Genomic DNA, 112,853 nt, shown 5'->3' on the forward strand with positions numbered 1-112,853 from the left:
AATAGGGTTCCATAGGGCTCTGGTCTAAAGTAGTGCACTATATAGGGAATAGGGTTCTATAGGGCTCTGGACTAACGTAGTGTACTATATAGGGAATAGGGTTCTATAGGGCTCTGGTCTAACGTAGTGCACTATATAGGGAATAGGGTTCTATAGGGCTCTGGTCTAACGTAGTGCACTATATAGGGAATAGGGTTCCATAGGGCTCTGGTCTAACGTAGTCACTATATAGGGAATAGGGTTCCATAGGGACACAGACAGAGAGCAGGTAGGTTTATATCTGGTGTCTCCAAAGCAACATGATGAAGATGAAGACAATGAAACAAATATTTGAATTCTTTATTCCAACTGGTTTTAGAACATAAACATAAACACATGAGAATAGTTCCTTCCTGCTGAAGGGTCCTGAACAATCAATGAGGGAGGAAGTACAGTTTCACCATGGTAACCACAGTATACAGAGAATCCCAATGTGTAACAGTGCATCCCAAATAGAAACCTATTCCCTATATAGTGCACTACTTTAGACCAGAGCCCTATGGAACCCTAATTCCCTATATAGTGCACTACTTTAGACCAGAGCCCTATAGAACCCTAATTCCCTATATAGTGCACTACTTTAGACCAGAGCCCTATGGAACCCTATTCCCTATATATAGTGCACTACTTTATACCAGAGCCCTATGGAACCCTATTCCCTATATAGTCCACTACTTTAGACCAGAGCCCTATAGAACCCTATTCCCTATATAGTCCACTACTTTAGACCAGAGCCCTATAGAACCCTATTCCCTATATAGTGCACTACTTTAGACCAGAGCCCTATGGAACCCTATTCCCTATATAGTGCACTACTTTAGACCAGAGCCCTATGGAACCCTATTCCCTATATAGTGCACTACTTTAGACCAGAGCTCTATGGAACCCTATTCCGTATATAGTGCACTACTTTAGACCAGAGCCCTATGGAACCCTATTCCCTATATAGTGCACTACCTTTGACTTTGCCCTCTACTCAGAGATGTCAACACTCACACTGTGTTACATAAGTAAGTGGGGAAGGGAGGGAGGGAGCCCAACACTAGTTGGCACTACATAGGATGCATCCCAAATGGGACCCTAATCCCTATATTGTGCTCTATTTTTTTTAAAACAAAAGTAGTGCACTATACAGGAAATAGGGTGCCATATGCTCCCGAGTGGCGCTGCGGTCTAAGGCGCTGCATCTCAGTGCAAGAGGTGTCACTACAGTCCCTGGTTCGAATCCAGGGACTGTGATTGGGAGTCCCATTGGGCGGCGCACACTTCCGGGTTTGGCCCCGGTAGAACGTCATTGTAAATAAGAATGTGTTCTTAACTGACTTGCCTAGTTAAATAAAAAGGTTAAATAAAAAATAAACAACTAATTTGGGACACAGATATGGATTCCACCAACCTCATCCCCAGACTATTTGGCACAGGAAGAAGTGTCTGGGCACAGGAGGGAGTGTCTGGGCACAGGAGGGAGTGTCTGGGCACAGGAGGGAGTGTCTGGGCACAGGAGGGAGTGTCTGGGCACAGGAGGGAGTGTCTGGGCACAGGAGGGAGTGTCTGGTCACAGGAGGGAGTGTCTGGGCACAGGAGGAAGTGTCGGGGCACAGGAGGAAGTGTCGGGGCACAGGAGGAAGTGTCGGGGCACAGGAGGAAGTGTCGGGTCATAGGAGGAAGTGTCTGGGAACAGGAGGAAGTGTCTGGGAACAGGAGGAAGTGTCTGGGAACAGGAGGAAGTGTCTGGGAACAGGAGGAAGTGTCTGGTGATAGGAGGAAGTGTCTGGTGTGTGTGATCTTGACAACCCAGAACCAAATCTTGTATGATCTCGCGGTTCATGTTTCTTTGTAACGAGAGACTAGGTGTGTATTCATTAGCGCACAGAAAACATTTTGCAATGAAAGAAAAACGTTTCTTATTGGATAAGTCAAGGTTATTCTCTCCCCATTTCAGCCTGCTTGCTATACCAGTGAACACGCCCTGGTGTGCAAGACCATCAACCAGGAGAAGTCAGGCGGTATGTCTAACAGTAAGGCAGGTTCCTCTATATGTTTGGCCAGAGGATTGCTGCTCTGCTCAGGAGGACAGCTGGATCGGTTAGTGCTCTTCAACAATCTGTAAACAGACAGAAACACAATGATGCTGCTGCTTCACTCATCAGAGGCTTTAGGCTACATCGAAGACCATCAGAGACCATTAGAGACCATCAGAGGCTTTAGGCTACATCGAAGACCATCAGAGACCATTAGAGACCATCAGAGACCATCAGAGGCTTTAGGCTACATCGAAGACCATCAGAGACCATCAGAGGCTTTAGGCTACATCGAAGACCATCAGAGACTTTAGGCTACATCGAAGACCATCAGAGACCATCAGAGACTTTAGGCTACATCGAAGACCATCAGAGACCATCAGAGACCATCAGAGACTTTAGGCTACATCGAAGACCATCAGAGACCATCAGAGACCATCAGAGACCATCAGAGACCATCAGAGACCATCGAAGACCATCGAAGACCATCAGAGACCATCAGAGACCATCGAAGACCATCAGAGACCATCAGAGACCATCAGAGACCATCAGAGACCATCAGAGACCATCAGAGACCATCGAAGACCATCAGAGACCATCGAAGACCATCGAAGACCATCAGAGACCATCAGAGACCATCAGAGACCATCGAAGACCATCAGAGACCATCAGAGACCATCGAAGACCATCAGAGACCATCAGAGACCATCAGAGACCATCAGAGACTTTAGGCTACATCGAAGACCATCAGAGACCATCAGAGACCATCAGAGACTTTAGGCTACATCGAAGACCATCAGAGACCATCAGAGACCATCAGAGACCATCAGAGACCATCAGAGACCATCAGAGACCATCAGAGATCAGCATCGTTTATATAAAAAAAGGATCATTGGCAACAAACATTTCTCAACAGACTAGAAAATTACAACAGGAATTCAGCCTGTCTGTGGTGTCAGAGTCACATTCATTAGTGCACATTGGACAAGTTCAAGTAGTCCCTCCTGGTTTCTTTCTGCCCCCCCCCCCCCCCCCCCCCCCGTTTGGTTTCTAGTGAATACGACCAAGGCTAGTTTGGTGTGCAACAAGGAACAAAATGGGCCTTCCAGACAGACATGATATCATCCATCCACTCTGCTCTTCTGGGTTCCAGCAGGCAAGATGGGACGTCAGACGGACTGGGTTTCACAAATAGAAAAAAAACACCAAAACTGAAGAGATTTCTGTCTGTAGACCCAAAGGCTCATTTCCTTGGCAATTTCCCTTTCAGAGAGTGTCTGTTGACACCGGTAACTCAGGTAGAGAAGTGTTTGAGATGCAATGTCCAGAGGAAGAGTGGCAGGCTCTCAGTCTTCCTCTGTTTCGGTCTCCTGTGGCTGCTTGTCCCGTAATAGTGGAATGACAGACTCCCACGCTGCAAGGCACTGAAACAGAGAGAGAGGGAGAGAGGAGGACATGAGTTAAGAGGGAGAGAGGAGGACATGAGAGAGAGGGAGAGAGGAGGACATGAGAGAGAGGGAGAGAGGAAGACATGAGTTAAGAGGGAGAGAGGAGGACATGAGAGAGAGGGAGAGGAGGACATGAGTTAAGAGGGAGAGAGGAGGACATGAGAGAGAGGGAGAGGAGGACATGAGTTAAGAGGGAGAGAGGAGGACATGACAGAGAGGGAGAGGAGGACATGAGTTAAGAGGGAGAGAGGAGGACATGACAGAGAGGGAGAGGAGGACATGAGTTAAGAGGGAGAGAGGAGGACATGAGAGAGAGGGAGAGGAGGAGAGAGGAGGACATGAGAGAGAGGGAGAGAGGAGGACATGAGTTAGAGGGAGAGAGGAGGACATGAGTTAGAGGGAGAGAGGAGGACATGAGTTAAGAGGGAGAGAGGAGGACATGAGAGAGGGAGAGAGGAGGACATGAGAGAGGGAGAGAGGAGGACATGAGAGAGGGAGAGAGGAGGACATGAGAGAGGGAGAGAGGAGGACATGAGAGAGGGAGAGAGGAGGACATGAGAGAGGAGGACATGAGAGAGGAGGACATGAGAGAGGAGGACATGAGAGAGGAGGACATGAGAGAGGAGGACATGAGAGAGGAGGACGTGAGAGAGGAGGACGTGAGAGAGGAGGACGTGAGAGAGGAGGACATGAGAGAGGAGGACATGAGAGAGAGGGAGAGGAGGAGAGAGGAGGACATGAGCGAGAGGGAGAGAGGAGGACATGAGAGAGAGGGAGAGAGGAGAACATGAGAGAGAGGGAGAGAGGAGAACATGAGTTAGAGGGAGAGATGAGGACATGAGAGAGGGAGAGAGGAGGACATGAGAGAGGGAGAGAGGAGGACATGAGAGAGGGAGAGAGGAGGACATGAGAGAGGAGGACATGAGAGAGGAGGACATGAGAGGAGGACATGAGAGGAGGACATGAGAGAGGAGGACATGAGAGAGGAGGACGTGAGAGAGGAGGACATGAGAGAGGAGGACATGAGAGAGGAGGACGTGAGAGAGGAGGACGTGAGAGAGGGAGAGGAGGAGAGAGGAGGACATGAGCGAGAGGGAGAGAGGAGGACATGAGAGAGAGGGAGAGAGGAGGACATGAGAGAGAGGGAGAGAGGAGGAGGAGAGAGGAGGACATGAGAGAGAGGGAGAGAGGAGGACATGAGAGAGGGAGAGAGGAGGACATGAGAGAGGGAGAGAGGAGGACATGAGAGAGGAGGACATGAGAGAGGAGGACATGAGAGAGGAGGACATGAGAGAGGAGGACATGAGCGTGAGGGAGAGAGGAGGACATGAGTTGGAGGGAGAGAGGGGGACATGAGAGAGAGGGAGAGAGAAAGAGGGGGAGGGGGGAGGGAGAGAGGGAGACAACCGAGCGAGAGGGGAGAAACAGGGAGAGGGACATGAGTTGGAGAGAGAGAGGAGGACATGAGAGAGAGGAAGAGAGAGGGAGAGAGAGAGAGAGAGAGAGACAACAGAGGGAGAGAGAGAGAGACGACAGAAGGAGAGAGAGAGAGAGAGAGAGAGAGACGACAGAGGGAGAGAGAGAGAGAGGACAGAGGGAGAGAGAGACGACAGAGGGAGAGAGGGGAGACGCTGCTTAGCACTGCAACACAGAGACCGTATAATATGAGTTTTTATGTTGCTCCATCCTCATCATAAAGATCACGTGATTTCAATGGTTAAATAAAGACAAAATAAAACACATTGTAACTAAAGACACTAGAAGCACTGGGACTCATGGGAACCCAAAGCTAATGGGAACCCACATTATAACAGCGGAACAGAGGTGTAAAGAACTTAAGGAAAATCACTTTGAAGTACCACTTAAGTACTTTACTATTTAAATGTGTTTTTTACTCCACTACATTCCTAAAGGAAAGATTATACTTTTTACTCTATACATTTCCCCTGACAACAGAAAGTACATTCTGAATGAATGCAGGACATGAAAATGGTTAAATTCACATACTTATGATGAGAACACTTAGTCATCCCTACTGCCTCTGATCTGGAGGACTCACTAAACAGAGAACATCCCTAGTCATCCCTACTGCCTCTGATCTGGAGGACTCACTAAACAGAGAACATCCCTGGTCATCCCTACTGCCTCTGATCTGGTGGACTCACTAAACAGAGAACATCCCTGGTCATCTCTACTCATCTCTACTGCCTCTGATCTGGTGGACTCACTAAACAGAGAACATCCCTGGTCATCTCTACTCATCTCTACTGCCTCTGATCTGGAGGACTCACTAAACAGAGAATATCCCTGGTCATCTCTACTGCCTCTGATCTGGAGGACTCACTAAACAGAGAACATCCCTGGTCATCTCTACTGTCTCTGATCTGGAGGACTCACTAAACAGAGAACATCCCTGGTCATCCCTACTGCCTCTGATCTGGAGGACTCACTAAACAGAGAACATCCCTGGTCATCTCTACTCATCTCTACTACCTCTGATCTGGAGGACTCACTAAACAGAGAATATCCCTGGTCATCTCTACTGCCTCTGATCTGGAGGACTCACTAAACAGAGAACATCCCTGGCACAAGTTTCAGCAATCACCGGTCCCATTCTGTGAGCTTGTGTGGCCTACTACTTCGCAGCTGAGCCATTGTTACTCCTAGACGTCACAATAACAGCACTTATAGTTGACCGGGGAAGCTCTAACAGGGCTTGTTGGAAAGGTGACACCCTCTGACGGTGCCACGTTGAACGTCACGGAGCTCTTCAGTCAGGCCATTCTACTGCCAATGTTTGTCGATGGAGATTCCACTGCTGTGTGGTCGATTTTATACACCTGTCAGCAACGGGTGTGGCTGAAATAACCGGACGATCTAGAGGTTCTACAGGAGGAAGTAGAGGTACTACAGGAGGAACTAGAGGTTCTACAGGAGGATCTAGAGGTACTACAGGAGGAAGTAGAGGTTCTACAGGAGGAACTATAGGTTCTACAGGAGGAAGTAGAGGTACTACAGGAGGATCTAGAGGTTCTACAGGAGGAAGTAGAGGTTCTACAGGAGGAAGTAGAGGTACTACAGGAGGATCTAGAGGTACTACAGGAGGAAGTAGATGTACTACAGGAGGAACTAGAGGTACTACAGGAGGAAGTAGAGGTACTACAGGAGGAACTAGAGGTTCTACAGGAGGAACTAGAGGTTCTAAAGGAGGAAGTAGAGGTTCTACAGGAGGAAGTAGAGGTACTACAGGAGGAACTAGAGGTTCTACAGGAGGATCTAGAGGTACTACAGGAGGAACTAGAGGTTCTACATGAGGAAGTAGAGGTTCTACAGGAGGATCTAGAGGTACTACAGGAGGAACTATAGGTTCTACAGGAGTATGTCGAGATTCTACAGGAGTATGTAGAGATTCTACAGGAGTATGTAGAGATTCTACAGGAGGATCTATACGTTCTACAGGAGGAGGTAGAGGTTCTACAGGAGGAGGTAGAGGTTCTACAGGAGGAAGTAGAGGAACTACAGGAGGAAGTAGAGGTTCTACAGGAGGAACTAGAGTTTATACAGGAGGAACTAGAGGTTCTACAGGAGGATCTATAGGTTCTACAGGAGGATCTAGAGGTTCTACAGGAGGAAGTAGAGGAACTAGAGAGACTAGAAGCACTACGGGTAAAAGAGGGACTAGAGGTATTACATGAGTTTCTACATGAGGAGCTAGAGGTTCTACAGGAGGACCTAGAGGTTCTACAGGAGGATCTAGAGGTTCTACAGGAGGATCTAGAGGTTCTACAGGAGGAAGTAGAGGTTCTACAGGAGAAACTAGAGGTTCTACAGGAGGAAGTAGATGTACTACAGGAGGAACTAGAGGTACTACAGGAGGAAGTAGAGGTTCTACAGGAGGAAGTAGAGGTTCTACAGGAGGAAGTAGAGGTACTACAGGAGGAACTAGAGGTACTACAGGAGGAAGTATAGGTACTATAGGAGGAACTAGAGGTACTACAGGAGGACCTAGAGGTTCTACAGGAGGATCTAGAGGTTCTACATGAGGATCTAGAGGTTCTACAGGAGGAAGTAGAGGTTCTACAGGAGGACGTAGAGGTACTACAGGAGGAACAAGATGTTCTACAGGAGGAAGTAGAGGTACTACAGGAGGAACAATAGGTTCTACAGGAGGATCTAGAGGTTCTACAGGAGGACGTAGAGGTACTACAGGAGGAACAAGATGTTCTACAGGAGGAAGTAGAGGTACTACAGGAGGAACAATAGGTTCTACAGGAGGATCTAGAGGTTCTACAGGAGGACGTAGAGGTTCTACAGGAGGATCTAGAGGTTCTACAGGAGGAAGTAGAGGAACTAGAGAGACTAGAAGCACTACGGGTAAAAGAGGGACTAGAGGTATTACATGAGTTTCTACATGAGGAGCTAGAGGTTCTACAGGAGGAACTAGAGGTTCTACAGGAGGAACTAGAGCAGGGGTGTCAAACTCAAATACCCAGTGGGCCAAAATGTAAAACCTGAACAAAGTCACGGGCCAACATTGAACAAATTAACCTTTTAATATGGACCCAAACAAGTTTTGCTTTAACATTGAATATGGAACAAGCATCGCTTATTACCATACAATATATAATTTAATAGTGGAGACATGCAAAATCGAATTTCAAATGAAAAAAACACATCAATGGCATTCATTTATTAAATAAATACAATTTAAATAAAATTGTATGCCTCTTTTCTATTTGCAGCCTTCTGATTTAAATACCAAAATAAACTTTTTCCACTGGCTAATAATTTTACAAATAAAATGATAATAAATCAATCAACCATTCAAGCCCATGCCTTGTAGCAAGAAAAAGTGCATAAAGAAAACGTTAATTATTGCACACTGGTCTAATCTGATGTGCCCAAGCCAGATACCTGGCATCTCTTCTTGGATGCTAGTTCATCAATGTCTGGGCTCAAGCTCTGAGCTGAAGAAATCCTCAGTATCGAGCGAAGATGTTCATCAGTCAGACGTCTCCTGTGAGTTGTTTTGGTCATCTTCATCGAGGAGAAAAGTTGCTCGCATAGATAAGTGCTGCCGAACATGGAGAGCATCTGAGCAGCTTGGGTGCGGAGCTGAGGCATTGTGTCAGGGATGTACCGTGGAAACTGTGCGGCGCCCACAGCATCATACTTTGACTTCAGCGTGTCGTTGCACTGGAGTTCAATCAGCTCCATTTGGATGTTGGTTGGTGCATTTTCCACATCAACTGCGAAGTGATTACTAAGCAGTTCAAACTTGCATTTCTGGGCATCGAAGTCGGCAAATCGCCAGCTAAACTCAGCGGCGAGAACACTGAGTTTTTCAGCAAACTGTGCGCATGGGAACACGGCGGTAGAGATCAGCGCTTTTATGGATTGGCAGCAGGGAAAATGGCAAGGGTTTCCTTGCAGCATCTGATTCTCCCACATGCACAGTTTAGTTTTGAAGGCCCTCACTGCAGCGTACATGTCTGTGATGATGCGCCCCCGCTCCTGAAGCTGCAGGTTCAGCGCATCGAGATGGCTCGAGATGTCACAGAGAAAGGCCAGCTCACACAGGAACTTTTGCTCCCGGAGCTCTGCTGTATCCTTCCCTTTGGTTTTGGAATTGACATATTTCCTCACGCAGCTCGAAACATCTGTTCAGTACTTTTCCTCTGCTTAGCCATCTCACCTCTGTGTGATACGGCACGTCTGCGTATTCCGAACCACACTCCTCCAGAAAAGATTTAAACTGGCGGTGATTTAGACCTTTGGCTCTTATAAAGTTAACTACCTGTGTTACTGTGGTCATAACATGTTCCATCTTTAGGGCTTTAGCACACAGTGCTTCCTGATGTATGATGCAGTGGTAAACAGTTAGCTCACCTGCACAGTTCTCTTCCCGCATCTTCTCCCGAACCATGCCCACCAGTCCACTCTTTTTACCGCACATCGCTGGCGCACCATCTGTCGTTAATCCAACAAGTTTATCCCACGGCAGCTTTATTTCAGTTACACATTTGGAAACCTCCTCAAAGATTTCCTTTGGTTGTGCCATGCATTGATTTGAATCCTAATAGCTCCTCCGTAACACACAGATTTGAGTCCACTCCACGGATGAAGACTGACAGCTGAGCAGTATCAGATGCGTCGCAGCTCTCATCCACAGCGAGGGAGAACGCAACAAAATCTTTTCCCTTTTCCATCAGCTGGTCATACAGATTGGTGGCAAGATCACATGTGCGATCAGCTACTGTGTTCCTGCTCAGGCTCACGTTTGAAAATGCTTGTTTTTTCTCTGGGCATACGAGGTCACAAACCTTCATCATGCACTTTTTCATGAACTCTCCCTCATTAAAGGGCCGGGCTGATTTTGCGATCTCTGCTGCCACTATATAACTAGCCTTTACAGCAGCCTCGCTTTGTGATGTGGCTTTTTTAAACATATTCTGTTGTGAAACCAAACTTCTTTTCATCTCCTCTACTTTCTGGCTCCTTTGAGTCATGTCCAGGTCCTTGTATTTGTCATGGTGTTTCGTTTCATAGTGTCGTCTAATGTTGTACTCCTTACTTACAGCCACGTTGACTCCACAAACAAGACAAACAGGTTTGTCTTTTACATATGTAAACAGATATTCTGCCTCCCACTTGTCCAGAAAGCTCCTGTTTTCTGCCTTTCTTTCGCCATTTTTGGGAAGGGTTAGCTCGCTGACAGTTGTAGCGTCTATGTTGCTATGACTACTGTCACAGAGGAGAGAGCGTTTCTGGGTCCTGTCCTGATTGGCGCGCGAAAACAGCAGAGCATTATGGGATTCGTAGTATTAGTGGTGAATGCGCTGTATAATACCGGCGGGCCAGCTCTAGTAGTAATTTGGTATTGTCTCGCGGGCCAAATATAATTACCCCGCGGGCCAAATTTGGCCCACAGGCCAGAGTTTGACACCCATGAACTAGAGGATAAATCAGAGCTGAGACCATTTTCTTCTAGTTGAACTATGATCACCTGGGTTACACCAAGAAAACCACGACAAACCATTTACCAGGTCAGGGTCGAGATAAGGGCTGGGTTAGGATTAAGATTTTGGCAAGGGACAATTATATATATTATAACAAAAGGCAGTGGGTAGTCTCCCCTCTTACCTTCTCATAGTACTGGACGTTGTGGTCTGCCATGCCAGTGAGTAACTGTCTGAAGTCTTGTCTCTTGTTGTTCTGCCAGCGGTCCCAGTCTGACTTCAGGTCAGCATTGCAACACTCCACTCTGTCATGGCACTTCTCCACGTCTGTAGGCACCTGTTGTAGAGAGGGGACAGAACTAAACACCTGCTGTAGGGAGGGGACAGAACTAAACACCTGCTGTAGGGAGGGAACAGGGAACAGAACTAAGCACCAGCTGTAGGGAGGGGACAGAACTAAGCACCGGCTGTAGGAAGGGGACAGAACTAAGCACCTGCTGTAGGGAGGGGACAGAATTAAGCACCGGCTGTAGGAAGGGGACAGAACTAAGCACCTGCTGTAGGGAGGGGACAGAACTAAGCAACGGCTGTAGGAAGGGGACAGAACTAAGCACCTGCTGTAGGGAGGGGTCAGAACTAGGCACCTGCTGTAGGGAGGGGTCAGAACTAATCACCTGCTGTAGGGAGGGGACAGAACTAATCACCTGATGTAGGGAGGGGACAGAACTAAGCACCTGCTGTAGGGAGGGGGCAGAACTAAGCACCTGCTGTAGGGAGGGGACAGAACTAAACACCTGCTGTAGGGAGGGAACAGGGAACAGAACTAAGCACCGGCTGTAGGGAGGGGACAGAACTAAGCACCTGCTGTAGGGAGGGGACATAACTAAGCACCTGCTGTAGGGAGGGAACAGGGAACAGAACTAAGCACCGGCTGTAGGGAGGGGACAGAACTAAGCACCGGCTGTAGGAAGGGGACAGAACTAAGCACCTGCTGTAGGGAGGAGACAGAACTAAGCACCTGCTGTAGGGAGGGGACATAACTAATCACCTGCTGTAGGGAGGGGACAGAACTAAGCACCGGCTGTAGGAAGGGGACAGAACTAAGCACCTGCTGTAGGGAGGGGACAGAATTAAGCACCGGCTGTAGGAAGGGGACAGAATTAAGCACCGGCTGTAGGAAGGGGACAGAACTAAGCACCTGCTGCAGGGAGGGGACAGAACTAAGCACCGGCTGTAGGAAGGGGACAGAACTAAGCACCTGCTGTAGGGAGGGGTCAGAACTAGGCACCTGCTGTAGGGAGGGGTCAGAACTAATCACCTGCTGTAGGGAGGGGACAGAACTAAGCACCTGCTGTAGGGAGGGGACAGAACTAAACACCTGCTGTAGGGAGGGAACAGGGAACAGAACTAAGCACCGGCTGTAGGGAGGGGACAGAACTAAGCACCTGCTGTAGGGAGGGGACATAACTAAGCACCTGCTGTAAGGAGGGGACAGGAAACAGAACTAAGCAAGGCACTAGAGGTCATATGGCTACGCTCTGAACAAGTTACAATGGGCATAGCATTATGGAAAAATAGTCTAAATGACATTAGCATTGACAGTACACAGAATTGTAAGTAAATCAAAGTAAATTGTAAGTACATTGTTATAGCTAGGTAATGACCATATAGACAGCACAAAAATATCTGAGACCAGGCTAGGAAATGACCATAGGAGTTCGGAAAAAAAAAGACCAGGCTAGGTTATAGTTCAGTAGAGTTGGTAAAACCAAACAGATCTGAGACCAGGTAATAGTTCAGTAGACTCACTGTGCATGATGCTCTGTCCTCTTTCCGGAAGGCAGCAGCTTCCAGTTTAGCCTCGTATTCAGCCTGGATGTTATCCCTCTTCTTCAGTACAATCTGGCAGAGCAGAAACACACCCGACTAAATATAAACCACAGTCCCTAAATATAAAGGGATTTAAATATAATAATATTGATGATAATTTAGGCCTAAACAAAGGTGCTAAATGCTTATGCAATGATTATATTTGAGTTATTACATTTTTTATGAATCTTTAAATTGGAAAAAAAAATTAAAAAATTCTTCCACTTTGAGAGTATTTTGTGTATACTGTTAACAAAAATTGACAATTATATACATTTTAAACCCACTTTGTAGCACAGAAAAACAATAAGAAATCCAAGGGGTCTGAATACTTTCGCAAGGCACTGGTATATATTTTGTTTGATATACCTAAACTTAAACAATGATATGATTAGGGTTAGAATGGGTGGAAGTGAAAATCAGAGATAAACACCAAATTGTAGTGCCTGAAGAAACCCTAAACCCCAAGGCAGCTCTCATTCTGTCTCAACACAAACATGACTGGTCAGCAAAAGTAATTCTAGGGAAAGAGGAAGCGACACATCCTGATGTGGTGAAAGTATTGCTTTCCTCAGCAGTCTGGGAGGACTTGAGAGAGAGAGAGAGAGAGAGAGAGAGAGAGAGAGAGAAGTAGAGAGACAGAGAGACAGAGAGACAGAGAGAGACAGAGAGAGAGAGAGAAGTAGAGAGAGAGAGAGAGAGAGAGAGAGAAGTAGAGAGAGAGGGGGAAAGATAGGGAAATAGAGAGAGAGAGAATAGAGAGAGACAGAGAGAGAGAGTGTGAGAGAGAAGAGAGAGAGAGAGTAAACCAGACTTTTCCAGGCTGAAAAGCCATCTGACTGAAATATGTGCCTTCAGGAAGTATTCTCACCCCTTTGGCTGTTTCCACATGTTGTTGTGTTACAGCATTTTAAAATAGATTCAAATGCAAATGATTACTGGCCAACATTATAACTGGCCTACATACAGTACAGTAATAATGTCAAAGTGGAATTATGGTTTTCACCATTTTGACGAATTAAATAAAAAATGAAAAGCTGAGATGTCTCTTAATAAGTATTTAACCTCCTTGTTGTGGCAGAATACGTTCCAGAGTAAAAATGTGCTTAACAAAATCACATGTTTAGCGTTACTTTTAAATGACTACCTTCTCTGTACTCAACACACACACAATAATCTGTAAAGTCCATAAAGTCAAGCAGTGAATTTCAACCACAAATTCAACCACAAAGACCAGGGAGGTTTTTTCTTCAATTTTCAATGTCTCCCAAAGAAGGGCACCTATTGGTAGATGGGTAAAAGCAAAACATTTATTTTATTTTAAAAGCAGATATTGAACATCCCTTTGAGCATGGTGAAGTTATTAATGACACTTTAGATGGTGTATCAAAACACCCAGTCACTACAAATATACAGGCATCCTTCCTAACTCAGTTGTCGGAGAGGAAAGAAAACGAACTTCACCATTTTTTAATTCATTTTACCTTTATTTAACTAGGCAAGTCCGTTTTTTCAATGACGGCCTAGGAACAGTGAGTTAACTGCCTTATTCAGGGGCAGAACGACTCATTTTTACCTTTTCAGCTCTGGGATTCGATCTTGAAACCAACGCTCGAACCACTAGGCTACCTGCCGCCCCATGAGGTCAATGGTGACTTTAAAACAGTTACAGTATTTAATGGCTGTGATAGGAGGAGACTGAGTCTCCGGCGCCGCTGAGCCAGAAGAGAGCGTATTAACTCAATTCAATTCAAGGGGCTTTATTGGCATGGGAAACATGTTAACATTGCCAAAGCAAGTGAGGTAGATAATATACAAAAGTGAAATAAACAATTAAAATTAACAGTAAACATTACAGATACAGAAGTTTCTAAACAATAAAGACATTACAAATGTCATATTATATATATATATATATTTAGATGTTTTGCATATATATATACAGTGTTGTAACAATGCAACAACGATGTGCAAATGGTTAAAGAATGGTCAAATTCTTTGTGGATCTGTGTAATCTGAGGGAAATATGTTTCTCTAATATGGTCATACATTGGACAGGAGGTTAGGAAGTGCAGCTCAGTTTCCACCTCATTTTGTGGGCAGTGAGCACATAGCCTGTGTTCTCTTGAGAGCCATGTCTGCCTACGGCGGCCTTTCTCAATAGCAAGGCTATGCTCACTGAGTCTGTACATAGTCAAAGCTTTCCTTAAGTTTGGGTCAGTCACAGTGGTCAGGTATTCTGCCACTGTGTCATCTCTCTGTTTAAGGCCAAATAGCATTCTAGTTTTTTGTTAATTCTTTCCAATGTGTCAAGTAATTATCTTTTTGTTTTCTCATGATTTGGTTAGGCCTAATTGTGCTGATGTCCTGGGGCTCTGTGGGGTGTGTTTGTGTTTGTGAACAGAGCCCCAGGACCAGCTTGCTTAGGGGACTCTTCTCCAGGTTCATCTCTCTGTAGGTGATGGCTTTGTTATGGAAGGTTTGGGAATCGCTTCCTTTTAGGTGGTTGTAGAATTTAACGGCTCTTTTCTGGATTTTGATAATTAGTTGGTATCGGCCAAATTCTGCTCTGCATGCATTATTTGGTGTTCTACGTTGTACACTGAGGATATTTTTGCAGAATTCTGCATGCAGAGTCTCAATTTGGTGTTTGTCCCATTTTGTGAATTCTTGGTTGGTGAGCGGCGCCCAGACCTCACAACCATAAAGGGCAATGGGCTCTATGACTGATTCAAGTATTTTTAGCCAGATCCTAATTGGTATGTTGAAATTTATGTTCCTTTTGATAGCATAGAATGCCCTTCTTGCCTTGTCTCTCAGATCGTTCACAGCTTTGTGGAAGTTACCTGTGGCGCTGATGTTTAGGCCGAGGTATGTATAGTTTTTTGTGTGCTCTAGGGCAACAGTGTCTAGATGGAATTTGTATTTGTGGTCCTGGCGACTGGACCTTTTTTGGAACACCATTATTTTGGTCTTACTGAGATTTACTGTCAGAATTTACTGACAGAAGATCTAGGTGCTGCTGTAGGCCCTCCTTGGTTGGTGACAGAAGCACCAGATCAACAGCAAACAGTAGACATTTGACTTCGGATTCTAGTAGGGTGAGGCCGGGTGCTGCAGACTTTTCTAGTGCCCGCGCCAATTCGTTGATATATATGTTGAATAGGGTGGGGCTTAAGCTGCATCCCTGTCTCACCCCATGACCCTATGTAAAGAAATTGTGTGTTTTTTGCCAATTTTAACCGCACACTTGTTGATGGTGTACATGGATTTTATAATGTCGTATGTTTACCCCCAACACCACTTTCCATCAGTTTGTATAGCAGACCCTCATGCCAAATTGAGTCAAAGGCTTTTTTGAAATCAACAAAGCATGAGAAGACTTTGCCTTTGTTTTGGTTTGTTTGGTTGTCAATTAGGGTGTGCAAGGTGAATACGTGGTCTGTTGTACGGTAATTTGGTAAAAAGCCAATTTGACATTTGCTCAGTACATTGTTTTCATTAAGGAAATGTACGAGTCTGCTGTTAATGTTAATGCAGAGGATTTCCCCAAGGTTACTGTTGATGCATATTCCATGGTAGTTATTGGGGTCAAAATTTGTCTCCACTTTTGTGGATTGGGGTGATCAGTTCTTGGTTCCAAATATTGGGGAAGATGCCAGAGCTAAGGATGATGTTAAAGAGTTTTAGTATAGCCAATTGGAATTTGTTGTCTGTATATTTGATCATTTCATTGAGGATACCATCAACACCACAGGCCTTTTTGGGTTGGAGGGTTTTTATTTTGTCCTGTAACTCATTCAAGCTAATTGGAGAATCCAGTGGGTTCTGGTAGTCTTTAATAGATGATTCTAAGATCTGTATTTGATCATGTATATGTTTTTGATCTTTATTCTTTGTTATAGAGCCAAAAAGATTGGAGAAGTGGTTTACCATTTTTTATCCATTTTGGATAGATAATTCTTCGTGTTGTTGTTTGTTTAGTGTTTTCCAATTTTCCCAGAAGTGGTTAGAGTCTATGGATTCTTCAATTACATTGAGCTGATTTCTGACGTGCTGTTCCTTCTTTTTCCGTAGTGTATTTCTGTATTGTTTTAGTGATTCACCATTGGTTGGACAGGTTTCTCAATTTCTTTCTTAGATGTTTGCCTTCTTCATCAAACCATTTGTCATTGTTGTTAATTTTCTTCGGTTTTCTATTTGAGATTTTTAGATTTGATAGGGAAGCTGAGAGGTCAAATATACTGGTAAGATTTTCTACTGCCAAGTTTACACCTTCACTATTGCAGTAGATCCTGCTGTAGAATTCAATGCAGCCAGCAGGTCAAATGAATAACCAAGTCACTCAGAAACATGAATCATGATTCTCCACTCAGTAAAAAGAGTAGTTAAAAAAAAAATGCAGTTTGGTCAGTGAAGGATATCGGAATATTTTGCGTTAAAAGTTATATCACAAACAAAGTACTAGGGGAGTGTATTCTACTGGAATCATTCTACCGTACCTTCATGGAATCAATATAGAGGACGTATTCTACTGTACCTTCATGGACTCGATATAGAGGACGTATTCTCGGAGCACGGGCAGGAAGTCTTCGCTCATGTCCTGGGTGAGTTCGTCCAGGGCGCTGGAGCAGTTAGCCATGCAGCTGGCCACGCCCTCCAGAGGCCCCTGTAGCTCCGCTTCCGACAACGCCCAGGTAGTGTAGACAGGACCGTACTCACGCAGCTCTACCTGGTACTCTGAATACACAGTGGAGGAGGGACACAGTAGTCAGAGACAGGATAGAGAAGGGGACAGTCACCGCCCAGGTTAGATAGGACCGTAAACACACACACACACACACACACGTCTTGTACAGCTAACCTTGTGAGTACACACAATTCAGTCCTATTCCAAATCCTATTTTCCCTAACCCCTAACCTGTACTCTTACCCTAACCCAAAAACCTCACCCTGGCCCCTAACCCTGGCTCCTAACCCTGGCTCCTAACCCTTATCATAATTCTAACCCTGACACTAATTCTAACCTTAACCCTAAACCCCCTAGAAATAGCATTTGACCCTGTGGGGACTAAAACAATGTCCCCAGTTGGTCAAATGTTTGTTTAATATTCTTGTGCGGACGTCTTCTTAAAAACACGTAGCGCGCGCGCACACACACACACACACACACACACACACACACACACACGGGAGTCACTGACACAGAGTCAGGCAGAGAGTCTGCCTACAGGGAGGAGGTGGAGGTGAAGGCCCTCGGAGTGTGGTGTAAGGAAAATAACCTCACACTCAACGTCAACAAAACAAAGGAGATGATCGTGGACTTCAGGAAACAGTAGAGGGAGCAGCCCCCTATCCACATCGACGGGACAGTAGTGGAGCGGGTAGTAAGTTTTAAGTTCCTCGGTGTACACATCACAGACAAACTGAAATGGTCCACGCACACAGACAGCGTGGTGAAGAAGGCGAAACAGTGCCTCTTCAACCTCAGGAGGCTGAAGAAATTTGTCTCGTCACCTAAAACCTTCACAAACTTGGTACGGCAACTGCTCCGCCCACAACCGTAAGGCTCTCCAGAGGGAGTGAGGTCTGCACAACGCATCACCGGGGGCAAACTACCTGCCCTCCAGGACACCTACAACACCCGATGTCCGAGGAAGGCTAAAAAGATCATCAAGGACAACAACCACCCGAGCCACTGCCTGTTCACCCCGCTATCATCCAGAAGGCGAGGTCAGTACAGGTGCGTCAAAGCAGGGGCCGAGAGACTGAAAAAACAGCCACCACTAACATTGAGTGGCTGCTGCCAACATACTGACTCATCTCTAGCCACTTTAATAATTAATAATTGGATGTAATACATGTATCACTAGCCACTTTAAACAATGTCACTTTATATAATGTTTACATACCCTACATTACTCATCTCACCTCATCTCATCTGTACTCTATATCATCTACTGCATCTTGCCTATGCCGTTCGGCCATCGCTCATCCATATATTTATATGTACATATTCTTATTCATTCCTTTACACTCGTGTGTATAAGGTAGTTGTTGTGAAATTGTTCGATTACTTGTTAGATATTACTGCACGGTCGGAACTAGAAGCACAAGCATTTCGCTACTGTCGGATTAACATCTGCTAACCATGTGTGTGTGACCAATACAATTGTATTTGGCAACACAGAACAGAAAAGAGTGACCCAGCAATAACCACCGTTACCTACCTGACTGTTCTTTGATGATTCTCTGTGCTATCCTGTCGATAGTACCCAGCTTCTGTGTGAACATATCCAGGTAGTCTCCCATAGCAGAAAACTCCACGGGTCGGCCCCTCAGCTTGTACCCTCCGGTCACGTACTTCACCGACTCCCCCATCTTAGAGAGCAGGGCTAGGCCTTGTCTCTTATTCAGGTCCTGAGGAGAAACCACAACTGTTAGAGCCTTGTCTCTTATTCAGGTCCTGAGGAGAAACCACAGCGGTTAGAGCCTTGTCTCTTATTCAGGTCCTGAGGAGAAACCACAGCGGTTAGAGTATTGTCTCTTATTCAGGTCCTGAGGAGAAACCACAACTGTTAGAGCCTTGTCTCTTATTCAGGTCCTGAGGAGAAACCACAACTGTTAGAGTCTTGTCTCTTATTCAGGTCCTGAGGAGAAACCACAGCGGTTAGAGTATTGTCTCTTATTCAGGTCCTGAGGAGAAACCACAACTGTTAGAGCCTTGTCTCTTATTCAGGTCCTGAGGAGAAACCACAACACGCTGGTTAAACACAACATACAATCACACACAACGGTTAGAGCCTTGTTTACCACTGTTACAACATTACACCAACAGATGTCTCAGAGACTTTGATTGGAGATTCCTTCAAGCTTTATTAATTCACAGTGGGAGGTATGAGTCAGAAATGCATACAGTACTGTAATGCCTACAGTATTTGCAGTAATTTCTCTCCTATCTAACATACTACGCGTATCCAGATTGTCATACCTTCATACCGATCTTGTGCCATAACCGGGATATTCAGTAATACCGGTAATACCAGTAATATACCCCGCTGAGCCTCTGTAATCCTAAAAGGTTAGCAATGCTAACAAGTACACGTAAAATCCCATAGCGAATGCTAGCTAAATGCTAATGAGTGCATCGCAAACATTTCAGAAGAACATAGAAAAAAATAGAAAACGCAATTTCAATTTCAATTGATGCCCTAATCTATAGATTTCAGATGACTGGGAATGCAGCTATGCATCTGTAGGTCACAGATACCTTTGAAAACAAAAGGGGCGTGGGATCAGAAAACCAGTCAGTATCTGGTGACAACCAGTTTCCCTCATTCAGCGCGGCATCTCCTTCGCATAGAGTTGATCCGTTTCTGGATATTGGCGGGTACTGGAACACGCTGTCGTACACGTAGATCCAGAGCATCCCAAACATGCTTAATGGGTGACATGTCTGGTGAGAGTGCAGGCCATGGAAGAACTGGGACATTTTCAGCTTACAGGAATTGTGTACAGATCCTTGTGAAATGCATTATCATGCTGAAACTTGAGGTGATGGAGGAGGATGAATGGCACGACAACGGACCTCGGGATCTCGTCGCGGTATCTCTGTGCTTTCAAATTGCCATCAATAAAATGCAATTGTGTTCGTTGTCCATAGCTTATGCTTTCCCATACCATAATCTGTTCACAACGTTGACATCAGCAAACCTCTCGAACCCACACGACGCCCTATACACGGTCTGCCATCTCCCCGGTACAGTTGAAAACGGGATGAATCCGTGAAGAGCACACTTCTCCAGTGTTCCAGTGGCCATCAAAGGGGAGTATTTGCCCACTGAAGTCGGTCACGATGCCAAACTGCAGTCAGGTCAAGACCCTGGTGAGAATGACGAGCAGATGAGCTTCCCTGAGACGGTTTCTAACAGTTTGTGTAGAAATTCTTCGGTTGAGCAAACCCACAGTTTCATCAGCTGTCCGGGTGGCTGGTCTCAGACGATCCCGTAGGTTAAGTAGCCGGATGTGGAGGTCCTGGGCTGGCGTGGTTACACGCGTTCTGCGGTTTTGAGGCCGGTTGGACGTACAGCCAAATTCTCGAAAACATAAAATTCTCTGGCAACAACTCTGGTGGACATTCCTGCAATCAGCATGCCAATTGCACGCTCCCTCAAAACTTGAGAAAATCTGTGGCATTGTGTTGTGTGACAAAACATTTTAAAGTGCCATTTTATTGTCCCCAGTACAAGGTGCACCTGTGTAAGGATCATGCTGTTTAATCTGCTTGTTGATATGCCACACCTGTCAGGTGGATGGATTAACAAAATGTCTTCACACATTTTGGGGGAAATAAGCTTTTTGTGAGTATGGAACATTTCTGGGATCTTTTATTTCAGCTCAGCGTTTATATTTTTTGTTCAGATTAGAAGAATATGCCATTTAGCAGTGACTTTTATCCAAAGCGACATAGTAGTGAGTACATACATTTTCATACTGGTCCCCAGTTGGAATCGAACCCACAACCCTGGTGTTGCAAGCACCATGCTCTACCAACTGAGCTACATGTGATCTTTCACACCAGCGACCCGGTTTCGTTTCCCTGCCCTGCTGTTACACTGGTGTCAGAAGAGGGATTTTATGCCGTCTCTGACATTCCGGCTCATAAAATTACAATAAGTAACTCGAAAATGCTGCACGCAAAAATACTAATATTAGATAGCAAGGCTCTTGATCCAGGAGGAGATTCTCTGGTGTTACCAAGAGGAGTTTGATTCAGCAAGAAGCTAACCAGCTAGATCTGGGGTCTTCAACAAGCAGATCGCCAGCTAAGCTAACCAGCTAGATCAGGGGTCTTCAACGGGCAGATCGCCAGCTAAGCTAACCAGCTAGATCAGGGGTCTTCAACGGGCAGATCGCCAGCTAAGCTAACCAGCTAGATCAGGGGTCTTCAACGGGCAGATCGCCAGCTAAGCTAACCAGCTAGATCAGGGGTCTTCAACGGGCAGATCGCCAGCTAAGCTAACCAGCTAGATCAGGGGTCTTCAACGGGCAGATCGCCAGCTAAGCTAACCAGCTAGATCAGGGGTCTTCAACGGGCAGATCGCCAGCTACCAGTAGGTCTAACAGCAGAAACATAATGTGGCCCGCTTAAGAGTTGTTTATTAATCATTATTTTATTTTATCTGCAAAACACCCCCAAGGGAGGATAGGTTGGATTTGGCTTCACACCAATCAAATCCAGCAAAATGGCCCCCATGGGAGTCCAGGTTGGATTTGGCTTCACACCAATCAAATCCTAAACATCATTTTATTTTCTGGTCTGCTTGTGTTGATGTCCTGCAGTAGGTAGCTAACGAAATATGCCCTTTTCTTAAGCCATGGACAGAGAGATTGGGATATGGACTTGATATTTGTACACGGTCTCTTTAAAAACGTCAGGTTTGTGATGACAACATGCAAGAGATCAGTCATTCATTCATTGCTGTGATCATTGATTTCCTGAAGAAACTATCCCTCTTCCTCTATTGGTCAAATTACCAGGTTATTAACTAGCTAGTCAATGGGGTAACAGGGCTGAACAAAGTGTCAACAAATGGTTAACAACTTTGACGCGTGAGTAGGTTCAGAACGGCCCACGACATTGTTTATGAATGTGAAATGCTGTGCTGGTAATCTGCTATAGGGAGATAAAATGCTGTGCTGGTAATCTGCTATAGGGAGATAAAATGCTGTGTTGGTAATCTGCTATAGGGAGATAAAATGCTGTGCTGGTAATCTGCTATAGGGAGATACAATGCTGTGCTGGTAATCTGCTATAGGGAGATAAAATGCTGTGCTGGTAATCTGCTATAAGGAGATACAATGCTGTGCTGGTAATCTGCTATAGGGAGATACAATGCTGTGCTGGTAATCTGCTATAGGGAGATAAAATGCTGTGCTGGTAATCTGCTATAAGGAGATACAATGCTGTGCTGGTAATCTGCTATAGGGAGATAAAATGCTGTGCTGGTAATCTGCTATAAGGAGATACAATGCTGTGCTGGTAATCTGCTATAGGGAGATAAAATGCTGTGCTGGTAATCTGCTATAGGGAGATAAAATGCTGTGCTGGTAATCTTCTATAGGGAGATAAAATGCTGTGCTGGTAATCTGCTATAGGGAGATAAAATGCTGTGCTGGTAATCTGCTATAGGGAGATAAAATGCTGTGCTGGTAATCTGCTATAGGGAGATAAAATGCTGTGCTGGTAATCTGCTATAGGGAGATAAAATGCTGTGCTGGTAATCTGCTATAGGGAGATAAAATGCTGTGCTGGTAATCTGCTATAGGGAGATAAAATGCTGTGCTGGTAATCTGCTATAGGGAGATAAAATGCTGTGCTGGTAATCTGCTATAGGGAGATACAATGCTGTGCTGGTAATCTGCTATAGGGAGATAAAATGCTGTGCTGGTAATCTGCTATAGGGAGATAAAATGCTGTGCTGGTAATCTGCTATAGGGAGATAAAATGCTGTGCTGGTAATCTGCTATAGGGAGATAAAATGCTGTGCTGGTAATCTGCTATAGGGAGATAAAATGCTGTGCTGGTAATCTGCTATAGGGAGATAAAATGCTGTGCTGGTAATCTGCTATAGGGAGATAAAATGCTGTGCTGGTAATCTGCTATAGGGAGATAAAATGCTGTGCTGGTAATCTGGGTCAGATGTTTCAACATGGTTTGTTTAAAAGCAGCATCGCTGTCGTCATGGTGTAACCGTGACGCTAACGAATCTGCACTCGCTTGTTTCTCATTCAGAAACAATGGTACAACCAAGCCTTATTATTATCTGAGAGATGTTTTCCATAGTCACAGTGCACCCAAATTAACCTAATTGGTATATATATATATATTAGATGCATTTTAGAGCTCTGACTGCAGGTATTTACTTAAAAAGTAACTACAAATATTCAAATGAATATACAAAATAAAAATAACAAATATATATATATCACAAAAAATGGCACAATTAACATGATTGAAAAATGATCCCGTTGCTATTTCCAAATACCCTGGTATAGAGTATATACGGTATACTGCCCAAGCCTATAACATACTTTAGCAGAGAGGAAGGCATTGAAGTGTTCGTTGAACGACAGGACAGGATGGTCAGCCACTCTCTTCAGGAACTTATCCAGAGCCTTCCTTCTCGTCTCAACAAACTCCTCAGAGAACCGGTCCACCACCCCCTTCATCACAAACTTCTCAGGGAGGGGCTGGAGGGGGCAGAGAGAGAGAGATAGGGGGCAGAGAGAGAGAGAGAGAGAGGAGAGAAAGAGAAATAGGGGGCAGAGAGAGAGAAAGAGAAATAGGGGGCAGAGAGAGAGAGAGAAGAGAGAGAAATAGAAAGAGAGAGAGAGAGAGAGAGGAGAGAGTCATTCCTCTTGGTTAAGACATTGGTTTTCCGAGTGGGGAAACAGGGGTTCAGATCCTACCAGTTACGCTTATACATAATTTACTGGTATGAGATGTGTAGTCTAGGGTTAGGGGTCAGGGTTAACTTACTGATATGAGATGTGTAGTCTAGGGTTAGGGGTCAGGGTTAACTTACTGGTATGAGATGTGTAGTCTAGGGTTAGGGGTCAGGGTTAACTTACTGGTATGAGATGTGTAGTCTAGGGTTAGGGGTCAGGGTTAATTTACTGGTATGAGATGTGTAGTCTAGGGTTAGGGGTCAGGGTTAACTTACTGGTATGAGATGTGTAGTCTAGGGTCACGGTTAACTTACTGGTATGAGATGTGTAGTCTAGGGTTAGGGGTCAGGGTTAACTTACTGGTATGAGATGTGTAGTCTAGGGTTAGGGGTTAGGGTTAACTTACTGGTATGAGATGTGTAGTCTAGGGCTAGGGGTCAGGGTTAACTTACTGGTATGAGATGTGTAGTCTAGGGTTAGGGGTCAGGGTTAACTTACTGGTATGAGATGTGTAGTCTAGGGTTAGGGGTCAGGGTTAACTTACTGGTATGAGATGTGTAGTCTAGGGTTAGGGTTAACTTACTGGTATGAGATGTGTGGGCTGAGTGTCCTCCAGCTTGGTCCTGAGCCAGTCAAAGTCCTGGTAGCGCCTCCTGACAGAGTACTCTGGTAGGTCAAACTCCACCCGCGTTGTCTAGAGAGAGAGAGAGAAAGAGGGTTACACTGTGTTACCTAACCCCTAACCCTAACCCTGATCCAACAAGAATAAAACCTCACAGAATACTGCCAAGAAACAATGACAATTTCTCTCAACCAATGGCATATGGGCTTTTTAGGTGATGTCGCCCTGTAATAAGCATAAATATTGATCTCGTCCAATCCCAGCGCTCCTCTCCTGGGTGCTGTTGGAGAGATGCATCACTGCGGCGCTCCAACAACCTTCCGTCCAAATCATGATATGAGAGCATCAGCTGTTCCCGGACAACTGTGTGACGGACGACTGTCTCATCACGCTCTCCGTAGCCGATGCGAGTAAGACTTTCAAACAGGGCAACATTCACAAGGCCGAAGGGCCAGACGGATTACCAGGACGTGTACTCTAAGCATGCGCTGACCAACTGGCAACCAACATTTTCAACCTCTCCCTGTCTGAGTCTGTAATACCAGCATGTTTTAAGCAGACCACCATAGTCCCTGTGCCCAAGAACTCTAAGGTAACCTGCCTTAATGACTACCAACCCGTAGCAATCACGTCTGTAGCCATGAAGTACTTTGAAAGGCTGGTCATGGCTCACATCAACACCATCATCCCAGAAACCCTAGACGTCTTCCAATTTGCATACTGCCCCAACAGATCCACAGATGACGCACTCTCTATTGAAATCCAGAATGCCCTTTCGCACCTGGATAAAAGGAACACCTACCTGAGAATGCTTTCATTGACTACAGCTCAGCATTCAACACCATAGTGTCTTCAAAGCTCATCACGAAGCTACGGACCCTGGGACAAAACACCTCCCTCTGCAACTGGATCCTGGACCTCCTGACGGGCTGCCCTCAGGTGGTAAGGGTAGGTAACAACACATCCGCCACGCTGATCCTTAACATGGGGGCCCCTCAGGGGTGCGTGCTAAGTCCCCTCCTGTACGCCCTGTTCACTCATGACTGCACGGCCAGGCACGACTCCAACACCATCATTAAGTTTGCCAATGAAAACAGTGGTAGGCCTGATCAACAACAATGATGAGGAGGTCAGGAGGTCAGAGACCTGACCGTACAACAAACTCAACGGGATCAAGACAAAGGAGATGATTGTGGACTACAGGAAAAGGAGGACCGAGCACGCCCCCATTCTCATCAACGGGGCTGTAGTAGAGCAGGTTGAGAGCTTCAAGTTCCTTGGCGTCCACATCACCAACAAACTAACATGGTCCAAGCACACCAAGACAGTCGTGAAGAGGGCACAACAAAACCTATTCCCCCTCAAGAGACTGAAAAGATTTGTACCCCCTGTATATAGCCTCCACATTGACTCTGTACCGGTACCCCCTGTATATAGCCTCCACATTGACTCTGTACCGTAACACCCTGTATATAGCCTCCACATTGACTCTGTACCGTAATACCCTGTATATAGCCTCCACATTGACTCTGTACCGTAATACCCTGTATATAGATTCCACATTGACTCCGTACCGTAATACCCTGTATATAGCCTCCACATTGTACCGTAATACCCTGTATATAGCCTCCACATTGACTCTGTACCGTAATACCCTGTATATAGCCTCCACATTGACTCTGTACCGTAATACCCTGTATATAGCCTCCACATTGACTCTCTATTGGCCTTGCTATTGTTATTTTTTGCTGCTCTTTAATTATTTGTTATTCTTATCTCTTACTTTTTTGTTAAAAACTGCATTGTTGGTTAAAGGGCTTGTAAGCATTTCACTGTTGTATTCAAATCAAATCAAATTGTATTTGTCACATACACATGGTTAGCAGATGTTAATGCGAGTGTAGCGAAATGCTTGTGCTTCTAGTTCCGACAATGCAGTAATAACAAGTAATCTAACTAACAATTCCAAAACTACTGTCTTGTACACAGTGTAAGGGGATAAAGAATATGTACATAAGGATATATGAATGAGTGATGGTACAGAGCAGCATAGGCAAGATACAGTAGATGGTATCAAGTACAGTATATACATATGAGATGAGTATGTAAACAAAGTGGCATAGTTTAAAGTGGCTAGTGATACATGTATTACAAAGAATACAGTCGATGATATAGAGTACAGTATTCGGCGCATGTGACAAATAAAATGTGATTTGATGTGCAACGTATACCACATGACCTAAAGTATGTGGACACCTGCTCGGATATAACAGCCTCCACTCTTCTGGGAAAGATTACCACTAGATGTTGGAACTTTTCTGCGGGGACTAGCTTCTATTCAACCACAAGATCATTAGTGAGGTCGGGCACTGATGTTGGCTGATTAGGCCTGGCTCGCAGTCGGCGTTCCAATTCAACCCAAAGGTGTTCGATGGGGTTGAGGTCAGGGCTCTGTGCAGGACAGTCAAGTTTTTCCACACCGATCTCAACAAACGTGCTTTGTGCACGGAGGCATTGTCATGTTGAAACAGGAAAGGGCCTTCCCCAAACTGTTGCCACAAATTTGGAAGCACAGAATCATCTAGAATGTCATTGTATGCTGTAGCGTTAAGATTTCCCTTCACTGGAACAAAGGGGCCGAACCATGAAGAACAGCCCCAGGCCATTATAATACTCCTCAGCAACCCCCACGCAAAACATCTTCCCACGGTCAGCACAACAGCTTGGGTCTGCATTCCACAACTTCCCTGGTTTGGAGGATTTTCCAATTAGCAGTCTTGGTGTTTAGATTGGACATCTGATCAGGAGGGAAATGAGGAGGAAGAAATTAAGGAAATAGCACAGTCCCCTCGCTAAGTTGGTCTATTGGATGAGTCGCTCGGCCTATTGGATGAGTCGCTCGGCCTATTGGATGAGTCGCTCGGCCTATTGGATGAGTCGCTCGGCCTATTGGATGAGTCGCTCGGCCTATTGGATGAGTCGCTCGGCCTATTGGATGAGTCGGTCGGTCTATTGGATGACAATATAAAACACAGAATTCTAATTGTAAGAATGCTCATTGAATGTAAGGGCACTCTAAAAACATTTTAGAGTGCCATTTTATTGTCCCCAGTACAAGGTGCACCTGTGTAATGATCATGCTGTTTAATCGGCTTCTTGATATGCCACACCTGTCAGGTGGACGGATTATCTTGGCAGAGGAGAAATGCTCATTAACATGGATGTAAACAAATTTGTGCACAAAATGTGCATAATGGAACATTTCGGGGATATTTTTTTTCAGCTCGTGAAACATGGGATCAACACTTTACATGTTTGTGTTTTTATTTTTGTTCAGTGCTTCCATCCACATTACAGGTAGTATTTTCCACATCTCCTGGGCGGACCTACCTTAGTGGCGACCATGTAGGTGATGTAGGTCTCCATAGTGGAGACGTGCTTCTTCGGGTCTTCGACGGTGACAAAGAGGTCACGTGTCTCTCCATCCAGGTCGTCATCCAGCTGCAGCCGGTTCAGGAGGGAAGATGAGGAGGCGGGACTAGATGTCTCCACCGGCGTCCCATTGGGCAGACTCAGGTCCTAGCAGCAGAAAACAAGTAAATAGCAACATAATTAGTACGGCTGTGTCCCAAATGGCACCCTATTGGGCCCTGGTCAAAAGTAGTGCACTATGTAGGGAATAGGGTGCCATAGGGTTCTGGTCTAAAGTAGTGCACTATATAGGGAATATGGTGCCATAGAGCTCTGGTCTAAAGTAGTGCACTATATAGGGAATAGGGTGTCATTTGGGACGGGCCCCTACCGTTTTACAGGCCACAGTTGCTATGGGAACAACCTCCGCTGTAACCTAGCCCATTTGCTTCCGGGTGAATACACCCCAGTTTTCCAGATGTTAGTTCATAGGCTATTATTATCCACCGGTGTTTTACAGACCAGGTGCTGCCTGAGGAGAGCCTGAGCCCAGACAGGAGGTCTGCATCCCAAATGGCACCTTTAATTAAAGCACAAATTTAGGCCAGAGCCTCAAACGGAGAGCAATATGTAAAAAAGGGGAATAGGTCTCCGGTCAGCTGCCAGTCCTGAACAGTAGCTAGGACCCCTGCTGGTGGTTTGGATTTTGAGCCTGGCTGCGTTCCAGCTCGAACCAAAGTGAAATTCTGACAGTTGGGCCGAGCTCTCTGACTGTTGCCGATTCCTCTGCAGATTGCTTCTGTGACGGGCTTGAGAACCTGGACATGGCGCCAGGGATAACGGCCTCAGAGCTTTAGGACAGCAGCTTACGATGAGCTCCAAGGTCCCTCTCTTGGAGCATAGCGGGCATGCAGGACTTTCCACTTTGCCCCCTGCAGAACAGGTTTGATGAGCTGGGTAGGACATCATGCACCCCCTGGATCAATAACTTAATGCGGTGTGGTTCTGCCTGCCAAGGGTCAGTCTACAAGACTTTCCTGTCCACCTCCTGCTGCCGCCTCGTCCAGGCACCTTGCCGTCTCATTCCCACTGCTCTGCTGGACCTCTCCTCTAACACAGACCTTCCTCACTCTTGACAGTGTAGATGGGGACTTCGTAGATGAGCAGAGGCCAGAGTATTCTTGGGAGGATGCCATGCTGATACATCCATGCTTTTAACTTGCCGGGCATTCCTGACCAGTCAACCTCTCTCAGCTAGCTTCTCCAGGTCCTGACAATTGGCCTGGATTTATGTTGTGTCCTTCAGGCTGCTGTTAAACACCTGGCCAAGGCTCTTAACTGGCTTAACCGAGACGGTGGGGATCAGTGTCCCTGCGAAGTGGAATCTGTCTACGACCTTGCCCTTCTTCAAAACCATCAACCTTGATTTTGTTGGCTTCAAGCCCATTCAATCAGCATCTCCAGCCCTTGCAGAATTCACCTGCTTCCTGGCACTGACTCTGTGGTGACTGTCAGGTTGTCCATAAAGGCTCCGATTGGTGGTTGTCGCTGCCCAAGACTTGGTTCGGGGCCCCGGCAATCAGCTTCAGCAGACTTTATAATCATGTTAAATCGCCAGGGAAAAACAGGATCACAGGGATGGTGCAGCCTGGGATAATTCCCACCTCCTCTGCCACTCTGATGTTACTGATCCACTTTGTCTGGGACATGGTGTTTTGTCATTGTAGTCTGCAACAGCTTGTGAGGGATCGATCTGTAGGCGTTGGCAAGGTCAAGCCAGAGCACTGCCAGGTTTGGTTCGGGGGCCCCAGCACTCAGCTTCAGAAGACTTGTTACATTGACTAACCAGTGCCCCCGCACATTGACTCTGTACCGTAACACCCTGTATATAGCCTCCACATTGACTCTGTACCGTAACACCCTGTATATAGCCTCCACATTGACTCTGTACCGTAACACCCTGTATATAGCCCCCACATTGACTCTGTACCGTAACACCCTGTATATAGCCTCCACATTGACTCTGTACCGTAACACCCTGTATATAGCCCCCACATTGACTCTGTACCGTAATACCCTGTATATAGCCTCCACATTGACTCTGTACCGTAACACCCTGTATATAGCCCCCACATTGACTCTGTACCGTAACACCCTGTATATAGCCCCCACATTGACTCTGTACCGTAACACCCTGTATATAGCCTCCACATTGACTCTGTACCGTAACACCCTGTATATAGCCCCCACATTGACTCTGTACCGTAATACCCTGTATATAGCCCCCACATTGACTCTGTACCGTAACACCCTGTATATAGCCTCCACATTGACTCTGTACCGTAACACCCTGTATATAGCCCCCACATTGACTCTGTACCGTAATACCCTGTATATAACCTCCACATTGACTCTGTACCGTAATACTCTGTGACCGGTGATGGTGGGTTTAATCAAGATGTTACACTGCCCCAACTCCTGTTCCTTGTCAGTGTAATGCAATGGTCAATCTCCTCTTTGGAACAAACCAGGTTCCCACTGTGCTTCTGTCCTAGTAGCTGCTTTGCGACTCCAAAAGGGATTTGCTATAAAGCCAGTTCTCTCCTCCTGTCTCCGTCTCCCTTTGCTGTTGCTTCCAGCACCTTGTCTGTATTCTCGTCAAACTGTTGCCACACTATTGTCTTGATTCAAACCCTTTCTGATGATCTATCAGTAGGGACTTCACCAGGTCCTGTGCGTTGTGTCGTTACTTCCCACTCCAAACATTTCATCCGGAATTAATGAATCTTAATGGCCTCGATTATTCTCGCAGACCTTTCTAAAACACACATTCCATGCTCCTAGTCGGTTCTCCGATTCTATGTGGCGGTAGCCTTTGGTCCGTCAGATTGGAGTACCCCCTCCCCCCCTATGTTTCCATGTGTCGATCAAGATTAGTGTTGGAGCCAAATTCTAATTTTCTTTATTTGCGCTATATTTATTGTTTTGTTCCATTTAGAAATATGTTATCATTGAATATAACTATAAATATTGCATTATGAATTATGGTTGAACTCATCTTTTTTTGTTTTCTATCATTATGGTTATCATTATGGTTATCATTATGGTTATCATTATGGCTATCATTATGGTTATCATTATGGTTATCATTATGGCTATCATTATGGCTATCATTATGGCTATCATTATGGTTATCATTATGGCTATCATTATGGCTATCATTATGGCTATCATTATGGTTATCATTATGGCTATCATTATGGCTTTCATTATGGCTATCATTATGGCTATCATTATGGCTATCATTATGGCTATCATTATGGTTATCATTATGGCTATCATTATGGTTATCATTATGGTTATCATTATGGCTATCATTATGGTTATCATTATGGTTATCATTATGGTTATCATTATGGTATTTAAAAGCATTATGGAGCCTTTCCTGGACACACCCCTTTGTTCCCATGTTCTCCTTCCCTTTACCTATTTAGGTTTTTGGCAGTATGGGTCTACTAGGCCTTAATTATGGTGGTACCGTCGTTTTATTTTTAATCGTGATTGGTAGTTACAGTCTTGTCCCATCGCTGAAATTCCCATACGGACTCGGCAAAGGCGAAGGTCGAGAGCCATGCATCCTCCGAAACACAACGCACTGCTTCTTGACAAACTGCTCGCTAAAACCGGAAGCCAGCCACAACAATGTGTCGGAGGAAACACTGTACAACTGGCGTCTGAAGTCAGCGTGCATGCGCCCGGCCCGCCACAAGGAGTGGCCCGCCACAGGGAGTGGCCCGCCACAAGGACATCCTTGTCCGGCTTCCCGGATAAAGCACTAAATAAAATTCAGCCCCTGCTACATACAGCTGCTAGAAATCTTGACAAGAACCCACCAAACCCATGTGATCATATTACTTCAGGGCCTTCCTGTCAAGGCCAGGGCAGATTAAGGTTTTACTGCTAACCTACAAAGTATTACATGGGTTGGCTCCATCTCTCTGATTTGGTCCTGCCCAATGTTCCCTCTAATCTCTTAAATCACTGAGCAAATTTCAGGTCTGCTGAGCGCAAACTTGAACGTTGTTAAAATTCTGTGCAACTTCCAGCGCGTGCGTTTACTGTGAACACTGAGGCTGTACCTGCTACAGTTTTACTGTGAACACAGAGGCTGTACCCACTTTAAGTTACAGTTTTACTGTGAACACTGAGGCTGTACCTGCTTTCAGTTACAGTTTTACTGTGAACACTGAGGCTGTACCTGCTTTAAGTTACAGTTTTACTGTGAACACAGAGGCTGTACCCACTTTAAGTTACAGTTTTACTGTGAACACTGAGGCTGTACCTGCTTTAAGTTACAGTTTTACTGTGAACACTGAGGCTGTACCTGCTTTCAGTTACAGTTTTAACAGTGGACGAGTAGGCTACTGTGGCTATTTGATCATAATGTAGGCCTACCAAAAACAATGGATAAATGTATCCCATAACATTTTACCACGGAAATAGCTGTTCTATCATTCAGTCTACAGTAGCAGCCAATGTGTGGTGTTCAATGTAGACCTACATTCCATGAGACTATTGAAAAAAAACATGCATGGCTTCACATTAACCTGTTTATCCACTTGTCCTTCAGACAAGGAGGTGACTGAAAATGTTGTTGTGTTGTTTGATGCAAGAAACCACTTTACAAAATAAAATGCATTATTATTCCCATACAATTATTACAGAGAATCAGACAAATTATGCTCCCCTCTGCCTATTGGCTACTTAGCTTTTTCAAGCCTGCCTCAAAATACAAAGCTCTTTACCTGACTCACTTTTCAAAGATGTCTAGAAATGTTTTGTGCTCTTGTAGGAAACAATCACTCCTCTATTGCTGACTACAAATTATTTATAACTGGGATAATAACTCACTAACTAGCAAAGGATATGAACAAAATGTACAAACGTGGCTACACTCAGGTCTCGCTCAAAACAAGCACATCTAGTCACGGCCGCTCATGCTGTAAACACAGTCCAGTTCATCTAGTCACGACCGCTCATGCTGTAAACACAGTCCAGTTCATCTAGTCACGACCGCTCATGCTGTAAACACAGTCCAGTTCATCTAGTCACGGCCGCTCATGCTGTAAACACAGTCCAGTTCATCTAGTCATGACCACTCATGCTGCAAACACAGTCCAGTTCATCTAGTCACGACCACTCATGCTGTAAACACAGTCCAGTTCATCTACTCACGACCGCTCATGCTGTAAACACAGTCCAGTTCAGAGTAAATGGCACAGATCCATATATGGCACTGGTCTATTTGCATATAGGCCTACTGCAGATCTGATTGATTATGGCGCACCGATCTGTGTGGAGTACAGCTGAGTAGTGCGTGTCAATGGGATAGAATCCTACTCCAATGTGTTCTGCCGACAACACAATCTTTTGCATAGTTTGTTTTTGTTCCACTGAAAGTGTCTTATATTGTGTTGACACAATCACACTTGCCACAGTAAAGGGAAATGATGATAGTGTTAACAGGGAAAACTCTAGAACAATGGTGACCAACCTCTTCTGAGTCAAGATCACTTTTACAGCTCAGATTAGTTTTTTTACATGACGTAAATAAAACGTAAGCCTACGCAACATTAACCAATAAAAACAGCTATGGATCAATGAGGTTTGTGCAGTAAGCTATAGGCCCAATGCATTATCACCGCATATTGGCTTTGCATTGTTGTTCGGGACATTAAAAATAAAAATAAATTAAAAAAAGAGGGAGAGAGCAGCAGACTGAGGATCAGTCTCAGCAGAGGGAGAGGGCAGCAGACTGAGGGTCAGTCTCAGCAGAGGGAGAGAGCAGTAGACTGAGGGTCAGTCTCAGCAGAGGGAGAGAGCTGCAGACTGAGGGTCAGTCTCAGCAGAGGGAGAGAGCAGCAGACTGAGGGTCCATCTCAGCAGAGGGAGAGAGCAGCAGACTGAGGGTCAGTCTCAGCAGAGGGAGAGAGCAGCAGACTGAGGGTCAGTCTCAGCAGAGGGAGAGAGCAGCAGACTGAGGGTCCATCTGAGCAGAGGGAGAGAGCAGCAGACTGAGGGTCAGTCTCAGCAGAGGGAGAGAGCAGCAGACTGAGGATCAGTCTCTGCAGAGGGAGAGGGCAGCAGACTGAGGGTCAGTCTCAGCAGAGGGAGAGAGCAGTAGACTGAGGGTCAGTCTCAGCAGAGGGAGAGAGCAGCAGACTGAGGGTCAGTCTCAGCAGAGGGAGAGAGCAGCAGACTGAGGGTCAGTCTCTCAACGTCCCTCTTCTCTCCCTTTCCTCCACTGACTCTGACCAGAAAGGGACACCGTCTTCCAGCTGATGGTGAAACTCGAGTCGCACCGCATTATTTCTGCCTCATCACAAATTCATGTTAGTCCTATGAACAGAGAAAGTTAAATATTCCTCGATATTAAAAAAAGACCCAAGCCTAAAGAGACACTTTCCTACTCGTTCATTACTGCTGCAGTGCTTGTTGTAGCGCTGAGTGGAAGTAGGGTGAACACACATTTTATGGCTTAGAAAAATGTTGACTATACAAAGTGTTGACAGTTCTGAATAAGAACTGAAACATGAAGTCACTCATAAAAACAGCATCTCTTTGTTGTATTGGTTGACAGTCTCTCTCTAGTCGTGGTTTTAAAACGTTTAAATTCTCACAGCATCTCTTTGTTGTATTGGTTGACAGTCTCTCTCTATTCGTGGGTTTTAAATCTCACAGCATCTCATTGTTGTATTGGTTGACAGTCTCTCTCTAGTCGTGGGTTTTAAATCTCACAGCATCTCATTGTTGTATTGGTTGACAGTCTCTCTCTAGTCGTGGGTTTTAAATCTCACAGCATCTCTTTGTAGTAGCTTTCCTTTATGTTGCTACTTTACTGCAGACACGGTAATCTGAGCCATCTGATTGGCCAGCGGTAGGCCTATAGTGCACTTGATTTGCTCTCTGGGTCTTTGGTTTTACACAAATGTTTGGTGATCGACTAGGAATGCCTTGGTGATGGACCGGTTGGTGACCACTGCTCTAGAAGTGAAGTTAAATCGTGTGCTTCTCTCTGTGGGCTGATATCACGGCAGTCCTGTGGAGCTGCGTGGCAGTCTTGGGGCTACTGCGTGGCAGTCTTGGGGCTACTGCGTGGCAGTCTTGGGGCTACTGCGTGGCAGTCTTGGGGCTACTGCGTGGCAGTCTTGGGGCTACTGCGAATGAGCACAGTTTAGAGGGAACAACTGTATCAGGACATCAAATCAGCATTGTAATCGTGGTGGGGAGGAGAGAACGCTTTGTAATATAGGCCTTAAATTACGTCCTCGTTTAAAAAGACCAGCTACTGATGCTGGAAACAGTGACACACTGCCCAGCTACTGGAAACAGTGACACACTGCCCAGCTACTGGAAACAGTGACACACTGCCCAGCTACTGGAAACAGTGACACACAACCCAGCTACTACTGCTGGAAACAGTGACACAGCCAGCTACTGCTGCTGGAAACAGTGACACAGCCAGCTACTGCTGCTGGAAACAGTGACACAGCCAGCTACTGCTGCTGGAAACAGTGACACAGCCAGCTACTGCTGCTGGAAACAGTGACACAGCCAGCTACTGCTGCTGGAAACAGTGACACAGCCAGCTACTGCTGCTGGAAACAGTGACACAGCCAGCTACTGCTGCTGGAAACAGTGACACAGCCAGCTACTGGAAACAGTGACACAGCCAGCTACTGCTACTGGAAACAGTGACACAGCCAGCTACTGCTGCTGGAAACAGTGACACAGCCAGCTACTGGAAACAGTGACACAGCCAGCTACTGCTGCTGGAAACAGTGACACAGCCAGCTACTGCTGCTGGAAACAGTAACACAGCCAGCTACTGCTGCTGGAAACAGTGACACAGCCAGCTACTGCTGCTGGAAACAGTGACACAGCCAGCTACTGGAAACAGTGACACAGCCAGCTACTGCTACTGGAAACAGTGACACAGCCAGCTACTGCTGCTGGAAACAGTGACACAGCCAGCTACTGGAAACAGTGACACAGCCAGCTACTGCTGCTGGAAACAGTGACACAGCCAGCTACTGCTGCTGGAAACAGTGACACACTGCCAGCTACTGGAAACAGTGACACAGCCAGCTACTGCTACTGGAAACAGTGACACAGCCAGCTACTGCTGCTGGAAACAGTGACACAGCCAGCTACTGGAAACAGTGACATAGCCAGCTACTGCTACTGGAAACAGTAACACAACCAGCTACTGCTACTGGAAACAGTGACACAGCCAGCTACTGCTACTGGAAACAGTGACACAGCCAGCTACTGCTACTGGAAACAGTACCACAGCCAGCTACTGCTACTGGAAACAGTGACACAGCCAGCTACTGGAAACAGTGACACAGCCAGCTACTGCTACTGGAAACAGTGACACAGCCAGCTACTGCTACTGGAAACAGTGACACAGCCAGCTACTGCTACTGGAAACAGTGACACAGCCAGCTACTGCTACTGGAAACAGTGACACAGCCAGCTACTGCTACTGGAAACAGTAACACAGCCAGCTACTGCTACTGGAAACAGTGACACAGCCAGCTACTGGAAACAGTACCACAGCCAGCTACTGGAAACAGTACCACAGCCAGCTACTGGAAACAGTGACACAGCCAGCTACTGGAAACAGTGACACAGCCAGCTACTGGAAACAGTACCACAGCCAGCTACTGGAAACAGTACCACAGCCAGCTACTGGAAACAGTGACACAGCCAGCTACTGGAAACAGTACCACAGCCAGCTACTGGAAACAGTACCACAGCCAGCTACTGGAAACAGTACCACAGCCAGCTACTGGAAACAGTAACACAGCCAGCTACTGGAAACAGTACCACAGCCAGCTACTGGAAACAGTGACACAGCCAGCTACTGGAAACAGTACCACAGCCAGCTACTGGAAACAGTACCACAGCCAGCTACTGGAAACAGTACCACAGCCAGCTATGAGACGTAGCTTCATAAAGATGTCCTTTCTGAACAGACAACAACAGTGTTACTCTAAGAAGTAAAGCAGTGAAAAACGCAGTGGTTCAAGAGGTTATTGTTTCCCTGTTGTTCTGTAATATAATAAATTGTTTAAAAGGGCCATGTTCTGAAGAAAGGGAGACACACTCCTATCGTGCCTGAGAACATTTAAAAACGGCTATTAACTAGGTTAAGTAAGTTAAAAGTCCTTCAGCTCTCTAGTCTATATTCACATCTCGGAGTCCCCCTCAGGTTCAGACAGCGGTGGTTAAAATTCAAGCTCAAAATAAACTTTCATGGCTCCATGTTAATCACGAGGACGTTTGTCACACATTCCCCTTCACATCCCAAATGGCACCCATAGGGCTCTGGTCTAAAGTAGTGCACTATATAGGGGATAGGGTTCCATAGGGCTCTGGTCTAAAGTAGTGCACAATGTAGGGAATAGGGTCCCATAGGGCTCTGGTCTAAAGTAGTGCACTATATAGGGGATAGGGTTCCATAGGGCTCTGGTCTAAAGTAGTGCACTATATAGGGGATAGGGTTCCATAGGGCTCTGGTCTAAAGTAGTGTACTATATAGGGAATACGGTTCCATAGGGCTCTGGTCTAAAGTAGTGCACTATATAGGGAATAGGGTTCCATAGGGCTCTGGTGTAAAGTAGTGTACTATATAGGGGATAGGGTTCCATAGGGCTCTGGTCTAAAGTAGTGTACTATATAGGGAATAGGGTTCCATAGGGCTCTGGTGTAAAGTAGTGTACTATATAGGGGATAGGGTTCCATAGGGCTCTGGTGTAAAGTAGTGTACTATATAGGGGATAGGGTTCCATAGGGCTCTGGTGTAAAGTAGTGTACTATATAGGGGATAGGGTTCCATAGGGCTCTGGTCTAAAGTAGTGTACTATATAGGGAATAGGGTTCCATAGGGCTCTGGTGTAAAGTAGTGTACTATATAGGGGATAGGGTTCCATAGGGCTCTGGTGTAAAGTAGTGTACTATATAGGGGATAGGGTTCCATAGGGCTCTGGTCTAAAGTAGTGTACTATATAGGGAATACGGTTCCATAGGGCTCTGGTCTAAAGTCGTGCACTATATAGGGAATAGGGTTCCATAGGGCTCTGGTGTAAAGTAGTGTACTATATAGGGGATAGGGTTCCATAGGGCTCTGGTCTAAAGTAGTGCACTATATAGGGAATAGGGTTCCATAGGGCTCTGGTGTAAAGTAGTGTACTATATAGGGGATAGGGTTCCATAGGGCTCTGGTCTAAAGTAGTGTACTATATAGGGAATAGGGTTCCATAGGGCTCTGGTGTAAAGTAGTGTACTATATAGGGGATAGGGTTCCATAGGGCTCTGGTCTAAAGTAGTGCACTATATAGGGAATAGGGTTCCATAGGGCTCTGGTCTAAAGTAGTGTACTATATAGGGAATACGGTTCCATAGGGCTCTGGTCTAAAGTCGTGCACTATATAGGGAATAGGGTTCCATAGGGCTCTGGTGTAAAGTAGTGTACTATATAGGGGATAGGGTTCCATAGGGCTCTGGTCTAAAGTAGTGTACTATATAGGGAATAGGGTTCCATAGGGCTCTGGTGTAAAGTAGTGTACTATATAGGGGATAGGGTTCCATAGGGCTCTGGTCTAAAGTAGTGTACTATATAGGGAATAGGGTTCCATAGGGCTCTGGTCTAAAGTAGTGTACTATATAGGGGATAGGGTTCCATAGGGCTCTGGTCTAAAGTAGTGCACTATATAGGGAATAGGGTTCCATAGGGCTCTGGTCTAAAGTAGTGTACTATATAGGGAATAGGGTTCCATAGGGCTCTGGTCTAAAGTAGTGTACTATATAGGGAATAGGGTTCCATAGGGCTCTGGTCTAAAGTAGTGTACTATATAGGGAATAGGGTTCCATATTGCTCTGGTCTAAAGTAGTGTAATATATAGGGAATAGGGTTCCATAGGGCTCTGGTCTAAAGTAGTGCACTATATAGGGAATAGTGTTCCATAGGGCTCTGGTCTAAAGTAGTGTACTATATAGGGAATAGGGTTCCATAGGGCTCTGGTCTAAAGTAGTGTACTATATAGGGAATAGGGTTCTATAGGGCTCTGGTCTAAAGTAGTGTACTATATAGGGAATAGGGTTCCATAGGGCTCTGGTCTAAAGTAGTGCACTATATAGGGAATAGGGTTCCATATGGCTCTGGTCTAAAGTAGTGCACTATATAGGGAAAGTCTAGAGATAATTCTGTCTCATTACTGTTAGAGATTTGGCAAACAAGGGAAAGAAAGTCTACAGATAATTCCTGAGCTGAAACTCAGTAGGAGGCGTGTTCCTCATTGTATACAAACTGTGATGACCTGAGGATCAATCATTCACATTTAAGCGAGGCCAACTGACCAGGAAACTAAAAGCCAATAGAACATATTCTTGGATGTGTTTCCTTGACGTTCAGTCCACAGATTTATGGAGGGACGATATATAAAACCAACCTAATTCCTATGGAGAGCTAAGGGTCAACATTAGGCTAATGATGCATTTGATTGTGGAACGCCTTTGAATTGAGACGCCATTAAAGATGTTCGACCATGTTCAAGTCCGGGCTCTGGCTGGGCCACTCAAGGACATTCAGAGACTTGTCCCGAAGCCACTCCTGCATTGTCTTGGCTGTGTGCTTAGGGTTGTTGTCCTGTTGGAAGGTGAACCTTCACCCCAGTCTGAGGTCCTGAGCACTCTGGAGCAGGTTTTCATCAAGCATCTCTCTGTACTTTGCTCTGTTCATCTTTCCCTTGATCCTGACTAGTCTCCCTGTCCCTGCCGCTGAAAAACATCCCCGCAGCATGATGCTGCCAACACCATACTTCATAGTAGGGATGGTACCAGGTTTCCTCCAGAAGTGACACTTGTCATTCAGGCCAAAGAGTTCAATCTTGGTTTCATCAGACTAGAGAATCTTGTTTCTCATGGTCTGAGAGTCTTTAGGTGCCTTTTGGCAAACTCCAAGTGGGCTGTCATGTGCCTTTGAGGAGTGGCTTCAGTCTGGCCACTCTACCATACAACCCTGATTGGTGGAGTGCTGCAGAGATGGTTGTCCTTCTGGAAGGTTCTCCCATCTCCACAGAGGAACGCGAGAGCTCTGTCAGAGTGACCATTGGGTTTTTGGTCACCTCCATGGCCCTTCTCACTGGGCTGCCAGCTCTAGGACGAGTCTTGGTGGTTCCAAACTTCTTCCATTTAAGAATGACGGAAGCCACTGTGTTCTTGGGGACCTTCAATGCTGCAGACATTTTTTGGTACCCTTCCCCAGATCTCGACACAATCCTGTCTTCGGACAATTCCTTCGACGTCATGCCTTTTTGCTCTGTCAACTGTGAGACACTTATATAGACAGACGTGTGCCTTTCCAAATCATGTACAATCAATTGAATTTTCCACAGGTCAAGTTATGATGAATGGAAACAGGAAGCTCAATTCTGAGTCTCATAGCAAAATAATGTATTTGTTTAAAAAATAAATGTTTTTATAGATTTTGCTGTTAGTCACAATATGGCTGCTGTTCTTCCATCCCTACGCCCCCTTACATTGAGCCTGAGAACTGACAACACACACCGCTGGCTTGAAGGAATGTTGTCCACAAAAAAAAAGGAGTTGTGATGTGTACAGTACTTGTAATTTACCCCTGGAAATCATATTTTGCCGTTCCAAAATGAAGTAGGGTGGAGGTTATCACCGTCTAATTTTGTCTCTCCACTGTCATCAAGCAGTAATGACAGACGGTTTAGAACTCTGTCGCCACAGCTTCCCAGCCCAACCCCCCGCAGCAGGAGCGGTACAAAACCCCTCTGCTTTCCCAGAGAGTGTAGGGGCGAGGAGAAGAACGAGGAAGTGCTGTGAAGCTTGTGGAGACGGACCGGAGGATACTGTGTAAGTCAGAGTCATTCATTTAAAATCTGCATCAATTGAGCATTTAAGGCACACAAACATTTCCAAAATAATTAACATTTAAAAAGTTTAATTGAAGAAGAAGAAAACGAATTTGCATATTTCAAATTGAGACGAAGTAATTCACTAGTGGGTGACTGAAGCTCGTCTCCTCTCTTAGTTGGTTACATTTCCTAAAGCCTAAGTAATTCACTAGTGGGTGACTGAAGCTCGTCTCCTCTCTTAGTTGGTTACATTTCCTAAAGCCTAAGTAATTCACTAGTGGGTGACTGAAGCTCGTCTCCTCTCTTAGTTGGTTACATTTCCTAAAGCCTAAGTAATTCACTAGTGGGTGACTGAAGCTCGTCTCCTCTCTTAGTTGGTTACATTTCCTAAAGCCTAAGTAATTCACTAGTGGGTGACTGAAGCTCGTCTCCTCTCTTAGTTGGTTACATTTCCTAAAGCCTAAGTAATTCACTAGTGGGTGACTGAAGCTCGTCTCCTCTCTTAGTTGGTTACATTTCCTAAAGCCTAAGTAATTCACTAGTGGGTGACTGAAGCTCGTCTCCTCTCTTAGTTGGTTACATTTCCTAAAGCCTAAGTAATTCACTAGTGGGTGACTGAAGCTCGTCTCCTCTCTTAGTTGGTTACATTTCCTAAAGCCTAAGTAATTCACTAGTGGGTGACTGAAGCTCGTCTCCTCTCTTAGTTGGTTACATTTCCTAAAGCCTAAGTAATTCACTAGTGGGTGACTGAAGCTCGTCTCCTCTCTTAGTTGGTTACATTTCCTAAAGCCTAAGTAATTCACTAGTGGGTGACTGAAGCTCGTCTCCTCTCTTAGTTGGTTACATTTCCTAAAGCCAAAGTAATTCACTAGTGGGTGACTGAAGCTCGTCTCCTCTCTTAGTTGGTTACATTTCCTAAAGCCTAAGTAATTCACTAGTGGGTGACTGAAGCTCGTCTCCTCTCTTAGTTGGTTACATTTCCTAAAGCCGAAGTAATTCACTAGTGGGTGACTGAAGCTCGTCTCCTCTCTTAGTTGGTTACATTTCCTAAAGCCGAAGTAATTCACTAGTGGGTGACTGAAGCTCGTCTCCTCTCTTAGTTGGTTACATTTCCTAAAGCCTAAGTAATTCACTAGTGGGTGACTGAAGCTCGTCTCCTCTCTTAGTTGGTTACATTTCCTAAAGCCTAAGTAATTCACTAGTGGGTGACTGAAGCTCGTCTCCTCTCTTAGTTGGTTACATTTCCTAAAGCCTAAGTAATTCACTAGTGGGTGACTGAAGCTCGTCTCCTCTCTTAGTTGGTTACATTTCCTAAAGCGTAAGTAATTCACTAGTGGGTGACTGAAGCTCGTCTCCTCTCTTAGTTGGTTACATTTCCTAAAGCCTAAGTAATTCACTAGTGGGTGACTGAAGCTCGTCTCCTCTCTTAGTTGGTTACATTTCCTAAAGCCTAAGTAATTCACTGGTGGGTGACTGAAGCTCGTCTCCTCTCTTAGTTGGTTACATTTCCTAAAGACGAAGTAATTCACTGGTGGGTGACTGAAGCTCGTCTCCTCTCTTAGTTGGTTACATTTCCTAAAGCCTAAGTAATTCACTAGTGGGTGACTGAAGCTCGTCTCCTCTCTTAGTTGGTTACATTTCCTAAAGACGAAGTAATTCACTAGTGGGTGACTGAAGCTCGTCTCCTCTCTTAGTTGGTTACATTTCCTAAAGACGAAGTAATTCACTAGTGGGTGACTGAAGCTCGTCTCCTCTCTTAGTTGGTTACATTTCCTAAAGACGAAGTAATTCACTAGTGGGTGACTGAAGCTCGTCTCCTCTCTTAGTTGGTTACATTTCCTAAAGCCTAAGTAATTCACTAGTGGGTGACTGAAGCTCGTCTCCTCTCTTAGTTGGTTACATTTCCTAAAGCCTAAGTAATTCACTAGTGGGTGACTGAAGCTCGTCTCCTCTCTTAGTTGGTTACATTTCCTAAAGCCTAAGTAATTCACTAGTGGGTGACTGAAGCTCGTCTCCTCTCTTAGTTGGTTACATTTCCTAAAGACGAAGTAATTCACTAGTGGGTGACTGAAGCTCGTCTCCTCTCTTAGTTCGTTACATTTCCTAAAGCCTAAGTAATTCACTAGTGGGTGACTGAAGCTCGTCTCCTCTCTTAGTTGGTTACATTTCCTAAAGCCTAAGTAATTCACTAGTGGGTGACTGAAGCTCGTCTCCTCTCTTAGTTGGTTACATTTCCTAAAGCCTAAGTAATTCACTAGTGGGTGACTGAAGCTCGTCTCCTCTCTTAGTTGGTTACATTTCCTAAAGACGAAGTAATTCACTAGTGGGTGACTGAAGCTCGTCTCCTCTCTTAGTTGGTTACATTTCCTAAAGCCGAAGTAATTCACTAGTGGGTGACTGAAGCTCGTCTCCTCTCTTAGTTGGTTACATTTCCTAAAGCCTAAGTAATTCACTAGTGGGTGACTGAAGCTCGTCTCCTCTCTTAGTTGGTTACATTTCCTAAAGCCTAAGTAATTCACTAGTGGGTGACTGAAGCTCGTCTCCTCTCTTAGTTGGTTACATTTCCTAAAGCCTAAGTAATTCACTAGTGGGTGACTGAAGCTCGTCTCCTCTCTTAGTTGGTTACATTTCCTAAAGACGAAGTAATTCACTAGTGGGTGACTGAAGCTCGTCTCCTCTCTTAGTTGGTTACATTTCCTAAAGACGAAGTAATTCACTAGTGGGTGACTGAAGCTCGTCTCCTCTCTTAGTTGGTTACATTTCCTAAAGCCTAAGTAATTCACTTTTACGTGAAATGATATCAGATTTTTGATACTTAGTATTATTTTTCGTCTAGTATTCAGACGGGAGATGAGTGTTACAAATTGTATGAATCAATGGGGTCCTGCAGGACGGCAGGGTGCCTATATTATGGCTTATGGCTCTAATCAGTTTTCTGTCAAATGATGTCTCACCATTATTTCTCATGTGTTCACGTTGATCAATATTTTGGCCGATTGTAAATGATCAAGTAAATGTCTGATCAATACATACAGTACAGGGCTCCCCGAGTGGGAGCAGCGGTCTAAAGCACTGCATCTCGGTGCTATGTCACTACAGTCCCTGGTTCGAATCCAGGCTGCATCACATCTGGCTGTGATTGGGAGTCCCAGAGGGCGGCTCACAATTGGCCCAGCGTCGTCCGGGTTAGGCCGTCATTGTAAATAAGAATTTGTTCTTAACTGACTTGCCTCGTTAAATAAAGGTTAAATAAAAAATAAATTAATACAATTCTGAACATATTGTCATTTCTAATGCTCATGCATAGGCACCAATAAATTGTCCAGTACACTTAATGTATGCTGTTTTCCATGTACATTCTCGTATGTCTAAGCTTCTTCTCAGGCTTTACTCATTCTGCCGAGGAAGTGTATCAGTGAACTGCATTCTGTAATTAATTGCTGCAGTTTGTCTGATATTCAACAGTAGACTGGGAATGACCTATGTTTACCTGGTCATCAATGACATGTGGCCCTTTGTTTACCTTGTTACCTGGCAACAACCACAAGGCAGCTGTAGGTCAAGGTGAGCTCGTGAATATAAACTCCCCATCAACTCGGATTGTTCTCTCAGGCTTCCTGATTATTACAAAGACGAGAGAAAAAGGTACAATTTCCTCAATTCTGAGCATTTTAATAGTTTAAAATATTATGATTGATATGTTTGTCATTTAAAGGCTATTTTTACATGGGGGAGAAAATATATATATATATATATAACGTTACATATCAAAACAAAACAATCCACTACATAGGTAACCGTTTCACTGTACTGTTTACACCTTCTATATCCGGTGCCTGTAATAAATAAACTTAGATTGTATCTGATATAGTGTGTGTTTACTGAGACGGTAATGTGAAGAACAACATGACCTGCACCAAAGTCATACTAGGATATAACGTTAGGCCAACTAGACAGTGTCCAAGTTCTGAAATTCTCCGGTAGAATGCCCTGCTTTTATTTCATCACACTCACAACCGTAAAACCATTTTCTGTAATTAGCTCACCATTAACTTGTAAATAATGATCTTATTGTGAGTTTATTTTCCTGTAATAATGAATTAAAATGAGCTTAGGTTAAAAGACGTTGTCAGTTATGATATGGCCATTATTTGAACTGGCTAGCCAGCTAACTTAACGCTAGCTCGCTAGCCAGCTAACTTAACGCTAGCTCGCTAGCCAGATAACTTAAAGCTAGCTAGCTAACTAACAAGCTGCCGTTGTCAGTTATGATGTGGCCATTATTTGAACTGGCTAGCCAGCTAACTTAACGCTAGCTAGCTAACTAACAAGCTGCCGTTGTCAGTTATGATGTGGCCATTATTTGAACTGGCTAGCCAGCTAACTTAACGCTAGCTAGCTAACTAACAAGCTGACGTTGTCAGTTATGATATGGCCATTATTTGAACTGGCTAGCCAGTTACCTTAACGCTAGCTAACGAGTTAGAAACGAACCAAAACATTGTTTAGAAAGTTGCTTTTAGTTGCCTGGTTTTCTAAATTAACATTTACTAAATTAATTTTTAAACGGATGGGTTTATTGGAGTTATAACACAACATTACTGCTGACCACCAGGCTGCTGATGTCATGCAGCCTGTCCTTTTTTGTGTGTTTATTATAACAATAGAATGTTCATGATGTCACTGCGGCAACTGTATAGCTACAGATGCCGATAGACAAAGTACAAACCAGCCTTAACCCTTTATATAGTACACTACCATACTCACTCTGTTTAGCACATGGCCTCACATGTGAATCCTTAAAGAGATGGGTGTGGTCTAAGGCTTAAGAGGGTGTGAACCATGCTGAATGGGTGTGGTCTAAGGCTTAAGAGGGTGTGAACCATGCTGAATGGGTGGAGACAAAGGAGAGCTCTTCAGTAGCTGTACCAAAACAGAGAAGAATGTGAGAAACTCCCCAAATACAGGTGTATCAAGCTTGTAGCGTCATACCCAAGAAGACAATCGGAGGCTGTAATCACTGCCAAAAGGTGCTTCAACAAAGTACTGAGTAAAGGGTCTGAATACTTATGTAAACGTGATATCAGTTTTTTTTACATTTGCAAAAAAAATAAAACATCTCAAGCTGTCATTACAGGGTATTGTGATGTCATTACGGGGTATTGTGATGTCATTACAGGGTATTGTGATGTCATTACAGGGTATTGTGATGTCATTACAGGGTATTGTGATGTCATTACAGGGTATTGTGATGTCATTACAGGGTATTGTGATGTCATTACGGGGTATTGTGATGTCATTACAGGGTATTGTGATGTCATTACAGGGTATTGTGATGTCATTACAGGGTATTGTGATGTCATTACAGGGTATTGTGATGTCATTACAGGGTATTGTGATGTCATTACAGGGTATTGTGATGTCATTACAGGGTATTGTCTGTAGATTGATGAGGTGAGAAAAATATTGAATCCATTTTAGGATAAGGCTGGGGGGGGGAACAAAATGTATAAAAAATTAATGAGCCCCCCCCAACAAAAATCTATTTAATTTGGAATGGCAAGCCAGACCAAATTAAAAGGGCCTATTTATATAATGAATATGAATTTGGAGGGCAGACATTATTAAATATTATTAGACCTCTCATTAAAGGTGTCAGTCACACAAAAGTTTGGACAAACCGCCTCATTCAAGGCTGTTACTTCTTTATTTGTACTATTTTCTACATAGTAGAATAATAGTGAAGACATCAAAACTATGAAATAACACATATGGAATCATGTAGTAACCAAATGAATGTTAATCAAATCAAAATATTTTTTGAGATATATTTGAGATTCATCAAAGTAGCTACCCTTGTGACTTGATGGCAGCTTTGCACATTCTTGGCATTCTCTCAACCGGCTTCATGAGGACCTGGAATGCATTTCAATTAACAGGTGTGGCTTGATAAGTTGTGGAATTTCATTCCTGAATGTGTTTGAGCCAATCAGTTGTGTTGTGACAATGTAGGGGTGGTAAACCGAAGATAGACCTATTTGGTAAAATACCAAGTCCATATTAGGGCAAGAACAGATCAAATAAGCAAAGAGAAACAATAGTCCATCATTACTTTAAGACATGAAGGTCAGAATTTTCTTTAGGTGCAGTCGCATAAACCATCAAGCGCTATGAAACTGTCTCTCATGAGGACCGCCACAGGAAAGGAAGACCCAGAGTTACCTCTGCTGCAGAGGATAAGTTCATTAGTTACCAGCCTCAGATTGTAGCCTAAATAAATGCTTCAGAGTTCAAGTACAGACACATCTCAACATCAACTGTTCAGAGGAGACTACGTGAATCAGGCCTTCATGGTCAAATTGCTGCGAAGAAAGCACTACTAAAGGACACCAATAAGAAGAAGAGACTTGCTTGGGCCAACAAACATGAGCAATGAACATTAGACCGGTGGAAATCTGTCCTTTGGTCTGATGACTTCAAATTTGAGAGTTTTGGTTCCAATCACAGTGTCTTTGTGAGACGCAGAGTAGGTGAACGGATGATCTCTGCATGTGTGGTTCCCACTGTGAAGCATGGAGGAGGAGGTGTGATGGTGTAGTGGTGCTTTGCTGGTGACACTGTCTGTGATTAACCAGCATGGCCACCACAGCATTCTGCAGCGATACGCCATCCCATCTGGTTTGTCCTTAGTGGGACTATCATTTGTTTTTCAACAGGACAATGACCCAACACATCTCCAGGCTGTGTAAGGGCTATTTGAGTAAGAAGGAGAGTGATGGAGTGCTGCATCAGATGACCTGGCCTCCACAATCACCCGACCTCAAACCAATTGAGATGGTTTGGGCTGAGTTGGACTGCAGAGTGAAGGAAAAGCAGCCAACAAGTGCTCAGCATACGTGGGAACTCCTTCAAGACTGTTGGAAAAGCATTCCAGGTGAAGCTGGTTGAGAGAATGCCAAGAGTGGGTAAAGCTGTCATCAAGGCAAAGGGTGGCTACTTTGAAGAATCTAAAATCTATTTTGATTTGTTTAACACTTATTTGGTTACTAAATTATTCCAAATGTGTTATGTCATAGTTTTGACGTCTTCAATATTATTCTACAATGTAGAAAATAGTAAAAAATTAAGAAAAACCCTTGAACAAGTATGTGTGTCCAAACTTTTTACTGGTACTGTCCCTGATCAATTAAAAACCCAGTTGTATTCCTGCTACACAGTTGTTTCTGTTTAAGTTAATGATTGTGGTTCAACTGTACATAATGAATTTATGATCTTTTGCACCTGTTTGGTATAATTGGTTAATCATACACCTGACTACATGCCTACAAAATCCCTGACTTTAAGCAAGTGTACCTACGAGAATAGATGCTGTTTTGAAGGCAAAGGGTGGTCTCACCAAATATGGATTTGATTTAGATTTTTCTTCTGCTCAGTTGGGGCGGCAGGGTAGCCTAGTGGTTAGAGCGTTGGACAGGAAGGTTGCAAGTTCAAATCCCCAAGCTGACAAGGTACAAATCTGTCGTTCTGCCCCTGAACAGGCAGTTAACCCATTGAATACCGTCATTGAAAATAAGAATTCGTACTTAACTGACTTGTCTAGTTAAATTAAATAAATATTTAAAAAATATCACTCACATTGCATTTAGTTAATTTATAAATATAAACTATTAACATGTCTATTTTCTGAAAGCATTCTTACTTTACAGCATTTTTTCCACACCTGCCTAAAACTTTTGCACAGTACTGTATACAGTGGGGCAAAAAAGTATTTAGTCAGCCACCAATTGTGCAAGTTCTCCTACTTAAAAAAATGAGAGAGGCCTGTAATTTTCATCATAGGTACACTTCAACTATGACAGACAAAATTAGAAAAAAAAAATCCAGAAAATCACATTGTAGGATTTTTAATGAATTTATTTGCAAATTATGGTGGAAAATAAGTATTTGGTCACCTACAAACAAGCAAGATTTCTGGCTCTCACAGACCTTCTTTAAGAGAATACCAGCAACAGTGTGTGAAAAACTTGTGAAGACTTTTGACCAGTGTCATTGCCAACAAAGGGTATATAACAAAGTATTGAGATAAACTTTTGTTATTGACCAAATACTTATTTTCCACCATAATATGCAAATAAATTCATTAAAAATACTACAATGTGATTTTCTGGATTTTTTTTCTCATTTTGTCTGTCATAGTTGAAGTGTAAATATGATGAAAATTACAGGCCTCTCTCATCTTTTTAAGTGGGAGAACTTGCACAATTGGTGGCTGACTAAATACTTTTCTGCCCCACTGTATATACATTTATATATTTAATTTAAAAAATCATAATAATAATGTAATTCAGCCCCCGTCCCCACAGGAGGCCTTTTGGTAGGCCGTCATTGTAAATAAGAATTTGTTCTTAACTGATTTGACTAGTTAAATAAAGGTTTAATAAAAATAAAAATGCACAACATAAAACACCAAATAATGCATGCAGAGCAGAGTTAGGCCGATACCAGCTAATTAACCATGTCCAGAAAAGAGCCTTGAAATTCGACAACCACCTAAAACCTTCCATAACAAAGCCATCACCTACAGAGAGATGAACCTGGAGAAGAGTCCCCTAAGCAAGCTGGTCCTGGGGCTCTGTTCACAAACACACCCCACAGAGCCCCAGGACAACAGCACAATTAGACCCAATCAAATCATGAGAAAACAAAAAGATAATTACTTGACACATTGGAAAGAATTAACAAAAAAACAGAGCAAACTAGAATGCTATTTGGCCTTAAACAGCAAGTACACAGTGGCAGAATACCTGACCACTGTGACTGACCCAAACTTAAGGAAAGCTTTGACTATGTACAGACTCAGTGAGCATAGCCTTGCCTATTGAGAAAGGCCGCCGTAGGCAGACATGGCTCTCAAGAGAAGACAGGTTATGTGCACACTGCCCACAAAATGAGGTGGAAACTGAGCTGCACTTCATAACCTCCTGCCCAATGTATTAGAGAGACATATTTCCCTCAGATTACACAGATCCACAAAGAATTCGAAAACAAACCCAATTTTGATAAACTCCCTTCACCTCTACTGGGTGAAATTCCACAGTGTTCCATCACAGCAGCAAGATGTGTGACCTGTTGCCACAAGAAAGGGTCAACCAGTGAAGAACACACACCATTGTAAATACAACCCATATTTATGTTAATTTATTTTCCCTTTTGTACTTTAACTATTTGCACATCGTTACAACACTGCACATAGCCATATGACATTTAAAATGTCTATTCCTCTGAAACGTTTTGGGAGTGATGTTTACAGTTCATTTCGATTGTTTCTTATCTATTTCACTTGCTTTGGCAATGTTAACATGTGTTTCTCATGCCAATAAAGCCCCTTGAATTGAAACTGAACTGAATTGAGAGAGAGCGAGCGGCAAAGTGAGGGTTTTCAGTCTTGCTTTGACCACCAGACAACAGAAATAAAACAGATATAAGCTGAACATAACAGTATGTCAGTGGAAGAGAGGACAGTAACAGGAGACACTATGAGCTGAACATAACAGTCAGTGGAAGAGAGGACAGTAACAGGAGACACTATGAGCTGAACATAACAGTCAGTGGAAGAGAGGACAGTAGCAGGAGACACTATGAACATAACAGTCAGTGGAAGAGAGGACAGTTGCAGGAGACACTATGAGCTGAACATAACAGTCAGTGGAAGAGAGGACAGTAACAGGAGACACTATGAACATAACAGTCAGTGGAAGAGAGGACAGTAACAGGAGACACTATGAACATAACAGTCAGTGGAAGAGAGGACAGTAGCAGGAGACACTATGAGCTGAACATAACAGGAGACACTATGAGCTGAACATACAGTGCCTTGCGAAAGTATTCGGCCCCCTTGAACTTTGCGACCTTTTGCCACATTTCAGGCTTCAAACATAAAGATATAAAACTGTATTTTTTTTGTGAAGAATCAACAACAAGTGGGACACAATCATGAAGTGGAACGACATTTATTGGATATTTCAAACTTTTTTAACAAATCAAAAACTGAAAAATTGGGCGTGCAAAATTATTCAGCCCCCTTAAGTTAATACTTTGTAGCGCCACCTTTTGCTGCGATTACAGCTGTAAGTCGCTTGGATATGTTTATTTTTGAACCATTCCATTGTAGATTTTGCTTTATGTTTTGGATCATTGTCTTGTTGGAAGACAAATCTCCGTCCCAGTCTCAGGTCTTTGGTCCTGTATTTGGCTCCATCCATCTTCCCATCAATTTTAACCATCTTCCCTGTCCCTGCTGAAGAAAAGCAGGCCCAAACCATGATGCTGCCACCACCATGTTTGACAGTGGGGATGGTGTGTTCAGCTGTGTTGCTTTTATGCCAAACATAACGTTTTGCATTGTTGCCAAAAGTTCAATTTTGGTTTCATCTGACCAGAGCACCTTCTTCCACATGTTTGGTGTGTCTCCCAGGTGGCTTGTGGCAAACTTTAAACAACACTTTTTATGGATATCTTTAAGAAATGGCTTTCTTCTTGCCACTCTTTGTGCAAGGCCAGATTTGTGCAATATATGACTGATTGTTGTCCTATGGACAGAGTCTCCCACCTCAGCTGTAGATCTCTGAAGTTCATCCAGAGTGATCATGGGCCTCTTGGCTGCATCTCTGATCAGTCTTCTCCTTGTATGAGCTGAAAGTTTAGAGGGACGGCCAGGTCTTGGTAGATTTGCAGTGGTCTGATACTCCTTCCATTTCAATATTATCGCTTGCACAGTGCTCTTTGGGATGTTTAAAGCTTGGGAAATCTTTTTGTATCCAAATCCGGCTTTAAACTTCTTCACAACAGTATCTCGGACCTGCCTGGTGTGTTCCTTGTTCTTCATGATGCTCTCTGCGCTTTTAACGGACCTCTGAGACTATCACAGTGCAGGTGCATTTATACGGAGACTTGATTACACACAGGTGGATTGTATTTATCCTCATTAGTCATTTACGTCAACACTGGATCATTCAGAGATCCTCACTGAACTTCTGGAGAGAGTTTGCTGCACTGAAAGTAAAGGAGCTGAATAATTTTGCACGCCCAATATTTCAGTTTTTGATTTGTTAAAAAAGTTTGAAATATCCAATAAATGTCGTTCCACTTCATGATTGTGTCCCACTTGTTGTTGATTCTTCACAAAAAAATACAGTTTTATATCTTTATGTTTGAAGCCTGAAATGTGGCAAAAGGTCGCAAAGTTCAAGGGGGCCGAATACTTTCGCAAGGCACTGTAACAGTCAGTGGAAGAGAGGACAGTAACAGGAGACACTATGAGCTGAACATAACAGTCAGTGGAAGAGAGGACAGTAACAGGAGACACTATGAGCTGAACATAACAGGAGACACTATGAGCTGAACATAACAGTCAGTGGAAGAGAGGACAGTAACAGGAGACACTATGAGCTGAACATAACAGTCAGTGGAAGAGAGGACAGTAACAGGAGACACTATGAGCTGAACATAACAGTCAGTGGAAGAGAAGACTAACAGTCAGTGGAAGAGAGGACAGTAGCAGGAGACACTATGAACACAACTTTCATTGTCCTCCCTCCTCACGAGGGAGAGAAATTAGAAAATATCTTAAACATATGTGGGTTTTTGGTAACAAAATTACAAGGCACAAGTCAATGTTTCATAAACTTACAGAAGGCAAATATTTTCTCCAAAACTCGATATGTGTTGATATTAGTTGGCAGGGGGCTTTAGGTCAACATTATTGAGTCTCTTTTAAGACTTTTTCAGGTAGATGTTGTCTAAGATCTCTTTTCCATCTGTTTGACAAGAGACCAAAGCCTTTGCTTATTCTTAATTTTTTAGGATGGAAAATAGGTAAAAAATGTATATATGCCTTAATTGATTAAAAAAATATAGAGAATTAGATTTCATTTGATATGCTCCTACGAACTTCGTTGGTGCTCATGTGTCCTTTTTAGATGGAAATGCCCTAGGCTAGACAATCTATCATCCTACAATACATCAGCACATGAAAGTACAGAATACTATCTATTTATTTAGCTTTTCTAGCAATCTATATCTATATATTTTTTTGTACCTTCCCTCCGATGCTGGTAATGGTGTTTCCGACATCTGGACTGGGTGTGAGGACCGACGCTGTATCCTCGGCTCCAAGCGGATGACAGATCTCCTGAATGGGCTTTTGCCCCGAAGATGCCAGCGATTTTGGGGTGCCAGCACTCATTGTGCAAGCGATGGGAATCCGACAACGGATTTACCGGGAAATATCTTCGTTTTTTTGGCCTGGAATGCGAGTTTTTGTGTGTGTGTGTGTGTGTGTGTGTGATTATTTCCCATGAATCCCGTGTATCAAACGCTGGACACTCTAGTTGCAACCAAAAGCTTCCAGCTGACTGGCACTGCGCAGTCTCGGAAGTAGAATAACAGTAACCGGAAGTAATGACGCTTCCAGCAATCACGTGACTTTTGTTGACATGCTGACAGAGTACAAAAAAAAAGTAATTTAGCGGTGTTTGTTTCTGTATCTAGCGAAGTAGTTTAGTTGGAGTTAAACATACTATTATTATATGTGATAGTTGTGTAGCTATTTGAACGATGGGTAAAATCTGAAACATCTGCTATCCGTGGTCGATTCGTCTGTCCCCAGTGTAGATGTTAACTAACACTGTGATAGCTGGCTCTATTTCATGTTTTATATTGTTTAGGCTGCAACCAGTCTTTCTGACATGGCGTCGCCTGCACCGGGTAAGTCAAGTAGCAAAAGGCAGGGTCGAATATCCAGGGCGTTTTGTGCGGCTTGTTGATGCAGAGTCCTGGGGCTCAATTCAATCCGCATCGCGGAAATTCAGGTCTTTCTACCTCAAGTGGTGTAACCGCGTTGGAGCTGTCAAATCGGGGATACGGACACACAACAATACGGTTATTGTGGATAGTCAGATTCATGTAATAGTTCGTTTTTAAAACGTTTACATGCTTTGCAAGAAGAACGATTTCCCCAATAGTCCTGTTTTTATATGGACACATCTGAAATGTCTACCTAATGATTAAACTTCCTTCCTGTGAGGTTTAATGGCGGTTGCCGTCTGTTGCTTTACCGCCCCCAATACTACTCTGACTCTGGCCATATCAACCTGCCACCTTCCCTCCGGACACTTCCGATCCCCAGCAACATGAGCACCCCTACAGTTGACACACAACTTTATCCACCGAAATGACACAATCCTCTGTCCCGTGCCCTCCTGCACACTTCCCACATCTTGGGATCCCTCTCCTGCACACGGCTGCAACATGACCATAAACGTGGCACCTGAAACAGTACAGTGGATTCGCCACACTGGATAACTGATATCTTAACATGACCTTGTTGGGTAAAGAGTGATGTAACCGATGTGAAACGGCTAGCTAGTTAGTGGTGGTGCGCGCTAATCGGTGACGTCACTCGCTTTGAGACCTTGAAGTAGTTGTTCCCCTTGCTCTGCAAGGGCCGCGCTTTTGTGGAGCGATGGGTTACGATGCTTCGAGGGTGACTGTTGTCTGTGTGCAGAGGGTCCCTGGTTCGAGCCCGGCGAGGGGACGGACTGAGAATAACTGAACTTGACCTCGTTCTGTAAAGACTGACTCAAAAGGACTGACAGTGACTGTTTCACCACCAGATCGGCGTCACACCACAAACACCAGGAATCTTCAACTTCAATAGCTCCACCTCCACGCCTAACGTTACCCTAGAAATCACTCCTTTCAAAGGTGCCCTGTTTCTAAAACCAAAGCCTGAAACAGATCTTGACCCAAGTTGCGTGACACGGAAAAAACACAAACAAATATCACAAGTTACCTAGGTTACCTTCACTGATTCAACTGCAGCCAGCTTCCCCCCACCCTGAAACCACAACTGGATCAGCCAAAAGGCAAGGATCCACCTTCTCAACAAAATGTCACTCCTACTGGACCAGGTACTTCTTTATCCAGTCCATTGATGCCAGGCTCGGGTTCTGAGCTCTTCACCACACCTTCCTCCTCACTTAACTCATTCACTTCCATAATTCGGTCTGGTGCACGGCTCACTCAGTTTGCACTTGACACCAATCTTCTTCGACACGCCATCTCCATTTTTATCACCCTCTTCCTCAGATTCAAAACCAACCTCTGCTTTCCTCATTCTTTTCAACCTCCTCTTCCTCATTTCCCCTCTCCATTCCTCCTCAGAAATCCACCTTTCTGTGTCCCAATATTCCTCTTCTCCCGACTTCGCTTGTGGCCTGGTGGCATTATGACGGCACTCCATCCCATAATTGTACTGCTCACCTCTACGGGCACCGACATTTTGAGAGCATCTTCCCAGTGACCAGGTTAGTCCAATACCTGATGATGGGACTTAAATAAATGCAGAAAATCGACCAATACCACAGTGACCAATCAAAATAGATGTTCTACCACAGTGGCCAATCAAAGGACGTTCTACCACAGTGGCCAATCAAAGTAGACGTTCTATCGCAGTGACCATGTTATTTTTGCGAATCCTATTTGATTTTGAGTTCGGAAATATAAAGTTTGTGTGAAAACTATATTTCTAAGATGAATACTTTGTTTTTCCACATTCACTTCACTCACGCATAAAGTCATCCGCATGCTTGCCATCCGAAACAGTTCAGAACAGTTCCTGTATGTACTATTAGGATGATGTTTTGGTCTGAGCAAGGGAAGGGTTTTTTGGGGAAGGGTGGAACTGCAGTCTGCAATTTGGGGCGTTCCTGTGTCTGCAGGAACCCCTCTTTATACTCCAGTAGTGATGGGCATTCCGAGACTTTCGGCCTAATGTAACTTATCTTCAGAAAAACATTGTTTTGCGCTCAGAAAGACGTATTAGCAGAAAGCCAATCAGGGAGCCAAATGAACGGCTCTTTCACCGATGCGATTCGGTTCCCGACGTTCACCAAAAAGATCCGTTCGTTCGGGAACGACCCACCACTACACTCCAGTACAGTAGGTGGCGTTAATGCACAATAACGTTGGATGCCAGCTACCGATAAACCGCACAGAAGGTGTGGTGGAGACAACCGTAGCTAGTTAGGTAGCTGTACACCGGTAGACACCGTCCTTCGACCCCGCATGCCGGTCACTGTTTTCCAGCAGTTCTGTATAACGACAGCGAGGGCAGGAGTTTGGAAGGCTGGAGCGAAGGACACTGTGCTAGTTTAGCCAGCTCTTCCTAAGGAGGACTCCGGTACACAGCAGGGGCGAAACAAGTTCATCAATACAGCCATGAAGGATCCTGTCTTTCTCCCAGCTCAGTGTTTTCTCCTTGTGTCGCTAACTAGCTGCTGTGCAACGATACATGAGTTTTACAACAACAACAAAAATCCACTTCAGAAATACTGCACCAAACATCTTAGTTAGATGTCAAATTACACGACTAAGATCTATTTGGTGAAAAGGGGAGGATTGGGCTACTGATGCTGGCAGATGAAATACACCACCGGGAACTCCAATTAACCTGTGTACATGCCCTTTTAATTCAAAAGAACCAGGTGTTTTAATACGCAGACTTACATTTGGACCTCACACCGATTTATGATAATCAGAGTAAAGTTTTTAAATGACTACTGGCCTACTGCCATAATCAGTTTATCAAACGATTTAGTGTGCTTGTTACATTTCCACGAAATAATGAAGATTTCTATCATCCTAATCGAAGTGTAGATTACATCTCACATTCCAGTGTTTCAATTTGCGAACAAGTTTGCATGGGATTTCTCTTATTGCCATTGGTTGCACAGAGTCACATTGTCTGCTTTAGATATAATGCATGGAGCCGCTTGTGGATTTGACAGCTCTAACGCAGTTCCCCCTCTGACACCGCCAAAACAACCGCTATGCAGATGTGGGCTAAAGAATATCTGATTGAATAGAGCCCTGAATCTTCTTCAACAGCCCTGGATAAGAGCTAGCTAGAATAGAGCCCTGGATAAGAGCTAGCTAGAATAGAGCCCTGGATAAGAGCTAGCTAGAATAGAGCCCTGGATAAGCGCTAGCTAGAATAGAGCCCTGGATAAGAGCTAGCTAGAATAGAGCCCTGGATAAGAGCTAGCTAGAATAGAGCCCTGGATAAGAGCTAGCTAGAATAGAGCCCTGGATAAGCGCTAGCTAGAATAGAGCCCTGGATAAGCGCTAGCTAGAATAGAGCCCTGGATAACAGCTAGCTAGAATAGAGCCCTGGATAAGAGCTAGCTAGAATAGAGCCCTGGATAAGCGCTAGCTAGAATAGAGTCCTGGATAAGAGCTAGCTAGAATAGAGCCCTGGATAAGAGCTAGCTAGAATAGAGCCCTGGATAAGCGCTAGCTAGAATAGAGCCCTGGATAAGAGCTAGCTAGAATAGAGCCCTGGATAAGAGCTAGCTAGAATAGAGCCCTGGATAAGAGCTAGCTAGAATAGAGCCCTGGATAAGAGCTAGCTAGAATAGAGCCCTGGATAAGAGCTAGCTAGAATAGAGCCCTGGATAAGCGCTAGCTAGAATAGAGCCCTGGATAAGAGCTAGCTAGAATAGAGCCCTGGATAAGAGCTAGCTAGAACAGAGCCCTGGATAAGAGCTAGCTAGAATAGAGCCCTGGATAAGAGCTAGCTAGAATAGAGCCCTGGATAAGAGCTAGCTAGAATAGAGCCCTGGATAAGAGCTAGCTAGAATAGAGCCCTGGATAAGAGCTAGCTAGAATAGAGCCCTGGATAAGAGCTAGCTAGAATAGAGCCCTGGATAAGAGCTATTTGTGCTGATTATTTTCATGATCTTCTCTTTTTTCTGCCATCAGGAGTCCAGAACAAGAACCGTGTGGCCATTTTGGCTGACCTGGACAAGGAGAAGAGACGCATGATACATAACTCATCCATGAATAACCCTGCAGCCAGGTATTAGGAATGAACATGTATCTTATCTGTCAATAGTGGGTTGTGTCAGTGAAATAAATCTGGGTTGTGTCTCATATAGTGTTCTGCTATAGACCAGGGCCCACTGCCAGTGTTCTGCTATAGACCAGGGCCCACTGCCAGTGTTCTGCTATAGACCAGGGCCCACTCCCAGTGTTCTACTATAGACCAGGGCCCACTGCCAGTGTTCTACTTTTGACCAGGGCCCACTCCCAGTGTTCTACTATAGACCAGGGCCCACTCCCAGTGTTCTGCTATAGACCAGGGCCCACCTCCCAGTGTTCTGCTATAGACCAGGGCCCACTCCCAGTGTTCTACAATAGACAAGGGCCCATCTTCCAGTGTTCTACTATAGACCAGGGCCCACTGCCAGTGTTATACTTTTGACCAGGGCCCACACCCAGTGTTCTGCTATAGACCAGGGCCCACTCCCAGTGTTCTGCTATAGACCAGGGCCCACTGCCAGTGTTCTGCTATAGACCAGGGCCCACTCCCAGTGTTCTACTATAGACCAGGGCCCACTGCCAGTGTTCTGCTATAGACCAGGGCCCACTCCAAGTGATCTGCTATAGACCAGGGCCCACTCCCAGCGTTTTACAATAGACCAGAGCCCACTCCCAGTGTTCTGCTAAAGACCAGGGCCCAGTCCCAGTGTTCTGCTATAGACCAGGGCCCACCTCCCAGTGTTCTACTATAGACCAGGGCCCACTCCCAGTGTTCTGCTAGTGTTCTGCTATAGACCAGGGCCCACTCCCAGTGTTCTACTATAGACCAGGGCCCACTGCCAGTGTTCTTCTATAGACCAGGGCCCACTCCAAGTGATCTGCTATAGACCAGGGCCCACTCCCAGCGTTTTACAATAGACCAGAGCCCACTCCCAGTGTTCTGCTAAAGACCAGGGCCCAGTCCCAGTGTTCTACTATAGACCAGGGCCCACTGCCAGTGTTCTGCTATAGACCAGGGCCCACTGCCAGTGTTCTACTTTTGACCAGGGCCCACTCCCAGTGTTCTACTATAGACCAGGGCCCACTCCCAGTGTTCTACTATAGACCAGGGCCCACTCCCAGTGTTCTACAATAGACAAGGGCCCATCTTCCAGTGTTCTACTATAGACCAGGGCCCACTGCCAGTGTTATACTTTTGACCAGGGCCCACTCCCAGTGTTCTGCTATAGACCAGGGCCCACTCCCAGTGTTCTGCTATAGACCAGGGCCCACTGCCAGTGTTCTGCTATAGACCAGGGCCCACTCCCAGTGTTCTACTATAGACCAGGGCCCACTGCCAGTGTTCTGCTATAGACCAGGGCCCACTCCAAGTGATCTGCTATAGACCAGGGCCCACTCCCAGCGTTTTACAATAGACCAGAGCCCACTCCCAGTGTTCTGCTAAAGACCAGGGCCCAGTCCCAGTGTTCTGCTATAGACCAGGGCCCACCTCCCAGTGTTCTACTATAGACCAGGGCCCACTCCCAGTGTTCTGCTACTGACCAGGGCCCACTGCCAGTGTTCTGCTATAGACCAGGGCCCACTGCCAGTGTTCTGCTATAGACCAGGGCCCACTGCCAGTGTTCTACTTTTGACCAGGGCCCACTCCCAGTGTTCTGCTATAGACCAGGGCCCACTCCCAGTGTTCTGTTATAGACCAGGGCCCACTGCCAGTGTTCTACTTTTGACCAGGGCCCACTCCCAGTGTTCTGCTATAGACCAGGGCCCACTCCCAGTGTTCTGCTATAGACCAGGGCCCACTCCCAGTGTTCTGCTATAGACCAGGGCCCACTCCCAGTGTTCTGCTATAGACCAGGGCCCACTGCAAGTGTTCTGCTATAGACCAGAGCCCAATCCCAGTGTTCTGCTATTGACCAGGGCCCACTCCCAGTGTTCTGCTATAGACCAGGGCCCACTCCCAGTGTTCTGCTATAGACCAGGGCCCACTCCCAGTGTTCTGCTATTGACCAGGGCCCACTGCCAGTGTTCTACTACAGACCAGAGCCCACTCCCAGTGATCTGCTATAGACCAGGGCCCACTCCCAGTGTTCTGCTATAGACCAGGGCCCACTGCCAGTGTTCTGCTATAGACCAGGGCCCACTCCCAGTGTTCTACTATAGACCAGGGCCCTCTCCCAGTGTTCTACTATAGATCAGGGCCCACTCCCAGTGTTCTGCTATAGACCAGGGCCTACTCCCAGTGTTCTGCTATAGACCAGGTCCCACTCCCAGTGTTCTGCTATAGACCAGGGCCCACTCCCAGTGTTCTGCTATAGACCAGGGTCCACTCCCAGTGTTTGCTTTAGACCAGGGCCCACCTCCCAGTGTTTTGCTATAGACCAGGGCCCACCTCCCAATGTTCTGCTATAGACCAGGGCCCACTCCCAGTGTTCTGCTATAGACCAGGGCCCACTACCAGTGTTCTGCTATTGACCAGGGCCCACTCCCAGTGTTCTACAATAGACCAGAGCCCACTCCCAGTGTTCTGCTATAGACCAGGTCCCGATACCAGTGTTCTGCTATAGACCAGGGCCCACCTCCCAGTGTTCTACTATAGACCAGGGCCTACTCCCAGTGTTCTGCTATAGACCAGGTCCCACTCCCAGTGTTCTGCTATAGACCAGGGCCCACTCCCAGTGTTCTGCTATAGACCAGGGTCCACTCCCAGTGTTTTGCTTTAGACCAGGGCCCACCTCCCAGTGTTTTGCTATAGACCAGGGCCCACCTCCCAATGTTCTGCTATAGACCAGGGCCCACTCCCAGTGTTCTGCTATAGACCAGGGCCCACTCCCAGTGTTCTACTATAGACCAGGGCCCACTCCCAGTGTTCTGCTATAGACCAGGGCCCACTCCCAGTGTTCTGCTATAGACCAGGGCCCACTGCCAGTGTTCTACTATAGACCAGGGCCCACTACCCAGTAATCTACTATAGACCAGGGCCCACTCCCAGTGTTCTACAATAGACCAGATCCCACTCCCAGTGTTCTGCTATAGACCAGGTCCCGATACCAGTGTTCTGCTATAGACCAGGGCCCACCTCCCAGTGTTCTACTATAGACCAGGGCCTACTCCAAGTGTTCTGCTATAGACCAGGGCCCACGCCCAGTGTTCTGCTTTAGACCAGAGCCCAATCCCAGTGTTCTGCTATTGACCAGGGCCCACTCCCAGTGTTCTGCTATAGACCAGGGCCCACTCCCAGTGTTCTGCTATAGACCAGGGCCCACTCCCACTGTTCTGCTATTGACCAGGGCCCACTCCCACTGTTCTGCTATTGACCAGGGCCCCAGCTCCCAGTGTTTTACTTTAGACCAGGGCCCACCTCCCAGTGTTTTGCTATAGACCACGGCCCACTCCCAGTGTTCTGCTATTGACCAGGGCCCAATCCCAGTGTTCTGCTATAGACCAGGGCCCACTCCCAGTGTTCTGCTATAGACCAGGGCCCACTCCCAGTGTTCTGCTATAGACCAGGGCCCACTCCCAGTGTTCTACAATAGACAAGGGCCCATCTCCAAGTGTTCTACTATAGACCAGGGCCCACTCCCAGTGTTCTGCTATAGACCAGGGCCAACACCCAGTGTTCTACTATAGACTAGGGCCCACTCCCAGTGTTCTGCTTTTGACCAGAGCCCAATCCCAGTGTTCTGCTATAGACCAGGGCCCACTCCCAGTGTTCTGCTATAGACCAGGGCCCACTCCCAATGTTCTACTATAGACCAGGGCCCACTCCCAGTGTTCTGCTATAGACCAGGGCCCACTCCCACTGTTCTGCTATTGACCAGGGCCCACTGCCAGTGTTCTGCTATAGACCAGAGCCCAATCCCAGTGTTCTGCTATAGACCAGAGCCCAATCCCAGTGTTCTGCTATAGACCAGGGCCTACTCCCAGTGTTCTGCTATTGACCAGGGCCCACTCCCAGTGTTCTACTATAGACTAGGGCCCACTCCCAGTGTTCTGCTATTGACCAGAGCCCAATCCCAGTGTTCTGCTATAGACCAGGGCCCACTCCCAGTGTTCTGCTATAGACCAGGGCCCACTCCCAGTGTTCTGCTATAGACCAGGTCCCACTCCCAGTGTTCTGCTATAGACCAGGGTCCACTCCCAGTTTTTTGCTATAGACCAGGGCCCGCTCCTACTGTTCTGCTATAAACCAGGGCCCACTGCCAGTGTTCTGCTATAGACCAGGGCCCACTCCCAGTGTTCTGCTATTGACCAGGGCCCACTGCCAGTGTTCTACTACAGACCAGAGCACACTCCCAGTGTTCTGCTATAGTCCAGGGCCCACTCCCAGTGTTCTGCTATAGACCAGGGCCCACTCCCAGTGTTCTACAATAGACAATCGCCCATCTCCAAGTGTTCTACTATAGACCAGGGCCCACTCCCACTGTTCTGCTATTGACCAGGGCCCACCTCCCAGTGTTCTACTATAGACCAGGGCCCACTCCCAGTGTTCTGCTATAGACCAGGGCCCACTCCCACTGTTCTGCTATTGACCAGGGCCCACTCCCAGTGTTCTACTATAGACCAGGGCCCACTCCCAGTGTTCTGCTATAGACCAGGGCCCACTCCCACTGTTCTGCTATAGACCAGGGCCCACTGCCAGTGTTCTGCTATAGACCAGAGCCCAATCCCAGTGTTCTGCTATAGACCAGAGCCCAATCCCAGTGTTCTGCTATAGACCAGGGCCCACTCCCAGTGTTCTGCTATAGACCAGGGCCCACTCCGTGTTCTGCTATAGACCAGGGCCCGCTCCCACTGTTCTGCTATAGACCAGGGCCCACTCCCACTGTTCTGCTATTGACCAGGGCCCACTCCCACTGTTCTGCTATTGACCAGGGCCCACCTCCCAGTGTTCTGCTATAGACCAGGTCCCACTCCCAGTGTTCTGCTATAGACCAGGTCCCACTCCCAGTGTTCTGCTATAGACCAGGGCCCACTCCCAGTGTTCTGCTATAGACCAGTGTCCACTTCCAGTGTTTTGCTTTAGACCAGGGCCCACTCCCAGTGTTCTGCTATTGACCAGGGCCCACTCCCAGTGTTCTGCTATAGACTAGGGCCCACTCCCAGTGGTCTGCTATTGACCAGAGCCCACTGCCAGTGTTCTGCTATAGACCAGGGCTCACTCCCAGTGTTCTGCTATAGACCAGGGCCAACTCCCAGTGTTCTGCTATAGACCAGGTCCCATTCCCAGTGTTCTGCTATAGACCAGGGTCCACTCCCAGTTTTTTGCTATAGACCAGGGCCCGCTCCCACTGTTCTGCTATAAACCAGGGCCCACTGCCAGTGTTCTGCTATAGACCAGGGCCCACTCCCAGTGTTCTGCTATTGACCAGGGCCCACTTCCAGTGTTCTACTACAGACCAGAGCCAACTCCCAGTGTTCTGCTATAGACCAGGGCCCACTCCCAGTGTTCTGCTATAGACCAGGGCCCACTCCCAGTGTTCTACAATAGACAAGGGCCCATCTCCAAGTGTTCTACTATAGACCAGGTCCCACTCCCACTGTTCTGCTATTGACCAGGGCCCACCTCCCAGTGTTCTGCTATTGACCAGGGCCCACCTCCCAGTGTTCTGCTATAGACCAGAGCCCAATCCCAGTGTTCTGCTATAGACCAGGGCCCACTCCCAGTGTTCTGCTATAGACCAGGTCCCACTCCCAGTGTTCTGCTATAGACCAGGGTCCACTCCCAGTGTTCTACTATAGACCAGGGCCCACTCCCAGTGTTCTACTATAGACCAGGGCCCACTCCCAGTGTTCTACTATAGACCAGGGCCCACTCCCAGTGTTCTGCTGTAGACCAGGGCCCACTCCCAGTGTTCTGCTATAGACCAGGGCCCACTCCGTGTTCTGCTATAGACCAGGGCCCACTCCCACTGTTCTGCTATAGACCAGGGCCCACTCCCACTGTTCTGCTATTGACCAGGGCCCACTCCCACTGTTCTGCTATTGACCAGGGCCCACCTCCCAGTGTTCTGCTATAGACCAGGGCCCACTCCCAGTGTTCTGCTATAGACCAGGTCCCACTCCCAGTGTTCTGCTATAGACCAGATCCCATTCCCAGTGTTCTGCTATAGACCAGGTCCCACTCCCAGTGTTCTGCTATAGACCAGGTCCCACTCCCAGTGTTCTGCTATAGACCAGGGCCCACTCCCAGTGTTCTGCTATAGACCAGGGTCCACTCCCAGTGTTCTGCTATAGACCAGGGTCCACTTCCAGTGTTTTGCTTTAGACCAGGGCCCACCTCCCAGTGTTTTTCTATAGACCAGGGCCCACTCCCAGTGTTCTGCTATTGACCAGGGCCCAATCCCAGTTTTCTGCTATAGACCAGGGCCCACTCCCAGTGTTCTGCTATAGACCAGGGCCCACTCCCAGTGTTCTGCTATAGACCAGGGCCCACTCCCACTGTTCTGCTATAGACCAGGGCCCACTGCCAGTGTTCTGCTATAGACCAGAGCCCAATCCCAGTGTTCTGCTATTGACCAGGGCCCACTCCCAGTGTTCTGCTATAGACCAGGGCCCACTGCCAGTGTTCTGCTATAGACCAGGGCCCACTCCCAGTGTTCTACTATATACCAGGGCCCTCTCCCAGTGTTCTACTATAGATCAGGGCCCACTCCCAGTGTTCTGCTATAGACCAGGGCCTACTCCCAGTGTTCTGCTATAGACCAGGGCCCACTCCCAGTGTTCTGCTATAGACCAGGGCCCACTCCCAGTGTTCTGCTATAGACCAGGGTCCACTCCCAGTGTTTTGCTTTAGACCAGGGCCCACCTCCCAGTGTTTTGCTATAGACCAGGGCCCACCTCCCAATGTTCTGCTATAGACCAGGGCCCACTCCCAGTGTTCTGCTATAGACCAGGGCCCACTCCCAGTGTTCTACTATAGACCAGGGGCCATTCCCAGTGTTCTGCTATTGACCAGGGTCCACTCCCAGTGTTTTGCTTTAGACCAGGGCCCACCTCCCAGTGTTTTGCTATAGACCAGGGCCCACCTCCCAATGTTCTGCTATAGACCAGGGCCCACTCCCAGTGTTCTGCTATAGACCAGGGCCCACTACCAGTGTTCTACTATAGACCAGGGCCCACCTCCCAGTGTTTTGCTATAGACCACGGCCCACTCCCAGTGTTCTGCTATTGACCAGGGCCCAATCCCAGTGTTCTGCTATAGACCAGGGCCCACTCCCAGTGTTCTGCTATAGACCAGGGCCCACTCCCAGTGTTCTACAATAGACAAGGGCCCATCTCCAAGTGTTCTACTATAGACCAGGGCCCACTCCCAGTGTTCTGCTATAGACCAGGGCCCACTCCCATTGTTCTGCTATAGACCAGGGCCCACTCCCAGTGTTCTGCTATAGACCAGGTCCCACTCCCAGTGTTCTGCTATAGACCAGGGTCCACTCCCAGTGTTTTGCTTTTGACCAGGGCCCACCTCCCAGTTTTTTGCTATAGACCAGGGCCCACACCCAGTGTTCTACTATAGACTAGGGCCCACTCCCAGTGTTCTGCTATTGACCAGAGCCCAATCCCAGTGTTCTGCTATAGACCAGGGCCCACTCCCAGTGTTCTGCTATAGACCAGGGCCCACTCCCAATGTTCTACTATAGACCAGGGCCCACTCCCAGTGTTCTGCTATAGACCAGGGCCCACTCCCACTGTTCTGCTATTGACCAGGGCCCACTGCCAGTGTTCTGCTATAGACCAGAGCCCAATCCCAGTGTTCTGCTATAGACCAGAGCCCAATCCCAGTGTTCTGCTATAGACCAGGGCCTACTCCCAGTGTTCTGCTATTGACCAGGGCCCACTCCCAGTGTTCTACTATAGACTAGGGCCCACTCCCAGTGTTCTGCTATTGACCAGAGCCCAATCCCAGTGTTCTGCTATAGACCAGGGCCCACTCCCAGTGTTCTGCTATAGACCAGGGCCCACTCCCAGTGTTCTGCTATAGACCAGGTCCCACTCCCAGTGTTCTGCTATAGACCAGAGCCCAATCCCAGTGTTCTGCTATAGACCAGGGCCCACTCCCAGTGTTCTGCTATAAACCAGGGCCCACTGCCAGTGTTCTGCTATAGACCAGGGCCCACTCCCAGTGTTCTGCTATTGACCAGGGCCCACTGCCAGTGTTCTACTACAGACCAGAGCACACTCCCAGTGTTCTGCTATAGTCCAGGGCCCACTCCCAGTGTTCTGCTATAGACCAGGGCCCACTCCCAGTGTTCTACAATAGACAAGGGCCCATCTCCAAGTGTTCTACTATAGACCAGGGCCCACTCCCACTGTTCTGCTATTGACCAGGGCCCACCTCCCAGTGTTCTACTATAGACCAGGGCCCACTCCCAGTGTTCTGCTATAGACCAGGGCCCACTCCCACTGTTCTGCTATTGACCAGGGCCCACTCCCAGTGTTCTGCTATAGACCAGGGCCCACTCCCAATGTTCTACTATAGACCAGGGCCCACTCCCAGTGTTCTGCTATAGACCAGGGCCCACTCCCACTGTTCTGCTATAGACCAGGGCCCACTGCCAGTGTTCTGCTATAGACCAGAGCCCAATCCCAGTGTTCTGCTATAGACCAGAGCCCAATCCCAGTGTTCTGCTATAGACCAGGGCCCACTCCCAGTGTTCTGCTATAGACCAGGGCCCACTCCGTGTTCTGCTATAGACCAGGGCCCGCTCCCACTGTTCTGCTATAGACCAGGGCCCACTCCCACTGTTCTGCTATTGACCAGGGCCCACTCCCACTGTTCTGCTATAGACCAGGGCCCACTCCGTGTTCTGCTATAGACCAGGCCCCGCTCCCACTGTTCTGCTATAGACCAGGGCCCACTCCCACTGTTCTGCTATTGACCAGGGCCCACTCCCACTGTTCTGCTATTGACCAGGGCCCACCTCCCAGTGTTCTGCTATAGACCAGGTCCCACTCCCAGTGTTCTGCTATAGACCAGGTCCCACTCCCAGTGTTCTGCTATAGACCAGGGCCCACTCCCAGTGTTCTGCTATAGACCAGTGTCCACTTCCAGTGTTTTGCTTTAGACCAGGGCCCACTCCCAGTGTTCTGCTATTGACCAGGGCCCACTCCCAGTGTTCTGCTATAGACTAGGGCCCACTCCCAGTGTTCTGCTATTGACCAGAGCCCACTGCCAGTGTTCTGCTATAGACCAGGGCTCACTCCCAGTGTTCTGCTATAGACCAGGGCCAACTCCCAGTGTTCTGCTATAGACCAGGTCCCATTCCCAGTGTTCTGCTATAGACCAGGGTCCACTCCCAGTTTTTTGCTATAGACCAGGGCCCGCTCCCACTGTTCTGCTATAAACCAGGGCCCACTGCCAGTGTTCTGCTATAGACCAGGGCCCACTCCCAGTGTTCTGCTATTGACCAGGGCCCACTTCCAGTGTTCTACTACAGACCAGAGCCAACTCCCAGTGTTCTGCTATAGACCAGGGCCCACTCCCAGTGTTCTGCTATAGACCAGGGCCCACTCCCAGTGTTCTACAATAGACAAGGGCCCATCTCCAAGTGTTCTACTATAGACCAGGTCCCACTCCCACTGTTCTGCTATTGACCAGGGCCCACCTCCCAGTGTTCTACTATAGACCAGAGCCCAATCCCAGTGTTCTGCTATAGACCAGGGCCCACTCCCAGTGTTCTGCTATAGACCAGGGCCCACTCCCAGTGTTCTGCTATAGACCAGGTCCCACTCCCAGTGTTCTGCTATAGACCAGGGTCCACTCCCAGTTTTTTGCTATAGACCAGGGCCCGCTCCCACTGTTCTGCTATAAACCAGGGCCCACTGCCAGTGTTCTACTATAGACCAGGGCCCACTCCCAGTGTTCTACTATAGACCAGGGCCCACTCCCAGTGTTCTGCTATAGACCAGGGCCCACTCCGTGTTCTGCTATAGACCAGGGCCCACTCCCACTGTTCTGCTATAGACCAGGGCCCACTCCCACTGTTCTGCTATTGACCAGGGCCCACTCCCACTGTTCTGCTATTGACCAGGGCCCACCTCCCAGTGTTCTGCTATAGACCAGGGCCCACTCCCAGTGTTCTGCTATAGACCAGGTCCCACTCCCAGTGTTCTGCTATAGACCAGATCCCATTCCCAGTGTTCTGCTATAGACCAGGTCCCACTCCCAGTGTTCTGCTATAGACCAGGTCCCACTCCCAGTGTTCTGCTATAGACCAGGGCCCACTCCCAGTGTTCTGCTATAGACCAGGGTCCACTCCCAGTGTTCTGCTATAGACCAGGGTCCACTTCCAGTGTTTTGCTTTAGACCAGGGCCCACTCCCACTGTTCTGCTATAGACCAGGGCCCACTGCCAGTGTTCTGCTATAGACCAGAGCCCAATCCCAGTGTTCTGCTATTGACCAGGGCCCACTCCCAGTGTTCTGCTATAGACCAGGGCCCACTGCCAGTGTTCTGCTATAGACCAGGGCCCACTCCCAGTGTTCTACTATATACCAGGGCCCTCTCCCAGTGTTCTACTATAGATCAGGGCCCACTCCCAGTGTTCTGCTATAGACCAGGGCCTACTCCCAGTGTTCTGCTATAGACCAGGGCCCACTCCCAGTGTTCTGCTATAGACCAGGGCCCACTCCCAGTGTTCTGCTATAGACCAGGGTCCACTCCCAGTGTTTCGCTTTAGACCAGGGCCCACCTCCCAGTGTTCTCAAAAAACACAATGTGTGAAACTCAAACCAAAAGAAAGTTCCAAGTCTTCACTGTCCATCTACTACTCCTACCAGAAGTGACATTCCTGATTAGCTCTGAATAGACCAGGGCCCACCTCCCAATGTTCTGCTATAGACCAGGGCCCACTCCCAGTGTTCTGCTATAGACCAGGGCCCACTACCAGTGTTCTACTATAGACCAGGGCCCACTCCCAGTGTTCTACTATAGACCAGGGCCCATTCCCAGTGTTCTGCTATTGACCAGGGCCCACTCCCAGTGTTCTACAATAGACCAGGTCCCGATACCAGTGTTCTGCTATAGACCAGGGCCCACTCCCAGTGTTCTACTATAGACCAGGGCCCATTCCCAGTGTTCTGCTATAGACCAGGGCCCACCTCCCAGTGTTCTACTATAGACCAGGGCCCACTCCCAGTGTTCTGCTATAGACCAGGGCCCACTCCCAGTGTTCTGCTATTGACCAGGGCCCACTCCCAGTGTTCTACAATAGACCAGGTCCCGATACCAGTGTTCTGCTATAGACCAGGGCCCACCTCCCAGTGTTCTACTATAGACCAGGGCCTACTCCCAGTGTTCTGCTATTGACCAGGGCCCACTCCCAGTGTTCTACAATAGACCAGGTTATACTATAGAACCAGGTTCTACTATAGACCAGGGCCCACTGCCAGTGTTCTGCTATAGACCAGGGCCCACTGCCAGTGTTCTACTTTTGACCAGGGCCCACTCCCAGTGTTCTACTATAGACCAGGGCCCACTCCCAGTGTTCTACTATAGACCAGGGCCCACTCCCAGTGTTCTGCTATAGACCAGGGCCCACCTCCCAGTGTTCTGCTATAGACCAGGGCCCACTCCCAGTGTTCTACAATAGACAAGGGCCCATCTTCCAGTGTTCTACTATAGACCAGGGCCCACTGCCAGTGTTATACTTTTGACCAGGGCCCACTCCCAGTGTTCTGCTATAGACCAGGGCCCACTCCCAGTGTTCTGCTATAGACCAGGGCCCACTGCCAGTGTTCTGCTATAGACCAGGGCCCACTCCCAGTGTTCTACTATAGACCAGGGCCCACTGCCAGTGTTCTGCTATAGACCAGGGCCCACTCCAAGTGATCTGCTATAGACCAGGGCCCACTCCCAGCGTTTTACAATAGACCAGAGCCCACTCCCAGTGTTCTGCTAAAGACCAGGGCCCAGTCCCAGTGTTCTGCTATAGACCAGGGCCCACCTCCCAGTGTTCTACTATAGACCAGGGCCCACTCCCAGTGTTCTGCTACTGACCAGGGCCCACTGCCAGTGTTCTGCTATAGACCAGGGCCCACTGCCAGTGTTCTGCTATAGACCAGGGCCCACTGCCAGTGTTCTACTTTTGACCAGGGCCCACTCCCAGTGTTCTGCTATAGACCAGGGCCCACTCCCAGTGTTCTGTTATAGACCAGGGCCCACTGCCAGTGTTCTACTTTTGACCAGGGCCCACTCCCAGTGTTCTGCTATAGACCAGGGCCCACTCCCAGTGTTCTGCTATAGACCAGGGCCCACTCCCAGTGTTCTGCTATAGACCAGGGCCCACTCCCAGTGTTCTGCTATAGACCAGGGCCCACTGCAAGTGTTCTGCTATAGACCAGAGCCCAATCCCAGTGTTCTGCTATTGACCAGGGCCCACTCCCAGTGTTCTGCTATAGACCAGGGCCCACTCCCAGTGTTCTGCTATAGACCAGGGCCCACTCCCAGTGTTCTGCTATTGACCAGGGCCCACTGCCAGTGTTCTACTACAGACCAGAGCCCACTCCCAGTGATCTGCTATAGACCAGGGCCCACTCCCAGTGTTCTGCTATAGACCAGGGCCCACTGCCAGTGTTCTGCTATAGACCAGGGCCCACTCCCAGTGTTCTACTATAGACCAGGGCCCTCTCCCAGTGTTCTACTATAGATCAGGGCCCACTCCCAGTGTTCTGCTATAGACCAGGGCCTACTCCCAGTGTTCTGCTATAGACCAGGTCCCACTCCCAGTGTTCTGCTATAGACCAGGGTCCACTCCCAGTGTTTTGCTTTAGACCAGGGCCCACCTCCCAGTGTTTTGCTATAGACCAGGGCCCACCTCCCAATGTTCTGCTATAGACCAGGGCCCACTCCCAGTGTTCTGCTATAGACCAGGGCCCACTACCAGTGTTCTACTATAGACCAGGGCCCACTCCCAGTGTTCTACTATAGACCAGGGCCCATTCCCAGTGTTCTACAATAGACAAGGGCCCATCTCCAAGTGTTCTACTATAGACCAGGCCCCATTCCCACTGTTCTGCTATTGACCAGGGCCCACCTCCCAGTGTTCTACTATAGACCAGAGCCCAATCCCAGTGTTCTGCTATAGACCAGGGCCCACTCCCAGTGTTCTGCTATAGACCAGGGCCCACTCCCAGTGTTCTGCTATAGACCAGGTCCCACTCCCAGTGTTCTGCTATAGACCAGGGTCCACTCCCAGTTTTTTGCTATAGACTAGGGCCCGCTCCCACTGTTCTGCTATAAACCAGGGCCCACTGCCAGTGTTCTACTATAGACCAGGGCCCACTCCCAGTGTTCTACTATAGACCAGGGCCCACTCCCAGTGTTCTGCTATAGACCAGGGCCCACTCCCAGTGTTCTGCTATAGACCAGGGCCCACTCCGTGTTCTGCTATAGACCAGGGCCCACTCCCACTGTTCTGCTATAGACCAGGGCCCACTCCCACTGTTCTGCTATTGACCAGGGCCCACTCCCACTGTTCTGCTATTGACCAGGGCCCACCTCCCAGTGTTCTGCTATAGACCAGGGCCCACTCCCAGTGTTCTGCTATAGACCAGGTCCCACTCCCAGTGTTCTGCTATAGACCAGGTCCCACTCCCAGTGTTCTGCTATAGACCAGATCCCATTCCCAGTGTTCTGCTATAGACCAGGTCCCACTCCCAGTGTTCTGCTACAGACCAGGTCCCACTCCCAGTGTTCTGCTATAGACCAGGGCCCACTCCCAGTGTTCTGCTATAGACCAGGGTCCACTCCCAGTGTTCTGCTATAGACCAGGGTCCACTTCCAGTGTTTTGCTTTAGACCAGGGCCCACCTCCCAGTGTTTTTCTATAGACCAGGGCCCACTCCCAGTGTTCTGCTATTGACCAGGGCCCAATCCCAGTTTTCTGCTATAGACCAGGTCCCACTCCCAGTGTTCTGCTATAGACCAGATCCCATTCCCAGTGTTCTGCTATAGACCAGGTCCCACTCCCAGTGTTCTGCTATAGACCAGGTCCCACTCCCAGTGTTCTGCTATAGACCAGGGCCCACTCCCAGTGTTCTGCTATAGACCAGGGTCCACTCCCAGTGTTCTGCTATAGACCAGGGTCCACTTCCAGTGTTTTGCTTTAGACCAGGGCCCACCTCCCAGTGTTTTTCTATAGACCAGGGCCCACTCCCAGTGTTCTGCTATTGACCAGGGCCCAATCCCAGTTTTCTGCTATAGACCAGGGCCCACTCCCAGTGTTCTGCTATAGACCAGGGCCCACTCCCAGTGTTCTGCTATAGACCAGGGCCCACTCCCACTGTTCTGCTATAGACCAGGGCCCACTGCCAGTGTTCTGCTATAGACCAGAGCCCAATCCCAGTGTTCTGCTATTGACCAGGGCCCACTCCCAGTGTTCTGCTATAGACCAGGGCCCACTGCCAGTGTTCTGCTATAGACCAGGGCCCACTCCCAGTGTTCTACTATAGACCAGGGCCCTCTCCCAGTGTTCTACTATAGATCAGGGCCCACTCCCAGTGTTCTGCTATAGACCAGGGCCTACTCCCAGTGTTCTGCTATAGACCAGGGCCCACTCCCAGTGTTCTGCTATAGACCAGGGCCCACTCCCAGTGTTCTGCTATAGACCAGGGTCCACTCCCAGTGTTTTGCTTTAGACCAGGGCCCACCTCCCAGTGTTTTGCTATAGACCAGGGCCCACCTCCCAATGTTCTGCTATAGACCAGGGCCCACTCCCAGTGTTCTGCTATAGACCAGGGCCCACTACCAGTGTTCTACTATAGACCAGGGCCCACTCCCAGTGTTCTACTATAGACCAGGGCCCATTCGCAGTGTTCTGCTATTGACCAGGGCCCACTCCCAGTGTTCTACAATAGACCAGGTCCCGATACCAGTGTTCTGCTATAGACCAGGGCCCACCTCCCATTGTTCTACTATAGACCAGGGCCTACTCCCAGTGTTCTGCTATAGACCAGGGCCCACTCCCAGTGTTCTGCTATTGACCAGGGCCCACTCCCAGTGTTCTACAATAGACCAGGTCCCGATACCAGTGTTCTGCTATAGACCAGGGCCCACCTCCCAGTGTTCTACTATAGACCAGGGCCTACTCCCAGTGTTCTGCTATTGACCAGGGCCCACTCCCAGTGTTCTACAATAGACCAGGTCCCGATACCAGTGTTCTGCTATAGACCAGGGCCCACCTCCCAGTGTTCTACTATAGACCAGGGCCCACTGCCAGTGTTCTGCTATAGACCAGGGCCCACTCCCAGTGTTCTACTATAGACCAGGGCCCACTGCCAGTGTTCTGCTATAGACCAGGGCCCACTGCCAGTGTTCTACTTTTGACCAGGGCCCACTCCCAGTGTTCTACTATAGACCAGGGCCCACTCCCAGTGTTCTACTATAGACCAGGGCCCACTCCCAGTGTTCTGCTATAGACCAGGGCCCACCTCCCAGTGTTCTGCTATAGACCAGGGCCCACTCCCAGTGTTCTACAATAGACAAGGGCCCATCTTCCAGTGTTCTACTATAGACCAGGGCCCACTGCCAGTGTTATACTTTTGACCAGGGCCCACTCCCAGTGTTCTGCTATAGACCAGGGCCCACTCCCAGTGTTCTGCTATAGACCAGGGCCCACTGCCAGTGTTCTGCTATAGACCAGGGCCCACTCCCAGTGTTCTACTATAGACCAGGGCCCACTGCCAGTGTTCTGCTATAGACCAGGGCCCACTCCAAGTGATCTGCTATAGACCAGGGCCCACTCCCAGCGTTTTACAATAGACCAGAGCCCACTCCCAGTGTTCTGCTAAAGACCAGGGCCCAGTCCCAGTGTTCTGCTATAGACCAGGGCCCACCTCCCAGTGTTCTACTATAGACCAGGGCCCACTCCCAGTGTTCTGCTACTGACCAGGGCCCACTGCCAGTGTTCTGCTATAGACCAGGGCCCACTGCCAGTGTTCTGCTATAGACCAGGGCCCACTGCCAGTGTTCTACTTTTGACCAGGGCCCACTCCCAGTGTTCTGCTATAGACCAGGGCCCACTCCCAGTGTTCTGTTATAGACCAGGGCCCACTGCCAGTGTTCTACTTTTGACCAGGGCCCACTCCCAGTGTTCTGCTATAGACCAGGGCCCACTCCCAGTGTTCTGCTATAGACCAGGGCCCACTCCCAGTGTTCTGCTATAGACCAGGGCCCACTCCCAGTGTTCTGCTATAGACCAGGGCCCACTGCAAGTGTTCTGCTATAGACCAGAGCCCAATCCCAGTGTTCTGCTATTGACCAGGGCCCACTCCCAGTGTTCTGCTATAGACCAGGGCCCACTCCCAGTGTTCTGCTATAGACCAGGGCCCACTCCCAGTGTTCTGCTATTGACCAGGGCCCACTGCCAGTGTTCTACTACAGACCAGAGCCCACTCCCAGTGATCTGCTATAGACCAGGGCCCACTCCCAGTGTTCTGCTATAGACCAGGGCCCACTGCCAGTGTTCTGCTATAGACCAGGGCCCACTCCCAGTGTTCTACTATAGACCAGGGCCCTCTCCCAGTGTTCTACTATAGATCAGGGCCCACTCCCAGTGTTCTGCTATAGACCAGGGCCTACTCCCAGTGTTCTGCTATAGACCAGGTCCCACTCCCAGTGTTCTGCTATAGACCAGGGCCCACTCCCAGTGTTCTGCTATAGACCAGGGTCCACTCCCAGTGTTTTGCTTTAGACCAGGGCCCACCTCCCAGTGTTTTGCTATAGACCAGGGCCCACCTCCCAATGTTCTGCTATAGACCAGGGCCCACTCCCAGTGTTCTGCTATAGACCTGGGCCCACTACCAGTGTTCTACTATAGACCAGGGCCCACTCCCAGTGTTCTACTATAGACCAGGGCCCATTCCCAGTGTTCTGCTATTGACCAGGGCCCACTCCCAGTGTTCTACAATAGACCAGAGCCCACTCCCAGTGTTCTGCTATAGACCAGGTCCCGATACCAGTGTTCTGCTATAGACCAGGGCCCACCTCCCAGTGTTCTACTATAGACCAGGGCCTACTCCCAGTGTTCTGCTATAGACCAGGTCCCACTCCCAGTGTTCTGCTATAGACCAGGGCCCACTCCCAGTGTTCTGCTATAGACCAGGGTCCACTCCCAGTGTTTTGCTTTAGACCAGGGCCCACCTCCCAGTGTTTTGCTATAGACCAGGGCCCACCTCCCAATGTTCTGCTATAGACCAGGGCCCACTCCCAGTGTTCTGCTATAGACCAGGGCCCACTACCAGTGTTCTACTATAGACCAGGGCCCACTCCCAGTGTTCTACTATAGACCAGGGCCCATTCCCAGTGTTCTGCTATTGACCAGGGCCCAATGCCAGTGTTCTACTATAGACCAGGGCCCACTCCCAGTGTTCTGCTATAGACCAGGGCCCACTCCCAGTGTTCTGCTATAGACCAGGGCCCACTGCCAGTGTTCTACTATAGACCAGGGCCCACTCCCAGTGTTCTACAATAGACCAGATCCCACTCCCAGTGTTCTGCTATAGACCAGGTCCCGATACCAGTGTTCTGCTATAGACCAGGGCCCACCTCCCAGTGTTCTACTATAGACCAGGGCCTACTCCAAGTGTTCTGCTATAGACCAGGGCCCACGCCCAGTGTTCTGCTTTAGACCAGAGCCCAATCCCAGTGTTCTGCTATTGACCAGGGCCCACTCCCAGTGTTCTGCTATAGACCAGGGCCCACTCCCAGTGTTCTGCTATAGACCAGGGCCCACTCCCACTGTTCTGCTATTGACCAGGGCCCACTCCCACTGTTCTGCTATTGACCAGGGCCCCACCTCCCAGTGTTTTACTTTAGACCAGGGCCCACCTCCCAGTGTTTTGCTATAGACCACGGCCCACTCCCAGTGTTCTGCTATTGACCAGGGCCCAATCCCAGTGTTCTGCTATAGACCAGGGCCCACTCCCAGTGTTCTGCTATAGACCAGGGCCCACTCCCAGTGTTCTACAATAGACAAGGGCCCATCTCCAAGTGTTCTACTATAGACCAGGGCCCACTCCCAGTGTTCTGCTATAGACCAGGGCCCACTCCCATTGTTCTGCTATAGACCAGGGCCCACTCCCAGTGTTCTGCTATAGACCAGGTCCCACTCCCAGTGTTCTGCTATAGACCAGGGTCCACTCCCAGTGTTTTGCTTTTGACCAGGGCCCACCTCCCAGTTTTTTGCTATAGACCAGGGCCCACACCCAGTGTTCTACTATAGACTAGGGCCCACTCCCAGTGTTCTGCTATTGACCAGAGCCCAATCCCAGTGTTCTGCTATAGACCAGGGCCCACTCCCAGTGTTCTGCTATAGACCAGGGCCCACTCCCAATGTTCTACTATAGACCAGGGCCCACTCCCAGTGTTCTGCTATAGACCAGGGCCCACTCCCACTGTTCTGCTATTGACCAGGGCCCACTGCCAGTGTTCTGCTATAGACCAGAGCCCAATCCCAGTGTTCTGCTATAGACCAGAGCCCAATCCCAGTGTTCTGCTATAGACCAGGGCCTACTCCCAGTGTTCTGCTATTGACCAGGGCCCACTCCCAGTGTTCTACTATAGACTAGGGCCCACTCCCAGTGTTCTGCTATTGACCAGAGCCCAATCCCAGTGTTCTGCTATAGACCAGGGCCCACTCCCAGTGTTCTGCTATAGACCAGGGCCCACTCCCAGTGTTCTGCAATAGACCAGGTCCCACTCCCAGTGTTCTGCTATAGACCAGGGTCCACTCCCAGTTTTTTGCTATAGACCAGGGCCCGCTCCTACTGTTCTGCTATAAACCAGGGCCCACTGCCAGTGTTCTGCTATAGACCAGGTCCCACTCCCAGTGTTCTGCTATTGACCAGGGCCCACTGCCAGTGTTCTACTACAGACCAGAGCACACTCCCAGTGTTCTGCTATAGTCCAGGGCCCACACCCAGTGTTCTGCTATAGACCAGGGCCCACTCCCAGTGTTCTACAATAGACAAGGGCCCATCTCCAAGTGTTCTACTATAGACCAGGGCCCACTCCCACTGTTCTGCTATTGACCAGGGCCCACCTCCCAGTGTTCTACTGTAGACCAGGGCCCACTCCCAGTGTTCTGCTATAGACCAGGGCCCACTCCCACTGTTCTGCTATTGACCAGGGCCCACTCCCAGTGTTCTGCTATAGACCAGGGCCCACTCCCAATGCTCTACTATAGACCAGGGCCCACTCCCAGTGTTCTGCTATAGACCAGGGCCCACTCCCACTGTTCTGCTATAGACCAGGGCCCACTGCCAGTGTTCTGCAATAGACCAGAGCCCAATCCCAGTGTTCTGCTATAGACCAGAGCCCAATCCCAGTGTTCTGCTATAGACCAGGGCCCACTCCCAGTGTTCTGCTATAGACCAGGGCCCACTCCGTGTTCTGCTATAGACCAGGGCCCGCTCCCACTGTTCTGCTATAGACCAGGGCCCACTCCCACTGTTCTGCTATTGACCAGGGCCCACTCCCACTGTTCTGCTATTGACCAGGGCCCACCTCCCAGTGTTCTGCTATAGACCAGGTCCCACTCCCAGTGTTCTGCTATAGACCAGGTCCCACTCCCAGTGTTCTGCTATAGACCAGGGCCCACTCCCAGTGTTCTGCTATAGACCAGTGTCCACTTCCAGTGTTTTGCTTTAGACCAGGGCCCACTCCCAGTGTTCTGCTATTGAGCAGGGCCCACTCCCAGTGTTCTGCTATAGACTAGGGCCCACTCCCAGTGTTCTGCTATTGACCAGAGCCCACTGCCAGTGTTCTGCTATAGACCAGGGCTCACTCCCAGTGTTCTGCTATAGACCAGGGCCCACTCCCAGTGTTCTGCTATAGACCAGGTCCCATTCCCAGTGTTCTGCTATAGACCAGGGTCCACTCCCAGTTTTTTGCTATAGACCAGGGCCCGCTCCCACTGTTCTGCTATAAACCAGGATCCACTGCCAGTGTTCTGCTATAGACCAGGGCCCACTCCCAGTGTTCTGCTATTGACCAGGGCCCACTTCCAGTGTTCTACTACAGACCAGATCCAACTCCCAGTGTTCTGCTATAGACCAGGGCCCACTCCCAGTGTTCTGCTATAGACCAGGGCCCACTCCCAGTGTTCTACAATAGACAAGGGCCCATCTCCAAGTGTTCTACTATAGACCAGGTCCCACTCCCACTGTTCTGCTATTGACCAGGGCCCACCTCCCAGTGTTCTACTATAGACCAGAGCCCAATCCCAGTGTTCTGCTATAGACCAGGGCCCACTCCCAGTGTTCTGCTATAGACCAGGGCCCACTCCCAGTGTTCTGCTATAGACCAGGTCCCACTCCCAGTGTTCTGCTATAGACCAGGGTCCACTCCCAGTTTTTTGCTATAGACCAGGGCCCGCTCCCACTGTTCTGCTATAAACCAGGGCCCACTGCCAGTGTTCTACTATAGACCAGGGCCCACTCCCAGTGTTCTACTATAGACCAGGGCCCACTCCCAGTGTTCTGCTATAGACCAGGGCCCACTCCCAGTGTTCTGCTATAGACCAGGGCCCACTCCGTGTTCTGCTATAGACCAGGGCCCACTCCCACTGTTCTGCTATAGACCAGGGCCCACTCCCACTGTTCTGCTATTGACCAGGGCCCACTCCCACTGTTCTGCTATTGACCAGGGCCCACCTCCCAGTGTTCTGCTATAGACCAGGGCCCACTCCCAGTGTTCTGCTATAGACCAGGTCCCACTCCCAGTGTTCTGCTATAGACCAGATCCCATTCCCAGTGTTCTGCTATAGACCAGGTCCCACTCCCAGTGTTCTGCTATAGACCAGGTCCCACTCCCAGTGTTCTGCTATAGACCAGGGCCCACTCCCAGTGTTCTGCTATAGACCAGGGTCCACTCCCAGTGTTCTGCTATAGACCAGGGTCCACTTCCAGTGTTTTGCTTTAGACCAGGGCCCACCTCCCAGTGTTTTTCTATAGACCAGGGCCCACTCCCAGTGTTCTGCTATAGAATAGGGCCCACTGCCAGTGTTCTGCTATAGACCAGGGCCCACTCCCAGTGTTCTAATATAGACCAGGGCCCTCTCCCAGTGTTCTGCTATAGACCAGGGCCCACTCCCAGTGTTCTGCTATAGACCAGGGCCCACTCCCAGTGTTCTGCTATAGACCAGGGTCCACTCCCAGTGTTTTGCTTTAGACCAGGGCCCACCTCCCAGTGTTTTGCTATAGACCAGGGCCCACCTCCCAATGTTCTGCTATAGACCAGGGCCCACTCCCAGTGTTCTGCTATAGACCAGGGCCCACTACCAGTGTTCTACTATAGACCAGGGCCCACTCCCAGTGTTCTACTATAGACCAGGGCCCATTCCCAGTGTTCTGCTATTGACCAGGGCCCACTCCCAGTGTTCTACAATAGACCAGGTCCCGATACCAGTGTTCTGCTATAGACCAGGGCCCACCTCCCAGTGTTCTACTATAGACCAGGGCCTACTCCCAGTGTTCTGCTATAGACCAGGTCCCACTCCCAGTGTTCTGCTATAGACCAGGGCCCACTCCTAGTGTTCTGCTATAGACCAGGGTCCACTCCCAGTGTTTTGCTTTAGACCAGGGCCCACTCCCAGTGTTTTGCTATAGACCAGGGCCCACCTCCCAATGTTCTGCTATAGACCAGGGCCCACTCCCAGTGTTCTGCTATAGACCAGGGCCCACTACCAGTGTTCTACTATAGACCAGGGCCCACTCCCAGTGTTCTTCTATAGACCAGGGCCCATTCCCAGTGTTCTGCTATTGACCAGGGCCCACTGCCAGTGTTCTACTATAGACCAGGGCCCACTCCCAGTGTTCTGCTATAGACCAGGGCCCACTCCCAGTGTTCTGCTATAGACCAGGGCCCACTGCCAGTGTTCTACTATAGACCAGGGCCCACTGCCAGTGTTCTGCTATAGACCAGGGCCCACTACCCAGTAATCTACTATAGACCAGGGCACACTCCCAGTGTTCTACTATAGACCAGGGCCCACTCCCAGTGTTCTGCTATTGACCAGGGCCCAATCCCAGTGTTCTGCTATAGACCAGGTCCCACTCCCAGTGTTCTGCTATAGACCAGGGCCCACTCCCAGTGTTCTGCTATAGACCAGTGTCCACTTCCAGTGTTTTGCTTTAGACCAGGGCCCACTCCCAGTGTTCTGCTATTGAGCAGGGCCCACTCCCAGTGTTCTGCTATAGACTAGGGCCCACTCCCAGTGTTCTGCTATTGACCAGAGCCCACTGCCAGTGTTCTGCTATAGACCAGGGCTCACTCCCAGTGTTCTGCTATAGACCAGGGCCCACTCCCAGTGTTCTGCTATAGACCAGGTCCCATTCCCAGTGTTCTGCTATAGACCAGGGTCCACTCCCAGTTTTTTGCTATAGACCAGGGCCCGCTCCCACTGTTCTGCTATAAACCAGGATCCACTGCCAGTGTTCTGCTATAGACCAGGGCCCACTCCCAGTGTTCTGCTATTGACCAGGGCCCACTTCCAGTGTTCTACTACAGACCAGAGCCAACTCCCAGTGTTCTGCTATAGACCAGGGCCCACTCCCAGTGTTCTGCTATAGACCAGGGCCCACTCCCAGTGTTCTACAATAGACAAGGGCCCATCTCCAAGTGTTCTACTATAGACCAGGTCCCACTCCCACTGTTCTGCTATTGACCAGGGCCCACCTCCCAGTGTTCTACTATAGACCAGAGCCCAATCCCAGTGTTCTGCTATAGACCAGGGCCCACTCCCAGTGTTCTGCTATAGACCAGGGCCCACTCCCAGTGTTCTGCTATAGACCAGGTCCCACTCCCAGTGTTCTGCTATAGACCAGGGTCCACTCCCAGTTTTTTGCTATAGACCAGGGCCCGCTCCCACTGTTCTGCTATAAACCAGGGCCCACTGCCAGTGTTCTACTATAGACCAGGGCCCACTCCCAGTGTTCTACTATAGACCAGGGCCCACTCCCAGTGTTCTGCTATAGACCAGGGCCCACTCCCAGTGTTCTGCTATAGACCAGGGCCCACTCCGTGTTCTGCTATAGACCAGGGCCCACTCCCACTGTTCTGCTATAGACCAGGGCCCACTCCCACTGTTCTGCTATTGACCAGGGCCCACTCCCACTGTTCTGCTATTGACCAGGGCCCACCTCCCAGTGTTCTGCTATAGACCAGGGCCCACTCCCAGTGTTCTGCTATAGACCAGGTCCCACTCCCAGTGTTCTGCTATAGACCAGATCCCATTCCCAGTGTTCTGCTATAGACCAGGTCCCACTCCCAGTGTTCTGCTATAGACCAGGTCCCACTCCCAGTGTTCTGCTATAGACCAGGGCCCACTCCCAGTGTTCTGCTATAGACCAGGGTCCACTCCCAGTGTTCTGCTATAGACCAGGGTCCACTTCCAGTGTTTTGCTTTAGACCAGGGCCCACCTCCCAGTGTTTTTCTATAGACCAGGGCCCACTCCCAGTGTTCTGCTATAGAATAGGGCCCACTGCCAGTGTTCTGCTATAGACCAGGGCCCACTCCCAGTGTTCTACTATAGACCAGGGCCCTCTCCCAGTGTTCTACTATAGATCAGGGCCCACTCCCAGTGTTCTGCTATAGACCAGGGCCTACTCCCAGTGTTCTGCTATAGACCAGGGCCCACTCCCAGTGTTCTGCTATAGACCAGGGCCCACTCCCAGTGTTCTGCTATAGACCAGGGTCCACTCCCAGTGTTTTGCTTTAGACCAGGGCCCACCTCCCAGTGTTTTGCTATAGACCAGGGCCCACCTCCCAATGTTCTGCTATAGACCAGGGCCCACTCCCAGTGTTCTGCTATAGACCAGGGCCCACTACCAGTGTTCTACTATAGACCAGGGCCCACTCCCAGTGTTCTACTATAGACCAGGGCCCATTCCCAGTGTTCTGCTATTGACCAGGGCCCACTCCCAGTGTTCTACAATAGACCAGGTCCCGATACCAGTGTTCTGCTATAGACCAGGGCCCACCTCCCAGTGTTCTACTATAAACCAGGGCCTACTCCCAGTGTTCTGCTATAGACCAGGTCCCACTCCCAGTGTTCTGCTATAGACCAGGGCCCACTCCTAGTGTTCTGCTATAGACCAGGGTCCACTCCCAGTGTTTTGCTTTAGACCAGGGCCCACTCCCAGTGTTTTGCTATAGACCAGGGCCCACCTCCCAATGTTCTGCTATAGACCAGGGCCCACTCCCAGTGTTCTGCTATAGACCAGGGCCCACTACCAGTGTTCTACTATAGACCAGGGCCCACTCCCAGTGTTCTTCTATAGACCAGGGCCCATTCCCAGTGTTCTGCTATTGACCAGGGCCCACTGCCAGTGTTCTACTATAGACCAGGGCCCACTCCCAGTGTTCTGCTATAGACCAGGGCCCACTCCCAGTGTTCTGCTATAGACCAGGGCCCACTGCCAGTGTTCTACTATAGACCAGGGCCCACTGCCAGTGTTCTGCTATAGACCAGGGCCCACTACCCAGTAATCTACTATAGACCAGGGCACACTCCCAGTGTTCTACTATAGACCAGGGCCCACTCCCAGTGTTCTGCTATTGACCAGGGCCCAATCCCAGTGTTCTGCTATAGACCAGAGCCCAATCCCAGTGTTCTGTTATAGACCAGGGCCCACTCCCAGTGTTCTACAATAGACCAGAGCCCACTCCCAGTGTTCTGCTATAGACCAGGTCCCGATACCAGTGTTCTGCTATAGACCAGGGCCCACCTCCCAGTGTTCTACTATAGACCAGGGCCTACTCCCAGTGTTCTGCTATAGACCAGGGCCCACGCCCAGTGTTCTGCTTTAGACCAGAGCCCAATCCCAGTGTTCTGCTATTGACCAGGGCCCACTCCCAGTGTTCTGCTATAGACCAGGGCCCACTCCCAGTGTTCTGCTATAGACCAGGGCCCACTCCGAGTGTTCTGCTATTGACCAGGGCCCACTGCCAGTGTTCTACTACAGAGCAGAGCCCACTCCCAGTGTTCTGCTATAGACCAGGGCCCACTGCCAGTGTTCTGCTATAGACCAGGGCCCACTCCCAGTGTTCTACTATAGACCAGGGCCCTCTCCCAGTGTTCTACTATAGATCTTGGCCCACTCCCAGTGTTCTCCCAGTGTTCTGCTATAGAACAGGGTCCACTCCCAGTGTTTTGCTTTAGACCAGGGCCCACCTCCCAGTGTTTTGCTATAGACCAGGGCCCACCTCCCAATGTTCTGCTATAGACCAGGGCCCACTCCCAGTGTTCTGCTATAGACCAGGGCCCACTACCAGTGTTCTACTATAGACCAGGGCCCACTCCCAGTGTTCTACTATAGACCAGGGCCCATTCCCAGTGTTCTGCTATTGACCAGGGCCCACTGCCAGTGTTCTACTATAGACCAGGGCCCACTCCCAGTGTTCTGCTATAGACCAGGGCCCACTCCCAGTGTTCTGCTATAGACCAGGGCCCACTCCCAGTGTTCTGCTATAGACCAGGGCCCACTCCCAGTGGTCTGCTATAGACCAGGGCCCACTCCCAGTGTTCTGCTATAGACCAGGGCCCACTCCCAGTGTTCTGCTATAGACCAGGTCCCACTCCCAGTGTTCTGCTATAGACCAGGGCCCACTCCCAGTGTTCTGCTATAGACCAGGGTCCACTCCCAGTGTTTTGCTTTAGACCAGGGCCCACCTCCCAGTGTTTTGCTATAGACCAGGGCCCACCTCCCAATGTTCTGCTATAGACCAGGGCCCACTCCCAGTGTTCTGCTATAGACCAGGGCCCACTCCCAGTGTTCTACTATAGACCAGGGCCCACTCCCAGTGTTCTGCTATAGACCAGGGCCCACTCCAACTGTTCTGCTATAGACCAGGGCCCACTCCCACTGTTCTGCTATTGACCAGGGCCCACTGCCAGTGTTCTTCTATAGACCAGGGCCCACTCCCAGTGTTCTGCTATAGACCAGGTCCCGATCCCAGTGTTCTACTATAGACCAGGGCCCACTCCCAGTGTTCTACTATAGACCAGGGCCCACTCCCACTGTTCTGCTATAGACCAGGGCCCACTCCCACTGTTCTGCTTTAGAGCAGGGCCCACTCCCACTGTTCTGCTATTGACCAGGGCCCACTGCCAGTGTTATTCTATAGACCAGGGCCCACTCCCAGTGTTCAGCTATAGACCAGGGCCCACTCCCAGTGTTCTACTATAGATCAGGGCCCACTCCCAGTGTTCTGCTATAGACCAGGTCCCACTCTCAGTGTTCTACTATAGACCAGGGCCCACTCCCAGTGTTCTGCTATAGACCAGGGTCCACTCCCCGTGTTTTGCTTTAGACCAGGGCCCACTCCCAGTGTTCTGCTATAGACCAGGGCCCACTCCCAGTGTTCTGCTATAGACCAGGGCCCACTCCCAGTGTTCTGCTATAGACCAGGGCCCACTCCCAGTGTTCTGCTATAGACCAGGGCCCACTGCCAGTGTTCTACTATAGACCAGGGCCCACTCCCAGTGTTCTACTATAGACCAGGGCCCACTGCCAGTGTTCTGCTATAGACCAGGGCCCACTCCCAGTGTTCTGCTATAGACCAGGTCCCACTCCCAGTGTTCTACCATAGATCAGGGCCCACTCCCAGTGTTCTGCTATAGACCAGGGCCCACTCCCAGTGTTCTGCAATAGACCAGGGCCCACTGCCAGTGTTCTACTATAGACCAGGGCCCACTCCCAGTGTTCTACTATAGACCAGGGCCCTCTCCCAGTGTTCTACTATAGATCAGGGCCCACTCCCAGTGTTCTGCTATAGACCAGGGCCCACTCCCAGTGTTCTGATATAGACCAGGTCCCACTCCCAGTGTTCTGATATAGACCAAGGCCCACTCCCAGTGTTCTGCTATAGACCAGGGTCCACTCCCAGTGTTTTGCTTTAGACCAGGGCCCACCTCCCAGTGTTTTGCTATAGACCAGGGCCCACCTCCCAGTGTTCTGCTATAGACCAGGGCCCACTCCCAGTGTTCTGCTATAGACCAGGGCCCACTATCAGTGTTCTACTATAGACCAGGGCCCTCTTCCCAGTAATCTACTATAGACCAGGGCCCACTCCCAGTGTTCTACTATAGACCAGGGCCCATTCCCAGTGTTCTACTATAGACCAGGGCCCACTGCCAGTGTTCTGCTATAGACCAGGGCCCACTACCCAGTAATCTACTATAGACCAGGGCCCACTCCCAGTGTTCTACTATAGACCAGGGCCCACTCCCAGTGTTCTGCTATTGACCAGGGCCCACTCCCAGTGTTCTGCTATTGACCAGGGCCCACTCCCAGTGTTCTGCTATTGACCAGGGCCCAATCCCAGTGTTCTGCTATAGACCAGAGCCCAATCCCAGTGTTCTGTTATAGACCAGGGCCCACTCCCAGTGTTCTACAATAGACCAGAGCCCACTCCCAGTGTTCTGCTATAGACCAGGTCCCGATACCAGTGTTCTGCTATAGACCAGGGCCCACCTCCCAGTGTTCTACTATAGACCAGGGCCTACTCCCAGTGTTCTGCTATAGACCAGGGCCCACTCCCAGTGTTCTGCTATAGACCAGGGCCCACTCCCACTGTTCTGCTATAGACCTCGGCCAACTCCCACTTTTCTGCTTTAGACCAGGGCCCACTCCCACTGTTCTGCTATTGACCAGGGCCCACTGCCAGTGTTCTTCTATAGACCAGGGCCCACTCCCAGTGTTCTGCTATAGACCAGGTCCCACTCCCAGTGTTCTACTATAGACCAGGGCCCACTCCCAGTGTTCTACTATAGACCAGGGCCCACTCCCAGTGTTCTGCTATAGATCAGGGACCACTCCCAGTGTTCTGCTATAGACCAGGTCCCACTCCCAGTGTTCTACTATAGACCAGGGCCCACTCCCAGTGTTCTGCTATAGACCAGGGTCCACTCCCAGTGTTTTGCTTCAGACCAGGGCCCACCTCCCAGTGTTTTGCTATAGACCAGGGCCCACTCCCAGTGTTCTGCTATAGATCAGGGCCCACTCCCAGTGTTCTACTATAGACCAGGGCCCATAAGCCGCTGGTCAAAACTCAAAAGTAGTACATGTACTATATAGGGAATATGGTGCTATTTGGGATGCATACCTTGATTCAGTGACACGTGTGACCCCTGACCTCTACCCCCCCATCCCTCTCTCCAGATCTGTTCTGAATAAAGCCTTCAGAGACCACACTGAGCAGCAGCACATCGCTGCCCAGCAGGAAGCAGCTCTGCAGGTAAGGTCTTGACCTCGTTGTAGAACTTCAGAAATGCATCCTTCCTTGTTTCCGTTTTAAGTAGGCATAGATCTAAGTGATTGGACGGATGTAAGCGAGGTGACCACACTGTAACTTAGACCAATCCAACCACTTCAGGTCTGGGATTTTTAACAGGGCCCTTGGGTAGCTTATAGGTGGCTCCAAAGCCATACTGCTCTCTGTATATACAGGAAGTGAAGTTTGTTGCTGTGCTGTCCGACTAAGGCTCCCTGGTTGCCGTGGTTATTGTTCTCGTACATTATTGTGTAACTCATCTTCCTTGTGGTGGTGTTGTTGTTACAGCATGCCCATACACACTCTTCTGGTTTCTTCATCACTCAAGACTCGTCCTTCGGGAACCTGATCCTCCCCGTGCTGCCACAACCAGACCCACCTTCAGCAGCAGAACTACAGAACCTTTAAGAAAACATGGCAGAAAGACCGACGGCTAGAAGTAGCCGTTGGCCATGGTGTGTTACAGATCAGCTGTTTGGTGTTGTCGAATCGACATGTAGAATCGTCCGGAAATTACCTGAAATTGGCTGTCGATATTCTGGTCAGAGGTGATATGAAATTGTAGGAGGTCCCGCTGCGTTTCAGAACATTAACTGCTCTGTCTCTTCCCTTCCGGAAGAACTGGTCTCTCTTTCTCTCACACTCACTCACTCACTCACTCACTCACTCACTCACCACCAGACCTTCCAGGATATGACAAATGGAGAAGTTTTGTTAACTTTAAAACTGACAGCTGATGAAACTGAGGAGTATTGTGGTCTGTAATAAAACCCTTTGAGGAAAAACTCATTCTGATTGGCTGGGCCTGACTCCCCAGTCGGTGGGCCTATGCCCTACCAGGTCCACCCATGGCTGTGCCCCTGCCCAGTCATGTGAAATCCATAGATTAGGGCCTAATAAATTCATTTAAATTGACTCAACTCTTTTAAAGTTGTTGCGTTTCTGTTTTTTGTTCATTATAGATTTGCCTTTGTAGACAGAAAACATTTTTTTTTTTTATGAAACCGGACAAATTGTAATATGGTAATTTTCTGTCTCCATTTTTCGCAAACCAAAAGAGTCACAATGTAAAAACTATATTATTGCATCGAAGCTACGTTGGGTAGCCTATAGTACTCTGAGTAAACAGTCTACATCCACGTAGAGCAGTCTATACGTTAAAAACGAGGCTCCAACACAATCTTTCAAACAGTAAAGCTATTTCAAAACCCCCAAAAAACACAATTTCCTGGTGATTGGAAGTATGTGTGTAGAGGTGAATTATAAAACCAGTTAAGTGGCTCCATGGTGTCAAGACAAAACCACCAACACAGCAGGCTGAGAATGGCCTGATCTTTTACAGATCTTTTGGTCTCACTAGTTGATTACGATTAGGAAATGAAATGCTTTGATTCTATTGTAAACGACTGGTCCATTGGTTGTTTACTTTTCTAGACTAGTAAGCGTTTGTTTGTTTTAAAATCAGTACTTCGCTACTATAATACCTGAATGTTGTCTAAAAAAAAATGTTCAACTAGTTAGGTATAGTAATCAGCCTGCTAACTGAGGTTAGCGGTCGCTTGGTGTAGCTGGTGCTACGCGTTGGTTACTCAGTCATTAGAACAAAAAGACACCGGTGTGTTACCAGAAACACTTACCTTTACACCGAACACACTTCCTATGTCCTCTAACATAAAGGGAATCAATGTTTTGGAGAATATTACTACACAACTCTGGCTAGATTGCGTCTGGTGAGACAACCCCCCCCCCCCCCCCCCCCCCACACACACACACGAACTGGACCTGTGTGTAAATAGCCATAATAATGGCATTTGAGTTTCGCCTTCAAAATAAAAGCCCCCCCCACCATTGGAAATGACACAAATGGTTGAATCAAGTCAAATTAAAAAAATGTGTAATGTTGTTACATTATTTAAATGAAATAAAATAAATTGTCAATAAACAGAAAACACTGGTGAAATCACACTGTGTATTGTATGTATTAGACTTTAGAATTGCATTGGGGGCATACTAATATGCATTTTATAGATTAAACTAGAGATTGTACATCCCATGAAATGGGGTATCAGCCTACCTACTCAGTGGCACCAACAGAACGACGTAGAATTTACACAAATACGATTGTGTAAGCTCTTATTGTGGGACTCTAAAAACCAGTGTGAAATGAGCCATATTAAATCAGCGGGCACCGTCAAAACCAACTACTTGAATGCCCTGGCCTACTCCTTGAAGTTTGCAGTTCTGTAAAAAAAAAAAAAACTTCTTTATCTTTTAGTATGTGTACTTTACTGTATTTATATGTATTACATGTCAGACCAAGCGATTGACTTGAGGCATTTTGACTTAAATGTGTAAAGATGCATCACCATTAGGGTAATGTGGGTCGTTAACAGCCAGTCCATCATTGAATGAGCTGTGCTCAAAGCAAACAAGAAAATGCTCACCCGTAGGCGACGCTCCTAGTAGCCGGGGACTTTAATAATGCAGGGAAACTTAAATCAGCTTTACCTCATTTCTATCAACATGTTAAATGTGCAACCAGAGGGGAAAATAACTATGGACAACCTATACTCCACACACAGAGATGCATACAAACCTCTCCCTTGCCCTCCATTTGGCAAATCTGACCATAATTATTTCCTCCTCATTCCTGCTTACAAGCTAAAAAATTAAAGCAGGAAGCACCAGTGACTAGATCAATAACAAAGTGGTCAGATGAAACAGATGCTAAACTGCAGGACTGTTTTGCTATCACAGACTGGAATATGTTCCTGGATTCTTCCAATGGCATTGAGAAGTATACCACCACATCTGTCATTGGCTTCATCCATAAGTGCATCTATGACGTCCTCCACACAGTGACTGTACGTACATACCCCAACCAGAAGCCATGGATTACAGGCAACACCCGCACTGAGCTAAAAGCTAGAGCTGCCGCTTTCAAGGAGCCCGGAAGCTTATAAGAAATCCCGCTATGCCCTCCAACGCACCAACAAACAGGCAAAGCGTCAATACAGGACTAAGATCGAGTTGTACTACACCGGCTCTGACGCTCGTCGGATGTGGCAGGGCTTGCAAACCATTACAGACTACAAAGGAAACACAGCCGAAACACAGACAGATTACCAGGACGTGTACTGTGAGCATGCGCTGACCCACTAGCAAGTGTCTTCACTGACATTTTCAAACTCTCCTTGTCCGAGTCTGTAATACCAACATGTTTTAAGCAGACCACCATAGTGTCTGTGGCCAAGAACACTAAGGTAACCTGCCTAAACGACTACCGACCAGTGGCACTCACGTCTGCAGCCATGAAGTGCTTTGAAAGGCTGGTCATGGCTCACATCAACACCATCATCCCAGAAACCCTAGACCCACTCCAATTTGCATACCACCCCAACAGATCCACAGATAATGCAGTCTCTATTGCACTCCACACTGCTCTTTCCCATCTGGACAAAATCAACACCTATGTGTGAATGTTATTCATTGACATTGATGCTAGTTAGGCGGGTGGGTGCTGGCAGCGAACGGTTGAAAAGCATGCATTTGGTTTTACTAGCGTTCAAGAGCAGTTGGAGGCTAGGAAATGAGTGTTGTATGGCATTGAAGCTCATTTAAAAATAAAAAAGTAAAAATACACAATTTGGAGGTTAGTTAACACAGTGTCCAAAGAAGGGCCAGAAGTATACAGAATGGTGTCGTCTGCGTAGAGGTGGATCAGAGAATCACCAGCAGCAAGAGCGACATTGTTGATATATACAGAGAAATGAGTCGGCCCGAGAATTGAACCCTGTGGTACCCCCATAGAGACTGCCAGAGGTCCAGACAACAGGCCTTCCGATTTGACACACTGAACTCCGTCTGAGAAGTAGTTGGTGAACCAGGCGAGGCAATCATTTGAGAAACCAAGGCTGTTGAGTCTGCCGATAAGAATGCGGTGATTGACAGAGTTGAAATCCTTGGCCAGGTCCATGAAGACGGATGCACAGTACTGTCTTCTTTCGATGGCGGTTATGATATTGTTTAGTACCTTGAGCGTGGCTGAGGTGCACCCGTGACCAGCTCGGATACCGGATTGCACAGTGGAGAAGGTACGTGGGATTCGAAATGATCAGTGATCTGTTTATTAACTTGGCTTTCGAATACTTTATAAAGGCAGGGCAGGATGGATATAGGTCTGTAACAGTTTGGGTCTAGAGGCAGGGTAGGATGGATATAGGTCTGTAACAGTTTGGGTCTAGAGGCAGGGCAGGATGGATATAGGTCTGTAACAGTTTGGGTCTAGAGGCAGGGTAGGATGGATATAGGTCTGTAACAGTTTGGGTCCAGAGGCAGGGCAGGATGGATATAGGTCTGTAACAGTTTTGGTCTAGAGGCAGGGTAGGATGGATATAGGTCTGTAACAGTTTGGGTCTAGAGGCAGGGCAGGATGGATATGGGTCTATAACAGTTTGGGTCTAGAGGCAGGGCAGGATGGACATGGGTCTATAACAGTTTGGGTCTAGAGGCAGGGCAGGATGGATATAGGTCTATAACAGTTTGGGTCTAGAGGCAGGGCAGGATGGATATAGGTCTGTAACAGTTTGGGTCTAGAGGCAGGGCAGGATGGATATAGGTCTGTAACAGTTTGGGTCTAGAGGCAGGGCAGGATGGATATAGGTCTGTAACAGGTTGGGTCTAGAGGCAGGGCAGGATGGATATAGGTCTATATAGGTCTCTAACAGTTTGGGTCTAGAGGCAGGGCAGGATGGATATGGGTCTATATAGGTCTATAACAGTTTGGGTCTAGAGGCAGGGTAGGATGGATATAGGTCTATGACAGTTTGGGTCTAGAGGCAGGGCAGGATGGATATAGGTCTGTAACAGTTTGGGTCTACAGGCAGGGCAGGATGGATATAGGTCTGTAACAGTTTGGGTCTAGAGGCAGGGCAGGATGGATATAGGTCTGTAACAGTTTGGGTCTAGAGGCAGGGTAGGATGGATATAGGTCTGTAACAGTTTGGGTCTAGAGGCAGGGCAGGATGGATATAGGTCTGTAACAGTTTGGGGTCTAGAGGCAGGGCAGGGCAGGATGGATATAGGTCTGTAACAGTTTGGGTCTAGAGGCAGGGCAGGAGGGATATAGGTCTGTAACAGTTTGGGTCCAGAGGCAGGGCAGGATGGATATAGGTCTGTAACAGTTTGGGTCTAGAGGCAGGGTAGGATGGATATAGGTCTGTAACAGTTTGGGTCTAGAGGCAGGGCAGGATGGATATAGGTCTATAACAGTTTGGTTCTAGAGGCAGGGCAGGGCAGGATGGATATCGGTCTGTAACAGTTTGGGGTCTAGAGGCAGGGCAGGATGGATATAGGTCTGTAACAGTTTGGGTCTAGAGGCAGGGCAGGATGGATATGGGTCTATAACAGTTTGGGTCTAGAGGCAGGGCAGGATGGATATAGGTCTGTAACAGTTTGGGTCTAGAGGCAGGGCAGGATGGATATAGGTCTATAACAGTTTGGGTCTAGAGGCAGGGTAGGATGGATATAGGTCTATAACAGTTTGGGTCTAGAGGCAGGGCAGGATGGATATAGTTCTGTAACAGTTTGGGTCTAGAGGCAGGGCAGGATGGATATAGGTCTGTAACAGTTTGGGGTCTAGAGGCAGGGCAGGGCAGGGCAGGAGGGATATAGGTCTGTAACAGTTTGGGTCCAGAGGCTGGGCAGGATGGATATAGGTCTGTAACAGTTTGGGTCTAGAGGCAGGGCAGGATGGATATAGGTCTATATAGGTCTCTAACAGTTTGGGTCTAGAGGCAGGGCAGGATGGATATGGGTCTATATAAGTCTGTAACAGTTTGGGTCTAGAGGCAGGGCAGGATGGATATGGGTCTATATAGGTCTGTAACAGTTTGGGTCTAGAGGCAGGGCAGGATGGATATGGGTCTATATGGGTCTGTAACAGTTTGGGTCTAGAGGCAGGGCAGGATGGATATGGGTCTATATAGGTCTATAACAGTTTGGGTCTAGAGGCAGGGTAGGATGGATATAGGTCTATGACAGTTTGGGTCTAGAGGCAGGGCAGGATGGATATTGGTCTGTAACAGTTTGGGTCTACAGGCAGGGCAGGATGGATATAGGTCTGTAACAGTTTGGTTCTAGAGGCAGGGCAGGATGGATATAGGTCTGTAACAGTTTGGGTCTAGAGGCAGGGTAGGATGGATATAGGTCTGTAACAGTTTGGGTCTAGAGGCAGGGCAGGAGGGATATAGGTCTGTAACAGTTTGGGTCCAGAGGCAGGGCAGGATGGATATAGGTCTGTAACAGTTTGGGTCTAGAGGCAGGGTAGGATGGATATAGGTCTGTAACAGTTTGGGTCTAGAGGCAGGGCAGGATGGATATAGGTCTATAACAGCTTGGGTCTAGAGGCAGGGCAGGGCAGGATGGATATCGGTCTGTAACAGTTTGGGGTCTAGAGGCAGGGCAGGATGGATATAGGTCTGTAACAGTTTGGGTCTAGAGGCAGGGCAGGATGGATATGGGTCTATAACAGTTTGGGTCTAGAGGCAGGGCAGGATGGATATAGCTCTGTAACAGTTTGGGTCTAGAGGCAGGGCAGGATAGATATAGGTCTATAACAGTTTGGGTCTAGAGGCAGGGTAGGATGGATATAGGTCTATAACAGTTTGGGTCTAGAGGCAGGGCAGGATGGATATAGGTCTGTAACAGTTTGGGTCTAGAGGCAGGGCAGGAGGGATATAGGTCTGTAACAGTTTGGGTCTAGAGGCAGGGCAGGATGGATATGGGTCTATATAAGTCTGTAACAGTTTGGGTCTAGAGGCAGGGCAGGATGGATATGGGTCTATATAGGTCTGTAACAGTTTGGGTCTAGAGGCAGGGCAGGATGGATATGGGTCTATAACAGTTTGGGTCTAGAGGCAGGGCAGGATGGACATGGGTCTATAACAGTTTGGGTCTAGAGGCAGGGCAGGATGGATATAGGTCTATAACAGTTTGGGTCTAGAGGCAGGGCAGGATGGATATAGGTCTGTAACAGTTTGGGTCTAGAGGCAGGGCAGGATGGATATAGGTCTGTAACAGTTTGGGTCTAGAGGCAGGGCAGGATGGATATAGGTCTGTAACAGGTTGGGTCTAGAGGCAGGGCAGGATGGATATAGGTCTATATAGGTCTCTAACAGTTTGGGTCTAGAGGCAGGGCAGGATGGATATGGGTCTATATAGGTCTATAACAGTTTGGGTCTAGAGGCAGGGTAGGATGGATATAGGTCTATGACAGTTTGGGTCTAGAGGCAGGGCAGGATGGATATAGGTCTGTAACAGTTTGGGTCTACAGGCAGGGCAGGATGGATATAGGTCTGTAACAGTTTGGGTCTAGAGGCAGGGCAGGATGGATATAGGTCTGTAACAGTTTGGGTCTAGAGGCAGGGTAGGATGGATATAGGTCTGTAACAGTTTGGGTCTAGAGGCAGGGCAGGATGGATATAGGTCTGTAACAGTTTGGGGTCTAGAGGCAGGGCAGGGCAGGATGGATATAGGTCTGTAACAGTTTGGGTCTAGAGGCAGGGTAGGATGGATATAGGTCTGTAACAGTTTGGGTCTAGAGGCAGGGCAGGATGGATATAGGTCTATAACAGTTTGGTTCTAGAGGCAGGGCAGGGCAGGATGGATATCGGTCTGTAACAGTTTGGGTCTAGAGGCAGGGCAGGATGGATATAGGTCTGTAACAGTTTGGGTCTAGAGGCAGGGCAGGATGGATATGGGTCTATAACAGTTTGGGTCTAGAGGCAGGGTAGGATGGATATAGGTCTATAACAGTTTGGGTCTAGAGGCAGGGCAGGATGGATATAGGTCTGTAACAGTTTGGGTCTAGAGGCAGGGCAGGATGGATATAGGTCTGTAACAGTTTGGGGTCTAGAGGCAGGGCAGGGCAGGGCAGGATGGATATAGGTCTGTAACAGTTTGGGCCTAGAGGCAGGGCAGGAGGGATATAGGTCTGTAACAGTTTGGGTCCAGAGGCTGGGCAGGATGGATATAGGTCTGTAACAGTTTGGGTCTAGAGGCAGGGCAGGATGGATATAGGTCTATATAGGTCTCTAACAGTTTGGGTCTAGAGGCAGGGCAGGATGGATATGGGTCTATATAAGTCTGTAACAGTTTGGGTCTAGAGGCAGGGCAGGATGGATATGGGTCTATATAGGTCTGTAACAGTTTGGGTCTAGAGGCAGGGCAGGATGGATATGGGTCTATATGGGTCTGTAACAGTTTGGGTCTAGAGGCAGGGCAGGATGGATATGGGTCTATATAGGTCTATAACAGTTTGGGTCTAGAGGCAGGGTAGGATGGATATAGGTCTATGACAGTTTGGGTCTAGAGGCAGGGCAGGATGGATATAGGTCTGTAACAGTTTGGGTCTACAGGCAGGGCAGGATGGATATAGGTCTGTAACAGTTTGGGTCTAGAGGCAGGGCAGGATGGATATAGGTCTGTAACAGTTTGGGTCTAGAGGCAGGGCAGGATGGACATGGGTCTATAACAGTTTGGGTCTAGAGGCAGGGCAGGATGGATATAGGTCTGTAACAGTTTGGGTCTAGAGGCAGGGTAGGATGGATATAGGTCTGTAACAGTTTGGGTCTAGAGGCAGGGCAGGAGGGATATAGGTCTGTAACAGTTTGGGTCCAGAGGCAGGGCAGGATGGATATAGGTCTGTAACAGTTTGGGTCTAGAGGCAGGGTAGGATGGATATAGGTCTGTAACAGTTTGGGTCTAGAGGCAGGGCAGGATGGATATAGGTCTATAACAGTTTGGGTCTAGAGGCAGGGCAGGGCAGGATGGATATCGGTCTGTAACAGTTTGGGGTCTAGAGGCAGGGCAGGATGGATATAGGTCTGTAACAGTTTGGGTCTAGAGGCAGGGCAGGATGGATATGGGTCTATAACAGTTTGGGTCTAGAGGCAGGGCAGGATGGATATAGGTCTGTAACAGTTTGGGTCTAGAGGCAGGGCAGGATGGATATAGGTCTGTAACAGTTTGGGTCTAGAGGCAGGGTAGGATGGATATAGGTCTATAACAGTTTGGGTCTAGAGGCAGGGCAGGATGGATATAGGTCTGTAACAGTTTGGGTCTAGAGGCAGGGCAGGATGGATATAGGTCTGTAACAGTTTGGGTCTAGAGGCAGGGCAGGAGGGATATAGGTCTGTAACAGTTTGGGTCTAGAGGCAGGGCAGGATGGATATGGGTCTATATAAGTCTGTAACAGTTTGGGTCTAGAGGCAGGGCAGGATGGATATGGGTCTATATAGGTCTGTAACAGTTTGGGTCTAGAGGCAGGGCAGGATGGATATGGGTCTATATGGGTCTGTAACAGTTTGGGTCTAGAGGCAGGGCAGGATGGATATGGGTCTATAACAGTTTGGGTCTAGAGGCAGGGCAGGATGGATATAGGTCTGTAACAGTTTGGGTCCAGAGGCAGGGTAGGATGGATATGGGTCTATATAGGTCTGTAACAGTTTAGGTCTAGAGGCAGGGCAGGATGGATATGGGTCTATATAGGTCTGTAACAGTTTGGGTCTAGAGGCAGGGCAGGATGGACATGGGTCTATATGGGTCTATAACAGTTTGGGTCTAGAGGCAGGGCAGGATGGATATGGGTCTATAACAGTTTGGGTCTAGAGGCAGGGCAGGATGGATATGGGTCTATATAGGTCTGTAACAGTTTGGGTCTAGAGGCAGGGCAGGATGGATATGGGTCTGTAACAGTTTGGGTCTAGAGGCAGGGCAGGATGGATATGGGTCTATAACAGTTTGGGTCTAGAGGCAGGGCAGGATGGATATAGGTCTGTAACAGTTTGGGTCCAGAGGCAGGGTAGGATGGATATGGGTCTATATAGGTCTGTAACAGTTTAGGTCTAGAGGCAGGGCAGGATGGATATGGGTCTATATAGGTCTGTAACAGTTTGGGTCTAGAGGCAGGGCAGGATGGACATGGGTCTATATGGGTCTATAACAGTTTGGGTCTAGAGGCAGGGCAGGATGGATATGGGTCTATAACAGTTTGGGTCTAGAGGCAGGGCAGGATGGATATGGGTCTATATAGGTCTGTAACAGTTTGGGTCTAGAGGCAGGGCAGGATGGATATGGGTCTGTAACAGTTTGGTTCTAGAGGCAGGGCAGGGCAGGATGGATATCGGTCTGTAACAGTTTGGGTCTAGAGGCAGGGCAGGATGGATATAGGTCTGTAACAGTTTGGGTCTAGAGGCAGGGCAGGATGGATATGGGTCTATAACAGTTTGGGTCTAGAGGCAGGGTAGGATGGATATAGGTCTATAACAGTTTGGGTCTAGAGGCAGGGCAGGATGGATATAGGTCTGTAACAGTTTGGGTCTAGAGGCAGGGCAGGATGGATATAGGTCTGTAACAGTTTGGGGTCTAGAGGCAGGGCAGGGCAGGGCAGGATGGATATAGGTCTGTAACAGTTTGGGCCTAGAGGCAGGGCAGGAGGGATATAGGTCTGTAACAGTTTGGGTCCAGAGGCTGGGCAGGATGGATATAGGTCTGTAACAGTTTGGGTCTAGAGGCAGGGCAGGATGGATATAGGTCTATATAGGTCTCTAACAGTTTGGGTCTAGAGGCAGGGCAGGATGGATATGGGTCTATATAAGTCTGTAACAGTTTGGGTCTAGAGGCAGGGCAGGATGGATATGGGTCTATATAGGTCTGTAACAGTTTGGGTCTAGAGGCAGGGCAGGATGGATATGGGTCTATATGGGTCTGTAACAGTTTGGGTCTAGAGGCAGGGCAGGATGGATATGGGTCTATATAGGTCTATAACAGTTTGGGTCTAGAGGCAGGGTAGGATGGATATAGGTCTATGACAGTTTGGGTCTAGAGGCAGGGCAGGATGGATATAGGTCTGTAACAGTTTGGGTCTACAGGCAGGGCAGGATGGATATAGGTCTGTAACAGTTTGGGTCTAGAGGCAGGGCAGGATGGATATAGGTCTGTAACAGTTTGGGTCTAGAGGCAGGGCAGGATGGACATGGGTCTATAACAGTTTGGGTCTAGAGGCAGGGCAGGATGGATATAGGTCTGTAACAGTTTGGGTCTAGAGGCAGGGTAGGATGGATATAGGTCTGTAACAGTTTGGGTCTAGAGGCAGGGCAGGAGGGATATAGGTCTGTAACAGTTTGGGTCCAGAGGCAGGGCAGGATGGATATAGGTCTGTAACAGTTTGGGTCTAGAGGCAGGGTAGGATGGATATAGGTCTGTAACAGTTTGGGTCTAGAGGCAGGGCAGGATGGATATAGGTCTATAACAGTTTGGGTCTAGAGGCAGGGCAGGATGGATATAGGTCTGTAACAGTTTGGGTCTAGAGGCAGGGCAGGATGGATATAGGTCTGTAACAGTTTGGGGTCTAGAGGCAGGGCAGGGCAGGGCAGGATGGATATAGGTCTGTAACAGTTTGGGCCTAGAGGCAGGGCAGGAGGGATATAGGTCTGTAACAGTTTGGGTCCAGAGGCTGGGCAGGATGGATATAGGTCTGTAACAGTTTGGGTCTAGAGGCAGGGCAGGATGGATATAGGTCTATATAGGTCTCTAACAGTTTGGGTCTAGAGGCAGGGCAGGATGGATATGGGTCTATATAAGTCTGTAACAGTTTGGGTCTAGAGGCAGGGCAGGATGGATATGGGTCTATATAGGTCTGTAACAGTTTGGGTCTAGAGGCAGGGCAGGATGGATATGGGTCTATATGGGTCTGTAACAGTTTGGGTCTAGAGGCAGGGCAGGATGGATATGGGTCTATATAGGTCTATAACAGTTTGGGTCTAGAGGCAGGGTAGGATGGATATAGGTCTATGACAGTTTGTGTCTAGAGGCAGGGCAGGATGGATATAGGTCTGTAACAGTTTGGGTCTACAGGCAGGGCAGGATGGATATAGGTCTGTAACAGTTTGGGTCTAGAGGCAGGGCAGGATGGATATAGGTCTGTAACAGTTTGGGTCTAGAGGCAGGGTAGGATGGATATAGGTCTGTAACAGTTTGGGTCTAGAGGCAGGGTAGGATGGATATAGGTCTGTAACAGTTTGGGTCTAGAGGCAGGGCAGGATGGATATAGGTCTATAACAGTTTGGGTCTAGAGGCAGGGCAGGGCAGGATGGATATCGGTCTGTAACAGTTTGGGGTCTAGAGGCAGGGCAGGATGGATATAGGTCTGTAACAGTTTGGGTCTAGAGGCAGGGCAGGATGGATATGGGTCTATAACAGTTTGGGTCTAGAGGCAGGGCAGGATGGATATAGGTCTGTAACAGTTTGGGTCTAGAGGCAGGGCAGGATGGATATAGGTCTATAACAGTTTGGGTCTAGAGGCAGGGTAGGATGGATATAGGTCTATAACAGTTTGGGTCTAGAGGCAGGGCAGGATGGATATAGGTCTGTAACAGTTTGGGTCTAGAGGCAGGGCAGGATGGATATAGGTCTGTAACAGTTTGGGTCTAGAGGCAGGGCAGGAGGGATATAGGTCTGTAACAGTTTGGGTCTAGAGGCAGGGCAGGATGGATATGGGTCTATATAAGTCTGTAACAGTTTGGGTCTAGAGGCAGGGCAGGATGGATATGGGTCTATATAGGTCTGTAACAGTTTGGGTCTAGAGGCAGGGCAGGATGGATATGGGTCTATATGGGTCTGTAACAGTTTGGGTCTAGAGGCAGGGCAGGATGGATATGGGTCTATAACAGTTTGGGTCTAGAGGCAGGGCAGGATGGATATAGGTCTGTAACAGTTTGGGTCCAGAGGCAGGGTAGGATGGATATGGGTCTATATAGGTCTGTAACAGTTTAGGTCTAGAGGCAGGGCAGGATGGATATGGGTCTATATAGGTCTGTAACAGTTTGGGTCTAGAGGCAGGGCAGGATGGACATGGGTCTATATGGGTCTATAACAGTTTGGGTCTAGAGGCAGGGCAGGATGGATATGGGTCTATAACAGTTTGGGTCTAGAGGCAGGGCAGGATGGATATGGGTCTATATAGGTCTGTAACAGTTTGGGTCTAGAGGCAGGGCAGGATGGATATGGGTCTGTAACAGTTTGGGTCTAGAGGCAGGGCAGGATGGATATGGGTCTATAACAGTTTGGGTCTAGAGGCAGGGCAGGATGGATATAGGTCTGTAACAGTTTGGGTCCAGAGGCAGGGTAGGATGGATATGGGTCTATATAGGTCTGTAACAGTTTAGGTCTAGAGGCAGGGCAGGATGGATATGGGTCTATATAGGTCTGTAACAGTTTGGGTCTAGAGGCAGGGCAGGATGGACATGGGTCTATATGGGTCTATAACAGTTTGGGTCTAGAGGCAGGGCAGGATGGATATGGGTCTATAACAGTTTGGGTCTAGAGGCAGGGCAGGATGGATATGGGTCTATATAGGTCTGTAACAGTTTGGGTCTAGAGGCAGGGCAGGATGGATATGGGTCTGTAACAGTTTGGGTCTAGAGGCAGGGCAGGATGGATATGGGTCTATATAGGTCTGTAACAGTTTGGGTCTAGAGGCAGGGCAGGATGGATATGGGTCTATATAGGTCTGTAACAGTTTGGGTCTAAAGGCAGGGCAGGATGGACATGGGTCTATAACAGTTTGGGTCTAGAGGCAGGGCAGGATGGATATGGGTCTATATAGGTCTGTAACAGTTTGGGTCTAGAGGCAGGGCAGGGCAGGATGTATATGGGTCTATATAGGTCTGTAACAGTTTGGGTCTAGAGGCAGGGCAGGATGGATATGGGTCTATATAGGTCTGTAACAGTTTAGGTCTAAAGGCAGGGCAGGGTGGATATAGGTCTATAACAGTTTGGGTCTAGAGGCAGGGCAGGATGGATATAGGTCTGTAACAGTTTGGGTCTAGAGGCAGGGCAGGATAGATATAGGTCTATAACAGTTTGGGTCTAGAGGCAGGGCAGGATGGATATAGGTCTATAACAGTTTGGGTCTAGAGGCAGGGCAGGATGGATATAGGTCTGTAACAGTTTGGGTCTAGAGGCAGGGCAGGATGGATATAGGTCTGTAACAGTTTGGGTCTAGAGGCAGGGCAGGATGGATATGGGTCTATATAGGTCTATAACAGTTTGGGTCTAGAGGCAGGGCAGGGCAGGATGGATATAGGTCTGTAACAGTTTGGGTCTAGAGGCAGGGCAGGGCAGGATGGATATGGGTCTATATAGGTCTGTAACAGTTTGGGTCTAGAGGCAGGGCAGGGCAGGATGTATATGGGTCTATATAGGTCTGTAACAGTTTGGGTCTAGAGGCAGGGCAGGATGGATATGGGTCTATATGGGTCTGTAACAGTTTGGGTCTAGAGGCAGGGCAGGGCAGGATGGATATGGGTCTATATAGGTCTGTAACAGTTTAGGTCTAAAGGCAGGGCAGGATGGATATAGGTCTATAACAGTTTGGGTCTAGAGGCAGGGCAGGATGGATATGGGTCTATAACAGTTTGGGTCTAAAGGCAGGGCAGGATGGATATAGGTCTATAACAGTTTGGGTCTAGGTCTGTAACAGTTTGGGTCTAGAGGCAGGGCAGGATGGATATAGGTCTGTAACAGTTTGGGGTCTAGAGGCAGGGCAGGGCAGGATGGATATAGGTCTGTAACAGTTTGGGTCTAGAGGCAGGGCAGGAGGGATATAGGTCTGTAACAGTTTGGGTCCAGAGGCAGGGCAGGATGGATATAGGTCTGTAACAGTTTGGGTCTAGAGGCAGGGTAGGATGGATATAGGTCTGTAACAGTTTGGGTCTAGAGGCAGGGCAGGGCAGGATGTATATGGGTCTATATAGGTCTGTAACAGTTTGGGTCTAGAGGCAGGGCAGGATGGATATGGGTCTATATGGGTCTGTAACAGTTTGGGTCTAGAGGCAGGGCAGGGCAGGATGGATATGGGTCTATATAGGTCTGTAACAGTTTAGGTCTAAAGGCAGGGCAGGATGGATATAGGTCTATAACAGTTTGGGTCTAGAGGCAGGGCAGGGCAGGATGGATATAGGTCTGTAACAGTTTGGGTCTAGAGGCAGGGCAGGGCAGGATGGATATAGGTCTGTAACAGTTTGGGTCTAGAGGCAGGGCAGGGCAGGATGGATATGGGTCTATATAGGTCTGTAACAGTTTGGGTCTAGAGGCAGGGCAGGGCAGGATGTATATGGGTCTATATAGGTCTGTAACAGTTTGGGTCTAGAGGCAGGGCAGGATGGATATGGGTCTATATAGGTCTGTAACAGTTTAGGTCTAAAGGCAGGGCAGGGTGGATATAGGTCTATAACAGTTTGGGTCTAGAGGCAGGGCAGGATGGATATAGGTCTGTAACAGTTTGGGTCTAGAGGCAGGGCAGGATAGATATAGGTCTATAACAGTTTGGGTCTAGAGGCAGGGCAGGATGGATATAGGTCTATAACAGTTTGGGTCTAGAGGCAGGGCAGGATGGATATAGGTCTGTAACAGTTTGGGTCTAGAGGCAGGGCAGGATGGATATGGGTCTATAACAGTTTGGGTCTAGAGGCAGGGCAGGATGGATATGGGTCTATATAGGTCTATAACAGTTTGGGTCTAGAGGCAGGGCAGGGCAGGATGGATATAGGTCTGTAACAGTTTGGGTCTAGAGGCAGGGCAGGGCAGGATGGATATGGGTCTATATAGGTCTGTAACAGTTTGGGTCTAGAGGCAGGGCAGGGCAGGATGTATATGGGTCTATATAGGTCTGTAACAGTTTGGGTCTAGAGGCAGGGCAGGATGGATATGGGTCTATATGGGTCTGTAACAGTTTGGGTCTAGAGGCAGGGCAGGGCAGGATGGATGTGGGTCTATATAGGTCTGTAACAGTTTAGGTCTAAAGGCAGGGCAGGATGGATATAGGTCTATAACAGTTTGGGTCTAGAGGCAGGGCAGGATGGATATGGGTCTATAACAGTTTGGGTCTAAAGGCAGGGCAGGATGGATATAGGTCTATAACAGTTTGGGTCTAGGTCTGTAACAGTTTGGGTCTAGAGGCAGGGCAGGATGGATATAGGTCTGTAACAGTTTGGGGTCTAGAGGCAGGGCAGGGCAGGATGGATATAGGTCTGTAACAGTTTGGGTCTAGAGGCAGGGCAGGAGGGATATAGGTCTGTAACAGTTTGGGTCTAGAGGCAGGGTAGGATGGATATAGGTCTGTAACAGTTTGGGTCTAGAGGCAGGGCAGGATGGATATAGGTCTATAACAGTTTGGGTCTAGAGGCAGTGCAGGGCAGGATGGATATGGGTCTATATAGGTCTGTAACAGTTTGGGTCTAGAGGCAGGGCAGGGCAGGATGTATATGGGTCTATATAGGTCTGTAACAGTTTGGGTCTAGAGGCAGGGCAGGATGGATATGGGTCTATATGGGTCTGTAACAGTTTGGGTCTAGAGGCAGGGCAGGGCAGGATGGATATGGGTCTATATAGGTCTGTAACAGTTTAGGTCTAAAGGCAGGGCAGGATGGATATAGGTCTATAACAGTTTGGGTCTATAGGCAGGGCAGGATTGATATGGGTCTATAACAGTTTGGGTCTAAAGGCAGGGCAGGATGGATATAGGTCTATAACAGTTTGGGTCTAGGTCTGTAACAGTTTGGGTCTAGAGGCAGGGCAGGATGGATATAGGTCTGTAACAGTTTGGGGTCTAGAGGCAGGGCAGGGCAGGATGGATATAGGTCTGTAACAGTTTGGGTCTAGAAGCAGGGCAGGATGGATATAGGTCTGTAACAGTTTGGGTCTAGAGGCAGGGTAGGATGGATATAGGTCTGTAACAGTTTGGGTCTAGAGGCAGGGCAGGATGGATATAGGTCTATAACAGTTTGGGTCTAGAGGCAGGGCAGGGCAGGATGGATATCGGTCTGTAACAGTTTGGGGTCTAGAGGCAGGGCAGGATGGATATAGGTCTGTAACAGTTTGGGTCTAGAGGCAGGGCAGGATGGATATGGGTCTATAACAGTTTGGGTCTAGAGGCAGGGCAGGATGGATATAGGTCTGTACCAGTTTGGGTCTAGAGGCAGGGTAGGATGGATATAGGTCTATAACAGTTTGGGTCTAGAGGCAGGGTAGGATGGATATAGGTCTATAACAGTTTGGGTCTAGAGGCAGGGCAGGATGGATATAGGTCTGTAACAGTTTGGGTCTAGAGGCAGGGCAGGAGGGATATAGGTCTGTAACAGTTTGGGGTCTAGAGGCAGGGCAGGGCAGGGCAGGATGGATATAGGTCTGTAACAGTTTGGGTCTAGAGGCAGGGCAGGAGGGATATAGGTCTGTAACAGTTTGGGTCTAGAGGCAGGGCAGGATGGATATAGGTCTGTAACAGTTTGGGTCTAGAGGCAGGGTAGGATGGATATAGGTCTGTAACAGTTCTGGTCTACAGGCAGGGCAGGATGGATATAGGTCTATAACAGTTTGGGTCTAGAGGCAGGGCAGGGCAGGATGGATATCGGTCTGTAACAGTTTGGGGTCTAGAGGCAGGGCAGGATGGATATAGGTCTGTAACAGTTTGGGTCTAGAGGCAGGGCAGGATGGATATGGGTCTATAACAGTTTGGGTCTAGAGGCAGGGCAGGATGGATATAGGTCTGTAACAGTTTGGGTCTAGAGGCAGGGCAGGATGGATATAGGTCTATAACAGTTTGGGTCTAGAGGCAGGGTAGGATGGATATAGGTCTATAACAGTTTGGGTCTAGAGGCAGGGCAGGATGGATATAGGTCTGTAACAGTTTGGGTCTAGAGGCAGGGCAGGAGGGATATAGGTCTGTAACAGTTTGGGGTCTAGAGGCAGGGCAGGGCAGGGCAGGATGGATATAGGTCTGTAACAGTTTGGGACTAGAGGCAGGGCAGGAGGGATATAGGTCTGTAACAGTTTGGTTCCAGAGGCTGGGCAGGATGGATATGGGTCTATATGGGTCTGTAACAGTTTGGGTCTAGAGGCAGGGCAGGATGGATATGGGTCTATAACAGTTTGGGTCTAGAGGCAGGGCAGGATGGATATAGGTCTATATAGGTCTGTAACAGTTTGGGTCTAGAGGCAGGGCAGGATGGATATGGGTCTATATGGGTCTGTAACAGTTTGGGTCTAGAGGCAGGGCAGGATGGATATGGGTCTATAACAGTTTGGGTCTAGAGGCAGGGCAGGATGGATATAGGTCTGTAACAGTTTGGGTCCAGAGGCAGGGTAGGATGGATATGGGTCTATATAGGTCTGTAACAGTTTGGGTCTAGAGGCAGGGCAGGATGGATATGGGTCTATATAGGTCTGTAACAGTTTGGGTCTAGAGGCAGGGCAGGATGGACATGGGTCTATATGGGTCTATAACAGTTTGGGTCTAGAGGCAGGGCAGGATGGATATGGGTCTATAACAGTTTGGGTCTAGAGGCAGGGCAGGATGGATATGGGTCTATATAGGTCTGTAACAGTTTGGGTCTAGAGGCAGGGCAGGATGGATATGGGTCTATATAGGTCTGTAACAGTTTGGGTCTAAAGGCAGGGCAGGATGGACATGGGTCTATAACAGTTTGGGTCTAGAGGCAGGGCAGGATGGATATGGGTCTATATAGGTCTGTAACAGTTTGGGTCTAGAGGCAGGGCAGTATAGATATAGGTCTATAACAGTTTGGGTCTAGAGGCAGGGCAGGATGGATATAGGTCTATAACAGTTTGGGTCTAGAGGCAGGGCAGGATGGATATAGGTCTGTAACAGTTTGGGTCTAGAGGCAGGGCAGGATGGATATAGGTCTATAACAGTTTGGGTCTAGAGGCAGGGCAGGATGGATATGGGTCTATAACAGTTTGGGTCTAAAGGCAGGGCAGGATGGATATAGGTCTATAACAGTTTGGGTCTAAAGGCAGGGCAGGATGGATATAGGTCTGTAACAGTTTGGGTCTAAAGGCAGGGCAGGATGGATATAGGTCTGTAACAGTTTGGGTCTAAAGGCAGGGCAGGATGGATATAGGTCTATAACAGTTTGGGTCTAGAGGCAGGGCAGGATGGATTTAGGGCTATATGGGTCTGTAACAGTTTGGGTCTAGAGGCAGAGCAGGATGGATTTAGGGCTATATGGGTCTGTAACAGTTTGGGTCTAAAGGCAGGGCAGGATGGATATAGGTCTGTAACAGTTTGGGTCTAAAGGCAGGGCAGGATGGATATAGGTCTATAACAGTTTGGGTCTAAAGGCAGGGCAGGATGGATTTAGGGCTATATGGGTCTGTAACAGTTTGGGTCTAGAGGCAGAGCAGGATGGATATGGGTCTATATAGGTCTGTAACAGTTTGGGTCTAGAGGCAGGGCAGGATGGATATGGGTCTATATGGGTCTATAACAGTTTGGGTCTAGAGGCAGGGCAGGATGGATATGGGTCTATATAGGTCTGTAACAGTTTGGGTCTAGAGGCAGGGCAGGATGGATATGGGTCTATATGGGTCTATAACAGTTTGGGTCTAGAGGCAGGGCAGGATGGATATGGGTCTATATGGGTCTATAACAGTGTGGGTCTAGAGGCAGGGCAGGATGGATATGGGTCTATATGGGTCTATAACAGTGTGGGTCTAGAGGCAGGGCAGGATGGATATAGGTCTATAACAGTTTGGGTCTAGAGGCAGGGCAGGATGGATATAGGGCTATATGGGTCTGTAACAGTTTTGGTCTAGAGGCAGGGCAGGATGGTTATGGGTCTATATGGGTCTATAACAGTTTGGGTCTAGAGGCAGGGCAGGATGGATATGGGTCTATATGGGTCTATAACAGTGTGGGTCTAGAGGCAGAGCAGGATGGATATGGGTCTATATGGGTCTATAACAGTTTGGGTCTAGAGGCAGGGCAGGATGGATATAGGTCTATAACAGTTTGGGTCTAGAGGCAGGGCAGGATGGATTTAGGTCTATATGGGTCTGTAACAGTTTGGGTCTATAGGCAGGGCAGGATGGATATGGGTCTATAACAGTTTGGGTCTAGAGGCAGGGCAGGATGGATATAGGTCTATATGGGTCTGTAACAGTTTGGGTCTAAAGGCAGGGCAGGATGGATATAGGTCTGTAACAGTTTGGGTCTAAAGGCAGGGCAGGATGGATATAGGTCTATAACAGTTTGGGTCTAGAGGCAGGGCAGGATGGATATAGGTCTGTAACAGTTTGGGTCTAGAGGCAGGGCAGGATGGATTTAGGGCTATATGGGTCTATAACAGTGTGGGTCTAGAGGCAGGGCAGGATGGATATGGGTCTATATAGGTCTGTAACAGTTTGGGTCTAGAGGCAGGGCAGGATGGATATGGGTCTGTAACAGTTTGGGTCTAGAGGCAGGGCAGAGCAGGATGGATATGGGTCTGTAACAGTTTGGGTCTAGAGGCAGGGCAGGATGGATTTAGGGCTATATGGGTCTGTAACAGTTTGGGTCTAGAGGCAGGGCAGGATGGATTTAGGGCTATATGGGTCTGTAACAGTTTGGGTCTAGAGGCAGGGCAGGATGGATATGGGTCTGTAACAGTTTGGGTCTAGAGGCAGGGCAGGATGGATTTAGGGCTATATGGGTCTGTAACAGTTTGGGTCTAGAGTGTCTCCCCCTTTTAACAGCTTTGTCCCAACAACAAGCCTTTTACCTTTCCTTTTTTTGAATGAATCTTTCTTTTTGTATTTATTTTCATGTTGCTGGTGTTGATTGTATTGAGCCTTTGTCTTAAGACTGAATGTACACAGTAGATATTGCACAGTCAGTGGTGCCTGAATTTCATGCACCTTGCTTAAAGGTTTCCCCTAGCCACAAGCTTTTTTTAATGTATTAAAAATATATAAAATTCGGACATAAGTGATGTACTGGGCCATCTGCACTACCCTCTGTAGCGCCTTGCAGTCAGACGCCTTGTGGTCGGATGCCAAGCAGTTGTCATACCAGGCGGGGATGCAGCCAGTCAAGATGCTCTCAATGGTACAGCTGTAGAACTTTTTGAGGATCTGAGGGCCCCGTGCCAAATCTTTTCAGCCTCTTGAGGGGGAAGAGGCATTGTCATGCCCTTTTCAGGACTTTGTTGGTGTGTGTGGACCACGATAGAGCCTTAGTGATGTGGACACTGAGGAACTTGAAGCTCTCTACCTGCTCCACTACAGCCCCGTCGATGTGGATGGGGGGGTGGTGCTAAGACCTCCGTTTCCAGTAGTCCACATTCAGCTCCTTTGTCTTGCTGACGTTGAGGGAGAGGTTGTTGTCCTGGCACCACACTGACGTTGAGGGAGAGGTTGTTGTCCTGGCACCACACTGACGTTGAGGGAGAGGTTGTTGTCCTGGCACCACACTGACGTTGAGGTAGAGGTTGTTGTCCTGGCACCACACTGACGTTGAGGGAGAGGTTGTTGTCCTGGCACCACACTGACGTTGAGGTAGAGGTTATTGTCCTGATACCACACTGACGTTGAGGGAGAGGTTGTTGTCCTGGCACCACACTGACGTTGAGGGAGAGGTTATTGTCCTGGCACCACACTGACGTTGAGGGAGAGGTTATTGTCCTGGCACCACACTGACGTTGAGGGAGAGGTTGTTGTCCTGACACCACACGTTGAGCAACGCTACTGTTAAGGGTTGCGTCAATCGAATCTGGTATCAGGATAAGTATGACACCGATTGTATACTATGTACTTTTTATTAGCTAAGCAATAAGTGGTAAATGCAATTTTCGAGTGACCACTAACAATGGAAATACCTCTTCTCCAAGACAGAAGGCAGTCGGGAGGAGGCGAGATCAGGTGGAACCGTTCTAGCCAATGAGAGTACAGATACGCATGAGAATAACATGCACAATTCCAAAGTATGTTTTTTTTTTTCTCCAAAGTTGCCAAAATGCTACGTGCATCCACTTACATCAGTGCATTCGTAACAACCTAACCATTCCGTAATTTATATCGATTAAATAAGCCTCACGTAGCTAGTGATTTAGCAATTATATGTTTTGTTGACAAAAGTCGACCTACATACAAAAATTATTTCCGGGTCACGGAAATTCAGAATTCTTCTAAATAAAGAGTCTACCATAATAGTAGACGTGTCGATAACTCTGGGTTAGTTGACAAAGTTACGGAAACAATGTGAGCGCTTCCATGGGGCAGAAGTCAGCAATGCTGCGATTCTAGACGGACAGATTTATTGCAAAAATGACAATTAACCGCAATGTGGGGAATCTTAACGTGAAGTGTCTCGTTTCATCTCGTTCTTAATACCATGTCTTGTTTTGAGGTGCTTTGAATGATTTCATGTCAATGCTAATATGGCAACAACAACAAAATATCTCTAGCTAGATAACCAACAATTAAAGATGTATTTGAGAGACAATACTGTAGGATGGTCAGTAGCAGAACCAGGGCAGCTCTGTAGGGTGGTCAATAGCTAGACCAGGGCAGCTCTGTAGGGTGGTCAATAGCTAGACCAGGGCAGCTCTGTAGGGTGATCAATAGCTAGACCAGGGCAGCTCTGTAGGGTGGTCAATAGCTAGACCAGGGCAGCTCTGTAGGGTGGTCAATAGCTAGACCAGGGCAGCTCTGTAGAGCGGTCAATAGCTAGACCAGGGCAGCTCTGTAGAGCGGTCAATAGCTAGACCAGGGTAGCTCTGTAGGGTGGTCAATAGCTAGACCAGGGCAGCTCTGTAGAGTGGTCAATAGCTAGACCAGGGCAGCTATGTAGGGTGGTCAATAGCTAGACCAGGGCAGCTCTGTAGGGTGGTCAATAGCTAGACCAGGGCAGCTCTGTAGGGTGGTCAATAGCTAGACCAGGGCAGCTCTGTAGAATGGTCAATAGCTAGACCAGGGCAGCTCTGTAGAGCGGTCAATAGCTAGACCAGGGCAGCTCTGTAGAGCGGTCAATAGCTAGACCAGGGCAGCTCTGTAGAGTGGTCAATAGCTAGACCAGGGCAGCTCTGTCGAGTGGTCAATAGCTAGACCAGGGCAGCTCTGTCGGGTGGTCAATAGCTAGACCAGGGCAGCTCTGTAGAGTAGTCAATAGCAGAACCAGGGCAGCTCTGTAGAGTGGTCAATAGCAGAACCAGGGCAGCTCTGTAGAGTGGTCAATAGCTAGACCAGGGCAGCTCTGTAGAGTGGTCAATAGCAGAACCAGGGCAGCTCTGTAGGGTGGTCAATAGCAGAACCAGGGCAGCTCTGTAGAGTGGTCAATAGCAGAACCAGGGCAGCTCTGTAGGATGGTCAATAGCAGAACCAGGGCAGCTCTGTAGAGTGTTCAATTGCTAGACCAGGGAAGCTCTGTAGGGTGGTCAATAGCAGAACCAGGGCAGCTCTGTAGAGTGGTCAATAGCTAGACCAGGGCAGCTATGTAGGATGGTCAATAGCAGAACCAGGGCAGCTCTGTAGAGTGGTCAATAGCAGAACCAGGGCAGCTCTGTAGAGTGGTTAATAGCTAGACCAGGGCAGCTCTGTAGAGTGGTCAATAGCAGGACCAGGGCAGCTCTGTAGGGTGGTCAATAGCAGGACCAGGGCAGCTCTGTAGAGTGGTCAATAGCAGGACCAGGGCAGCTCTGTAGAGTGGTCAATAGCTAGACCAGGGCAGCTCTGTAGAGTGGTCAATAGCTAGACCAGGGCAGCTCTGTAGAGTGGTCAATAGCAGAACCAGGGCAGCTCTGTAGGATGGTCAGTAGCAGAACCAGGGCAGCTCTGTAGAGTGGTCAATAGCTAGACCAGGGCAGCTCTGTAGAGTGGTCAATAGCAGAACCAGGGCAGCTCTGTAAAGTGGTCAATAGCAGAACCAGGGTAGCTCTGTAGAGTGGTCAATAGCTAGACCAGGGCAGCTCTGTAGAGTGGTCAATAGCTAGACCAGGGCAGCTCTGTAGGATGGTCAATAGCATAACCAGGGCAGCTCTGTAGAGTGGTCAATAGCAGAACCAGGGCAGCTCTGTAGGATGGTCAATAGCAGAACCAGGGCAGCTCTGTAGAGTGGTCAATTGCTAGACCAGGGAAGCTCTGTAGGGTGGTCAATAGCAGAACCAGGGCAGCTCTGTAGGGTGGTCAATAGCAGAACCAGGGCAGCTCTGTAGGATGGTCAATAGCAGAACCAGGGTAGCTCTGTAGAGTGGTCAATAGCTAGACCAGGGCAGCTCTGTAGAGTGGTCAATAGCTAGACCAGGGCAGCTCTGTAGGATGGTCAATAGCATAACCAGGGCAGCTCTGTAGGATGGTCAATAGCAGAACCAGGGCAGCTCTGTAGAGTGGTCAATTGCTAGACCATGGAAGCTCTGTAGGGTGGTCAATAGCAGAACCAGGGCAGCTCTGTAGGGTGGTCAATAGCAGAACCAGGGCAGCTCTGTAGGATGGTCAATAGCAGCACCAGGGCAGCTCTGTAGAGTGGTTAATAGCTAGACCAGGGCAGCTCTGTAGAGTGGTCAATAGCAGAACCAGGGCAGCTCTGTAGAGTGGTCAATAGCTAGACCAGGGCAGCTCTGTAGAGTGGTCAATAGCTAGACCAGGGCAGCTCTGTAGAGTGGTCAATAGCAGGACCAGGGCAGCTCTGTAGGGTGGTCAATAGCAGAACCAGGGCAGCTCTGTAGGATGGTCAGTAGCAGAACCAGGGCAGCTCTGTAGGGTGGTCAATAGCAGGACCAGGGCAGCTCTGTAGGGTGGTCAATAGCAGGACCAGGGCAGCTCTGTAGAGTGGTTAATAGCTAGACCAGGGCAGCTCTGTAGGGTGTTCAATAGCAGGACCAGGGCAGCTCTGTAGGGTGGTCAATAGCAGGACCAGGGCAGCTCTGTAGGGTGGTCAATAGCAGGACCAGGGCAGCTCTGTAGAGTGGTCAATAGCAGAACCAGGGCAGCTCTGTAGAGTGGTCAATAGCTAGACCAGGGCAGCTCTGTAGAGTGGTCAATAGCAGGACCAGGGCAGCTCTGTAGGGTGGTCAATAGCAGGACCAGGGCAGCTCTGTAGAGTGGTCAATAGCAGGACCAGGGCAGCTCTGTAGGGTGGTCAATAGCAGGACCAGGGCAGCTCTGTAGAGTGGTCAATAGCTAGACCAGGGCAGCTCTGTAGAGTGGTCAATAGCTAGACCAGGGCAGCTCTGTAGGGTGGTCAATAGCTAGACCAGGGCAGCTCTGTAGGGTGTTCAATAGCAGAACCAGGGCAGCTCTGTAGGGTGGTCAATAGCAGGACCAGGGCAGCTCTGTAGGGTGGTCAATAGCAGGACCAGGGCAGCTCTGTAGGGTGTTCAATAGCAGGACCAGGGCAGCTCTGTAGAGTGGTCAATAGCAGGACCAGGCACAAAGTCATTAAAACACATTTTTGTTTTAAATTCTGACTTTGTAGCTGGCCTATCTAAGTGGAAAATCACAAATTTCTGCCTCCAGGACAAGACTCATCACAATAAATGTCAACCTGCATAATGTCCCAGATCAATCCTAATTCTCTCTCTCTGTTTTGGTATTAACCAGCAGCGGGCCAATGGAATGCATTAGCCAATGGAATGCGTCTAGTCCAATGGAATGCATTTAGCATAATGGAATGCATTTAGCATAATGGAATGTATTAGCATAATGGAATGCATTAGCATCATGGAATGCGTTTAGTCCAATGGAATGTGTTAGCCAAAGGAATGCGTTTAGCCCAGTGGAATGCATTAGCCAATGGAATACGTTTAGCATAATGGAATATATTCGTATAATGGAATGCGTTAGCCAATGGAATGCGTTTAGCCAATGGAATGCAGGAGCTCAATGGAATGCTGTAGCCAATGGAATGCTGTAGCCAATGGAATGCGTTTAGCCCAATGGAATGCGTTTAGCCCAATGGAATGCATTAGCCCAATGGAATGCATTAGCCAATGGAATGCGTTTAGCATAATGGAATGCGTTTGGCCCAATGGAATGCATTAGCCAATGGAATGCGTTTAGAATTTGTTCTTAACTCACTTGTCTAGTTAAATAAAGGTCAAATAATAATAAACAGTATAGCCTAGTTGACAGGCTAATTATGCCATATAGAACTACTCAGATTATAATCAAACTACATGCATCTAACGAAGTGACCTTACCCCCGGTGTTGAAACAAGACGTTCTCCTGAGTCTCACCTTTCCATTACCCATCAGCCCCCTCTCTCACCTGTGCTCTCAGATCCATGACGAGTTGGACTTTCTCTCTGTAACGCATCAGATTAGAAACTAGGTCCAACACAGTGGTGACAAACTCCTCCACCAAGCCGTAGTCCACGACATCTCTCCGCTGAACAACATAGAGCAGTAGACTCCAGCTGCAGTGGACGAACCAAGAGATGCAGAGACGATAAGGGGACCTACAGTAGACACCAGCTGCAGTGGACGAACCAAGAGATGCAGAGACGATAGGGGGACCTACAGTAGACACCAGCTGCAGTGGACGAACCAAGAGATGCAGAGACGATAGGGGGAAGAGGGGGACCTACAGTAGACACCAGCTGCAGTGGACGAACCAAGAGATGCATAGACGATAGGGGGACCTACAGTAGACACTAGCTGCAGTGGACGAACCAAGAGATGCAGAGACTATAGGGGGAAGAGGGGGACCTACAGTAGACACCAGCTGCAGTGGACGAACCAAGAGATGCAGAGACGATAGGGGGACCTACAGTAGACACCAGCTGCAGTGGAAGAACCAAGAGATGCAGAGACGATAGGGGGAAGAGGGGGACCTACAGTAGACACCAGCTGCAGTGGACGAACCAAGAGATGCAGAGACGATAGGGGGAAGAGGGGGACCTACAGTAGATACCAGCTGCAGTGGACGAACCAAGAGATGCAGAGACTATAGGGGGGAGAGGGGGACCTACAGTAGATACCAGCTGCAGTGGACGAACCAAGAGATGCAGAGACTATAGGGGGAAGAGGGGGACCTACAGTAGACACCAGCTGCAGAGACGATAGGGGGACCTACAGTAGACACCAGCTGCAGAGACTATAGG

General features: G+C 48.1%; 2 protein-coding genes across 3 annotated transcripts; one reads left to right on the plus strand and one right to left on the minus strand.

The window, feature by feature from the left end:
- Nucleotides 1-2,918: 2,918 nt before the first annotated feature.
- Nucleotides 2,919-53,185, minus strand: LOC139422645 (sorting nexin-30-like). Of its 2 annotated transcripts, none has more exons than XM_071173797.1 (9): nt 52,868-53,185; nt 27,800-27,988; nt 24,371-24,481; nt 23,431-23,589; nt 18,567-18,756; nt 16,877-17,076; nt 12,277-12,369; nt 10,652-10,804; nt 2,919-3,484 (listed from the first exon to the last, which is right to left on the minus strand). In XM_071173797.1, exons 1-9 carry the CDS (start codon nt 53,012-53,014, stop codon nt 3,407-3,409), a joined length of 1,320 nt encoding a protein of 439 aa, XP_071029898.1. In that variant the 5' UTR covers nt 53,015-53,185; the 3' UTR covers nt 2,919-3,406. The 2 variants fall into 2 exon arrangements, with proteins under 2 accessions (XP_071029898.1, XP_071029896.1); XM_071173795.1 differs by having other exon boundaries at nt 3,266-3,484; nt 10,652-10,807; nt 52,868-53,117.
- A 43-nt stretch (nt 53,186-53,228) lies between these two features.
- Nucleotides 53,229-87,883, plus strand: LOC139422646 (SOSS complex subunit C-like). The gene is made up of 4 exons (XM_071173798.1): nt 53,229-53,535; nt 57,592-57,688; nt 85,809-85,884; nt 86,209-87,883. The coding sequence occupies exons 1-4, from the start codon at nt 53,517-53,519 to the stop codon at nt 86,326-86,328; spliced, it is 312 nt and encodes a 103-aa protein (XP_071029899.1). The 5' UTR covers nt 53,229-53,516; the 3' UTR covers nt 86,329-87,883.
- The last annotated feature ends 24,970 nt before the right edge of the window (nt 87,884-112,853 follow it).

This window comes from Oncorhynchus clarkii, chromosome 12 (assembly GCF_045791955.1).
Source record: "Oncorhynchus clarkii lewisi isolate Uvic-CL-2024 chromosome 12, UVic_Ocla_1.0, whole genome shotgun sequence".
Lineage (NCBI taxonomy): Eukaryota > Metazoa > Chordata > Actinopteri > Salmoniformes > Salmonidae > Oncorhynchus > Oncorhynchus clarkii.

Bases quoted from the DNA above. Each gene is read 5' to 3' on its own strand.
- LOC139422645 (XM_071173795.1), bottom strand. From the start codon at position 53,014: ATGAGTGCTGGCACCCCAAAATCGCTGGCATCTTCGGGGCAAAAGCCC. The intron at 17,077-18,566 runs GTAGGTAACGGT...CTGTGTATTCAG, and splicing joins AATCATCAAAGAACAGTCAG to AGTACCAGGTAGAGCTGCGT. The intron at 10,808-12,276 runs GTGAGTCTACTG...CCCTCTCTACAA, and splicing joins AGGACAGAGCATCATGCACA to CAGGTGCCTACAGACGTGGA.
- LOC139422646 (XM_071173798.1), top strand. The intron at 57,689-85,808 runs GTATTAGGAATG...CCCTCTCTCCAG, and splicing joins ATGAATAACCCTGCAGCCAG to ATCTGTTCTGAATAAAGCCT. The intron at 85,885-86,208 runs GTAAGGTCTTGA...TTGTTGTTACAG, and splicing joins AGCAGGAAGCAGCTCTGCAG to CATGCCCATACACACTCTTC.